Source organism: Phyllostomus hastatus, unplaced genomic scaffold (genome assembly GCF_019186645.2).
Source record: "Phyllostomus hastatus isolate PE091 unplaced genomic scaffold, TTU_PhHast_1.1 phas_contig_150, whole genome shotgun sequence".
Classification (NCBI taxonomy): Eukaryota; Metazoa; Chordata; class Mammalia; order Chiroptera; family Phyllostomidae; genus Phyllostomus; species Phyllostomus hastatus.
This window is the reverse complement of record NW_025333611.1, coordinates 12,012,868-12,130,101: the sequence shown is the minus strand read 5'-3', so window position 1 is coordinate 12,130,101 and position 117,234 is coordinate 12,012,868. Positions and strand designations below refer to the sequence as shown.

General features: G+C 40.0%; 1 protein-coding gene across 2 annotated transcripts; it reads left to right on the top strand.

Moving 5' to 3' along the window:
* Nucleotides 1-32,702: 32,702 nt before the first annotated feature.
* On the top strand, nt 32,703-84,856 carry GABRA1 (gamma-aminobutyric acid type A receptor subunit alpha1). 2 transcript variants are annotated; one of them, XM_045829258.1, is made up of 10 exons: nt 32,703-33,097; nt 35,378-35,469; nt 38,848-38,963; nt 50,897-50,964; nt 58,287-58,507; nt 60,723-60,805; nt 65,781-65,924; nt 73,366-73,518; nt 78,020-78,222; nt 81,977-84,856. In XM_045829258.1, the coding sequence occupies exons 2-10, from the start codon at nt 35,393-35,395 to the stop codon at nt 82,286-82,288; spliced, it is 1,377 nt and encodes a 458-aa protein (XP_045685214.1). In that variant the 5' UTR covers nt 32,703-33,097; nt 35,378-35,392; the 3' UTR covers nt 82,289-84,856. The 2 variants fall into 2 exon arrangements, with proteins under 2 accessions (XP_045685214.1, XP_045685206.1); XM_045829250.1 differs by lacking the exon at nt 32,703-33,097 and adding an exon at nt 33,107-33,213.
* The last annotated feature ends 32,378 nt before the right edge of the window (nt 84,857-117,234 follow it).

Below are 117,234 nucleotides of genomic sequence, written 5' to 3'. Positions count from 1 at the left end.
GTCTGTTTTCTGTATCAATGAATCTATTTCTATTTTGTTTGTTCATTTATTTTGTTCATTAGACCACAGGTCATCAAGACAACTACCCACATCTTTAATTCATTTACGTGTTCATCTATGCTTTTTCATCCTCATGAAATATTAGACGGCTATTGTAAGCCTAGGCTGTACTGGGCACTAAGGACAGAAACATGAGTGAAATAGGTTTCCACGCCCCCAAATCACAAGGTGGCAGACACACATGGACAAACCTATGATCATGCAGTGCTTCAGGTGACACGAAAGGAGAATGCACACAAAGCTACGGGCCCAAGGGCGAGAGAGGACCAGCTCTGCTGCAAGAGACAAGCAAGGAAGCCCTCATGGGGGAAATGGCTTCACTCTAATGTTAATGCTGGCATTCTCATTACAAAGCAAACACAAACTGGTTCAGCTTGTACCTGGGGGGTAGGGGGAAAAGACAAGTTTTGGCCAAATTGTCAAGTGTGTCTACTGTTTCAAATAGTTTGGGATTTATCTTGAAAGTGAAAACTAACCCTGAGGGCTAGGGCAACTGAGAGGTTGTTGGAATGATCTCGGAAGGGTGAAGAGACACTGATAATCCTGAGATCCTGAAGAGCAGTGAAGGGTCTTGGCGATATTTAAGGGATAAAATCAGCGATGTTTATCAGCAAATAGGATGTGGATTTTGGAGAAATGGGAGCTGCCCTTTTTAGTGGGTTTGTGAGTAGATGGTGGAACTGTGGATATAATGCAGAACCAGTTAGGGTGAGTTTGGGCTTAAGTAAGTTTAAAGTGAGTGAAGGGTGTGAATTTGTGTGCACCAATCTGGAACTCAGTAGAGCAGTGAAAACTGATGATAAACAGTTGAGAGTCAAAAAAGCATAAATAGATCATAAATTACATCTGAAAATATAGGATGGAGAGAGTATAAAGGGTCAGAAGAACATAGAGTATAAAATGGAAATCCTACGAATGATGGATATTTTAAGAATTGTGCAGGAGAGAGGAGCTACCACAGGATACTGAAAGTCAGTGTTTCCAAAGTCTCAGTGTCACTGAAGAAGAGAATGAAATGTTTTAGAAGCTCAAAGGAGAGGGTGTGCCCACATTTGTCAAGTACAGCAAAAAAAAAAAAAATCAGTCCAATAAGGGTTAATATTGCCCAGTATACTTGGTAATGGGGGTCACTGTTGGCCTGAGATGTGTTAGTGCTGCTGAAACGTGTAAACCACCTTGTGAAAGACAAACTGAAGAATGTCACTGAAGGGGAGAAGTAGTGGAAACACAAACCTGCCGTTTCAAGAACTGGGTGGTCCACGACAGGCTGTATTCTTTGTAATCAGTATTACATAGTTGTTGTTAAACTGTTCTTCCCCTGGTTTAATATGATGCTGCCTGCATAGAATATAAACTCCACAAGGTCAGGGATTTATCAGTTTGTTTATCTCTGTGTTCCCATTGTCTGATAGAGTGCCTGAATATAATAGGCACTCGATAAATAATTGTTGGAAAAGTAAATAAATGAAATGATAGATGTTGAGAAAAGTCATATAAAAACCATTTATAATTAATATAAGTTTAAGTGATTTTTGAAGGAAAGTATCTGGGGTTGTATTGCAGAGAAGAAAATCCAATTCTTTCTCAGTTTTCTCCTTTTCCCCCACATGTAAGTCTGATGTTCAATACTGTGGTATAAAAGTGCAATTTTGATGACCTGTATCCTAACTACCTTAAGTTCTCCATGTTTCCAAGTTAATGATCTTTCAGTGTTCAATGTTAATTAAAGAACTAATTTTAACGTTAAAAATATTGGCATCCACCTTTACTTAATGTAACACAATTGCAGATTTTGTTCATGTAGCATTATATAATCTAATCTAAGTTCCCCAAATTAAATGTTTTACTTTACCATTTTAATATTGGAGAATGGTTACTTTTTGTTTTATGACTAAAGTTTTAATCAGCCTCTGAAACTTCAATCTGGATTTCAGAAGTTACAAACCGTGTTATGCTAAATAAGACAGGAAAATCAATGAACTGAATGTCACTTTCAACAATGAGAGTAGGACCATCAAAACTATTTTTAGGAAATTTCAATAAGTCAGAAATTCGCTGTTTCTGAAGATCCCAGTCTCCTAATATTCTGTTGGTCTTGTTGTGTTAAAATATGCATTACATAAAATTTACCATTTTATCCCTAAATGTTAAGATTATGGCAGAGGCTACTTAGCCATTCTCCAGATCGGCTTCTTCTGTTTCCTGTACTTACAGCTGTACTTTATTTCCCAGCTGCTCCATTAGCTCTGCAGGGCCATATGGCTGGGTTGGAACTCCTCGAACGTGGAGTGTGAGCAGAAGCTCCCCTTCCACACTTGCTCCGAAAAATACTTCCACCAAGAGTTCCTCTGTGCTTTTTCCTCATCTAGTGGTTGAATGAGAGGACTTCAAGGCCAGAGAGGAGAACAGTTTCACAAAATGGAAGGATGCTAGTGTTCTCAATGGTGGCTTGGAAGGTGAATGAACATAGTGGAGGTCTTAAGATCACTTAATGTAGGGTGAAATTTGGAATTTTGGTGCTTCGCAATTATAGAACCTGCTATCACCCCAACATGTACAATGTGCTCTCGGTAGCAAGTAACAACATTGACTAATAGCTTTTTCCAAGTATTGAACTGGTGAAATGTGTTGTGGGTGCTTTTTCTTTTGTTTGGCTGCCTCTTAATTGACCAGCATTTGGAAGTTGATGGTAGCAGCTGAAGGGACATTAAATGGCCCTAAGTTACCAGGAGCAGAAAGACAGGCACACGGCACACCCTCTTGGAGATGGCACAAAACTCTATGGAATGCCTTAGGCAGACCCGAGTTCACATCAGAATGTCAAAACGGTTGCCATGACGATGAGGCAGTGGCATTTATTTCTGCAGAAAACATCTGAAGCACATGCTGCATCCTTTCCAAATTGAATGCTCTACTTAGAAGTAATTTGCACAGATTCCCCATCGTACACTGCTACCATCCCCTGCTGAGCTGCACTCCTCCCCACAAAGGGCAAGGGGCCTCGGAACGGCCTTGCCATGTGACTGACAGCTCCCTTTTTAGCTCATTGGAAAGATAAGATGGGAATGCAGAAGGATTCCTATCGCTGGGGAGAACTTGAACCGTGCAGGTGATAGAGAGAGAGAGGAAGTAACAAACTGTTTTCCATCCATCATCTGTAGATGGTCACTGAGGCTATTTTCATGTGTGTGGTGGTGTGGATAATGCCGCAGTGAACATGGTGGGGGGGGGGGCAGATAGCTCCTTAGGACACTGATGTCATTTCCTTTGGACGTATATCCAGAAGTGAGATGGCTAGATCATATAGACATTTTATTTTTAAGTTTTTGAAGAACCTCCATACTGTTTTCCATGGTGGCTGTCCCAATTTACATTCCTGGCAAAAGCGTGTGCCCTTTCTCCACACCCTTACCAACACTTGTTTCTTAACTTTTTGATAATTGTCATTCTGCTGGATGTAAGGTCACATCTCATTACGGTTTTGATTTCCATGCCTGGTTATTAGTGGTGTTGAGCACCTTTTAATACACCTATTGGCCACAGGCATGACTTCTTTGGAAAAATGTGTACTCAGGTCCTCTGCCCACTTTTAATTTATTTGTTATTTTGCTTTTGAGTTGTATGTGTTCCTTATATATTTTGGATATCGACCAATTGTCTGATAGACAGCTTGCAAGTGTTTTCTCCCATACTGTCGGTTGCTTTTTCATTATATTGAGTTGTTTCTTGTGTTGCACAGAAGCTTTTTAATTTGATGGAGGCTCACTCACTTCTTTTTGTTTTTGTTGCTTGTGCTTTTTGTGGTGCATTCAGAAATTCACGGCCGAGACTCATATCAAGGAGCTCTTTCCAGTCTCCTTCCAGGAGATGTCCAATTTCAGGTCTTACATTCAAGCCTTTAATCCATTTCAAGTTAATTTTTGCGAGTGGTGTAAGACAGGGGTCTAATTCCATTCTTGTACATGTACTCATCTAGTTTTCCCAATATTATTGATAAAGAGACTCTCCTTTCCACGTAACGTTTTTTGGCTTCCTTGTCAAATGTTAGTTGACTGTGTATAGGTTTGTTTCGGGCTTTCGATTCTGCTCTGTTGGTCTATGCCTGTATTTTTAGGTTGTTCTGATTACTATAACTTTGTAATAAAGTTTGAAATTAGAGAGTGTAATGCCTCCAGCTTTGTTGTTGTTTCTTAGGATTGCTTCGGCTCCTAGGGGACCTCTGAGTTCCATATGAATTTTTGAGTTGTTTTTCTGCTCTTTCTGTGAAAAAATGCTGTTGGAACTTTAAAAGGGTTGTATTGAGTCAATGGATGGTTTAGTGTATTAGGGCCATTTTTACAACATTAATTACTCTAATCTATGATCATGGGTTATCTTTCCACAAGTGTCTTCTTTAATTTCATCAGAGTCTAAAGAATTTTCAGTGGACAAATCTTTCATCTTGTTGGTTAAATTCATTCCTAAGTATTTTACTTTATGTTTTGATGTCCTTATAAGTGGGATTACGTTTTCCAGATATTTCATTGTTAGTCTTTGACTGTTTTTTAAAGTTAAATCATCCATATGACCCCATGGCTTTATTTCTAAGAGGCTCCCTTTGAAAACTGGGTCCCGGTGAAGATGTAAGCCCTTGAACTTGGGAAGCTTGGAAGAGTCCCAGCGGTGGTCCGACAAGACCATGTGCGAGTTCCACAGCGGCACACACCCCCAAATCCACCAGGTCACGTCTGTTGTCACTCCTGTGTCTGTCCTCTCCCTTTTGCCAATAGCTGCTTTCTGACTCTCCAGGGATGACAACTGGCAGTAACTACGAGGGACGAGAAATGGACTTTGATTTTCAACTGATGGCATTTTGGGGTAAGGCTTCTGTAGGTTATTCTTTCCCCGATTCAGCAAAAATGTTACACGGTGAGCACGTGAGGATGGGAAGAGGCAGTAAGGTAAAGAAGAACAGGGAGTGGAAAAATGCTAACAATTCTTCAACCAATCAGTAATGCACAACAGTCCACTGCACATCAGATGTGCATCTTTAGAGCTACCCAGATGTAGATACTAGTTTCTGTTCTAAAATGCTTATAATTTACATTCTGCAGTCAAGAATATCCAAGATAAGTTTACATAATTGATAAAAAGTTTATTCAAATTAATAAAGGTACGTTTATAAAATAATAGATGAGATTCACAGAAAGTGCATATGAGGCATTTTACTAAAACATCAGTGACACACACTGTTCCCGTGTAAGATATGGAGGTGGACACAGCTTGGGCAAAGAGCAGAAACAGTTCTCAAAATAAATAACAATACTGGATTTCAGCAAGGGAAGTTTGGAGGCGTGAGGAGCTTCGGAGTCTAAATTCATGCCCCAGTACCCCTGTTAATTCACATCTCACTCCTTAGAAAAACCAAGGTGACGTTTCCCACCAGGTATGTTCTGTGTCGTATTTTCATCTCCCCGAAGAAAGCTTTGATATCTCTGATACATTATGCAAGCCTCTGGCGCTCCTCTGTTTTCTGAGACGGCATCTCTCTGCGCTTGGGTTGTGTTAGTGCTCCGCTGACTATGGGCATACGAAATCTGGGCAGGAGACCAAAGGGACCAGAGCGCGTTCCGGAGCCTTCCACACAAAGCACCCCACTCGTGCAGCCCTGGCACTGGAGGATGAAATATCAATTATTATAAACATCTCTGGGCACTCAGAGGCATTACTCATTCTTCAGCGTGGAATGGGAATGTGTGTTTTCCGGGGAAGAGAAAGTTGGCAGGTGCAGCAAGAACTGTTGCAGTAAAAATGTCCCCTGCAAAGGGAGATGTTGTGTGTAGAGAGGGTGTGCAAAACCTCCCGCGTTGCTTAATCCATTTCACTTGGGGCGGAGAAGCCGGTGTACATTTTCCAGCGAACCTTGCCCGTTGACCACTGCTTTGATTTGATTGTACAGGATGCTTAACAAAGAGCCAACGGATTTATGCTTTAGTGCGAAGCGCGGCGTAACCTTCAGCAGAAAACCTCCTTCAGAAAGAAACTATGTGCTCAGACTGCCAAACAGCTACATGCGGCCACAGCCTAAGGAAACAGGCATGTGTGTGCCATGTCCACCAGGCTGAGTGGCCTCTGAATTACCCTTCGGGGGACAGGTCCGCACACAGTAGCACACACATGCTTCATGCCTGTAGCAACTCTGCGTCTGTCTCTCTAGGTGTTGCCATAGAAGCTGGAGAGAAACTGTTTGATGGTAAGGTTATTTTCCTTTTGAGGTGTTGATACTTTTAAGAAATGTTCCTATTCAGTGCACACATGTTGTTCTCTGTTGAGGACAAAAGCAAAACAATAACGTGGATAATACAACATGTTTAAACAAATCATGTTCCATAACTGTGCGTTTTAAATTGTAAATGATACAACTTTAACTTCACTGAGGTGTGACTCACACACACACAAAGCTGAAAATGTTTAATTTACACAAGCTGATGTATTTGAAGATCAGTGCACACCCATGAAACCATCGTCACTATCGGTGCCATAAACTTACGCATCACTTCCGAAAGTTTCCCCTCGCCACACCTCTGTTTTCCTGTGTGTTTCCTTCTGTGCTAAGATCCCTGAACAGAAGCCCTGCCCTCGCAGGAACGCCTCAGTGTCTTGTGAACGGCAGGCCCCACCTTGTGCGCTGGCCTCCGGCACTTACTTGTTTTGCATCACTAACACTGGACGCTGTGACCAGCACCTTTCTTTTTCTCTCTTCCTCCTGTTAGGGGCAAACGCCATCCTATTCTCTGCTTCCGTGTGTTTGACTCTTTTAGATTCCATACAGATAAAAGTGAGCTCACGCAGTATTGTCCTTTTTCCAGCTTACTTCATTTAGTATAATGTCATCCAGGTCCATCCATGTGGTGTCAGTTGGCAGGATTTCTTCCTTTTGTTAAAGGCTGAATAAGAGTTCATCATGTGTATGCGCCACGTTTTTATCCATTTCTCCACTGATGCACATGTAGGTTGTTTCCATATCTCGCTATGGTGAATAGCGCCACCATGAACATGGGGTTCCTGGTATGTCGTTAAGGTCCCGATTTGAATTTATTTGAATATATGCCAGAAGTGGAATTGCTGGATCAAAGAGTAACTCTATTTTTAATTTTTTGAGGAACCTCCATATTGTTTTCCATAAGGGTTGGACCAATTTACGTTTCTACCAGGAGTGTCTGAGGGTTAGCTTTTCTCCACATCCTCACCCACTCTTGTCCCTTTTTTTTTTTTGGATAGTCAACATCCTAACAGGTTTTGACTTGCATTTTCCTGATGGTTCACGATGTTGAGCGTCTTTTCATGTGTCTTTTGCCATCTGAATGTTTTTGAAGAAATGTCTTTTGAGGTCCTCTGCCTATTTTTTAATAAGATCATTCTTTGATGTTTACTTGTCTTGAATTCTTTATATATTTTGCATACTAACCCCTTATTGGATATATCACTTGCAAATATCTAATGTTGAATGTTTCCCCTCTATTGTATCACATGATAGATTCAAATACCTATTTATAGATAAATATCCTGCCTGCCTGTGTCTTCCCTAGGAGACGCGGACACACGGTTACAGGTGCCTGGTGTGAAGCATACGGAAGAGCATGGGAGTGAGTTAATAAGTTTTGTCCCTTTCATCCAAGGACCAGGCTTATTTTAGAGTATGCCCAGGTGACAGAAAATAACCGCCAGCTGGGGGAGGCAGCCTGCTTCACACCTGACGAAGGAATAGCTTCTACCCTGCCAACATCTTTCCAAGCTGTTCTTTAGTAACCCAAGAATGTTGGATCTTACTTACTACCTTGAGCTCTGGACCTCTTGTTAAAATGTAAGTCCTTAGGAGAGACACTGTTTGAAGGTCTTCTTCATCATTTCATCGTGAATGAATTTGCAGATAATCGGTTTAGACGCCTGCCTGAAATCCAAGCTGGAAGGGAACGAGAGAAGTTGGAGGGGTGGGCAGTCCAGAGTCAACGGAAAGGGGTTCCACTGAGGGGTGGCCAGGAGGCTTGAGCTTTGGTCTAAACGGAACAGGTGATCTGGTGATCTCTTCAGGAGTGTTTGGTAACTTGGATGATACCTGGTGGTTCATTGTTTACACGGTCGTTATAAGAAGACGCGGAGAGAAGACACGGAGATCTAGCTTTGTTCAGTTTCACGGTGAGCAAAGACAACCGCTGAGGCGACGGACTGGCTGTTATCTGGGCAACTCAGACGAAGGGGTTTTTGTTTGCTTGTATCATATGGATAGCATCTTAATGGTCTGCTTTATTTTTCAAGCAGGGATACTATCTTTGGAGCAGTGTCAAGAAGAAATATGGGATCAAATATGATTTCTGTGGCTGGTTTTTATGTAGTTTAATACAAAGACACATTATTTTTTGCCGTACAGATGGAGGGAGAGAAGAGTTGAAGCAAAGAAACTTGTTGGTCCTTGATCTCACCGATCAGTCTTTGTCTCGAACATAGGTTCTGTGGCTTAATGCCAGCGCTGCTTCTTAATTAGTGGTTATGATTAGAAAGTAACTGTTCTTTGTTCCTGTCGTATTCAGATTTAAAATTTGGTGATAAGCATATGCCTTATTGACTTTATATGTATGCACTGTGTGAGAATTTTAAGATAAAGGTTTTTTATTTGTATATACCTTTAAAGTTATGCTTCAAGTTACTTATTTCCCGCAAGCCAGCCTGGCATCGTTGAACACGCGAGGCATCATGCACTGGAACTCTGCCCCTGCTGTTTCCTCCAAGGACTTCCTCCAACGACTTTCAAATGCCGCTCAGATATTTGCTCAGTGAGGTCTTCTGTGGTCACTCTGTTTAAAATGTCACCTTTATATATGTGCTTCCTACCCCTCTTCCTTACTTGCGTTTTCTCTCTCTAGCACTTAACCCCTGAAAACAAAGTATATAATTTTATATTGTTAATTTGCCCCCACTCCCACTAGGATGAACGTTCTACATTGGCAGAGATTTTTGGCTGTTTTTTTTTACTCTTCATAACCAGCTCCTAGAACACCATCTTACACATTATAGGACTATGTACAAATATGTTGAGTGAATGCTATTAATACTAGAAAAAATTAACAATAGATGAATATAGCTATATACAACTTAAGACTTATTTTAGTAAACTATATATAATCAGGGATTTGAAGCAATAATGTAGAATATTTGTCTACATTCTTATACTACTATAATTCCATATTTAGACAATTGTTTAAACATTAAGTATGCTATATTAATTTTAAACTAAACATTTTATCATTAATTTAGGCATCAGTTCCTAAAATCTTTCAAAATTTCCATTTCTGAAGTATATTTTAGCTTAGAGAATATTGCTTTCAAAATATTTTCCCAGTAACAAAAGAGAAAATTTTTTCCTTACCTTTTAAAGGGTACAAAAGAAATAAAAATAGAGTTAATTTCAAAATTAACTGAAAGCTACCTAAAGCAGGAAATAGACCAAAAACTAGGAACTTCTTTCTATCCTTTAAGTCTGTGACATGAAGAATTGGAAAAAGGTTAGAAAAGCTTTTCTCAGGCGAGCATAAACTAGCAAGCGTATGTTCCTGATTCAGGTCCCATTTCTGGTTTTGCTCCTGCTCTCCTCCCCACGTGATAGCTCTCTTGGGGAAAAATAAATTATATAAATACTATTTACTTAAAATGAAAAATACTCATAAAATTAAATGCCATTGAAACTGTCCTTAAAATTAAACTTTAAAGAAGGCCCATGTTCTGAAGCCCCCGAATCTTGAATTTTCAGTTACTTCTGTCTGTAGGAGTGGAGAGTACTCATAGTCTGAAGGCACAGGAATTTACGGTAAAATTTCTCCAGCCCAGGACAAGCACTACCCATTGAGACTGCCAGTTTTCCTTTCTAGCCATCATGTAAATTATAACCCTGACTCACTGGCCCCTTGAACAAATATTTTTGAGCACCTGCATACAGAGTGTGCAATGAGGTATGTGCAGGGCGTTCTTCACCATATGCACCTTGCAACCTTCCTTCTCTTTCATCCACTTGTCTCTAAATCCACAATAGTTTCAGCTCACTCCTTAATAATAACCAGTGTCCATATTGCAAAGATGTTTTTGTTGCCTTTCTTTCTTTTTTTTTTTTTTTTTGCAGAGATATAGTATGGAGTACAGAGCCACAAGATTGGAGTGGTTCTTTTTTTTTTAAGATTTTATTTATTTTTAGAGAGGGAAGGGAGGGAGATAGAGAGAGAGAGAAACATCAATGTGCGGTTGCTGGGGTTCATGGCCTGCAACCCAGGCATGTACCCTGACTGGGAATCGAACCTGTGACACTTTGGTTCACAGCCCGCGCTCAGTCCACTGAGCTATGCCAGCCAGGGCTTGGAATGGTTCTTCTTCAGAGATTATCGCTGACTCCAGGCAAGAAAATACCCATTTCTGATCTCAGATCCACATGCACAGCTGCCCATGAAGGGAATAACCAGGTGTGCTTCCCAAGAACAGGAGTGGAGAACATACGCTCTGTTTATATTATGACAAAAAGACATAGTAGAGATAGTGGTTGAAGAATAAGAGAAGCAGTGAATAATGCCCTTCTTAAGGAAAGACATAATAGAGAGGAAGCCTACACAGATCATGGCCATCCTCCAGCGACTGCCATCTTGTCTGCTGTCCTTCTCTACTGAAGAAAGGCACATTTACACCTTCCATGAATTAGCCACAAGAGTTGCGTGAGGAATGAGTCCAAGATTTATGGAACATAGTATCAACTACACCAAAGACACCATAGCATTGTCTCAAGAGCACATGCTCAAGTCCCTTAGTTCAAAAGCCTGGTCTGTCACATAATATCTATGTAACCTCAGGCAAGTTCACAATCCTCTCTGCGCCTCAGTTCCCGTAGCTGTTGAGTGTAAACGCCACCTCATGGCACCACAATGCGTAAGCACCATACCACTGTGGTACTTAACGTTGGATGCAAAAATTAAATGAACAGTTATAAAGGTCTTCCAGTATTGCCTATACATAGCATTTGTTGCATTAAATATGTTAAATAAAATGCATTTCAGAAATGCTTATACAATAGCTCCCTCATTAGTGTCACAACACATGAGTATGTAACAGCTCCAACAACACAACTATTGTGTGTGGTAATGAACCACATAATCTCGAGAGCTTATAACAACAAGTTTTAATATTTCACTCATATGTAAACAAGTTTCAAATACTGTTTCCAACACTCACCAGTGATGTAACTCTGGGCAGGTAACTTGTCTGTACTTCAGATTCCCCATCTGTAAAATGGGAATAATGATAATGCAAATGTACTAGGCAGTGACTGTGAAGAATACATATTAGCATGTGTAACATGCTTAACACAGTGATTATGGCATTGTACACAGAGTAAACATTAATTTTATGATTAAAATTCTACTACCGTCTGATAGATGAGAAAACTACATCTCAAAAAGACAAGGTGGTTTAAACAAAGCTCACACAGCTAGCAAATAATGGATCACAGACTCACACTAACATTGGTTTCAATTCAATTCCCCTTTTTTCAAATTGCATGTACTGGGAAATTCAAACTGTAGGAATACCGACAAAGGTGCTATTAGACGGGGCCAAGAATTTGAAAAGAAATAACTTTTTTCCTTAGTGTATTGTATTTTAGTGAGACTTACAACTCGCCACATTTGGATGCACACAGAGTGTGAGAGAATATGAGTTGGCAAGAAATAACAGAGCTGGCCAACATCGATGCACTTTTATCTCTTCCCCAGTCCTCCTCAATCTCAGGGAGTACAATGGGAGATGGAAACAGTAGGAAAAGAAACGAGCATTTATTGAATACTGATTAGGTTCCATGCGCTATGCTGCATACTTTCGACTTCACTGAATTCCCAGAACAGCAGCCCAGTAAAATGGTTTTGGTATCTGTAAACTCTAATTCAGAAGAACTCCAGCATTGTTTCTGATTTGGTACGGACGTGCTGTCTGTCATTACTTCACCATGAAATAAATGCCATTTCCTAAGGAAGACTTTTCTTGATCAAACTGTGGAGAGGAGGCTCCACCCAAGTGAGCTCTCCTTGACGCTGTAACATACACCCATAGTCTCTGTGGCCCATAATCAGTGGAAGCCTCACAAATGGCAAAGGTTATTTCCTTGGTCACTGCTTAATCCTCAGGGTCTAGACCAGTGCCCGAGTGAAGGAATGAATCTGTAAATGCATAATAAAATGAATAAGGCTGGCAGATTTTTAAGGAACTTATCCAAACATTCACAGCTTGCAAGTGTTACAACTGGAATTTTAACTACCGTTTTCAGGCCAAAACCTGCGGGCATCCCATTGTGTCAACTGTTTCTATGTTGCTTCTAACAGTTAACATCACCACGGCTTGGGGAGTGGCATAATGTAACAGTCCTTTGAACCACATGGAATTACTTTTCTGGGCTTAGTAGCATTTAATCTTTAACCTGAAATACATAAAAGAGCCACTCTGCTAATAGAAAGGACATCTTATACAGAGGAATCAGTAAATTCAAAGGCCCATATTCAGAGAAGAGTGTGGAGTATTCTAGAAAGTGACCGAAGGCCAACGTGGTTGGAAACCGGTGAGTGACTGACCATGTGAGTGTTTGAAATGAGACTGGAGAAGTAGGAAGGCCCTAGATCTTACAAGGTCCTGTTTGTTGGGTGAAGGGACTCAGGTTTTCTTCTAAGCACAGCAGGAAGCCACTGAAGGTTTTAAGTCAGAAGAGTGGCATGACCTGACGTGAGCTTGTGAATGGTGCGGAGGATGAACGAGGAATGGGAAAGATGTACATGCACGCACACACAGCTTCACCGCCGACAGGCTGCCCCCTGCGGAGGGGTGTGCAGGATGAGGGGAGGCAGTATTCTGCAAGGCACTGGGCACACAGTGACAACAAATTTATGATGGCAACCCAAGTGTCCACACACCAGGCGATCGTCTCCCTCCCTCGCCAGCCGCCTGCCCTCCACAGTAGCATGAGTGATCATCATGCACCGGACGGGGTCCTGCTCTACAGACGGCGACTCGGTCTGACCGGTCCGCTAGATGAGATACAGTTTCGTAGGCAACATATTCAGCATGTAACGACCATTTATATATATTCTTTATTGTTAACGTGCATTTTATTCCTGTATTCAATTGCTAACCGTGGTTTGCTTTAATGTTTCTCCATGACCATGTGATTCTGCCATCTCATGTTCTTTGCCCTCTACCTTTTCCTTATTTTGTAGGATAAAATTCTCACTGCCTCATGATCTGGTCCCTATATCCCTCTCCACTCTAGCCTATACGAACAATCCCCAGTCATCCATAGAAGTGTGCGCACACATACACACACACATCGTGTGCTGAGGCAGTGATGAATATTTTCATCATGTTCTGTGGTTTCTCCATGCTTATATATCTTTTGAGACTTTTATTTTTCTGGCCCGACAAACTTCTAGTCCATCTTAAAACCTCAGGTTTTGCCATCTTCCCCTAAAGCCATCTCTTAATTGGAGGCAGTCAGATTTTTCTCTATCCCTTAATAATGAAGATAATAATTAATTTTTTTATTAAATTATTATTTTTTGTTACCAAAGTGAATTTCCCATTGAAGGTTTACTTCTCATTTTATGTTTCCTGTAATAGCATTGGCCTTGAGAGAGTTTAACCATTCAACAAATACGTTTTAGATTGAATCCTACTTTTCATTTTTGCAGATATTCTGAATAACAACTATACCTGTGGAAATAAAATAAATTCATATTATGTAGTAAGAGTGAAATCAGGATCATTTATTATTAGTCATTTGTCAAATCCCTACTGCAAAAAGTATTGCAACTTGACAAAACAAAAGGAAATGAACACAGATCCTTAATGAGATTGCAAATATTCTTAAGAATTTTAATATTTTTCTTTGTGGTTTTAACATTCTATATTTATGACAGATATACTACAAAATCAAGAATACATTAAAGCTAATGGAAAACTTTGTTGTTTAAAAAATTGAACTTGGAAGAAATGTATCAATATACTGTGTTTACCGCCTTCTTTACTATTTTGATTTAACCACTTCAAAAATAGCGTTCCCACCGAGAGCCTGTACTGCAATTTATAAGGGATTTTTGGCCTTTATTTTTTATTCAGAATGATGCTGGCCTTTGAAATCCAAGGCACCGGGAGCTGGAAGTGAGGGAACACAGCATTTATCATCTGAGGAGGCGGTGTACTCGCGGGCCATCTTGATCTCTGACCAGTGAGATCATACTTGTGAAGGTACTTGGAAAATTTTTCAAACAAACCGACTCTATTCATAAACTTGGTGATGATAATGTAATAGAAAATGCCTTCTAGACTAGAGATGCTAGAAATTAGGAAGTAGAGTACATTTGCCGTGAAGACGAGGCTTTAGTGGATGTATTTATTATTGGGTTGAATATCACCATTTCCTCCTCAGATTTCCTCCCCTGTTTTAACATGGCCACTGGGATGTCTAAAAAAGAACATACGTGAAAACAATGTTCAAATGAACTAATTCCTTCAGAACAAAGAATCACAGACCTCGCATGGTAATAGGACTCCTAGTGTCTAGGCAAGTCCGGGTGGGATCTTTGTTTCTGCTCCCCACCTGTAAATCCTGCCCCTAAAACACTGGGGTAAACATGGTAATCTCTCAATATTTTTTGGACTAATGAGTGATATATTGAATACTCAGCTTAAATTTAAGTGGCCAAAACGTCTGCAGCAGTTTTCTGGTACTATATTGCTAGTACCAGAAGAAGGATGTTTCTCCTCTTGCATCTGTTTTATTGGTGACTGACAGATCTACCTGCCGGTTCATTTGTTTGGTCACGATTAGGTCACATGTTCATGTCTAACCAATGGCTGCCCAGGGTATGGGACCTGTCCCAGTTCTCCCCTGGTTTTGCTTTTATGAGGCACATGACCGTGACCATCCAAACAAACAGCCATTCTGCAGCCAACATTTTAGAAAGATGGGGCAACCAACGGAGACTGCCAGGCTTATGGATTCTAAGGGCGTTTCTACTTCTCTGCTCTATAAATTTTTAAACACTTCTGTTGCAGCATGGAGGTGGAAAATGGTCTTTCTCTTCCACATGGATTAATGGAACACGATCAATTATAAAGTCTTTACACGTTGGTAAAACTGTAACTGTGGAGCTAAGTGGAATACACAGTTTCATCCTATTATCTGGGAGTTTGTGATTCTTACTCTCTTTACGAGGTTATAATTTGAAGGTCTCCCCCCATCTACCCTATGGATTAGAGATGATGAATATCAGCATTACTGTCCCTTTAAGGAACCCTTCTCACGCTTCCATTCTAAAGTGTTTCTTCTTGTTTACAACTTGGAAAAAAATAGGAATGAAACTGCTCTTAAAAACTGAATTTCCTTATAGATCCTTGAGAGCTTATCATTATCTTCATCAAGAAGTTAGCTCTTGAATTACCAGAGAACTAATTAGCCTGATTCGAAGAGCAATTTATATTTGAATGGTCTCTAAATATGTATTTTATGGAAGGAAAGTGAAAAATAGCTATTTGATTAATTTAATTACTAAAGGTGAAATTCCCAAAAAGAGAACACTTTGCCTCGGTACACAGACTTCTTCTTCCTGAAAGCTAAAATTTTGTATTCAAGAGCTTCCAAACAGGATCCCTGCTGTGATATAACAAGACCTTATGAAACTGGGTTACTAAGTATTTCTAGAAACCTAAGGAAGATTCTTTAATCTTTTAACTGGTGGAGTCTCAACCAAATATAAAGGCCTTTTTATTATTATTTGAAATGATTTGTTTTTGCATTTCTCTTCTTTGAGAGAAGTAATTACATAAAATGTTCTACCTAGTTATTTGATTTGATTATGTCACATTTAGACATTTAGTTTCTAAACAGAGGGAACTTTCAGGCTTTTTTTTTTAATCAGGCAGGAGTCTTGGAGAAGGAAATAAAGGTGGTGGGCAAAAGCAGCGTGGGACAGCCTGAGTTCTAATTCTCCACACACTGCCTGGTTTTTCCCAGAAACCTCCTTGGTGGGGTGGAGGTGAAGAGCGTTGTGGTTGAGATACAATTGATAGCAAAAATCACCATTACAATAAAGACTATAGTTTATCTCTTCAAGGGGAAGCCCTTGATAAAAAATGTTAACTCCTCAACTAGAAATCTCATTCAGAAATATTTCACAGCTCTTTCGAAAAGGCTGCAAAGTAAACACTCTACACTTCAGAGGTGGGACTGCTGAAAGGCTGAGGACCTCCTTAGAATTTGGTAGGAGCTCAGTACGAGAACTCTTGAGGCTGAACAGACACTTTTGTTTTAATGTTAGAGATGATAGGGGAGCCAACAAGTGCCATTGTTCCCCAAGGAAATGATGGCTTCTTCTGAAATAGAGGCTATGCAGTTTGTCATCGGTGCTGTAGCCATTGGTTCTTTGGTGTAAATGGTACTACGTTCAGTGAAAAGGATGCCAGCTCCGGTCACAATGCTCCACGTGGGCACAGTGCTGAAGGCCACAGCATCTTCTCGCTGCCAGGAATGGAACGGTGCACCCTGGGAGAACGGAAGCCTCCTTGAATACCAATATGAAGACAGGAGTGGGCTCTGTGCTCCGCCCCTGGCCGGGTGAGGGTCTGCACAGTGGCTGTCGAACCACAGCCATCTTCAGCAGGGTGCAATCTGAAGATGGCTGTAATTTTTGTGCTTTAAAAAAACAGGGAATGGGGATTATTTTATTTTTAATTTTAACTCATTGAATCAGTTTCCTCAAACGTGGGCTTTCTATTGGTAAAGGAGTCAGCTTTCCTTTATCCTGTACGAATGTTGATTAGGTTCACGGAATGGACGATGTTCCCTGAATAAGTATCAGTGGTTTTTTACTAGTCAGCCAAAGAAGTTAGTAGTAGAGTGGTTTGCACACTTTTATATCCGCTCTGGGACACTCCACAATCAGAAATTTGACCTACATGCCATTGTCTTCCTCAACGAAATGTAGGCTGGAAAATACACGTATTTATTTCCTGGTGATAATGTACATGTTAATGTGGTTATATTCCTTGCCCAAATAAAACTGAATATGGTTCTGTTACTAAGAAAAAATGGTATGGATAAATAAATTCTGCTAGAGGTTTTTCAAACTCTAAAATATTAATTTCATAAAACATTAGCATTTCTAGGAACATGCATATTCTTGGTAGCTCAGCTTGGAAAACACGGGTCTAGACCATCTCTTTTGGACACTGCCCCCTCCCCACCAGGATGACATGTCATTAGTTACCAATTACCCAAGGACCTAATTTCAGATTCTTTTGGGTTTGATATGCTATTTTTTCTAGCAGGTTAAAATGTGCCCCTTTTAATTCAGATAATTTTTTGTGTTCCTTTCCCTTTGACTTTGTGCATTTATGAAGCATTTCCTCCAGGATGATAATAATCTCTTCTCATTAGAGACATTTCCCAGAAACTCGTCTTTTCTTTCAAAAGACTACGCCCAGAAGCACGTGGAGTAAAACACGCGTCAGCCTTGCTGTCGCGACAGATGATCGACTTAGGCGCTGCTGCCCATCTTCTTGTATAGATGCTGTACATCTGTTGTTCGCTGTGGTGTCCATTGGAAGAACAAATGGCATGTGCTGTAGTTCAGCTGCTGGACAGACCCAGGCTTCGCAAACAATGCAGATGGCCACCAATCATTTGGTCCCATGACGAAACCTAACGATCTCTGTTAGGATGCTATAGTTCTCTATCGACTGATGACAGGGCTGCCTGCTTTATAAGGAGAAAAACATCTGCAATGTGAAGATACTGCACTGGAATACAGACTGCATATTCTACAGAAATCCTGGGGAGCCACGGTTCCACGGTTCGAATCCTGGCTCAGGCACAAAACTCTCCCTTTCTGGGCGTGAGTTTCCATCTCTGAAAGGAGCATCAAGACATTTTGCAGAATAATTTTGAAGTTTAGAAAAAGTATGTAAGGTATTGAACATAGTTCTTGAGACATGAACCTCTCCATAATTTGATTTCCTTCTTGTCTTCATTTCCTTCCTTCCATTCTCATCCTTTCATTGTTATTTTTAGTGTTAGTGTCTTAGTAGTAATAGCGGTAGTTAATTGCAAATATAATTACTTCTGTTCTCTCAAAGTTCCTAAGAAATTTTTTCTCATTTTGTTCTAGAAATCCAGACACCTGATTCCACAATGCATATGTATTTCTTATTTTCAGAGTACTCATAGCATCAATAAACTGTATGTTTTTTTTTAAATGAGATGAGTGAGCCTATTTATGTTCACAAAGAGAGACAGCATTTATCCCATCTACTGTGGTCTGTGCTTTCCAGTGTGATCTGGCTCCTGCCCAAACTGCTAAATGTATCCAGTACCACGTTCCCTCTCACTCGTCATATTCCAGCGACACTGCTTTCATTTCTCTTGCTCCAGCCTCAGTGTCTCCACTCATTCTCTCCCCCTTTCCCCTCCTCCCCCAACCTAAAATGTTCTTTCCCCAAACTCTATACGGCAGACCCCAAACCACGTGTTATCACTTTAGAAAGGCCCTTCCTGACAAGTCCAATTAAAGAAGCTGTCCCTCATAACGTCCTTTTCACTTCGTTTCACAACATGTATAACCATCTTAGATTCAGAAATGTAGTTATTCACCTATTTACATTCGTCCCTGCTCAGGAGTAGGCATGCAGCTCGGAGGGAAGGTGTCAGTCAGCCAGCACTGTGTTCCGGGTACCTAGAATAGTACCGGCCACACGGAAGGGGCTCAATATGTGAATAAAGAGATGAATGCTAAGTAAACCTTTATTAAACGTGAAGAAAGGGAATCACAGGCTATCATTTACTCTTTTGCCCCTCTAGAGTTCTTTTATATGCTGTATCTCTTTGTTTCTCAGTGTTCTGCCAAAATCTAGGAAGTACCTAATACTTTACCCTATGTGCAAGCTAACACTTTATTCTGTTGCAGTTTCATGGATGCTGGCAGGCACAAGACTCCCGGGTCAAAGACAAAGGACTCTGTTATTCAAGGCATAGTGAGCAGCATGAGTATCATTTGCATCAGTGCTGTGCGCTCCAATTTCCACGGGGCAATGTTTGGGAGGCCAGATGACACCTGCATATGCAGTGGGGTGCATCAGAGAGGAAGCCTGAACTTAGGGAGCCCACATCCCACGTTATGAGAAGCATGCCCCTACTTTGCTCCAGGGGAAAGCGCTATCTCGACCTTCCAAAGCTATAAGAAAACCTGCTCTTTGTCTGAAGAGAGATGCTATCTCCATCTTTGAAGGCTGTTCACTACAGAAATATCCTTGAAAAAAAATAACCTAGACTGAAGTACCCACTGTCTCTGCTCCTAAAATGGGCAGGGATGCTAGAAAACAGCGGTGAATCATCTCCCAATAAAAAGAACTCCCAAGTTCTTCTAACTCCTCCGCTTCACCCCGATGTCTGTTTTGTTCTAGATTCTACCCTCTGCAAGACTTGGTGAACCCCTGTGCTTGCTCTGCATGCTCCTGGATCTCAGGGAGCTTACAGTCTAACCTTAGTGAGGAAAGAAATACAGGTTTTCCAGCGCCAAAGCCAGTATTCGCTGCCTCGCCCACTCCTCGAGCACAGCCTCCTCTGTAGCTGCGGGGCCTGCCACTGTCCCTTGGGGCTAGCTCCCTCAGCCAGCAGAGAGGAAGTAGTTAAGCAGGCTTTCCGATGAGACTAGAGGCCTGGGTATCCTCTGAAGCGCTTAGAAATATTAAACTCAGCAGGAGAAGTTAAAGCATAATTGCACTGAGGAAATTCCCTCGTGTGAATCACTATTATTGGTATTGGTAATAATCAGAATATCCCTCATCAGCACGGCTCCAATACTCTGGAGGTGGAATGATGCCTGTCATAGTTTGAAATGCAGTATCTTTATTTGTAAGGTCATCAAGGTTAGGGGAGAAAAGTTTTTAATCGAGTAGATTGGCCTAGGTGCCAATACATGAACTGTCAAGTTTCTGAAAATGTTCAGGAAGATCTTTTGCCTTGTACAGCAGGGACATGGGGGCTGATACATAGAGAGATAATTTTCTTATTTAATTACTGCAATAAAGGACATAGCTTTGTGTGTTTAAAAAGAAACAGAGAAGGGGATAGGGACATATACATTTTGCAAAATGCAGCGTGAGCATTTTTACATATGTATGGAATCGTGAAGCCACAGAGATGTAGCCGCGCATCCTGACTGAGCAGACGTCAGTGTTCCCACAACCCAGGTCTCTCCAACCCTTTACGGCCATCCAGTGCGGTCACTGAGACGGGATTATCTCAAGTAATGACTTCTCCGGTAACTGGTATCACTTCTTCTAGGGAACCTGAATTCACCCGTGAAATCCTACATCATACACTGAATGTATGACATTTACATGGCTATTTTGTGAATTCTCAAGTGGTATTCCTTAAAGAAAAATGTTTTCATATCATTGTCTTAAGTAATGGTACCTATAGTAAAATGTCCCTTGTAGTGTGGATTTCAAAACTCAATGTAAGAAACACTAATTTCAATCTATAGTTAGAAACTGGGCCTCAGAATACTGATGATAATATTATTATGAACAGAAATAATATCAATAACATTTTTTACATGTTCAGTGAGCATTTATCATGTGCTAGGCACTGTGCTAAGCACTTTCTCTAATTTAGGTTTCATCAGAAAAAAATTTAAGTGGCTCTTATTCCTAATCTTCAGGTGAATAATCAGAGATACAAAAATGTCAAGTAACTTGTTTCAGCTGGATAATTAGCAGAGCTAGGACATGACCCATGCTTCCCCTGAAACAGCTCCGCTCCACCTCCACTGGGACATTTATCTCATCGAGGTTTTGAACAAGACCTCAGCTCCGCCATCTTCAGAGCCATCCTAAACTGGACATGCAGCCCCTACCTTGAACCTCTCCTCTCACTTGATCTCAAGAGCAGAAGGGAAATCCTCCTCTTTAGAACCAGTCCAGAGACCGATGCACGCCCTACTTCCCGTGACTATCAAGCTAATCTTCACTGACCTGCCCTCCTGAAATGCAAACTATTTAAGGTAGGTGAGAAATATAAATGCTAACCTCGCCTACCACAACTCAGTAGGAAAATGCATGATTCGAGTTTTTCAACTCAGAAAGTGTTTCAATAAAATCCTGCAGATAGTTTTATCAAAGATGGAGCCTACCTTTTCATCCTTTAGACAGAAAGCTGTGCTCTCAGCACGGAGAACGGACACCCAGGTTGCAATGTTTGTTCATCTCTGGAAGAACTGTTGTCTTTCTTTGTAAAAAGAAGCAAATTATACTTTTCTCTTGACTAAAAAATACTATATTTTTTAATGCCTCCATGAACAGTGAATATATGATGGTAATTTTTTTACAGATGAAAACAGCGAAACTTGAGACATTTAAATTTACTCCTTGTTTTAAAAATCTTCTAACTGAAACTATGTCGGGGGTGGCAGGGAAACACGCACACAGACAAACACCAGGTTCCAAACGAGAGTAAAGACTATGCGTGACGGGGGCCTGGAGCTGTTCACTTACGTAACTGCTGTGCAAAACCACAAAGCAAAACTTAAACATCCTTCAACAGAAGGGATAAGAGAGATTCACTTAACAAAAGGCTATGAGAACCACATGAGAGGTGAAGAGTTCCAAAGTCTATAGTCGGGCAACCAGGCAAAGTACTCTGGCTCCCATCAGTGTGATGCTAACACACTTAAACATATGCTCCTTAGGGTTTTTAGCAGGCACAAAATGAATTCTGCTTAAAACAAAAAAAAAAAGAAAGAAAGAAAAAAAAAGAAAGTCTGCAAGTCTCCACACTGAATAATACTGTAAAAAAAAATCTGCTATTTATAGCACAATGCACCAGGGAGTCTTTCATACTCAACCTCGTCTGTTCAGTTGATTGACAGCCTCTATTTTTCAATCATTTGTTATTGAGTGTACAGTAAACCTGTAGACCCACTATTTGGAGCAGTGCCTGAGATTCTGAAGAGAGTGTCTTGTTTCTGAAGGGAAGTGTTACTCCTGGAGGACTATGTAATTAGGAAGATGGGAAAGTGAGTATCAGCACTATGCTCCACTTCCTCCTCAAGTTCTGAGAGAAGTGAGTGAAATCTCAGCGATTTTGAGAATCCAGCTCTTCCCGGGTGATAATTATAATAACAAACCTGTCTCTGCAAATGTAGAGTCAGACCTGTGGGATTTTAAGCGAACTCCAGTGTCACCGATTCATTTCTTCTGTATCCAGGAACCTAAATCAAATTTTTCTTTTCTTTTTGTTACTGTTCTATAAAATTTTTTTACAGAAGAGGTACATACTCACTACAAAAATCATACTATATGAAAAGGATAAAATTAAAAGGTGTGAACTCTGTTGACAGTTGGATCTAAAATGCGTACCATTTCAGATCTATATTCTATCCTACACGTATTTGCAAAACAGGGATCATCCTAATTATCTTACTTTATTTTTAAGTTAAATTTATTGGGGTGACATTGGTTAATAAAATTATGTAGGGTTCAAGTGTACCTTTCTATGACGCAGCATCTGTATCTTGCACTGCGGGCCCACCGCCCAAGGTCAAGTCTTTATCCATCACCATATATTTGACCCCTTTTACCCTTTACTGCCTCCCCCACCCCCCAACGAACAAACAAGAAAAACAAACAAAAACTCACAGACATTCGGTGGTTACCAGAGGGATCATACTATTTAGATGTTTGCTTTTTGATTCAGCAATGCATTGCAAGTACCTTTTTGTGTCAATGGCTAACAAGGTTTACTTCATTTTTAAAAAACACCGCATATAATTACATGGCATGAGTATACCAAAATTTGTTCAGTTATTCCTCGATTTTTGAATATTTAAGGTGCCTCTAGTTTTATGGACATTTTACAGATAGACGATCCTACATTAAAACCCCACCTACATACATCTTTTCCTACTTGCATTAAAGCATCTATAGAATGGGTTCCTGGAAATAGAATTATGAATTGAACTTTTGTATATATTCATCATTTGACATATACTAACAGATCGCTATCCATTTCATTACCAGCAACTCAGATGAGTATTAAATAAGAACATTAAATTCTTGAAAAAAAATTCAAGCTGATACCATGACATTACATTGTTTCAGTCAGTATTCACTTGCTCACAATTACAGGCGGATATCTGCTCTTCTGCTTCTGCTAGCAGAATCTCCTTATAAACACATCGTTTTCCTGTGCGTTGTCTTTTAGTATTAATGCAGTTGATATACAGGATTTTTTAAAAGATTTCTTTCTTTACCAGTAATCCATCTTTATTTACAGTTGGAGGTTCAAATCTAATTTTAAGGTTTTTTGTTTGTTTTGTTCTCTTTTAATGCATGATTCATAATCCAGTTCCATGTATTAAATAATAAATGGCTTCACAATGATTTAGAATACTACCTTTTCACATAAAATTTCTCACATACGCATGGATCTGTTTCTGGGTTCTTCGATGTTTTTGTATCCGTACAGGTGTTCCTGGGCCAGAACTACTGAGTTTCTTTATCGTAGTTTCTTCATGTATATTTTTACATCTGGTGGAACGAATCCTATGCCTAGATTCGCCCCCCAACTTTTTTAATGTTTCTGATCAGATTTACTCCTTCAGAGGGACTTTTGAATGGACTCATCCAGTTCCAAAAACAATCCTAGCAGGTTACTCACCACATTTGTGAAGCTTTTGTATGGAATGAATTCTGGAAGCAGGAGGGCAGCGCCAGAGGCAGAAGTGAGTCCGGCAGGTGGGCGGAGGAGCCCAGGGGCATGAACACAATGCGCCCCCCTGCAGGAGGACACCACGAATTTGGGTTTCGATTTGGAGACTAGGCAGAAATAATGATCTGACCCAAGGCTGGTTACTGAGGCTTCTTCAAACAAACTACTTAACATTGCCTGAGTCATTTTTTTAGATTTCATGTTTTTTTTTCATTTTTCCATGATATTTGATGTGTTGAGCTCTGAAGCCTATACTTCTCTATATGTCTTAGCCAGTGTGCTTCAAAACATAAGGGCTTAGCACGTTAGCCTAAGAATGATATTTCAAAGTGAAGAATGGTTAAAAAAAACTGAGGACTACAATTTCAAATCTTATAATTTCTCCTAGCTCTCCCATGCATTGTAGTTCAGAAGCTACAGTAAAGTTGAAACAAAATTAGTACTAAAATGTTTTTTTTTTTCTTCTAGTATTTTCTTGGTGCCTCATAAGCTCTTACCAAGAAAGGTGCTAGCCCATCTTCTATTTTTATTTTTATTTACTTTTGTTTTTCAATGTTACTCAGAGCCAAATTACACATTGATTTTAGGAAATGTGAGGAGGTCACATTCTGTAATGGATTTTTTTCCATAATTTATGGGGCCGTCCATAAGCACATATATAACTGGAAGACAGATGCTGCTCTGTCTGGGAACAGGGCTTGTTTCCGTGCACTCCCCGAGCCTTTGACACAGGCTTTCTGAACCTTGACTGACCTTCCCCAAACACATTCCTCCAGAGCCACAGGGCAGTGCTGAATCCGCTGACTTGCTTGGGAGCCTGACAAAAATTTCTCGAGGCACTGAAATCATGATTTAAACATATGGCTGTCAGACTAACTTAGGACAGTTCAGTTCCTGAAATAGCTAGTTTTCCTAGAGGTATGAAGTCTCTCAAGGTCACCCAGAGAGGAACTATAGTATTTTAACATGGGTCACAGAGCTAAAAATGAAGGCTAAGAACAGAACATTAGCCTGGGTAGGCTGCTTTCTGACACTGTTTCCAAATTCTGGCTTTATTCCACTTCGACCGTTTAGAAGAAATAGAAGCACACTCAGATTGGGCCACTAAAGAATCACAAAACAAAACAAAATGTTTTGTGTGACTTTCAGTGAAATGTAAGTTGACATCTGTGTTTAATTTGAATCTCAGAACATGGATGATTCATTTAGTTCGCTGTGGAGTGAACTTCCCTGCTAAAATACCCCCACGCCGGCAAATAAGAGAAAAGTGGGTCCCAGAGTGGATCTCCAGGAGTCTCCCCTGATCCTTTCTCTGTCCAGTAGAAGTTGCTTTTCAACTTCAGAGTTTTCTGAAACCATAATAAATGGCTTGCCTTTCAATGTTTAAGAATAGGTAATGCTCCTTTATTCATTAATTTTATCCCAGTTATTTTATATGCCATTTTATCTAATTTCAAAATTAAGCTGCCCTATATTTTCACTAAACATACTTCATCTTATTGGCAGAACAGTCGAGCAGATGTTGGACGGAGACAGAGTTTTTTGCCTCCTGTTATGGGGTTACGGTTGAGCCGTGCAATAGCTTCAGCCTTAAGAATGTTATGTCTAATGTCCTACCACCTGCTGAGTCAAATTTCTCTGAAATAATGAATTCACTTTCTGTACAAAGGCCAAAGCTTTCTTGCTTCAAGCTATAGCTATATGATATAAAAAAAAACCAAATGGTCAATCTTGTACGTGATAAATTTTGGCTAAGCTGGTTCAACTGCAAACCCTCAACTTCACTGGTGGTCATATACAAAAAAACTTTATTTCAAAATTTGAAAAGCTAAGAAATGTCCTAGAAAAAGTTATATGTGTTCACAGGCTGTTACATTGTAAAGACTGTATTATTACCAGTTATCAATTGATGAATATACTTTAATGCATTATCTACTTTGCAAGTATTATCTCCTTAATATTTTATGTAAAATTAAATGCTTAATCCTCTATTACAAATAATGAAACTGAAGTTCAGGAAAGTTCAGTGCCCAAACGGTAAATAATTGCCAGAAAAAGAAAACCACTGACTTCCAATCCTACTTTCTTAAATATGTGACTCTAATTCCATGCACTAATCATTTCAATTTTTTAATTCATAAGAGCTACATTTCATTTGGGATTGGAAATATTTTTATCAGTCCCTTATGACAGCTCCTTTCCCAGGCTTCGTGGGAAGGACCTACAGTCACTGCCTTATGACCACAAGCTTTTTGAAGCCACAAAATCTATGAACGGGTTCAAATCAAGACTGATTTAAAAGTCCCGTGTCTCTGAGAAAAGCTCTTATCACTTTGAACCTAGGTTCTCTCTCTGAAAGAGCACTGTCATGAGACTGCAACTGTAATGATTATCTGGAAAATACTACTACGGTGTCTGGGATATTACGGGTGCTAAATAAGAGGTAATCTCTTCCGTAGGGGGAAGAAGTGGTTTTCTGGAGTTCATTCTCTCATCCCCTAAAATAGAATTTCATAATGCTCTACTTGATGTTTAAATTCTAACACTGAGTGTGAGTAGTGACAAAAAGCAAGCCCACTCAAATGCTTTCAGAATCACACTTTACATCTTTCAAAGGCAATGATGCACCATCATCTCTCTGCGCAGTTGAAGTGCAGGACAAGTAAATGTATCTTTGTTTGTCATCTCGATTCTTTAGGTTCAATTGGTTTTGGACCATATCGTTTCTGATGTTGTATCTTTTTACTATATCTAGAGCAATGCTTTCTGGGCCGAACCTTGAGTTCTCATGGGAGAAAGTCTACACTTCAAAGATTTGTATGGGCTTAGAGTTTCATAAATAAAATTCTTCAAAAGTGATCACTATTCATCTTTAAGATTCCCTCCCTCTGCCCAAGCTTATAGATATAATTAAAATGGAGGCTGTAAAATTTTCTCTAATGAAAATCTTGGTGAATGTTATTATAATCAAAATTGGAAATGGGTTAGGTCAAAAGATGTTTCAGTTGTAAATTTTAGTAAAACAGTTGAACTAGTTCTAGTTAACACGAGGACATTAGCTATGTTTGAATACACTTAAGAACGATCATAATAAAAATGCATTCACACCCACAAACCCACTTCTATTTCACTCCACAAAGCCCAGTTAGTGCACACATCGGAACTGGGAGCCACTGAACAGATGGGGCACTGATGTCTTAATTTTTTATCCTTGTTCCAGTAAATCCTTCCTGTTCGCCTCCTTCCCACAAACACGACAGCCATGACTTTGAATGACTTTTTAAATGCTCCTCTGGTGTTTGTGTTACTTTTTGTGTTCTACAATCTCAAACAAACATGGAAACACAGCTGCCCGACAGGATGATGAGGCCACGTTGAAATCCTCAAATATTCCAAACGGGGAATATCCCCATCATGCCGGAAGACTCCGCAGGAACTAAATGCCATTTCTTGGTACCAACATGCCTATTATTGTTTAATTATTTCCAATAAGTAATCTCTCTAAATTGGTTCCCCAACTCACATCTTTATTTTTCATTCTTTATGCTAAACACTTAATAAAGGATACTGATTAAATATCTATTATGTTCACCTTAACGAAGAAAAACAGTGGCAAATAAAGATTTTAATAGTTTAAAGGAGTTTACACAGAGACTATGAGTACACACAGAAAGACCATGTGCACACGCACGCACACTTAGTTTGCCAAAGGAAACACGTATCTATCCTGAATGTCTTCATTTCCCCACAGAAATGGAGAATACATGCTTCCTCAGTCAACTCATATAGGATACAACATTTCAAAGTATCTAACAAAGAACTGTGACTTTTTGATAAACAGTGTTATTTTTTTTTATCTCCCTCCTAACTTACATTATAGTCTTCAAGTTACCACTGGTAGCTAGGCTACAAAACTGTTGATCCAAGTTTCGGAAATTATTGATATTTTATATGATATTCTAAAACTAACAATTTCTTTCGATTCTCAGCATACTATCATTCCCTTTGACTCAGTACAAATCTGCATTTTCCCATCTGGGTCGACGGGTTTGACAAATCTGAAAAGACTTGGAAGGAAATGGGCGAGTCTGGGCGACACACAAATTGCTGACACATGAAAAGTGCTACAGAAGAACATCGGATAGCGTCCTACTTACCTGAATATTATACAGAGTCTGCCTCTCACCAATACATTTTATTCCTGCGGGGTGTTGGTTGGGTCCTTCTTAGATCTTATGAGGAAATGATGCAAAATGCAGGTCTGGGAGCGCCTATGGCTGGCTGCAGTAGCTGTGGTTTGAACACATGCTGTGGTTGGATCTACGTTGAGGAATACTCTTTTCATATCGCCCTGGTTTGGGATATATGTAAAATATTCTATGGCTAAGGCAGGTGTGAGGGAAGGTGTTCTTTTTCTCTGAATACCTTCTAAACAAAAATATAGGCCTAGGATTTAAGGTAGTGTGGGAGCTGGCCTGTCGAAGTGTCCAGTCTCACTGAAAACCTGGTGTTTCAGATAAATCTTAGGCAAAGTGTCCATAATGTAATCAGTATTATGAGTTACATGAATATGCTATAAAAGCACTAAAATGCTCAGAAATAATGAAACTGTGTTCAGATAAAAGAGACAGTAGGAAATGACATTCCCTGGATACCTCACAGGTGTTATGCAAGAGGTCTATGTTTTCCCTATTATGCCACAACCAGCTAACGAGGTACCATTACCTCTTTTTATTGTGTTGTGTTGTGTTTTACTTTCATTAAATCATTTTAAAACGTGAGTAAGTGAACTTAAGAAAAGTTCAGTAACGTGCCAATGGTCACACAGTCTGTTAGGCGTCAGGGACTTCAGGTATGTACCCGTGTATGAATGCTCACCGCGCCATGCTAACCTGGGTTCGACTTCTGGTTCTACTTCTGCAAAGAGCACAGGAAAGATTACATAACACATGTGATCTGTCAAAGTGGTTGGAGCAAACAACCTCTAAGTCCCTTTAGAGTGCCAAACGTTTATGACTAGAATATTCTGGGAGAAATTTGATTTTGCTTTACTGGACTTGCCACGCCTCTCACTACACTGAGACGTTAAACGAGCCTTTCAGCCTGAGTAGAGGAATTGTTCTCAGGCATCCAGATGAAAAATGTGTCTAGGCTGAGGCACAACAATTACTCTACTACTTACATCACAGTTCTTTCCTTTCTCCAAACTAAGCTATTACTTCAATGCCAAATATCAAAGAAGGGCTAGCTCTCTGGATGTGCTAGCATAGTTCATGAACAAGACGGTTTACATTTTACACAGGAAAGTGAGAAATAAAGGACTAGTTTAGTGAGTGTAAATCTTCTATATACATACACAAATGCATGCAACATGTTTAATTAGAACCTGCACGTTTATCGTTACACACTGACAATGATGTTTCACAATATGTTAACTGTAAAATGTACTTGCAGTGTGTATACCTGAGCCATGCAAACACACTGGAAAAGACTGCTTTATTCTAGATTTCAGCTGAAGCGTGTTTGATATTTTACAATTTTTACTCACCCCAATTTTTTTTGGTAAATGATAAAAACCACCCTGAATTAATGAGAACACTCTTACTATATTTTTCTCATTTGGTTCACATTTAGGTGGGGAAAGTAAAAACATCTCTGTTGAAAAGAATCAGTACACTTTTTCAATTAGGTCAGGGCTTCCTGCCATTTAAAATTGACAGAAAAAGCAAAATGTACCAGCCTGCAACACTAGAAATAGAGCTATTAGGGCTCCCCAGGATCCCTGGTCCTAGGTTTGACCTCGAATCCCTTCTGCCCAGAACTAGTGACCGGAAGGCCTTTGCGACTGGCCTCATAAGGCAGAAGGAAAATAACAGAACCCTCTGCACTCCTAACGGGAGCCTGACACTGCACCACAGTTGGATGTACTGGATCATTGTAATAAAGAATCTCAGTGTGGATGTGTTTGAAAATGTTCAGAAGAAGGTTTCACGTGACTGACACGAAGATGGTCAAGCATAGACACAAGATGAACAAACCAGATTTTAACCTGAACTCGCTACCACGCAGTAAGGAAATAAAGTTACGCGGAAGTGCAGCCGAGGGAACAAGCCTTGAAGTCAGGAGATCTGGGTTTGCGTTCCAACGTCCACACTCATGAGCCGTGCAAACCTGGGAACGCCTCTCACGCTCTCTGATTCATAATTTGTTGGCTGATTTGTAAAATGGGGATATTGAGACTCTCTCTCGCATTCATGTTGTGAGAATTAAATTGCATGTTTTATGCAAATTGACCAGCACATTACTTGGCGCCAAGTAAACACTTTAAGAATATTAAACATGATGGTTATTATTATTATTTCAAAAATTCAATCAGATTCACACACACTTTGAAAACATGTATTTCCCTGGGGGTGGGGGAGAGAATGACAGCAATTATCTAAAAGATTTAGTTAACAAGACAATATAGAGTAAATTATTTCCTTGCCGTTAATTTTTTGTATATTATTCTTTGGTGTTATGTGCATATGTTAATACCTTAGATAATACCATACAATTTATAGTTGCAATTTCTGTGTTTAGAGTGATCAATTTATCAATATTTTAAATGCCCATGAGTTGTTAAATTTATTTACTAAAAACATACGTATCCCAAAACAAATTATACATACATCATCCAGTAAAAACTAGCTTGTGAGAACATCTGAAATAGAAAATCTAAGTATGGTTATTTTCATTTGCATTTGTGTGCTATAATTTTAAGATATACCCAATAGTTATCTATAAATATTTGTTTGATAATGTATGGGCGTACTTTGCAATTGGTTACTGCTGGACAATTACATGACTTCTTAAGTCCGAAGCAAGATATGATTGGATTTGTTCTCAGAGATCACTGTTCAGATGATAAAGTTGCAGTGTCTGTGCTCAGAAAATAATCAATAGGGTGACTTGGTTGTATTCATTAGGTACAGCAAACAGTGTTACCCTCAGTTTGTAGAGGAGAGTAAGAGAAGCTGTGATAATTCAACCAAAAGGAAAACATAGACTAAAAGGTCACATTTTTAGGACTATCAGTCTTTGTTGAATCGAAACCAAATGATGGAATTGCATTATGCATATTTTCATGTAAGAAAATAATGTTTTCTAATCGCTAACTTAGGGTTTTTAAACTTTACTAAAATGAGTTGTATTCTGAGAACTACTCAATAAATAACTGAATTAATGGGTAAGCATATAAATAAATAAAAATTGGGTCATGTCACAAAGGGAAGCTTGGATGTTTCTTCCATGGACAGCTTTACGAATACATTCACATTTGTTGAGTCTGAACAGAGTAGGCAACTCCTGCCCAGAAACAGGGAGGGGTATCATAAGTTGGTCTTCAAACTTCCCTTCCTTGAAGATGTATTTCTGAAATAATTTCCCCATAACACTTCCCTTTCAAAACTCAGAAGATCACCAAACCCAACTGTGAATGCGGTCTTCAGTGTTGTACTCCTTATCATTTCTATCACTTGTCCTGTGAGATGATTGCATTTCAGCACAAGGTCAAGGAACACTTGTAGGATTAAAGCCCATAAGTGGTATGGGCTGGCCATTGAGGTTTTTCCTTTGCTTAGCCAAGCTCCACCCTGTCAGAAATATCTCCTCTGCTCTAAGTCCCCTTGTGAAAAAATGGCCAGGGAGCTCTCACCAAAGTTAGAAGTTCGGACCTTATTTACCAGAAGCGTTACTTGAAGACATCCCATCTGTTCAGCATCTCCAACCCAGTCCCAGCGAAAGTGCTGAAGGAACAGCTCCCAGTACTTGAGGTCATTTCAGTCAGCGATCCCAGGAACACCACAGCACCCATCCCCTCGCTGCTACAAACACCCATTCACAAAACCCAAGGAGACAACTACAGCTGACCCTGATTCTTTGGAAATTTAGTTAGAGTGATACTGAAACACACCCTCTTTCCCTAAATGTGTAATGGTCCGCGGGTGGGTCACAGAAGAGGGCAGAGGTAAAAAAGCAGAAGAGGGTTTGGTCCTACTTCTGAAAATCTTTTTGTTCATCTCTCCTCCCCGTCTCCCATTTTCCTAATTCGGAGAATGATGGAGTGCGAGGCAAAGGGATGGTTCCGGAAATGGAGATACGACTCTCAAACCTAGAAATGATCTGGGCGACTTATTTAAAGTTAAAAAATGAACTGTGCCCTAGCAACCCAGCACGGTTCATATTTAAAGAGCCCGTGGTTTCTCCATCAGAACGTAAACAGAGAAGCACTCGCCTCCAAAGGTTAAAAACCGGGTCTGGAGCGCGTTTTCCCTGGTCCCTAAGCCTCAGATGAAGGTGGGATGGAAGCGTTCACAACCTGTGCAAGTGCGAAAGACTCTCTAAACCCGGTAGCCAATTGCCCTGCCGGCCAGAACTCTGCCCTGCCATTCCTCATCATCCGTGACTGTGCAAGGCGCGGGGACTCAGACATGCGTGTGGGAGTGCAAGCGAGGGAGATGGACGGGAGGCGAGCGCGCTCGCCACATGTGCCACCTCCCTGTTCCGGAGCCTGCGTTCATTCATATGCATGCAGCGGTTAAATATTTGATAAAAGGCGGCATAGCTACACTCGTCGGCCTTATTTTTAATGGGCACACCTTAAAATAGCGTGCTCCTAAATTGAAAGTGTGAAAAAATCATGAGTGTTGGTCCTGGGTCTCGTCCCCTTTCCTCCCCCATTTGTACTCTCCCCTCCAAAAGGGAACGCTTGCAGCAGATTGTGGAAGGATTTGGGTCTGCGGCCAGAGAGAAGGGGATTAGGGCCAGAGCGGTGCAAGTTAAATTGTGCTGCATATAAAAAATGGGCGGATTGGTCTCCAGATCCAGAGGCTGGTACCACCTTCCTTTCTAAAATAAAATCTCTCTGGCATGAAGTCACCGCCTATTTCACATCCGGTTTGCCCTGGGACGTATTACTACTGTCTTGGTAAAGAGAAATCTTTTGTTGTATAGCTGCAGATTGGATATTGGGAAGCAAATTGGGGTGTGAAATCCTCGGCAAAGGAGCACGCAGAGTCCATGATGGCTCAGACCGAGTGAGTGAGAGGCAGGGCGAGGACGCCCCTCGCTCGGTGCGCCCGGACTCGCGGACTCGCGCTGGCTCCAGGCTCGCTACGATTTCCTCTCGCAGACTTTTCCCGGGTCTGGAGCGATCCTGTGCCCGGAGGGGGCCCCGAGGTAAGTGCGGCTTCGGACCGCGACACACTGATCTTGGAGGGTGGCTTTTCCTCGCCAGAGGGACTGGAATGCTACGGAGAGAGAGGGAACAGGACCAGAGCCCGATCCCACAGCAGGTAGAAACAACGAATGTTTTTCTTTCAGGCTGGCAACCGCAGCGACAGAGGAGCATTATTTTTCTACTCTGTCTCTCTTCTCTTCTTTCCCCCTTTCTTAAGCAGCTTTGAATTTATTCCACAGGGTGGGTGGTGACCTGTTGTTTTGGTCTATCTTTTATTTTCTTTTTTCCAAGAGGGAGCTGGGATGCGGTGGGGAGGGGCGTTGGTGGGCATAGTCTAAAGTTAAGAACACTGGGACGGAAAACCTGTCTCCGTGTTTCCTCCCAGGCAAGGCATGCTCTCATTCTGGCTGCAAAAATGCCTCTCTCCTCCTTTTCAGTGGACGCTGTTGAAATGCCCTCTGGTGAAGGGGGCTTTCCTATTCTGAACAGCAAAAACTCAACTTATCATTTGATATGGGTGGCACAGGATGGGGGCTTTCGGAGTGTGTGTTTGGTGGGGGGAGGCTGAAGGTGCAAAGGGGAGAGGAGGAAGCTTAGCGATTCTTTTAAACTATTATGTTTGTATTTGCAAGAAACTTTCTCACTCAACAACTCAAGTGCCATGATGGGCTTGTTTTTCTCTTTTTAAAATGTCAGAGGAGGACAAAAAGCTATGGTACCTTGCCTTGGGGTGGTGTTTTATTTTGTTTCATGTACCCTTTCAGGAGTTATCTTTTTCAAACAAAAACCAACAAACATTAATAGGGTAAGATAAGTTGTTTTTCCTTCACAGCAGATGTCGAGGATTAATAAAAGGGTGAATTATAATCATGCAGTTTAAATGCAATATTTTAACATAACATTATTTATCCAATACTTCCTGTCATATGCAACTCATCTGTGTCAGAGGCAGACACTAAATTAAGTAAAAACTAAGAAGCTCACGGTTCTTATCTCTAGATCATTTCACTCTAAACACATTATGTCTCATTGCTTACAAGCCTGTTTGTGATGGTTTTCACTGATATAAATGACCCTAGAGAGTGTGGAAAGCATTTGGGTAGATGTCTTTAAAGGCATACCGCATTGAACTATAGAGTGTTTAATAAAAAATATGCTTTAAAAGACTTGCTATAGATTTTGGAAAGTGCTAACAAATGCCTTGCACATTTCTCTTGCTATGAACAGAATGAATTACAGCACCTTAAATAAAGTGCTACCATATCTGCTCTTCAAGCAGGTAGCGCACAGGTTTTTAAAAACTGACTCTACAAATAGATTCTAATTTTAAAAAATTCTCTAAGCTTCCCATACTCCATTTCTCAAGCATCCCACTACCGAGTATAAATTCAACAATCAGATGGTGATTGATTACACTTTACCTAAGGGGGGGAAAAAAAAGAGTCCCTTATTTATGCAAAGCAAAGCACTCAGCTTCCATCTGTTTGAGATGAAACATTTTCTAGCAGCAACCTCTCGAAATTTGAGAGGGCTTGAAAGATATGTGTGGGCATGTTTGTGTGCACTGATGTGAGTGCGGCATGTGTGTGCGAGAGAGATCAGCACATGGCTGGACTATAAAGGGTGTCCTTTAGCCTCACAGAAGCATTAGTGAACATGTTTAGCAAGGCAATCACAGGCAGAAAATGTAAGCACGACTTTGACATTCAACAGTGTGTTTCCTATGTTTTTTTTTAAAGATAAGTACAGTTGCTTCTGAAATCAAGACACATTCAGAATGTTGAGATGAATTCAGCCACCAGAGCATGTTAACCTACCCAATCCAGCCCCGAAACATGCCGTCTTAGTGACAGACACCAGCTTAAAAATTTCAGTGCACAGTTTAGTTGTGGGAACTCGAATCAGAAAGGTCAAATTTTTCAGACGATAAAAAAAAATACAAGAAGAGAGTAGTGCAAACTATATTGGAAATAGAAAACCTAGAGAGAAAAAAAAAACTCATGGTTTTTATGTTGAGCAATATTGTCACCTGAAAGCATTTCAACTTGTATTCTTTTACAGGAGAAATTAAGATACTGATCTATTTCTGAATGGAGATGTGGAGGGGAAAGTGGAGAGTGGATGGTCCAGGTTTCCATTGCTTCCAATGAGGTGTCATATCCCAGTGAGGTCATTTCCTGACTTCAAAGCATTCATCTGAACTGCCTCAGTCAGCCCTAGTGGTTCTAACCTGATGTTTCCTATAAGAGACATTGATCTCGACTTGTTCTACTTTGCAGCTGCACAAGCCCGCGATGAGGAAGAAAAGCCTGGGTCTCTCTGACTGTCTTTGGGCCTGGACCCTCCTTCTGAGCACACTGCCTGGAAGAAGGTGGGGAAACTTTCCTTTCGATCTGCATGAGAATTTCTGTAACTTTTCATTTATTCTTTCAGGGGGAAGAAAATTGCCCTTGGATGAATTCATGACTAAGGGAATTTAAAAAACTTAACTGCTATAAAATCCCAGCTAAGAACAAAGAAGAGCAGTGTGAAAAAAATAGTCATCTTATTTGTATGTTAGTTTGAGTACATTGAATGTGTTTTATTCAGGAATGTCTTAATTCAACATTTAAGTCTTAAACTGAACTTTTTTTTCACTGTTCAGTTGTAACTGAACAGAACCTGCAGTTTCCCGATTCGTAGAAAAGTTTCCCCAATTAATGTCTGCATACTATGTGAGATGATTTTTCAACCAGAAATTTTTTAGCCAATTACAAAATCATAGAGAAACTTGTGACTATATAGAAGTGAAGTTTAAAATAGTATTTGTAATCTGAAAAGTCGTAAGTCTCTATTAAAAGCAGGTACATATTATGTTTGAAAACATTATTTATATAACCAGTAGAGGTAAGATATAACAAAATATATTTAAGAATATTAGATGAAATTGAACATCTAAAATTAAGCATAACTACTATGGAGACAAGTGATCAGAAAAATTTAATAATATGCTTACCTATATTCAAAATATTTGCTAATGACCCCAATCAAGCATATATTATAGTAGCAATGATAGAAATGACTGAATATTTCAGATTGTTCTTTATTTGCTTTTATATTTCTTGTGTACTCTACTCCTGTGGCCCATAAGAGAGTCTTGGACATACTACAAAAACCTAAGATTCTTCAAAATATAATGGAAAGTGAGCCCTTGTGAGTGAGGCAGAGAGACAGAACAGTCTGGGGAGATATGAACTTCAGAGAATGCTTTAAATGGAGAAGCTGTTTTTATTTTTTGCTCCTGTGTGTGGTAAATAATGACTGCCGGATGAACAAGAAATGTTTTATTGCCTTATACTCTTAATCTGGGGAGGTAAATGCTCTTCACTGCTTTGGAAAAATTATATGAAGTGTTACTACCGTAATGACCTGTAGATGGAGTCAGTGCACAGTGTTTTATTATACAGTGGCTCACTTGGAATAAAAATCAGGTACTGTAACTGACGTTTTCCTTCAAATTATACACTGAGTTTAAGAAACATTACATTGGCATGCGTGTTTAATAGCAAATAAATAATCTTTATCCTAAGGCTATTCTCTGACAATTACAATTGGGCATAATAAGTTAGAAGTAAAGATACAGAATACCTGATTATAAAATCACATTTTTAAAAAGAATTACCATTCCAACCAGGACAGCAGAACTGGTTTTCTGGGAGTGGGGGGATATATATCTTTTGGCATTTATATTCCAATGCAAAAAAAATGATGAAAACAACCTAGGATAAAACTGCAAGGGGGGGGCGTGGGGAGAGGGAAGCAGTTCCTGAATTTGAATAAGCTGTAAAAACAAAGAGAGTAGAGGTAAAAGTAGTCGAGAATTCCACAGTCTAAGAGTCATATTAACAATCTGGCTGTGCTCTGTCGTGTCACCCCTCTCACGTTCCCCCTTCTCATTTTATTGCTTTCTTCAGTAACTACATGATTGGGCCCTGCTCGCAACTTAAGGTGTACACGCTAACATTTCTTGTCTATCTTTATCAAGATGACCTTCCAACATCCTTGAAGGATGCGTGCATGGCAGTTGGTGCTCTGACAGAGCTTTTGTAAATAATTGCACTCAGAAAACTATTTTTTTTTTTGCTTTACTGCTGCCATCTACTAATGAGACATTCTGGAAGACACAGAGCTCACTGGAAATTTGATTTCAAAAACTAGTGAGATGCTTAATGTTGCCAAAGCAGAGTAAACCCTCAATCTGCATGATATTGATGTTGAGGAGAACAATACATTGTTTGATAGAAGTACTTTTCATGTATTTAATATCATTAATAATTTTTGGTTATAATAACTTTATCAAATTAAATTTACCAGTAAAAAGGGTCATTACATTTTGCTACTATAAAATTAATTACCTAAATAATAGTGTTTGGCTTTAAAATGATATTTCGGTTATATATCTTGCCCCTATAAAATAAGCGAATCCCGGTTTCCTATGCTACTGGTTTTTCTTAGACTGATCAGTAATATAAACACACGAGACTGGCGTTGAAGCCTATTAAATATAAAGTATGAAAGTGATATTTTCATGGCAGTTTCTTAGTTTATACTCTATTTCACATCCTTTCACTCAAGGTCAGAGCTATCACTGAAATATAACAGCGAGTGTGATCCATCCTAAAATAGAAGTCTCTTTCCTCACAGGATTTGGAGGTGTCACCCTAATCATTACATAAAACAGGATTCCAGGAGCACAGATAACACTGTGATCAATGCAAGAAATACCCAATATTTGAATTGCAGTCACTGTATCGTTGAAACTCAAAGATTAGTAATGGGCAAGGATAATAACTACACCTCCAACTATAAATATTTAAGTAGAAATAATTACTCCAATATAGAGGAATGGAAATAAAGTTTTAGACTAAAATTTGAAGAAAACTGGGTTCTAGACCAAGCTCTGCTCACAAATGGCTGTGTTTCCTCAAACACTCATCCGGCATTACAGCTCAGTAAACCATAAATGAAGAACATTGGACCATATCTCTTTTCAAGGGATTTTTTTTTTACTTCTAAGATAAGAAATGACAAAAATTCAATTAACTAGAGGTCTGAATAAACCAATTATACAATTTTCAAAATAGGTTTATAAATCTGAAGGTGAACAGAAATGTCACACTCATGTAAAATATAATTATACTAAGAAACAAGTTTTATCTGTTTTTCTCACCTTAATATCTTTACAGAACATCAAAAACGTGAAATGTACATGCATACGACTATGAAGCAGATAAAGAATGGGATGCTAGGGGTGAAATCTTCAGCTTATGTTATACGTTAAATCAAATGAAAATAAAACAATTATTTTGGTAGCTCATCAATATACACATTTTTTTTTAATTTGGAAAGAAGTCTCCCCGGTTTTTATTCCAGCACACATACACCTTCTAGCTTGCCCAGAAAAACTGCATTAGAGCACTGTGTACATGCTGAGAATTATGAATGTAAAGAGACAGAACTCATTTCCTGGTAATTTTCCTTCCATAGCTGGAAATACTATAATAAAGAACTTATCACCCGAGAGAACAAGTGTGAGAAAATAGTAGGAATTAAGATATGACATATTTTTTTTTACTTTACCAGAAGGAATTTTCCAATTAAGATGCAATAGAAGGAAGGTAGAAGAATCTGGGGAAGGTTTTTTTTAGGGGGGAAAGGCATTAGTAGAAAGGTATAATTTAGATATCACCTCCCCTTATGCTTTTTTCAGCTGTAACGGACAACCCTCGTTACAAGATGAACTTAAAGACAACACCACCGTCTTCACCAGGATTTTGGACCGACTCCTAGACGGTTATGACAACCGCCTGAGACCAGGACTGGGAGGTGGGTCACCGTTGGTAGTTTAGAGAGTGATATCGAACCCTCCCTCTGAGAGCCTGGCTTTCCATCTAAGTGGTAAAGTAATGAAAATGGCAGCATGTAGTTAAATGACTAATCCTATTTTTAATAGAGAGTGATCAATAGTCACTGAATTTGCATGGTAGTTCCATGTGCATACCCTTATGCCGTAAAAGGCAGATACAAAACTATAATAACCTGAAAGATACGTTACTTTTACCTGACAGGGAGAAATGGGGATAATAATCTTTCTTCCAGCCTAAGGAGTCCACCTACTTCATTCGGCATACTGAATTCAAGCAGCACACCTCCCAATCTGTCGCTTTAAACATTCATTTTGGAATATTACTTATTGATCCACTATTTTGCATTAGATTACCACCACCTCTGAGATAAAAGGTGAATAAGATAGATGATAGTGTTTTTTATAAAGCATGCATTCAAACTTAAACTCATTTTCTGAAGTAGCAATGTATTTTTCTTTGTATTGGAATGGTTAATTGGCTATACTAATACATTTTAATTTTGGTCAATTATAATTAATTGCTTATACTAATAAAAAAGAAAATAGCACTTAATACAATATTTATAACAATTAAAGTAAATAGTGTTAGACATTACACTTGAATAACTCTTGAATAAGATGAGCAACCTATCTTATTTAGTTAAACAAAGACTAATGAAGCCAAAACAAAATATTGATCTCAGAGTAAAACAAACGAAGCAAGGAAATAAATCAACGTTCAAAGTCACATAGGAAACCAAAGTTAGAATCCAGGATTCCCAATTATAACTGATGCTGCATATTCTCCAAAGAATTTATAGAACTATTTCATAACAATATTTAAATTACAATTAAATGGCAGTATTAAGAAATTCATCTCTTCTCCACTTAGATAGCAAAGATATGCAAATAATAAGAATTCACAGTTTGATTTTAAAGCATTCAGTGGTCGCATAGATTTAAAATTAACTTTTTCAATACTCTGGGTAGTGTGATCACCTGGGTGTGGATCACAGGTCAGTGCTGAGGCGGTCAAATGCCATCAGTGTCTCAAGGTTGAAGGGAAACTGCTTCGTCACAGACACAAGTCAAATATGTGTGTAAGGTCTCACCTGGTGTCTCTTCTTACCCCTTTCCAGCGTTCATTCTAAGACATTCTATACGAATCCCTTGGGGTTTTACAGTCCACCTAGTGTTTCTTTACTACATTCTTAGAAAAAAAATCTTAAGGAGCAAAAATGTATGGATGACAAAACGGTGTGCATAATGGTGTACGCAATGCATTAGTATGACATCTGTGTGTGTCTCAGCACCTGAACTGGTTCCAGGAAGACGGTTCCTGTTTCACAAAATCTGAAATAAATGAGAAAGACTGCAGATAGGGGAGGAATGTACCAAAAAAAAAGAGGGGTAATCAGGACAGTGACATAACTTTTGGAACGCCAGGCTTGCTAACGTGACGATGGGCAAGCACCTGATTTCTTACTCTCCTTCCTGCTCTGTGATACAGCCTTACAAAATCAGCCGAATTTTATAACCCATCTAAAAAAACTTTATCTTTATTCTAGTTTACAAAATCCCATTTAATACTTTTACATGTGAATATGAGTATTCTTTCTAAGCTCTGTGCAACTTATTTAGTTTTTTAAAGACTTTTACACACACTCACACCCTTTCTATTAGTACAGATAACTATATTTCATAATGCAACATTACTATTTTGGTAGAATTTACTTTTATTATCTATTAAATTTCCCAATATAACAAAAAATAAACATGTATTAAAGAAGAGTAATAGGTAGTTGACCACATATAGCCACAAGGTACATTGTTTTTAATTGAAATGGATAAAATATGCTATAGTAATAGTGAATTCAAAGACCTGGGAATATTGGAAAGAATGAATTTATTATCATCTTTACTAAAGATGTTTTTTCTGATGTTTATGATTCATATAAACAGTGATTTTAAGGATATAATAAACATTAAAAATTTAAAAAGTAGGTCAAATATTTCCTCTTCATTTTATGTATCATCCTGTACTGTACTGGAATTCAATCTGATGGATATGAGATTTAGGAAAAACTTCAATAATGACTAACTTAAACTCTAATTTTTTGGAGTACATTTTTCAGCCTTAAGGACTGTAATGGTATATGCTTATTATATGTACCTCCAGAGTCATTAAAAATTTTAAGTACATTTTGAGGATGTCTGTCCTTTGTAAGGTTCCTTTAAAATATTAAACATAGGTTGTAGATTTTGAGAAAAACACAGTCAGTTAAAGGATCAGAGAAAAATGTTAACACCATTATTTCTGGATGCTATAAACTGAAATGATCTACTATGTACTTCTCTGTAGAATTATTCATTTCTTTACCATAGATTTCTAGTTGGTTAAATATGACAAGCATTCCAGTAGATCTCCATTTCAAAAATGGACCTTTAAAAAAAATCATCCATTTGCTTTCGGATGAAAAGACTCCATAGAAGAAATACTTGAAAGACTGTCATTAACTTGTAAGGGAGTGAAAGTTTCCTCAGTGGATTTATAATCACAGCTGGGGTAATCTACCCTTGAAAGACCAAGGGGGCCCACTATATTTATTATGGCAAAAGTTTGATTTTATAGAAATAACAACGCTGTGCAGAAGGCAGGGATATTTTGTTCAGAATGCCCTCAGAAAATACAAAAATGTGATACGCTTAGATTTGAGACTAGTGTAAGCAACTGTTGTGTGTGCAAATTTGTCACGACCTGTTTTTCAGACACACACTGCACCAGAGGGTTCAGCATTCCTCTTCGGAGATATACAGCCCGAGTCCAATAACAAAATACATAACTTGGTGTATCCAGATGATAGGACTCAATGTGCAGACATTATAACACTATTTAAAAAGGCTACATTTACAGGGCCAACAACCATGCTGAGAAAATGGAAATCAAGGTATAGCATATAAAAGAGATATCCTGGAAGGGACATTTTGTTTGAGATAGAAGAGATAAAAAGGAATAGAATGTTTGGAATTCCAATCACTTAATATACTCTAGTCAGAAACATAAAGAGAAAAATAAGTTGACTTTGTTCATATTTTAAGTACAAAGTAAATAAACATTTACATGAACTGAACTGACATAATTAGTAGCCAGAGAACACAAATAAAAATTGTCAGTGATTGTGGATTTTGTTCTCATTTAAAATCTCTTCCTTCAAGGGGAAGCTTTGGAGGTCGACTCCTTTCTTGCCACAAGGGGCTGAAGAAACGGTTTTGAAAGGCACTGGGGCATAGTCACTACACAAGAATACAATGGCTGGGGAAAGGGTGAAGGCAGAAGCCAGGAAGCAGGGAAAAAGAACGGAAAGGTTAGAGACGAAAGGAGAGCAAAGGAGGCACCGAGGGAAGGAGAGAGCAGAGAGGGAAGCGAGAGGGCGGAGAAGGTGAAGGAGAGGAACGCGTGGCCACGGTAACGCGGACTGATCTGTGTCACGAGGGACGCCTGTGCGAATCATAATTCCTCTTTTCGTTGTAAATCAGGGCCACAGGACACACGTATCTGAGATGCATTTTCCCAACTTTCTCCCTCCTGACTGTGATTATAGTAAACGAAAGGAACCGGAATTCTCTCCAACTATCTGGAACATTCAATGATGCCCCCCACCCTGAGCTGCACCCCCCGGGTTGCAGTTCAGCCACCACCACAGTGGCCTCCCCGCACTCTGGGAGGGGGGCAAACCCCACCCATAAACCTGGATCCAAAATTTAATTCTGAAGGGAGATTTTGGGTTTTTAATGAAAGTAATGCTCTCCCATTGACATATTTACCACCCCCCTTTCCTCTCTATAGACCAGGCTACACTTGATTGATGATACGACGCAATTCCAGAGTGAGGCGCGTTAACCACATACAGTTTCAGCCTCTGGGAGAAGCCCCCAGGCTGAGGGGTCACCTTCCTCCTCTTCACAGGCTCCTGCTCACATTTAGTCCCCAAAGCACCTTTTCTTGTACAAACAATTTTATTTCACTCCCTGGAAAACAGATTAGGGCAAAAACCATTTTAAAATGGAACTCAACCAGCGCAGTGCCAAGAAAGTGAGATCTTGGTTGAGTCGCATTTTAAAGGAATTACAGAATTTTCACCCTCTCCCTCCTTGCTGGTGGTTTTCCTAAAAATAATGTTAAAATTTCTAAATTCTGCCCTTACGTTGAATTTCAATACATAGCGTACAGGATGATGGATACCTCGCAAAGTTTTTCTAAGACCAGACAGATAAAGAAGGCAAAGAAAACAGGTGGATGCGCACCGTCATGTGACGAGCCCGGATGGACGAGAGAGGTAGATACAAGTAAACACGTAGGTAGGAGGAATACAGGCGTTATTCAAAATTAAGCAGCACGACATCGAAGAGTGGACTGTATTTACCCTTACTTCACCGATATTTAGTGAAATATGTCTTTCTTTTTCCTGCGAGTGTTAGAGATTTTGGGTTTTGTTTCTTGTGTTAGATTTTACTTAATTGGAGGTATCAGTTCAATTAAGTATTTGAAACCAGAGTGTAACTGGAGTTTTCTCTCAAGGTATTTTAGTACTAGCATGTTATGTAACAAACAAAATCTGCCTCCAAGCAGACTTTCTCCTTATTTTCATAATTTTCCTAATTTTGGATTTTTTTTGTGCCTGTCTAAGACCTTTGAGACTTCCTTTAGCCCAATTATTACAAGAGAACTCGGCTTTTAAGATTTAAATGCCTCCAACTAAGGGATCTGGCTGGTAGAAGGTGCGTGCAGCCAGTCAGGTGGTGGTGGCTCCCTGGGGAATTGGCTTGGGATCTTGCCTTATGTGTCTCTGTGTCAAAATATGCGAAGGTAGAACACTGAGCACTCTGGGGGAAAAACTGGATTAATCCTTGTGCAATTGTGTGCAACTCTATAAAGTTTAGATTACTAAGGGATAGAGAAAAGGGTATACTTTAATACTTTTTAAAAATTCTGTTTTGTTCTATCTCAGAATATAAGAGATCTGAAATTCATGTGATTTTTTTGTTATTTTTTTTTAACTTGTGTGATGTTGAGATGGACCTTTTATTCATGCCCAAGTAAAGTTAAAACATCTATTTTGTATGTATATTAAAAAGCTAGAATTTCACAACTTTAGAGGACAAGACACTTCTATCATAGTGCAATAGTTTTTGATAAAATAAAAAGATTCTAAAATCCTGACAATGTAAAAATCAAATTTTAAAAAGTTAGGTTTATCCACACTTGCTGTTGTTGTTATATTTACCTTCCCAGATGAAGGCTTTTAGTGCTATCTTTTGAAATTCTACTCTGGAACCCTTCTTTTTGAATTTGCTGTAGTTTCACCTGGAGCTTTTAATGCAAGGGTGTGTAGCAGATGCTCAGACTTTGGCATAATGCAATCTATTTCCACAGAAATAGTGTATCTAGGCATTCTATAACTCAGTTGAATTTCCGTGGAGAAGCAGTTACCAAAAGCCCAGGAGGAACTGTGAAAATGAACAGAGAGCACCTCTGAACCTTTGCCGGCTGACAGCGCCAGTCGGCGCGTGAAGTCGGCGTGTCTAATGAATCCAGCCGAATACCCAAAGGAATGTTCTAGCATGTGTAGAAACCTCCTGCTCTCATCCCTTGCTGGTGTATATAAATCACCTACCAGTCCATTGCCAAGAATTTCCTGAGATAAAATGTAGCCACCGAGACTAGACTCCCCTTAGAATGGCCCAATGATTGATTCATAAATGGCTACAGTTGATTTTGTTTCTGTGCAGTTACTTTGGACCTTTCATACAGTTTCCATTTCCCCGTCTTCTTTCTAGAAACAATGTTGAGTATTTTTTAAAAAATCGTTTCTGTAGATGATTCCTTTTTCAGGTACAATCAGAACTCTTGATTTGAAAAATAATGTTCGAGTGTTTTTGAGGTGAGAATCTCATTACTAATTGTCATGGCTGCTGCCACTTTGGACAACTTAAGAGAGGACAAAGTCCTAAGTGGATGGCATCTGCCTCCAAGACTGTTACATTACATTATCATCCTCATATAACTAAAACGGGAACAGGAAGTTTCTTACTTCAAAGCGACTGCAGGTTACACATACTGATCAAGACTTACACAGAGGGAAGAAACTCATTCCTCCAACACAGCAGTCATATCTTCTCCAAAGGTTAGCCCTCTCTCAGGAGGAACTTACCGTAATATAAGGAGGGAAGGAGGAAATTTCTCCTTGAAATTGAGATGAATGTCTGGCCACAATAAAATGCACTTTTTCCCCTGGCCGTTACATATATCATCTAAGTTCTTGAAATGCAAAACCAACCAAAGATCGGGAACTATTTAGACACTTTGAAGTGTGAGTCTCTACTCTCTCTGCATCATTAGTAGCTAAACATGAACAAAATCACGTAGCACTACATACCAACTCGGAAAAGTTGCCAACGGTTCTAAAGAATGAAGGGAGGGAAACAAAGGATGGAGCCAACATGTTCTTACAGAAACATCGGCAGGGAGCTGAAACACTGTCCCAGTCCAGGAGTATACATTGGTATTTATGCAGGAAGCCCAGGATATTTTCAATTTCCAAATAGAAGCATTTCAAAATGAAATCTGAAGATATACTTTATTAGGACGACTAATGTTAGTCCACTTAGTCTCCAACGAGTGAACATCTCAGTGAAGTCATAGACTGAATAGCTTAAAGGAGGCAGTAAACCCCCTTCCTGACTTACAAGTCCACGGAACCAGGCACGGTGACTATTACTCTGAGCTCCTCAGTAGACGGCACTTCCAGTGAAAATATGGCCAATGACATAGGAAATAAGCTGTTGTGATAGGCATTTCTCATAAAACACCACCTATAACTCTTGACTGTTTATTCTCTCTCCACCCTCCTCCCTTCATTTTTAAACACTCTTACAATCCATTATTTACACAGCATTAGCTACTTTCTTAAACTCCAAGTGACACAATTTCAATTCATTACCCAAAGCCTTTTTTTTGCATTAGAAGAAAGGTCAGTGGCTTCACGAAACGCACAAAGGTTTTCAGCCGCAGCCCTATTTGCTGTGAGAGCGTCATCTTGTACCATGATCGTCGGCGACACCGGGCTCCAGACATGTTAAACTTTCTGTTTCTTAAGCACAACACACTTACCATGAGTCTTGTTCCTTGTTCGTCTTAAAACATTCTTCCATGGATCTGCTGGTCCCTAAAGTTTCCCATCTTTGAGGTATCAGTACGAAAGTCATCTCTTCAAAAGATAGTCTTCCAGAGAATTCCCGACAATCTGAAATTTATTAGTGTAATTTGCATGTGTTTGTACATAACAATATATCTCATATCTATCTATTTACCTGATCTATGTCTTTAATCTAAAATATATTTCCCCCAAAACCATAATGTGCTACAGATGAATGAGAGTGTTTGCACTTTTATTCACCAATGTATTCCCATTAACCTAGAACAGCCATCTGGACCCAACGAACGCATCTCAAAGTGAGTGTTTCTGGCCTCACAATCTTATTTGACTTTCACTCCAATGCAGTATAGTCAACTGTGTGAGGACTACTTCTTCTTTCAACAGGCTCAGAGAGATTAAAGGATTCGACCCAACACCATGCAACTTGTCCTCCAGGAAAATCACAAATTCTGAGCTTTTGGCTCTTAATCCAATGTGCTTACTGCTTACTATACTCCACTGCTCTTCTCATTTCTGCCTCGAGCACTAATCATCTTTTTGAATTATCACTGCAAAGCATCTGTTATTTCAGTGCTTATCAGCAGGTTATCAGCACTGTAGGAAGTCCCCAGGAAGGAGAGACCTCCAGCCATCTAGCAGTTGTAGAGTGCAGAGATGGTGTTTATATGTGTGTGTGTACATGTGTGTGCCTGTATGTTACGTACGGACAGATAAAACATGTCTTTGAAGGCTGTGTTTGTTCAGAGACTGATTTTAATTCTTCTCTTCATCATTGAACAACACTCCATGTGCACTCATAACCTACTGGAAGGCATCACCCAAGTCACTGTACGAACATCCGTCATCATCACGATCCCATTCTACATGACTCTGCCCCTGTTTGTCCCTGGGACGCTTGAGCATGTTTATATATTTAAACAATCTGTTAATTTTTTTATGTTGGACAGGGAAAGATTATCGTGACGATACTATTTGATGGAAAAACACTTGCTGATTGATCTGTTCTTTCAACATATCTTCCAACCACATTATTTCAAGTGATTTTCATCTTCACACTATTTCCTAGTTACCCAAGGGGTTCATTCGAGTGTGACTTCGGCTAGGTGTATAATCATTCCAGCTGAACTTCATTAGAAGCTCCTGACTCACGTTGTATGCTCTGAAATAGAGTATTCTGAAGCGTAAAAATATCTTGTCTTTTCCTCATGTGATCCATAGAAAGCATCTGAGTACTTTCTAGGTATTTCTAATAACACTTTAGAGTCTAGTGCTGTCAGTAAAGCCTAGCATTAGAGCAAATGATTCAGATTCTAATGTTCTAGTGTTCCTTAGATAATAATTTACATAAATGCATTCCCTCCTCCCACCCCATGGGGGTTTCCATCTGAAGGGGAGAGGAGGAGATGACTAAATTTTCCTAGAATTGGGAGCAAGGATGCTCTTCCACCATTCCCCTACATCTCAGTCAGAGAAGCTGCATGTTAGCACACCTTCCATTTAAGCCTGCCCTTGAATTTGAGGAGGTCGTGATTTCAGACCACCATTCCTTTGCCAAAAAGCAAGTTACCCACTGATTATAATTTGGCTGAAGTTCATTTACAACAATCCTCTGGCTGCCTTAAAACTCCAATTCACATGCCACTCAGGGGATTCCTGGTGAGCTGCAGTGAACGGCGTAGTTCTGGTCACTGACATGGGACTCAACTGAGAATATGGTTTGAGGATAATCATTAAGGATATATCTGAACAGAAAAAGATGGAATACATCAAGACATCAACAGTGGATTTATGTGGATAGTGGTATTCCATGGAATGTTATTTTTTCGTATATTTCTGAAATTTCCAAATTTACACTATCAAGGTATATTTTATTTTATTTTTTTAATAAAAAAACATCATGTATTATACTGACCTCATGCTTACCCTAAAGCTCTTGCAACTTTTTAGAGTAGCATTACCAAAGCACTTTGGAAAAACACTTGGGTAAAAAAGTTGACTGCATTTATTTAAAATACGATTTCTTAGGGATGCATGCATGCTACCATGTACGGCTAACCTTCCAGGGGCTTACATAATAAGCAGAGTTTTCCGGCACTGGAAAGCTTCGGTTCCCCTGGACACCCAGTAACAGCCGATGACAACCCAGAGAACCCTGGGTGTGTGGCCAGGGAGACACCGTCGAGAGGGGAGTGCAGACAGCCGCTGTTCTCCTCTCTCATTCTCACACCCCTGGCTCTAGACGGTGTCCCAGGCCTCACTGTGCTGTGCGGGCTTCTTCACTTCTGATGCCATCACTCGCCTCCTTCATTCTGTCGCTGCACAGTCACTACGATCCCCACAGGCAGCCTTCAGTTTGGGAACCTGGCAATGTCGCTGCCTTAAGCTTTTGGGTTTGTGAGTATGTTGGGAGGTGGAGGAAGAGAAACAGCAAAAATCACCGTCTCTTTAAGGATATGTAATCCTTAAAGTGATCGCCCTGTAATCACTAACAGTGCATGGTGAGAAGGTTATTTGAGAGACTCCTGAGGGGAGGGGTCTTGGGCAGGTATATGCCTTGGTATATTACAATGGTGAGTTTTGGGAAATCTCAGAGGGAGGTGGCTAGTAGAAAATAAGACGAATCACTGGAAGATGATGAACTGGCATGGTAAATGCACTCAGGGGCCAGGATAGACCAAAGAATGAAGAAACAGACTTTGAAAATGTGGTTATAGTCATTGATGTGATGTTTCCCATTTACACTTAACCCCTGCATGGCACGGTAACAATATGTGTGTAAAAAAGTGTATGTAAATTTAACTATGTTTTATGTTCTGTTGGAATAGCATGGTAATCTTTACAAATAGGCTTTTTGGCCTTTATCAGTTATTGCTTATGCAGCATAGTAATCTACTAGAAATCTAAAAACAACAGAGGGAAACAGCACCCGTATTTGGCAAGTGGATATCTCTCTTCTTCAGAGCACTTTATCATGCTAGCTAAAACAGATTGCTTGCTCCTAAAACATCTGGTAAGCCAATTTTTGTAAAGTCAGCTCCCTTGGGGAAATACCTTAAAGTGCAGAAATGTTGCCCTCCCTGTACTCAGGAAGTAGGTAACAGTGAGGAAGGGGCCCGGGAGAGCTGGCCCACACTGCCACACACTTCCAGTGCGGACAGGGATGCATAAACTTCCCAGAGGAGCATGCATTTAATGGTCGGCCCCTGCTACAAACACAAAAATGAAGAGTGGGTATAATTTAATTCCATAGATGTCGCTCAGATTTTCAAGATGTTCACCCTAAGTTGAATAGTTCATAACCTGCGAGGACTGAAAATCAGCCTGGGGAACAAATGACTGCTGGGAGGGGTGCGTGTGGAACCCCTCGCACAGGAGGCAACGGTTAATATGGCAGAGACCTCCTGCTGGCAGCCGTGTGTGCCTCTAAAGCTGCTCAGCTGCTGCGGCACGTCAAAACTGAGGCTGGAAGGGCGTTCTAAACACACAACTTTATTACCTGTCTCCAACTCTGTTCTCCATTTTGAAGTTTTTAAAGGGTAAACCCTAGATAATTCTTATGTCGAAGGGCTCTTTAAGCATTTTAGACCGACAAAATTGTTTGCAAAAAACAAACCCAAGAAACATTGCATTGGATATTGAAGGGCCTAGCTTCATCCAAATTATTGTCTACTTTGAGGTACACATGGTATGTACTGTGTAACCTGACCTCCTCGGGAGAAATTCATTCTGAGAGTAATGAACTGTTTACAAGGGGATGGTTGAGGGATAAAACTGACATCCAAATGACTTCATTATTGCATATACTGGATCACCCGTCCACTGCCCTGTGACAGAGACCCCGTGTTCTGATGAATGAAACATACGGGGCTGCTATTTCTCAGAGCTAACGCTGAAAATTACAAAGTCATCTTTTTCATTCTTACCGCTCAACAAATTGTTTCCTTTTATGAAAGAAACATTTTTTCTCTATTTTTTTTGGTGAGTGAATGTCATTCCTTGAAAATGTCTGCATTGAGTTGTCAGCAAACGATAATAAATATGTTTTATTGGTTGATATATATGCCTCAGAGACCAATAAAATAAAATCACATTGAACTTGAAATGGAATCGATTAAATGAACTTTTCTCTGCCATAATAGGTTCCTTTTATCCTCAAAACTGAAGATACTTATATGGGTTGTCAGAGTTTTCCAGGGAGTAATTTGGGTAATTCAGTTATGATTTAGTGACAGAAAGCAATATTTATAAAACATACCCTTCCATGCAGAAACAGTTAATAAAGCTTGCTACCATACGGTATATACTCCCCGAGAGCAGTCTAAACACCTGGAAGATACGGCGAGCTGTGTGAGACCATGCCCGTATGCTAACACGTTTTTATTACAATGTGAAATGGCTGGCTCTGGTATAAGTCAGGAAAGTGTGTCCACTCTTGAAGAATTCATTAAGCGGTAGCTGACTTCTTCGTCAAGTTTCTGCTTCCCAAAGTAGCATATTTAGGCTCTGTTCTCCACTAAAAAATATTAACTGTGAAATTTCATGCGTAAGCAGTAAATTATCAGGACCGCACAGAGGGCCAATTTTAGAAATAGCTAATCAAAGCCAATAAAGTCCCCATTTGGGTGTGAGTATGTGGCGGTGCGACCTAGTAAGGGCTGCTGACAGACAGTCACTGTCCCAATTTCCTGCTTCACCAGAGCGTGTAACTGAAGTGAAGACCGACATCTTCGTCACCAGTTTCGGGCCCGTTTCAGACCACGACATGGTAAGTGACACTGCATTTTTGGCTTTCTCAGAGTGTTTTCTCAATTTATTTTTGAAAGAAAAATATAACCTAAATGTCGAGGGAACAGCGTGTGTGTCCCTCTGTGTGCATGACATGCAATACATGATAGTTCCATAACATTTATGTAAGAGAAAACACCTGGCTACTTCCCAGGCCAAGACCGTTCATGGTCATCGATCAGTGCGGTCTTCTCTCTTCCATCCCTGACATGACTGCTTTGCCTTGGCTTATGTTCTGTAAACCAAATTGTGTGAGTTAGCTACCATTTGACATGTTGATTCAAGGATGCTAGGTTTCTGGGTAGCCAGAGCTATTATAGAATAGCCATAAATATTGTAATTTCTTAATTGTTTTTGGCTAAAAGGTAGAAAAGGGTATAAAATCTGAAGGAATACTTGGCCAGAATCAGACAGAGAAATAGTTAAAATATACTGGTGGGAAACATTCATCTCCATTGCGAAAGGCACTCAGTAAATTATGACCAACAGTGTGAGTAAAATGAATCCATACCTGTTCTTTCTGTTCCCGACCGGAATGATTAACACGAACTTCTCTTCCAGCTGATGGGGCTGGGGCTCAGCAGGGCCCTGCAGGTTCCATACGCTTCCGCAGTGCCAACAGCCAAGCTCCTGCGTAAGCAAAAAATCACAAGGGAGACATGTCATTATTAACATTTCAAGGATATATTAATTGAATATTACTTTTGAAATGCCATTTTGTTGACACCATCTTAACATAAGAGTCCTCTGATTTCCTAGTAGCTCAGATGATTCAGAATAAAAGCTATAGAAAATATCAACTTAGACCAGCATTTCCCAAAGTGTGAAATTTACGGTGCGTGGTAAAAGCTCTGACAAGTCCTGAGGTAAGGGTGATATGTTTTCCATATCATCCAGTGTTTTCCAGTTGTATTTGTTCAAAATCCTTTTTCTTCATGAAACATTCGCTGACATTCTATAGGACTGATACTCTAGGAGCCAAACGTTGGGAATACCGGCTCAGGGTAATTAGATACTTTAGATCTTAAAACAGGTTATTGAATGTGTCACTGTGCAGCTATGTCTCCTCCTCTTGAACTTCCTCTCAATCCCTCAGGAAGAACTGAAGGCAAATACAACCCAGATTTTATTACAGTATGTGTGGTATTGTTTTTGAAGAATAGGACATGCTCATAATATATTTCAAATATGCAGAACCAAATGAAGAAGCAACTTAGAATCACTCATAAATCCACTATTTAGATACAAACACTGTTTATGGTTTTAATATTTTTGAGTAGTTTCTTTCATTACTTTTGGGTGCATTTGCATTTGAGTGCATTTGTCCAAAATCCTTTTTCTTCATGCAATATTTGTTGACATTCTGTAGAACTCATACTCAGTGAATCAAATGTTGGGAAATGCTGGTTCATGATAATTGGATACTCTAAATCTTAAACAGGTTATTAAATGTACTGATTATGCAAATTAGGGTCATCAGAGCACCTGAGAGACAGCAAAGTGGTGGGTAACAAAACGGATTTCTGAACTAGAATGTCTGGGTTTATGATCCCAGCTCCTCCATTTACCAGGGTGTTTTCTTGGGTAGGATGCTTAATATCTTTCTACCTCAGTTTCTTCATATGTAAGATGAAAGTAATGATAACACCCCATGGGATGATCGCAAGTATGAAGTGAATTAATACACGAAAAACACTTAAAAATTCCTGGTACGTAAGTACTCAACAGATGACAGCCACTATTTCTCTAGAAGAAATAGAAATGCACTAAAAGCTAGCCACAACTGTGGATTTACTCCCCTGGCAGCACATTTGGTCACTGTGGTCAGCCGGGCAGCCACTTCACCGAACACGTGTGACACAGCGTTTGTGGCTGCACCGAGTGCTCTCCAAGGACTCACCGTCACCCTCCCACGTGGGGGCTTCTCTTCCCACAACACTATTCCCTCACGCCCCTTTTCCAGTTAAGGACACTTCATAGACCCCAGTGAGGTTTCAAGTCACATTTCATCTCCTCTGCCTGCATGCCCTGCAAGTCCTGAGTGATCTCACCACTCGTCCCCACTTGCTCCCAATACTGACTCTTCACTTCGACCACCTGTGTGGGCCAGCGACCCCTCGGGGGTCCGCGGGGCCGGCTCCAGGCTTCAGGCCGGCCGAGCACAGTTCTTCCCCCGTCAGCAGCAAGGCTTGGGCAGATCACTTAAGCCTGTGCTGGGTGTATTATTCTGATTACCTGCCCTTACAGGGCTATTAAGAATTTTAAATGAGATATGTAACTAAAGCGTCTACTGGCAGCACTCAATAAATCATAGTTATTATCGCTGCCTCTGAACTGCTTACGTGCCCTTCACGGCAGCTGCCTCTGTTCTCTGCCCACCTAAGTCCTGTATTTCCACAAAGGCCCAAATCAAGACCCAAACGCCTAATGAAAATGTTTTTTTTTCTTTAATTAATCCAATATCAAATTAACTTTCCCCTTTCGGCATTGTAGTCACATTTATTGACTGTAAAATACAATTTAACTTTTGGCCTCACAAAAAGCACTGTTTTATAATGTTATTTTTCTCATATAAATGTCTTCTTTTCCTAAAGTGATGCCAGAAAGCATTAAAGACACACTTGTTTCCCCTCCCTCACAGTATCAGTGCGTGCTGGCTAATAGTAAGTGCTGAATTACTACTGAGTGGGCGATAGGGTTAAGAGTCTATGTCATCTTAAAACTTAAAGTCATAGGGACTTGATAAATGACCGCCTTTCTCCAACCTGAGTTCTGAACCTTTTGGGAAACATGACAATACAGTAAGGGATACGGAATACAACAGTATCACCTTTATTGCTGATAATGACGATACTGTTGTATTGTCACCTTCCGTGCAGCAGGTGGCCTGTAACTGCAGACAAGTGGGTTTCAGAGAGTGAACGTCAGGCTCAGCCAGATCAACCCACCCAGTCAACGGACAGCGCTGGCCTCCCTCTGCTGGGGTGCAGGCGGCCAGCAAAGCTTCCGGCAGGGAGGAACAGAAAAATTTGTGAGTGTTACAAACAGCCAGCATCCGGGATGGAAAAGACAAGTGGAAGAGGCTGAGGGAGGCGAGGCTGATTTCTCCTTCCAAATTCACCCGTCAGATGAAGTCACTCCCCCCTTCTCCTCTCCCCAAGTAGAAGAGTATCAGGGAATAGGGAGCTTTTGGATGTTTTATCCTGGTGAAGCTCGCTTCCAATCAGTGAAGCATTATAGACATCACACACTGGCAACTGCATTAATGATCATCATCATAATAATGATAATAATAATAATAAAATGGCTACTCTGTCCAGTACCAAGCATGATGACTCGCAAAGGAGAGGAACCTGACAGGACTTGTAAAGGAACAGTGGTCAAATAAAGCCCTCAGCAATCAAAAACTTTTGTTTTGAAAAATATCCAGCCTGCCTTTGAGCTATTGCTCCAGATTAATTGTGATTTAAGGAAACAATATCTTTATTTTTGTCTTAGACTAGAGATACACACTAGGATTTTTGATACATTACTAACTCTATGATTGTCATGAATTATTCTTCATACACGGTCTTTCTTTGGTCAAATATCAGACGGGAAGGAGGGGCAGGGAGTCTATGCCACTGATACTCCCTATTGCTTAGAACTCCTGAACCAGACAACATTTGAATTGCTCTATAATCAAACCTGCCATCAGTCTGCAACTGATTTGCTAAGTGGCTAGTGGACACGCGCCTGATCACTATGAGAAGATTAATCATGTAAACCACATTATAGTAGAATTATGCATAAGATAGAGCAGTGTGATTTAGAAGCTATCGAAATTAGAAGGCAGAATGACAAAGCTGTTTTTTAAGACAGGAAAAGCTTTGTAGTTTTTAAAGTGGTACAACATTCGTTCAACATCATTGAATGTTTACAATATGGTATGCACCATGCTAAGGGTTTTAAAGACCATATTTCATCTAACCCTCATGCCAACTATTTCAGCTAGGTATTCTTATCATCCGCATTTTCTAGAAGAGGAACGTGACCCAGCTAGGCAGCAACTTGAACTCAGGTCGTCTGTCCCTGGAGACTCCACAGCTCCCTAATCATCTGACTTCAACTGGAATAGGAAACAAAATTAGGACAACTCCTTAACTTTGTTTTAAAAACCATTAATTAGCCATCGAACAGCACATTCCCAGGACACGAGGCTCTGACAGAAATATCCTGGCAGCACGCTGCTAGAGGCCTGGTTCCCCCAGAACTCAGAGTGCAGTCGGTGAGAGCACACGCGGATGGTAATGCACGGTGCCAGGGCGGACACTCCAGCACAATATTTACTCAGGGACAAAACACCTTTCATCCCAGTCTTCAAAATTAGCCTCAGTTTCTCAAGGGACACCGTCTGCGGAACAGGGTAACTTGGAGAGACTTGTCCCTTGAGAGGCAGGGCCTAGAACTCGGAACCTCGAACAGGTCCCTCAGCACAGCCTCCTATTTGTTCGGACGGTCTCCTCTGGAGTCGTGTCTTTTGCCTTCTGTCTTTACTTTGCCTGGCTGTGACAATCTTTTCCCTTTTCTCAGGTTTTCTGTCCTACCACCATTCTGAAGAAATAGTGCTTTCTCATTCCCAGCTACATAAAAATCCATTATGAATGTGTGTTCATTAAAATAAAATAAAATAGGAGACATATAATAACTTCTTACACTTACTGAGAGCTTCCTGTGTTCCAGACAGTCTAGCAAGCTACTTACTTATATGAACTCACTTCCCCAAACAGGCAAATGAAGTTAAGTACTGCCACCATCCCCCCTTTACGGATTGGGGAACCCAGGTTTAGAGAAGGTGAAAAACGTCCTAGGGCTGTGCAGCCGGCACAGCCAGCTCAGCTCTAGTTAGCAGGTGTGGAATTTACATCCATAACCATTATGTTACAGCTCTGCCCTCTCCTCCCCCTTGTCCCGGTTCCCTGAACAAGGGGCTCTGGCCGACCGTGGTCCGATCACTGTTGCCATGGGGGCAGTGTCACGCTCTACAAGGAGCTGCTGGGAGCCAACTGCTGCCACCATGGCAGTGTCGCAGGGGCAGTGGCCAGAACATGGGAGACCGAATATTTACATTCTTGAGCAGGCAGGAGCCGATCATCATCAACTCTATTTCAGTTTCCATTTCCGCCTCTGAGAGAGGGGAAAATGGAAATGAAAACTTCCCCAGTTGGTGTCGCTCCCCGTGCGTACGTGCCCCCAAGTATTTGGACGACTAGTCTGGTATTTGAAAAGAGAGTATCTTGAATGAACTCGGGGATGCCATTGTCTGCTATTAGCACAGATAAGTAAAACTGGCAGTAAATATGATTGTTCTTGTAAATGTCAGCATTTTTTTTCATGTTTGGACACATTTTTGAAATCAATGACTTTGGTATATGTCTCGTCAAAGATCTGATAATAACTGTATTTGAAATTTATTCTACATTCACATTTATTTTCAGAAATCCCCGTGGAACAAGCAAGCAATGGGACACAATTTTTAGATTCATGGGAACTTGGTCAGTTTAGACACCCCGGGAACTTTGATTCACAAATACCTGTTCCCTCCGCTGCTGACCAGGCTAAAGTAATTCGGTTGCAGAGGATAGAGCTCATGCGGCTGTTCCTAAGCAATGGGAATATCATTATTATGTCCTCCTCTCATAGCTTGCCTGCTGTCCAGAGACGAGGACGTGCCCAGGCAGCTCAGAGTAAACCCATCCACTCAGGGCCCCTGGCAGACACTGCTGCTCTGCGCCGCTTCCTGGCGGAGCCCATGGCTCCCTCCCCCATTGCTCTCCTCATGGAAAATACCGCGCTATGCCCATCCCACTCCTCCGTGAGTTTTTCTTACAGCGTCCAAATTAAACAATTTCTCCTGTGCTAAATTTAACAGATGCTTAGACAAATGTTCCTTGGTGAGTAAATTCCTGTCTCATCTATCCCAGTGTCTTTCATCTGACACTTCCAGACACAGAAAAAGCTAACCAACAAAGAAGGTAACTTCTCTTGACTGCAAAGGTAGATTGGCGTCATGTTACACTTTTTTGTTCCAAGCAGAATTTCACACTATGCTTGGTACATTGTAAACTATCTAATGATAATTGTTAGTTACTTGATCAGTAAGGGCCCAGCAATACCAAAAGGGAGCCAGAGGATGAACCTTCATTCAGTCTTTACCCAATCTTGTAGAAGTCTGAGAGATAGTTAATTCATGCACGAAATGTGTAAACACAGACATTTTTTTTGCATGTCCAAAAGTTGGTATGTATACTACTTTTTTTAAATGGCTTTCTGATGCATCAGGGTTTAGGGGATTAAGAAAATGTAGCATGCTGTTTTCGAGTTAGTCTTCCTTCTAGTTTAAAGCGTGCTAAGATTAATGGAGAATACAGTAATCTTACTTCAAACCATTGAGCTCCAAATTTAGTGTCAGTGTAGCAAATCCTGCAAGGAAGATGGATATTAGCCTTTCAATTTTAGGAGCTGGTAAGTCACATTGCTTGTTTTCAGATTAGCAGATGTTTGTCTCTGGGTATTGCCGTAAAGAATGCTGTGTTTATTCAAATAAAGAGTCCCTGGCTGTGAATAATGATGAGCTTCACACATTTCTCGTGTGTCCTATACACACACACACACACACACTCACTCATGTTCTACATTCTTTGTGGTTTTTGTGGAAAAGATCTAAACTACCAGTGAAACAGATCCCTTATTTTCATATTCATCTTCGTCGTGTAGAGTTGAAAGTCTACATACATTATCTGTGATTTAAAAAGAAATGTTTAATTGAGCTAAAAAGGAGATGGGACTGTCCTACCTACATTGGAACCATGGATGATTTGGGATTGGATGTAGGGTTTTCAGAGACCATGAGGGGCCTCCAAAACTCTATGCTTTATCTTTACAATTGGAATTGTCTCACTAAAAATTTTCCCACGTGTCATAACCTCTGGAAATATTCTATCTCTTCAAGTGCTGGTGTAGTGAAGGTGGGGTAGGAGTACAGCATTATTTTTCTTTCACTTATAGTATCTAAAAAGCTAATCAACAGAATTTTTCAGACCAAGAAATATTTCGGGCGGGCATCTGTGATATTTCAAAAAATGATGATGCCAACCAGTGATTCACCTGACATCAACATGTACAGGCTACAAGTTTACGTCTGGAAATATCATGTAGCTCATATTTTGCTTCTAAAGTTGCAAAGACTGTGCACTGCTGTGTAAGCTATTTGCATTGCAAAATATATCACAGTGAACTCTGCCATTTTCTAAAATTACCTAGGAATATACAATAGATGTGTTTTTCCGTCAAAGCTGGAAGGATGAAAGGTTAAAATTTAAAGGACCCATGACAGTTCTCCGACTGAACAATCTAATGGCGAGTAAGATCTGGACCCCGGATACCTTTTTCCACAACGGGAAGAAGTCCGTGGCGCACAACATGACCATGCCCAACAAGCTGCTGCGGATCACGGAGGACGGCACCTTGCTGTACACCATGAGGTAGGACGGCCGCTTCCATGCGCGAGTCTCCCCGCCCCCTTTCTCTTCCGTGGGCCGGTGACCATCAGGCTGATGGGACACGGGAGGGCGTCTGGGTTTCTTTTTTCCCCCGATTACTCAAGTAACAATTACTCTGCTGTGAAAAATGAGCTAGCTAAATATTACACGGGTGTTCAGTGTTCAATAAAGTGATTAGATAAACTGTAAGAAGTGTTTACAACATATATCCAGAAACTCAATGTATTTCTCCCACCTGTTCTAATGCAGTATGAGGAACTCCCTTTCCCTACAATGAACCTGGTATATTCCTGCCTTCCAGTGAGGTCTAGATTAAATTTCTAACAGCTACCCCACTGTGTATATCTGAAACTGTTTCTAATTAAAAGGAAGGGGGAAAACACAAGGGAAATTTCAAAATTCTTAAATACGATAGCTTCATGTGGAAGTATACACTGTGAAGAGGTACATGAATTCACAATGACAGCATTAGGTTGAGAACATAGATATTTTAAAATGTTGCTTAAATTGGAGATTATATATTTCTGACTTATAAACATTTCCCACAATTAGAGATTATCAGAAAGCCTAGCACCTACCATTCGTGTATGGCTGAATGAAGGAAACACTCAAAAATTTTTTTGAATATTTTTATATACAATAGGTAGTTAAACTATTTATAATTTATGAGCAATTAAGAATTGTTCAGGATTCATTTTTAAGGGAAGCAGTTATTTCATACCCACTTGACTTGTTAAAATGTTGTTTTTTTATAGATCTGGCCAGCACTTGGTAATTCAGACCACCCAGTTATTCCTTTGGCATGAAAAGTAATGAAGGCAAAATCCTAGACTTGGTGGATTCTGTTTAGCATGGGAATAAAGTGATATTTTGTTTCTGGAGAAAGCTGCCAGAATTCCTAGTTTTATACATAAATATTTAAATGAAAAAGACAGAAAAACATCCTTCAAGAACCACATTTGATGTTGGATTCAACCAGTAAAAGCATAATAGGACTTAAAAGATGAAAAATCCAAAAAAGAGAATGAAAATACAGGATCAGGAGACAGGTGTGTTGAGACCTTTCCAGCGCATCCGAGCTGTATCTATTGATATTTGAAATCCGAAATATTCTGCCTTGTGAAACACCCTAAACCCAGTCTGCATCCCTCACAGCTGCCAGTGTTCTGGATGGGGGTTTGCATTTACTGAAAAGTTTACCAAGTAATGGTTTCTAATGTACGCAATATCCCTCACCAAAAACTAGCCTATATCGCCCATCTCCTAAATGTCGCACCACTTTTGCTGATGCGTTAACACTTTCCTTCACGGTTTGACTTAAGAACGCAAGTTTAATCATTAATTTACACACTTCAGATTTGCTTTCATCCGTGTTGTAACCATTTCCTGACTTTACTGGCTACAAATCTATCTCACCACATTTCTTGAGCTACCTAGTAATATTGGTGAATATTTATTCCCCAATTATCACGTGAGGAACTGGGGCATAAATTCCCTCTTAATTCTACCTAAGGCAATAGAATATATTTCAGCAAATTCCTTTCTTAAATACCCTTTTTAGAACATGAATAGAATTCACATTCCCAGAAGATGAGAACTGAAGGGAAGCACAGAAACATCCTGGCCTCAACTGGGCAGTGCACCTGCAAATAAAACCAAGTGGCTGGGCTGGGACACAGTGAGATCACACCCTCTCTCTCAAGCACACTTCCATCAACCTCAGTCACACAGAGCCTGAGGACATAGGTCCCGCTTCACCTGTTTCAGGGCAAGAGGTAGGGAGGGCTGCACTTAGGAAAGGGGAATTCTCTTCTTTCCCTTGCTCTCCATGTCTTCCACTCAACCAAGGGTGAATTAGTATGTTTACAAGTATATATTTGCTTATATCCAGTTTCCCCCTCAAAGGACCTGCTGTAGCTAGGTGGATTAGTTGATGATGCTTATTTTGAAAAACATTAGCAATGTTTGCCATCAAGCGTCACTTACTTTCTCAAAATAAACAAAAATGGGTGGAATCCAGGCATCATTGTAAATAATGCTTTTAAGATAATTGATTACTAACAGCTCAATGTAGTGCTATAGTTTATGCCAGTCTCGCCTGCTTTGTTCATACATTTGCTATAGTGAACAACATCCCGGTCGTGTGTATCAGGAAGTGTCTAATCTATAGGCTCTTCTTTGTGTCCTAAACGACAAGGCTGACAGTGAGAGCTGAGTGCCCAATGCACTTGGAGGACTTCCCCATGGACGCCCACGCCTGCCCACTAAAATTTGGAAGCTGTGAGTAAACTTACATAACTTTTTAAAATTGTATGAGTCCTTAAGCAAGAGACCTCCAATTAGTTATGTCTGTTAGAGAGAGAAAGATTGTCAAGAAAGTTTAGCTAGCGATTTGCTGCATGTGTTTCCTGTAAGTAACCATCTTTGACTTCACGTTTTAATGCTATTTGAGGAAGGGGTTATTCCCCATCTCCTGTATTTAACTATTTAGAGGGAAAATTATATTTTTGCCCAAGGTAAATTCAGAGAAAAAGAACTAGAGTATGGATGCTTACACCTCATAGACAACATTTTCTTTCCAGTAAATGGAGACGATTGTGTTTATTTTCTATCACCACTGACATTTATTTAACTTAAGAATGATTCAACTTGTTTGTCAGATGGAAATATTGGTAGCTGGCAAAGGACAATAATTAGCTGTTTCATAATAATGAAGCTTATACCTAATAGATGTAGCCAGGAAAGAATTTACCCTAATCGGTATCTTAGGGATGTTATAGGCCTGTTTTCGTATTGCATGAAATTCATGTATACATGAATGCCCTTCAAGGTATTTTAGATAAACCCCTTCCACAATAACTTCCTGTTCTGCTGGCTACTGAACGTGTGGGCACACAGTAGCAGAGCCGAGAGAACAGTGCCCGGCGGAGTCAGGGTCTCTGCCTTCCCTCACCCCTCTGCTTCCAACTGGTGTGCAGACACAGAGTGCACAGGAGTGATGCATTTCTGGTTTTCTGCAGGGGAGTTCCGTGCCAGGACTGAGTCAACCCCTGGACTACCTAACCAGCTTTCTGTTCCCTCTAGACAGGCAGTTTAATCAACTATTTTGGTGAAGGTGTATGATTCACAGAAAAAAAAATAGTGGTAGTGTAGGAAGACAGCAAGCAAAGGAAATAGCAGAGGGCCTCTGGGCTTCCAGCAGCACTAGTCATGGAGAGACACATTTCTTTACAAATCTGATTCTATACTGAAACCCAACCATATACCACTTCAACAGCTGTCAGCTAAATAGGTCTTTGGTGATAAACCCCTCCTCCCCATTCTTTGCCCATTTTGATGAATGTTCTGTGCCATGAGTTATTAACTTTTCTCCTGATTGCCAGTCTCATTTTTAACAATGATTTGGTGCATTACATGTGCAGTAAGCACTTGTATGTGCATCAGCCCTTCCAATTCAAGAATTAACCTTACAGGTAGGGAAATCATGCATCATAGTTTGCCTGGAACAGTACAGATTTATGCCTAATATCCTGGTATGACTATGAATAGTGCCCCTATTTTCAAAAATGTATTGTTTGAGATAATTAATTACATGTTCAGTACATTACTGGGGAATGCTTTCAAGCAGTGGTTGGAAAAGCAGGGTTTTATTTTCATGTAAGATACATGAAGGTAAGTGATTATTGGTTGATTGCTGATTAATTCAGCATCTTAACAAGGATGATATATTAAGATGTCCTTGGATGTTCTTTTTGGTCACAAAACGGCTGCTACGACTCCAGCTATTGCACTTGCTTTCAAGATAAAGAGGAACAGTGAACACGGAAGAAAGTAGTAGTGCCTGTGTCGACAAGATAAAAGCTTTCCCTAGAATCCTAACAGACATCTCACATCTCATTAATCAGAGCTGTGTCTCACTGCCAATGATAACTGCAAAGGAGGCTGGGAAGAAATATTTTTAGCCAGGCACACTGACATCATGAAGAAAACTGAATGTATTTTAGGAAGAAGGAAATGAATAGTGAGTAGAAAATAAACAGTCTCTCATATAAGAAAATTCAAATTAAAGAACCCTAAGTAATCTGTTTTCCACCTCAGAGCCTTTCTTTGAGGTGCTCTTTTCTCTCTGCTTGGGTCCCTCCCTCTTCCCTTGGTTCTCAGCATGACTGACTTATTTTTTTTAATCTCTCCACATCTCAGCATAAATATCACCTCCTAGCGCCTTCCCTGATAACCTTACCAAAATTTGCGTCAGTCTTCTTGATCACAACACATAGTTACTGTATCCTGCTTATCTGTGAAATAATGATTAGTCTTAGTTATTGGTTAACACTTTGTTTTTGTCTGGAGACTTGTAAATGCCACAGGAGTAGGATCTATTTTGTTCAGTATTTCCTAACACAGAGCCTAATAAAACGCGGGCACTCCATAAATGTTCGTTCAGGGGATAAAGATCACGGTAATCAGGTTTTAAATACACCTTCCCTGTTTGAGTGTCAGGGAGGTTGGCCTCAGAAAAGAGGGCGTAAGGCCTGTGGTGAGGCGAGGTAGGCGAGGATGGCATGGAAAGGCGGGCTCAGGCGGCGCACTCTCGGAGGCACAGAGCAGCAGGACTCAGCGGCACTGCCCGCTGCTGGCGCGCGAGGCCACCTCGGTGTGCGCTTCCTGTGCGGTCCTTCCTCTGACCTGGTCGGACCAGCCCGTCTCGGAGATGAAGACACTGAGGCAGCAGTGGGCTAACTGTGCTCTGACCTCGGGTTCGAAACAAACATCTTGCCAACCAATCAGAGAAGAGAACGAGAGGACTTTGCAGTAATTTAGTAGAACACCGTATAATAAATGTTTATGAAGCATCCAAAGTAATTTCATCCATATGTTGATAAGAACGATACTTGGAAAAGCAAATTTTTCCTTCCCACTCTCTATTAGATCCGGGCTGCCACGCTGAATTGCCCTTTCTGCTCGGTGACAAAGCCCTCTTCATGAGGCCAGAAACCCAAGTCAATATGCACGATGCTGCTGACACCGTTTAACTGGATTTTGAGGAAAATGCAAAATAAGGCTTGGATTCTAAAAGGAAAAGTTCAGATTATATTCTGACAAAAAGATCCAGGCAAGTGCTAGACCTAGGAAGGACTGACTAAATGATTGGATCCTGGCTGATCACCGAGCACAGGGCCTTGCAAACAGGGAAAAAGAAATGGCAGACATTTAAATAAGTGCTGAATAAAATCTTTAGAAATTATTCAGTGCACCTGCTTTATACAAAAAGCTGCCTCATACATAGTGCATTACAAATAAAGTCAGTGAAGACAACCACAATTTTAAAAGGAAAGGCAATGAAAACAAATTCCAAAATTATCCGTCTGTCCCTCTTACACGTTCACAAAAGAAGCAATAACTACTAAACTAATACCAGGACATCCTCTCAAACTTCCGGAATGATTTGTTGAAAAAGGTTGGCCCGGAAATGATGCCGGAGCAGACATGATTCCCACAGACCATCTCGGGCGCACGGACTACGTTCTTCTGCACCGCTCGCTGCAAACCCAAGCGGTCACTTTAAGGAGCTTTGGTTCACAGAATGAGGGGCATGACTCACATCTTTCTTTAGGCAGCTGTGTACGTGTGTAAAGATGCAACTGTTATTTTACATCTCTTAATATTTTACTTTGGGCAAATGCAAACGGACAAAACACCCGAGCCTGGTGACCTTGGGGTGGGGGGCGGGGCAAGCCAGGATACCTTACAACTTCCATGGGAACGTCTCTGCAAATATATACATTAAAGTTTTATTTTAAATTGTATTTATACTTTACACATTTGTATTTATATGCATTTTCTTCTGATTTTAAAAGAAAGGAAAGCATTCTTGAGGCCACCCCCAAGCATGGTGCACCCAGGCACGGTGCCTCGTCGGCCCGATGCGGAAGAGGGCCGGTAACTGTCTCAGCGCAAGGCCGGCTGTTGCTACCATGTCCTTCTCTTAAAAACCCTGGGAACAGTTTGCTTTTCCAATGTGATAATCTTTTTTTTTAAGATTTTATTTATTTATTTTTAGAGAGGAAAGGGAGGGAGATAGAGAGAGAGAAAAACATCAATGTGTGGTTGCTGGGGGTTATGGCCTGCAACCCAGGCATGTACCCTGCCTGGGAATCGAACCTGCGACACTTTGGTTCGCAGCCTGCGCTCAATCCACTGAGCTACGCCAGCCAGGGCCCAATGCGATAATCTTTAAATTTTAGTGTCACTCTACACCTAAACAGAGTAGAATGTGTGCCATCACTACAACCTCCGTGAAGAGGGTGTCCTGTGACAAGAAGTGAGAAAAGCTATGGAATTCGTTCTCCTTCTCACTGTGCACACCGCCTGCCCCAGCCTGCCCGGGTTATAGGTCAGGATGGCAACCTAACCTTTCTGGTAGGGGGATGCCTAGGTTATCAAGTGGCAAACATGAAAATGACTGAGAAGTATAAAGAGCTACATACATGGCATAAATCATCATCATCGTAAATTCTATAAAAAGGAGAATTAAAGTGAAATCAGATTCATTTAAAAATAGGCGCTCAATAAAATTTCCAGTGTTACTTTTCACATGTGTCATGACCTGCACGTTGCCCGACACAGCCAGGACCCAGGCTACTGCCTCTAACCTCGCTTCCTCTCTCCCGCACTTCACCCCAGCCACACTGGTCTTCCCGTCTATCCTCGAGCAGGCCAAGCTTTCTCCTCCCCTGGAGGGGCAAACCGGTTAGTCTGCCTATCCCGAGAACCCTTCCCCAAGACTTGGGTGGCTCACTGTCACATTTCTTTCGAGCATTTACATCAATGTCACTTCTTCAGTGACCCTCTCTCAGTCCCATACCTAAGACAGGCCCCACATCCTTTGTTTTCTAACTCCTGACCTGCTGTATACAGCTGTACTGCATTTAGCACTACTGGAAATTATACATTGATTAGCTTATCTGGTATCGTCCCCACCAGTGCAATGCACATTCTCTAAGATCAGGGGACCTTGTTAATGTTCACCACTGTATCCTCAGAAAAGTACTTTGTCGTTTGCAGATGCCAGTAACTGTTTGTAATAAGAGGGAACAGATAATGAATGAGTCGGGAAAAAGTAAGGAGCACGGGCTCTCTCTTCCTAGCCTGCCCCTGGAACCGTGAGCTTGAAAACATGAAGCTGATAGAACACACCAACTAATTAGGGGAAGGAAAGTGGCATGACACATGGACCATTTGCCGTTTCTTTCAGATGCTTATACGAGAGCAGAGGTTGTTTATGAGTGGACCAGGGAGCCAGCACGCTCGGTGGTGGTAGCAGAAGATGGGTCCCGTCTGAACCAGTATGATCTTCTTGGACAAACAGTAGACTCAGGCATTGTTCAGTCTAGCACAGGTGAGTGTCGTCTGGTCACTCCAGGTATGGAGGGGGGAGCATAAGGAATTTTTGTGAGAATGTGACAATTCAGTAAGCCCTTCAAAAGCATAAGAAGAGAGGAAAAAACTGCACTAAACTGGGGAACGGTTGAGCTGAAAACTAGTGTAAGCTGTATAAACCTGTGACCTCGGACTCGTCATTTAATGTCCTTTGTCCTGTGCTTCTTTCTCTGTGAAATGCATCAGTGGCCCTGTGCGGTCAGTGTGGCACCGTGGTTAGGTGTGTGGACTCTCGAGGAAGAATGTCTGGGTGGAGTCCCCACTCCTCTACCTTGCCCATCGTTGGTGGTCTCCTCACAGGTTGTTGGGAGAAAAAAATGGCATCCATAAAAAAACAGTTATTACAGTTCCTGGCACACAAGAAGCTCTTAATAAATGTTCGCTATTCATATCACCTACACCCCATTTAACTGCATGATTCAATGAATCTTGGTGAATTTTTAGCAGTGATCATTACCCACAGGTCACCAAAAAGCCAATTCCTTCCACAAACCATTTGCATCTCTAGCCGAGGAGCCTCCTCGGCTAAATCTGCAGAAACATAATCACATTACTGATCACTTCATTCTGGAATTAAAAGTGGATGCAGTGCCATCCTTCCTAGAGTGATCATTACCTCACCGGTGAAATACTCAGAACCAAGTAAAATAATATTAAGCAGCTGGATCCAAAATTTTACACTTTTGAAGTTGTTTCAAGAAATAAGGGCTTAATTATGAAAATATTGTTTGTGACTAACTTAAATATGATCATTGGGCCAGATAACTACAAATAAAATCTGGGTTCTAACAATTAGAAAAACTTACCCTGCTCTGATCCAAATATTCTTAACTGTGTCAGCAAGATTTGACGATTACTTTTCCAGCTGTTTTTTAAATTTTTAAGTTAGTTCATTTTGATTTATAATTTCTAAAGAGAGGCAATTTAATAATACATAAGGACAGAAGTGCTTTTTTCCTCCGAAAGCTTTCTTTCCTAGGTTTCAGACTCTTTAATGGGACCCTGATCCTTCTAACCTGTTTAAGCAACAGGTCAATATCTCTTAGTGTGATTATTGGACAATCCCTGCTTCATAGGACCTGTCTTTTGCTTACTTTAATGCATCTTATGTTTCTTGTTTTGAAACATGGAGAAGATTGTTTCTCAGTTTTGCAAACATTAGAAATCCACATAGAAGTAATTGAATTTGTCTTTCTGAGGCTTCCCCCTTTCAACAAAACAAACAAACAAGCAAAATATAGCCAGAGACACTGAAACAGAGGACAGGCTGACCGTGACCAGAGGGAGAGGGGAGGGAATTTCAGGGGAAAGGGGAAGGGTTTGCAGGAACAAGTATAAAGGACACATGGACAAAAACAAGGGGGCGGGGTGGGCTGGGTTGGGAGTAAAAAGCAGAAAACTGTACTTGAACAATTAAAATTTTTTTAAAAAGTTGAAAAACTGATTAAAAATGAATGTAAAGAAAATGCAGACAGCAGAGGGAAAGGTCTTGGGCTTTGCGGTGAGGAGGGTGTGGACCTGACCCCCGGCCCTGTCCCTCCGAAGAAGCCTTGTGGCTTCGTGAAGGCCACTTGTCCGATTAGAAACCCTGACCTCTGCTAAGAACGAGGATTCTGTAATTTTGCATCACAGACGAGATAACTGAAAACACTGATCACAGTGTTATATAATAAATGCTCAAACTGTATGTAGTACTTGTAGTCATAGTCCTGAAAATATCACAGAGAACAGAAAATACTGAAAAACCTTCTCCTCACAAGTTAGTTGGAAGAGATATCAAAATGAGCAGTGTCGACTTTTTAAAAATGGACTGCTACTAAGAGCTGGATGTTGCGGCAGGCACCACAGAGTCACTGATAGACAAGGCAGAGATCTTGCTCTCGTGAAGTCTAAGGGAAGACAAACACGTACACTGTAATTATCAAAATGGGTGGTAAGTGCTGTGGTTGACATTTCTGTGAGGGCAGGAACCATATCTGTTTTTTGTAACCCTATCATTGACTGTGGTAGCTGAAACAGAGGAGGCACTCAATGAATGATAAGCAAATGAATCCAGCCTAGGATAATCAAGGAAGGACTGCTGCAGGATTTGACTTTCACTTGTTAATCTGTATTTGTTGGGAGCCAAATAATCACTGTTTTAGATCCAGGACATTCAGAAAAACAGACACAGAACTTTTCACCAAGAAATTCCCCATCTATTATCAGAGAATGGAGTTTGGACCTCTCAGGGAAATAGTAATTCAAGTGCAGTAGTACGCATGCAACAGAAGCATTTACAACCCACAAATGTTGCTCAGAGGAGAGAGTAAGGTGCCTTCATTCTAGTTCTAGCACTAGTGACCTTGACGTGTCATTGTATCCCTTCTTTATGTCCCAGTTCTCATGTCTGCAAATAAGCAGCTTAGTCCGATGAACTTGGAGACCTCTTTCACCCTGGCTTCCAAAGGATGCAGCCTACCTGCATTCTGGTTTCTCAGGAAAGATGCACAGTTACAAATAGGGGCAATGGGTGAGAGACAGACCCAACTCGCCAGCCCCAAACTGGCTGGACCTCATAGATTTGGTCCATTAAAAGTTGTTATGTTGTGCTAGAGCTAGCAAGGTGATCTGTACAAAATCAAAGCTTTTTCTTCTCATTTCCATAGTAAGTATTGAGGTCGGGGGAGAAGAATCATTATTCTCAAATTCTCAAATGCCAGAGCTTAGTTTGGTGCACAGATTCAACCTCACAATACAACACTGAACTTTACTTCCTCTGGATCTAATTTCGCTCATCACAGGTCCACCTAGATGGATTTTGTGGGAAGAAACAGATTTTTTTGTAAGGTCTTCACTCCCACATTTTACATTTCCTTGTGGAGCCTTGAAAACATCGAGATAAATGACATTCAGTGCCACTGCCCCCCTGTTTCCGCCAGAAGACTGGGATGATGGCAGGAAAGGGCACGCACATGGAGAATGATTAAATAAAGGACATCCTCTTCCACTCCAAAATCTCTGTGGGGAGAGGACCAGTTCAGACCAGCTCTCAGAAGGTCAGAAGGTGTGGCTCCACCTGTCTGCCATCATCACACATGTGAGCACGCGCACACACCGCCAGTGACCCCTGGGTAGGTCAAAGCGCCCACTTCTGTGACATAGGAGTGAACTATATGAAGCTCAGTTCAATACTTGGACTTTTAATTCAGCAAAAACACACTAGAGGCCCAATCTCTTCCTTGGAGCCTGCCATCAGGTTCCGACAAAGACAGTGAATTAAAGCCAGGTCTACATGAATGCTCGATTCTGCTTTACAAAATTAAATCCCCGCTTCTTTTCTTCTACTCCCCTTAATTTTGTATTGTATTGTATCAGAAACATTGTCACATCTAACTTAGAAGCTTCCCTCGGGGTTACATGATTTGCAAGGGTATTTGAATTACAATTCTTCTGGACTGTTGGATTAGAGGAAAAGAATTTGACATGCTTATTGCATAAGCACTGGATGTCTGGGCATATTCTTTCATTTCAATGTAAGAGACTAATTTTTCTGTTGTGCTTTCCTTTCATTTTTAAGTTATTACAACAGGATTTTGATTTTGCTGCCTTTTTCTTTCCTTCTCCAAACATTTTTCTTTGCCAAAAGTAAGATTTTGTTTAATTTAGGAAAATGATTTTAAAAAGATTTGAAATTCTCCTATTCTTTCTGTAACTATTTTTAGTGAGGATTGGTTTATAAAACAAATATAACGTCAAATAATTGCTCGTCAAACCACCAAAATCATATTCTTTGAAGAATCTTCCCAAAAGTCACACGGTGAACAAAGCTGATGATGGAACACGAGTGCACACTCATCAGACACTCATCCTGCTGAGCTTACATGAGAGACGGAAGTTTTCTCTGAGCTGATGGCACGTCACAGGCCCCATGTGAAGGGACGACGAGGAGCGACAGCCCGCACCCCTGGGAGGGTGAGATGGAATACGGCTGTGCCCACACAAGGCTGCATTTTAGCAGCATTCCGACAAAATTAATTTTCTGCATTTTTCTCAAATTTAAATCACTTACTTTTTTTCCGATGACCTTGGAGACATCACCCAAGGTATCTTCCGTAAATGAAACGAAGTTACAATTGACCACTGAGCAACCCAGGGGTTAGGGGAATCGACACTGTGCTCAGTGGAAAATCCACACATAACTTTTGACTCCCCCGAAACTTAACTACTAATTACTGTCGGCCAGAAGCCTTACTGGTAACATAAGCAGCCAATAAACACATATTTTGTATGTTTTATAGGTTAGATACTGTATTCTTACAATAAAGTAAGCTGGAGGAGAGAAAATATTATGAAAAGAATCATAAGGAGGAGAAAATACATTTACAGTATTTACTGAAAAGCATCCACATATAAGTGGACCTGCTCAGTTCAAACCCACTTTGTTCAAGGGTCAACTGTAGTTAACATCTGACTGACCCTTCAAAAGAGAGAAGCTCAGGGACGTCCGTTTCAGTGAGTGCCTGTAAGCCTCGGGGAGTCCCTCTGCACCACCGGCAGGAGTTAAATACTCAGAGCATGTGAGGCCATACGGCAGCCAAAGAACAGTCCCTCTGTGCAGTTCGCTTTCTGTCCACTGAGGCCATAAGCACATGAATGGGAAAATTAAAAGTGTGAAATAGTACTCTAAATATAAAGAGGAGCTATAAATAAATTTGCAGTTACTTATCATTAAATACTGGTCATTAAATGGCAGGTGTACCATTAATAACAATAATGAAAGTATACATGGATATATGGATGATTTCCTACTATAAAGAGTAAACGCATTTCTTCTACCAATACTTCTAATTCTAATTGGCGAGAAAAGAGAAAAAATGGACAAAGGAACTAAAATTTATTTTGAAACTATTTTCCCCTTCTTTATGTAAAACTCTTATGCAGCATGATCTTAAGTAGAGCCCTTATTCTTTATTCTTCCCCAGATATGCTACTCACTGTTTTATAGATGACGAAACTGAGGATCAGAGAGCAAAGGGAGTTGCCCAAGGCCACACAGTAAGAAAATAGCACATCTGGGCTTTAAAATCAATTTCATTTGCCTCTAAAGCTAATAAATCCTCTTCTACAGCACATTCCTTCCTATTCCAGCATAAACTAGGAACCCATCAATGAACAAGATATCTACCAACAGAAGGTGTCAAGTAGACAGTTCTGTAGGTGAGGATACTGAGAGGTACGTGTGCCGAGACACGAGACGTGGTCCTGAAATATGCAGAGTCCTGAGGTGTGGAGTCTTGAACACAGGTTAGGGGGTGTTTGCTGGTTAGTGTTCAACACTGCAGACATTGCTGAGGGTCACACTGGGGGGAGTGTTTGCTGGTGAGGCCAACCAGGTATGTGGCAAAATATCCTACAATATACAGGACAGCCCCACAAAAAAAGTAAACAATTAACTGGTTTGAAATATCAATAGAGCTGAGGTTGGGAAACCCTATTTTAAGATATTTACGTATGCTCTGAAAAGATCACTCTGACAACAAAATTTAGAAACACAATGTAGTTAGGATGGGACAGTTACTAGGTTGTCAGAAGAACCCACAGAGGAGATAAGAGCAGGGACCACAAGATAAGAGATAGATTAAGAGATACTGCCAGGTGAAATTAAAACTGTGATGATCAACTGATTTCTTGCTCTCTTTCCAAAGTCCTAATTCACATTCGAGGATTCATTCCAGGTTTTTAGCCTGAGTGAACAGACAGATGACAGTGCCATTAATTAAGAGAGAGACACAAATTGGAGAAGCAGCACTACTGTTAACTGGGCACTTATTTATTATGAGAAAGGTTAACTAACATCAGTTAACATGTTTAGTGAGTGGCATTAGTGAAAAATCAATATCTATGAGATGTCTTATAAGTACTTGGAAATATAGGTTGTGATTTTGAGAGCAATGTCACTTAATGTAGACATGGCACCCATCTGGATAAAAATAACACTAGGAGAAGAAGTAAAAGGGAAAATTTCTTATTAGATTCCAAAAAAAAATGAGAAAGAAAGCTGAAGCTAGAACTACATAAGGAATATCGACATTCAGTTTGCAGAAAGGTAGATTACTACCTGGTAGGGAAAAAAAGCCCAAAAGCACTACTTTAGTAACTACTCTCAGATTGAGAAAATCAATGAGTTATCAAAATAAACTAAAAATGAGAGATAAAAAGAGAACATGAATCAAGAGGGGGCTATCAAAAGGGTAGGGACAGTCAGCATGGCTTGACTCTTAGTGCTGCAAAGCAGGGGAGCAGCCAACTTAGCGGACTGAGATCTTCTTTAGGACTGATGCCTTCAGCTACAGATGGTAAGACGTCATGAGCGGTTCTGGCCACATTACAGGGTCTAATCGGGATGGCCACGATCAGAGACAGAAATCTCAGGCTGAGCAGGAAAAAGTTTGAAGTTGAAGGTAAGGGGGAAGGTAGAGACATGTGAATACCAAAGCGAGGGACATTTTCTTAGCAAGAAAATACCCATTTCTCTCTTACCCACTTACAATGAGCTAAGCACATATTTAGAGTGAATAAAGCTGAAAACTGCTAAGACTTGTAATTGAAAGAAAATGTAATATCAGTTTCTAAAAATCCTTCCTGCAACTTGGGCTGTGTGTCTGTGGCTTTGGACCTCCACGTAAAATCCGACTTCGGCCTATGTGGAGGCCGTAGAGAGCCTAGCTGGTCCACTGCTTCCCAGGCCAGGCCAGGAACTGGGACAACTACAAAAGCTGGCCCCATCTCAAAGAACAGTTAGTGCATCTAGGTGGGATCTGAAGAACTCTATGTCTCAAAACCTTCCCAGGTAAATTCAAAATGTACTTTGAGAAACACTGGACTCTATCCCACTCTTTTCATTTGGAAGATGAGGTGAAGCAGAGTGACTTACTCAAAGCCGGAGAGCTCCCAGAAGGAGGTGCCGGAGCTACAGTTCTGCTCTCCCGACCTGGCCTCCAAGGCTCCTCCATCAGGCAGCCTGACCTTCTCTCAGTGTCGACGCGGAGGATCTGGTCTGCTCTAGTCCACTGGTGTGTGTCGTCAGGATCTAGTACACTGCCTTTGTGGTCATTTAAGACAACCTGTAAATATTTGCTCAGAATTGTCTTAAATGTGCGACGGACCAGGATTAGGATGTAAAACTAACCATGACATACTTGGCACCTCCAGCTCATCCTGAGGGCCATTTTGGTGTGGTTTTTAAAGGTGGTGGTTGTTTCTTTTTTTTTCTTTCCTGAATAAAAGCTTTTCAGGAACCAGATATCACATGGAGGAAGGATGTGTCTAATCTTCAGGTCTTTGGTTTTGATAAAAATAAACCTCAGAGATATTTTTTTCAAGGTCAAATTGCTCAACCTTGCTGTTTCTGCCTCTAGGAGAATATGTTGTTATGACCACTCATTTCCACCTGAAAAGAAAGATCGGCTATTTTGTTATTCAAACATACCTGCCATGCATAATGACCGTCATTCTCTCCCAAGTCTCCTTCTGGCTCAACAGAGAGTCTGTGCCAGCCAGGACTGTCTTCGGTAAGTGCCAGTCAAGACATGCATGCGAGGGTTTGGAGGGCAAGTCTCCGGGGTGACACTGCAAATAGGATGAAAAAATAATCATGAATTAAAATATGAAGTTAATACAATAGAGAGGCTCAAGGACTTACCATTCTCATCAGGGTATAATTTTTAAAAATTATTTCCCTAAATAGCAAGCTGCTTCAGTGCATGCAAATGGATGGGATTAATGAACATTTGATTTGATATTTGGAGAGATAAATGGAATGAAGCAGGCATAAAATATATCATACTAAATTTAAGCACACACACGGAAACATTAATATTTAAATCATACTTTCAGAATATATCATCGTATATCTGTGTATTTTTTGAGAATCTAAGAAAATATCAGCACAACTACTTCCTTACATATATGAAAGCAGGGTTTTGTTAGGTGTGGAGAGATCATTAATGACTATGTCGTATGACAGACAGTACAGGGCTACTTCACTTATGGAATAATGCATGTGCTTCTGGAGAGTTACAAATATGTATTTTTTCTATTAAAATGGTTTAAATACCTTAGATGCTTCAAGTTAAAGCAATCTAATGGAAAATTGCTTAAAGGGTAATAACCTTTTACTAATAGGAAAAGTCACCCCTAATTTATTATTTTAGAAATTTGTACTCATATAAAGGGTGTTTCTTGCCTGTATTGTAGTATACTATCTTAACTGTACTTTTCATACTGATGTAAACAAAAGGTTCCATTACCATAAACTTATTCACACATTCCTTCACTCACTGCATTTCTATTTGAAACCTACACTCATCTACACTGAGAATGCAGCAGTGACGTTAAACCACTCCCCCTCATGAAGGTTATAATCTGGAGCTTAAACTTTGAATAACAATAAAGTCATACATACTATTTATTGAGTGCTTTCATATCAGGCTCCATTCTGTAAAGTAAACCTACACTATATTTTTTAACACTAAAAGAGCATCTGTGCTATTATTACCTTTGTGTCAGAGACAAGAAAGCTAAGGAACAAGAGATACACTAAGATGCTCGAGGTCGGAAGCTACTAGGCAAAGGACCCACACACGCTGTACCACTGCCCGTTCCGTCCAGCTGCACTGACGAGGCATGGACTGGGGCTGCTGTGGGCAACATCATTCATTTGTAAATAACTGCCATATAGTCATCAGTGAAAGGTGCAATTACCAAGGTTCATTCCAAAAGTATCAGCTAGGTAAAATGACCGTTTACTACAGAATAAAAGCCTTAAGAAGCTTAAAATTCAAATTATTACTCACATGCAAAGACACCTATGGTATCATTCTTCAATATTATGCAAGGTATGAAAAATTAGTTATCTCAGAAGAAAGCAAGACCAAGTACCCAGAAAAGGTTATTTCCTTCTGCATGTAGCAAGGTGCTTCCATCCAGGCTGGAAGCCACCAAATCCTTGCTCTGGCAATAACCTAAGAACACAGCTAAATCAAGGTCCAGAGCAGGTCCGGCTGCAGAGCGAAAGAGTAGGTCACTTCGAATTACTGTTCTCCTGATCCCCATTTGTCAATACTAACTAGAGTTGACACCACGTTTTAGAACCGAGGATTGCATTCTTGTCAAGATGCTTCCTTCTGTGTGTATATGTACTTTGAGCTGTTTTTCACCAGAAATTCTTTTCAAGTTATACAGAATCCAGACCTCTGTCTTTTATGTGGAATGAATTCAGCACTAGAGTGAAAAAGGTTTTCCTAAATGCACTCTTTCCCCATTCTCACCCTAACACATCTATCTGATCCTTCCACTTTGGAAACTTTCTAAAGCATTTTGAACTATTTTATAAATCAAAAATCTTGTTTTTTTTAAACATTTTCAACAATCAGGCAGCTCGTGCCCTTTAGGTAAACACGGCTATTTATCTGTAAACTCAGCTGTGGCAAGTAGTTCTGTCGGTCACGTTACATAGTTCTAATGTTTTGAGCTCAATAAAATAAAAAGTACAACTTTTTAAGACCTTTAGCCTCTTAACATTTATTTAGTACACATGTTTCCATTCTTCTGCGTCTGAACTCAGCATATTCCTTTCAGCTGTGTGAGATGCCTGAGAGGGTCAAGGGTATTTAAAGAAATATAAAAATAAAAAAACAGTTGTTCTTTTATGACCGTTTACTAAAAGGCATCCAGGCTGCAACACAGCTGAAGCCCGTTTTACGTCTTAAAATGTCACGTTCTTGACCTTCTAGGCTCGAGTTTGGAGGCAATGCGGTCACGGTATGTTGCTGCCAGACACATCCAAGTTTTAGGTTCAATCTTCATTTTTCTAAGCTTCGCTTGCCTATAAAATGTGAGTGTGATTAAAATAAAGTCACGCTGTTTAAAGGATTAAAATAAAATATGTAAATTGTCAGGCTCAATACTTGGAACTTAAATAGATGCTCAATACAATTTTCCTTTCCCTTTCCCTATAGCAGGGATTAGGAGACCACATCGCACATACATGTACACACAACGCCCCTCTCTTTATGCTATTCTCAACTGCTTTAGTTCATGCATACATTTGATTTAACAGCATATATTCCCCAATTATTTTTGACAGCTGCTTACATAAACCAAAATTTGGGGGGAAAAACCTGGAATTTACTGTAGCAGGAATTTATGCAAAAGGACTAAAGTTGTCATTAGTAATACTCATTATTTTGCCCTTAGTAAATGTCAGGATAAGTGCTAAACACTTAACTATTGCATTGTATTTAATACAGCACCCCACTGAATTACTTATTGAAATTAATTTATAAGGAAATAATTATTTAAAAAATGAAACAGAGGCTCAAAATTGTGAGCCAATTTTTCCAAAGGTCACTAAGCAAGTATAGAACTGTGATTTGTAACTGGGTTGCTGTTTCCCAAATACTGCCATTTAATTGTCTTGCACTTTGCTCAGGTTAATATTTTTAGGTACATTTGGGGGCTATTTTCCAGGCAATATTCTTTAAACTATTTGTTGGTTATGCAATATTAGATAATGCCCTGGAACTTCTGTAACACTCTGAAGCTCAAAGTAAATCTGTTCTCGACATATTTTGACCATATATCAAAATTATGATTTAATAAAAGTCTCAGTGTTCCTTCTTAATCCTATCACTTTCTAATATAGTCACAAAGATCATCTACCTCGAAATTCATTAAGATCTTTGGAATATTGGATGGTTTAAAGCAGTTTGTAAAAATTAGCCACCTATTAGCTGTGTAATCCTACTCATTCTCTAAAAATTAATCAAATCATTGACATTAATTGTAGGCCCAATGGATGACTATGGCTATAATTAATTTACATCCTTAAAATGCTATTACATACTATTATTTTATCCTCAAATAATCTTGTGACTGCAGAAATTTTACTCTCTGAGAACTGCTGGTCAAGAGAATGAAGTCTAAATCATGCTTTTCCAGATACAGAGGCTGAGGTCCCCGGAAGGTCATTCACTTACTCAGGGCATAAATGTGGTAGTAAGTGGTGAGGTTCAGAGCAGTCATCGCAAGAGGTCAAGACTTTTTCTACATCATGCAGCCTGAGCCATCCACACCGGATTACTGTGAATTTTTAAATACATTTTGAATGGTTTAAAAGGAACCTTACAATAGTCAAACTATACACTGCATTACATTCAGTAGGCGGATACTATTAATTTGTTAAGTGAATACTAATGAATATCATCATTTACATACCAACTCATATTATATAAATAAACTAAAAATAACTGACCCAAAAACTGCTTTGAATATAGGCAATTTTAATCACTAGGGATGGGTTCACAGAATGGGAAGATGAGGAAGCATTAAGAGAAAAAGAAAGATTGTGGACATTTCAATTACAAATGTGTTCAAATTTTTTGTCACTTCTGAGATGTGTAAACTCTCAAGCAAGTTACATGCAAAATATTTCAGAAATTTCTTCAAAAGAGTAGCTACCTCAGAATCAGGAAAAAAATCATATAAAGGCAGAAGAGTTAATAATGTAACAAAGTGGCATGCTAAGATAATCCAGTCATGTACTGATTATCAACCATCAGGGAACTACTTCTTGGCTTACGCATACACATTTGGGGGACACAGGAAGAACACCAGACAGAAGTGAGGACCTAGAGACTTCTTGTGGACCAGAGACAGTGAAGATCTATGCTTTCCATTTCAAAGAGCTGCAGACAGTGAGGGAATATTATTTCCTTTTCTAACCAGGACACAATGTTCAAGATCCTCTTTTAAAGAAGTTCACTATTTTATTAACAGCCGCAAAGTAGTTTGTCCCTATAAGAGATCCCCTGCAACGGTGCCATCCCATCAACTGCAAACTGCCCTGGGATTAAATGAACACTCGTCCAATCCGCACCGAACTGGGATGAACGAGAAAACATGGGCTCCCTCCAGGGCACTGCAGGCTTCCCTTTGTGCAAGTGGGCTGACCTCCGGTGATGAAGTTTTGTAGTAAGAATCTACAAATCCACTTAATTTCTTTCTTCACAGGAGTAACAACTGTGCTCACCATGACAACGTTGAGTATCAGTGCCAGAAATTCCCTCCCTAAGGTGGCGTATGCGACTGCTATGGATTGGTTTATCGCGGTGTGCTATGCCTTCGTGTTCTCGGCTCTGATTGAGTTTGCCACGGTCAACTACTTCACCAAGAGGGGTTACGCCTGGGATGGCAAAAGTGTGGTTCCGGAAAAGGTAAGTGCTTTAATATCCCCTGTGATATAATATAGCACTAATGTCTTTTTTAATGTATTAGATGAGATGTTTGAACTAGAGGAAGTGGGTGAAGGATGCAGAGAGAGGGTAATGAGGATTCTTTTTTGTTATGTTATAATGATTAAGTGCTGCGATACTTTTGTTATTGTTAACGAGAGGCTGGTGAGTGGAGAGATGTGCAGAGTAGGTGAAGAATAGAAAGGAGACACACAAAAGTTAGTATTTGTACTCAAATACGCTTTTCTATGATCTCTATTGATCTGAGAAGACTTTTAATAAGCCTGACATTAGGAGCAAATAAACTTACAGACACCATTATAATTTTTATAACTTGAAAATCATAGGCTTTGGGTTAGTTTTCAAACCTAATCTCTTCAGTCATAAATACCATTACTATAATGCCTCAGTTGAATTGTGCTTGCAAAATGCATGGCCTCCAAGTGTCAGTGAAGCAAAGGGCAGGAAATATTGCCCCTTTCCAAAACAGAGGTTTGCTTCGAGGAGCATAACACAGAGAAATCATAGAAAAGGTCTTCGGTGTAGAAAATTATCGCGTCAAAGATATCACTGTTCTCCTCAATCAGAACCTATTTTAGAGTGGATTTTAAAGCATGGTTGGAGAGGATACTCTGAGGATTGATGGAAAAGTATGTATGTCAAAATGCAAGTGAGCCTCAGGGTGGAAGGGAGAAGGGCAAAGTCGGAGACACGGGGACTGTGAGATGTCCAGAAGTAACCCAGAAAGAAGGAAGGACCACTCCGCGGCAGCTTTCCCAGCGCTCCGCTCCACAGAAGGCTCATCTCTTGTGCGGGTCCCTGAAAATGAATGAGGTCAGGGCTCAAATGCACTTGAAGAGAAAATATGTGGCGAAGGTGAAGCTCTCCGGGATTCACCCCTCAGACACAGATGGATCAGAGAGTGTAATGCAGGTCTCATTTTCACGTTCCGAGAAGAAGAATAGTACATTTTTTCTGACACCAGGTTAGTGTTTTCAGGACAGTTACATTTTCAATCTCTAACAAGGCACCACTTGAAAACAAAAAGAAATTTCCCATGGGGTCAGTCATCACAACACCAAGTGGGCATATAGTAGTCTGTTTACAGTCCACCCTTACTTAGTTAATTACTGAAAGAAGTACCAACTTCTTAAAGAACCTGGGGGAGCTCAACATTTTCAAAAGTGAAAAAAAGAACAATCATTTCCTGATAAGCCAAACAGGTATTTCCAAATGTTGTATACCACATGATACTGCAAAAAGCACTTAACTCAAGAATTTTTAGTATTGGAGTATTGTGAAAAACTGGCACAGGGAGAGATGACATCTCCATGAACTTTCTCTTTTGAAGATGATTCATTTCGGTTTATCTAATGGAGTGTCTGTTCCTCTCCAGTTTCGGTTAGGCTGGAACCCTTTGCCTCTCTTCAGCACCAGAACACATTGTCCATTTTATCAAAAGATGTAACACACATTTTAATGTATTCTTTAATATTAAACTGTCACTTTTTAAGAAATGAACTCAATATAAGGTAAGTTTGGCTGTTTAACTGTGTTGAAATAAATCATATCAGTTTTGTTCATTTGGACTACAGAGAGAATCACTTTCACTTAATTATGGAAATTTCTGTCACTCCTCATAAAACTTGGCCAATTCTGCTTTCACTGCAAAATGCATGCATACTTGGTGTAAGTAGCCTTATTTTAATCAAGTAATACTAGAAAAAAGAAGGATTTTTTTTAAAGATTTTATTTTTTAGAGAGGGAAAGGAGGGAGAGAGAGAGAGAGACAGAGAAACTTAAATGTGTGGTTGCTGGGGGTTATGGCCTGCAACCCAGGCATGTACCCTGGCTGGGAATCGAACCTGGGACACTTTGGTTCCCAGCCCGAGCTCAATCCACTGAGCTACTCCAGCCAGGAGAAGGATATTTTTTTTAAGTCCCCAAGTATGTGTAAGGGTGTGGAGAGGAGAAAAAGCTGCAGACAGAGTGCAGAGCTGGATAATAAATAAGTTAACCAGTTATAATTCATGGCTATTCTGCCTTGTGAAAAGAACCAGGTCTTCTGGAAGTAATAATTTATTCTGATCTGATAATTTAAAAATACAAATTATCCAGAGAGCATTGCATCTGGTGATTCATGTTTAGCTGCTCATCAATATTATCTGGGTAAGATTTTTGCAATGTCAATAACCAGGTTCAAATCCTATGGAATCCTAATCAAAATGTGACACTGTGTCCAAGACACTGTCCTTGAAAATTTTTTAACTGATAACATACTGTACACAAAAGAATGAGACCATTCTTATAGACTATCGCTTTTCAGCAGAAATATAAATGAACTGCAAATATCAGCCAGATATGCAATTTGAAATTCTCTACTAGCTTCATTTTTAAAGTATACAGCAGTGAAATTGTTTCATAATGTACTTTAGCCACTATATCAAAAATGTTATCTTTACAACATGCCAACCATACAAAATATTAAGGAGATATATTGCATGCTTTTTTTCACCCACACTAAGTCTTCAAAGCCCTCTGTGTCTTTTACACGTACAGCGCATCACTAGCCAGCCTGGCAATATTCCACTGCTCGGTGGCCCCAGGCAGCTGTCAGCCACAGTGTCGGGCCCCACAACTACAAACAAAGATCTACTCATTCTTAAAAAATATATCTATGACAGAAACCCTCAGAAATACTGCAGTTGTCAATCAATGCACAGATGACACTGATGCACAGCTAACACTGACTGAGAATGGAATTCGAGATACTTTTGCATAATTCTGCTTCATTGTTTGCCCACCTGAAATGTAGGGAGAAGGAGCAAATAGTAATTGGCTCAGCAATTCATCCCTGAAATGCAAACCACGCCCCAACTTAGTGACCTGGAATACCAGCCGAACGGCTGGGGACAGCCTGGTGGTACTTCCATTAGTCCAACCTGGGCTTGCTCCTGTGGCTGCCGTTACCTGTGGACCCCATCAGTCAGGGCGAGCAGACCCCCGGTGGCCCCTCTCTCGTGCCTGGGGCCCGGTGCTGGCTGGGCATCTCCCATGGTCTCTGCCACTCGGCAGCCCAGTCCAGGCATCTTCACACGGCAGTGGCGTGTTTCCAGATGGTAAAGGCCGAGTCTGCAAAGCCTCTGCAGGAAGGCTCCTCCACTGGGACAGCATCGCTCTGTTCAAAGTCACAAGTACTTGCTAGATTCAGCGTGTGGGGAAATAGACCCCACCTCTTGTTAGGAAAAAACTGGGATAACATTGTGCCTGCATTTTTTCCAGCTTTATCAAGATATAATCGTCACATATCACTGCGTGAGTGTAAGTGTACTTCAGTGTACAATGCGGTTGATTTGATACATTTATATATTGTGAATTGATTACCACCATAGCATTAGCTACTATCTCCTTCCAGTCACATAGTTATTTACCACTTCTTTTTGTGGTGAAAATGTTTCACTTCTGTTCTCTAGCAACATTCAAGTATATGATACAGTATTGTTAGCTATAATCTCCATGCTGCACATGGATCTCCCAAACTGTTAATCTTGTAACTGGATATTGTTGTCTGTGTTTTTACTTTACCCCAATAATACAGTCCTAAACTACATTTCTTAAATTTTAAATAAAGCACAGACTTAGTTTCCAAAGTAAAGGCCACTTTTACTCAGCAAATCATAGACTTGCTTCTCTCCCAGTTTACTAAACAAAATGCTTTTACTCTTTCTTTCCACAGCCAAAGAAAGTGAAAGACCCTCTCATTAAGAAAAACAACACGTATGCTCCGACAGCAACCAGCTACACCCCTAATTTGGCCAGGGGTGACCCTGGCTTAGCCACCATTGCGAAGAGTGCAACCATAGAACCGAAAGAAGTGAAGCCAGAAACGAAGCCACCAGAACCCAAGAAAACCTTTAACAGTGTCAGCAAAATTGACCGGCTGTCAAGAATAGCCTTCCCGCTGCTATTTGGAATCTTTAACTTGGTCTACTGGGCTACATATCTAAACCGAGAGCCTCAGCTAAAAGCCCCCACCCCGCATCAATAGGTCCTTTTATTCACATTCTTGTTGTTCAGTCCTCTGCACTGGAAATTGCTTTCTGTCCTCAACGCGGTAATTCCCATCTGCTTTATTGCCTCTGTCTTAAGAATCTGAAGGTTTTCTTATTTCCACAATTCACACAAGAACAACAAGGCCTCTGTCAGGCAGTCCAGAGCAGAGTGGAGCGGAGCGGAGCGTGCAGTGGAGAGACAGGATTCTGAGAGCGAGGAGAGTGAGGGAGCCCGAGTGACCACAGAGGAGACAGAATGAGAGAGAGGGAGGGGGAACAAGGGGGCGCAGTTCCAAAGACAGGAAGAAAGGGAGAAGCAAAGTCAAACTTAACTATAACTCTAGATTACGTGTAGATATATATTTCCAAATATTCTAAAAAGAAAAGAAGATACTGTATATGTCAAAAATATTTTTATGTGAAGTGTTTAAAAGAGTAAATTATAAATGTTTAATGAAGAAAATTTTCAAAGAATCTATGTCTTTATTGCACAAACTATGGTGTGCTTACAGTTTTGTTTTGTTTTTTTTTAAACTGATGTATAACGTGAACATTTTTTGTTTCCAAAGCTAAAGACCCCATCATTTCTCCTGTTACAAATGCCCAAAATGTTATTTTGTTGCTAAATGCTGTTTTAAAACTCGTGGAAACTGCATAAGCAAAGGAGCATTTCCTCGCTGTAGAGCACATTTAATTCAACGGAGAGAAATGCTCTAAATACGCTGCTTCATTATCACCTCAGCTTTTGCCACTAGACTTGATGAGGAATCATTTTAACAAAGATATACACACAATAAAAACCAAAAAAATCAATAAATAAAATACTTTTAAAAGATTCTCTTCCTTATCATGCCTATTTCCAGGTAGCACATGGGCCCATTAATCACTTCATTCCCATTATAAAGATGTTTTAGAGGGGCAAAAATATTTTGCAAGCTCTAGAGTTGTTGAATGTATTCTTTTATATAACAGTACATTAAAAGCTTTAGATTGAAATTTATGACTAGTGAACAAAAATAGAATATTTAAATTATATATGTAAATACACAGCATGAGATTGTACATTTTTTACTTTTTTTAAAGTTGTGTTCTTAAAATACTGTATAAGACTCACCGCTGTTAGCTGTTAGAATGTTAAGTGCTACGGAAATACTTTTAGAGCCTGCATTTAAGATTAGAACAGCTTGTAGGAATCAGATGGGACTTCAGATACATGGGAATAAAGCTCGCATATGCAGAGAAAGCTTGTAACTTCCCACTGCTGTCTGGTGCATAGCAGGAAATCAGTTGCTATCTGCTCACGTCCCGCCACACTTCCCTAAATTCGGCTCCTGTCAAATGGAAAGAAAACGGGAAAGCTTTAATGAGAGCTAGAAAATCAACTGTATATTACTGCTATCTTTGCTGATATCAACTATTCCAATAAGTGTTGTACCATTATGTAGCACCAAATATAAAAAAAATACATGAAAGAATGTATAGAAAATAGCTTTTATGGAGTAATATTATTACATTTCATTTATACTGTAGCAATATATTTGTAGGTATACTATGTAAGGGCTTTGACTACAAGAGGTCCATTAATACTCCCCATGGAAATTCTAGTCTGTCTCATTCCTTCCCAGACATTTTAGAGATAAATATTTATGCAGAAGGTATTTTTGAAGTCTCCTTTTGTCTGATAGAGTTTCAGAGATATTTAAGGTTAGCATCCAGAACCCACAGGTCATGGTCTAGAACACACATTTAGAATACCAAATCACAAACCTGTCAGCACGATCGCCACGCGAGGAAGTTGGGATTCATGCACAAGTTTTGGGGCAATGTTTATTTCCAAAAGCTGCTATCCAATGATGCAGGAAAATACACTGTGTTTTCCTCAACAAACTCTGGTTTTCTTTCTAAATGTGCTTTATTGTTTGATTTGGTCCTGCCTAAATTTCACGAGCTAGGCCGAGAAAGGCTGAACGGAGGATGTTCGTCCTCTGGTATTTTATGTAGATATCATGTATAGAAAATAAAGTAAACTATGGCTTTACCTTCTGTGTTGCTGTTTATCTTGTTATTTTTCAACGTTAATCTAATGTATTTATTAAGAGCATTTTATCTTCCAGACTCATCAGAGCTCACATTCGGTCTGTATTTTGCTCATTAGATGTGAATATTTCTTATTAGTCTGCTTTCTGCTACGCAGTGACTGCATTTCTCTCATTTCTGAGTATGTTGGTACATGTGGATAGTATTCTATTGTATTAATTGATTGCATAATTTATCAAAGACAAGTTATTCTATGTAGCTTTTCTACAGTGCTTTGCTAAACCATGTAATACTAGTTAAGTCTTCCTTGAAAATAAAGTTACACTCTTATAGAGGACAGTTCCTGTTTATGCCCAGGAATATTTTTTAAAAGATGACACTGAATGTTTATTGCACACTAGTGCAGTGAAGTGGCAATAAAACCTAATATGAATCGGGGTTGTTTATGGCAGATGCATGTATTGCTTTACAGAGTTTAGCAAAAGCTCTTAATTTTATGTCACACTGTATTCTATTATAATAATAAAGCTAACATTATTCAATAACAAGACAGAATGTTTGACTCTTTTTTCATATTATCAATAGGATCTGACCTCTCCCTGTTCTAAAACATTTTCAGGTAAGAGCACCTAGAAGTGTCAGGCGCTGGCAGGAACTTCAGCTACACAGATTTCTGAAGATGTATCAGTATCAGCAAAATGATCCTAGACGATCATTTTAAATAAATCACTTTAAAAGAGAAGGAGCATTAAACACCTGGTATCTAATGTTACTGGTAGCACTTCAACTCAAAATTTATCAAATGTAAAGCGAACAGAATCAAAATGTTTAAATGAAAGTACAGTGTGTGCCTATCTATTGTGAATGCAGCAAACCTGTTTTCTGATCTCCCCTGGGGAGACTGGGTTGGTTGTTTTGGAGGAGGAATCTGAGCGTTATCGTTTCATTTGAAAGCTCCCCCAGAGCTGTTACATTCCTTAATGTTTCTAAAATCACAACGTCAGATTAAAGTACAGAATACTTACAATTACTTGAAAGACAAGCGAAAAATCGTTTCAATGACAGGTATAAACCCATACCTGGTTCCCACACACAAGGCCAAATCTGTGTGTGGCACTGGGGGTCAGGCAAAAGCAAAGCAAATTGCACTTGTACAGAGAAAACGTGTGTTTCCCTAAAAAGCTATTCAGGACTTAGCAAAATTAATAATTTAAAAATCTTCCAACTCGCCTGACTGATTCAACCCGAATAAAACTGCCATTTATAAACTAGCTAAACCACCACATTCATTGTTTTCTTGGCTCTCCTAAAATGTAGTGAATGTTGATCACTTAGGCTATCAAAGGACAGCCATGCCAAGGCTCACCATAATAATTATCTAAGGAATCAAAACAAGGACGAACTTGGCATTGCTGCTGGCCATCTGTTTGAATTTCATTATACCTGTTCGTTAAGACCTTCTGTTGGAGTTTTCCAAAATCTCTCCAGCTTTTGTAAACAAGAACAATTACCTGACTTGATTACATTATAGCCATAATTTAGTCGAATAAATTAACTCCAAATGTTATTTTACTTTAAACTAAACTAAATTTTGCTTAACATTGCCGGATCTCTACCCTGTGTTAAGTATTGTGCCAACTGACAGAAATGTAGATGAACATTTCATGGCCTTTTTCATTAAGAAAATCACAGTTCTGATGAGAAAGGAAGACAATATAAACATTGTGAGAAAAGTAGAAGATAAGATACACATAACAGGGGCACCTTGCCACTCTTCAGAAAGTTATATGACTGAAGCTGTAGGAATAACAATGTCTAAGGTCAAACAAAACACAAGTGAAGTGGCCCTGGACCACAAGTCAGTGGATTGGGATATAGCCTCAGCCCAGTGAGATTTTAGCCATTTAATCGCTCACATTTGAGACCTGCAGACCCTTTAGGTAATGTGGTAGGTATAGAGATTACAGAGATAAAGACAACAGTATGCTCTGGGAAAATTCATGATTTCATAGAGAATCCAAGGGAACCTAAAATTACAACACATTGCACAGGATGTACAACTACCAATCAATAGGGATTTATTATACTCGCCAAGTGGTTTGATGGGAGTCTTCAAATGAATGTGTCAGCTGAGCTATGTTTTTTAAAGAATTTATTTATTTATTTTAGAGAGGGAAGGGAGGGAGAAAGGGAGACAGAGGGAGGGGGAGAGGGGGGGAGAGAGAGAGAGAGAGAGGGAGAAAGAGAGAGAGAGAGAAACATCAATGTGCAGTTGCTGGGGGCCGTGGCCTGCAACCCAGGCATGTGCCCTAAATGGGAATCGAACCTGCGATGCTTTGGTTCGCAGCCCCCACTCAATCCACTGAGGTACGCCAGCCAGGGCTGAGCTATGTTTTTAAGGATGATTCAACATTGATCAGGCACGTTAGTGTTGGGGATGGCAGCTGGTGACAAGGGACAGACCTCTCAATCAAAGACAATAATACATGAAAACTTAACTCAGGGTGTCACAAAGGCTCCTGCCAGGAAACTAGCATGTATGTGTGAACCAGGCCCAGTATGACACCAAAGGAAGCACTGGGGACTGTGGGAAACAGGACATGCCTGGTGTCTCTGGTCTCAGCCCCGGCCAGGGGTGCCGGGTGGAGACGGGAGTTAAGCTGTGTATTGTTATGTATTCTAATGTCGCAGAAAAACACCTGATACTGAAATTCACCATTTCCATTTTGAAATTATGCTGTTTGTCAAGCATAACACACAAACCAGCTGAATTTAGCTAATTCAACTAATTAGTGATCTCTGTTTTCAGAATGTCTGTACAGATCCATACATTTATTTGATCATCGTTAATAGAGCAGCCATATTACGTTTGATGTTAGGGTTATTTCACAAAGGGAAGGTGGTCATCCTCATCAGCAAACTTTAAAACTGTATTTAAACCAACGCTAATTATCTACATTTGCGGAAGTTACATTGTTTAGCAACAAGACACCTATAGTCCAAAGGGAGGTCAAATTTCCATGGTGTTGTAAAATATTAAGGTTCTCTTTGGTTTGGGTTGATAATTTACCTGTCTTGCTCAAACTATAACATGTAGCGCACATCAATATGGAAAGGATTTCTTCATTAGTTGTCCATCAAAGTATAATTATGCATATTACGTTTCTGATTCTTACTATAAGCACTGTGGTTACAAGAGAAGAAATTCATAAAAGTATGTTGATTTTTCTCAAAACACTGAAAGTGATGTTGCTAGATTTTTTAAAAAATGTACTTCCGTAGAAAGCTGATATTTTCAAAACTCACCTTTAAAAAAAATTACACTAAATGTCCTTAATAGTGTAAGTTTTATTTGAAAAATTAATAATCTTATGTCACATACACTATGAAAAGAATGGACATTTCATGGCAATAAGAGGAGTCACCCTGATAAGGGAAACTCAGCCTGAGTAAGGGCAACGAGGGCAGCCCGTCATGAGTAAGGGCAACGAGGGCAGCCCGTCACGGACAGGTGGGCTCTCTCCTATACTCCGCTATTGCAGCAGAGAGAGCGTGGCCACTGGGATTAGAGATCTCACTTTGCATATTGACTTGGGCCTCTGGGCAGTTTCTTTTGAACCTCGTGTTTACAGGGAAGAGGAATAATAGTAATGCAGACGGACCAGAATGGCAGAATAAGGGCCTGAGCGAATCTACTCCCCAGATGCAATGATAGAACTTGAAAGGTCTAAAGAAGTAATTTCATGTTCATAGAAATCAGCCACAGCCATTCAACAAAGTAGGAGGGGCTTATTCATAAAGCAGTACTGAAACTTCTGTAAGAATGTTTGTATGTCGTGTTTTAACCTGGAATGGGGCTCACGACCTCTTCCGCTCCATCTGCACAATAATGCTGCCAGTGAAGGGTGAGCTGTGTAAGCAAAAACCTTCATCACCGAGGACTTCTTACTCCATTTGGGGCAAAATTAGGAAAAAGTTCCATACCCACAGAAACGGATGGAAACAGCAGCACACTTACAGGCAAATGAACAGAAAGGCCAATACCCAAGGTAACCAGAAGTCACCATCCTGAAGAGAGAAAAAACAAAACAAAAAACCAAAAACAAACACCAAAAGATCCAGAAATGGAAATTTAACAGGAAGATGGGGAAAATAAGGCATTGATAGTGGGCTAACTTGAAAAAATTACACTAGCTTCCTTTCATCCATGGTTTTACTTTTTCTGCTGTCAGTAACCCGCAGTCAAGTGCAGGATGAACACAGTGACGAAAAACTCCAGAAATAAACAGTTCCTGAGGTTTAACTTGTGCATCCTTCTGAGCAGCATGATGAAATCGCATGCTGTCCTGCTCCAACCCACCCAGGATGTGAGTCATCCCTGGATGCGGAGTCGCTCCACTGCGTGCGCTCCCACCCATCCGTCCCTTCGTCCCTTCGGAGCCGTCTGAGTTAGACTGAGCGTCGCTGCGCGGCGCTGCCGGTGCCGGTGCCGGTGCCGACGACGTTCACGCAGCCCTGGCTTTACTTCATGACGGCCCCAAAGCATAGGGACGGGGATGCTGGCAGTTCAGAGATGCCAGAGAAGAGCCATGACGTGTTACCTTTAAGTGAAAAAAGTAGCAGTTTTCAACTTAACAAGGAAAGAAAAAAGAACATAGGCTGAGGATGCTAAGATCTATCGTAAGAACCAAATCTTGGATGCATAAAATTGTGAACAAAGACATTTCTGCTGGTTTGCCGTGAGAAACCACATTCATATAACTTATGTTCTATTTTATTACTAATTATTGTGACTCTCTCACTGTGCCTAACTTATAAACTGAGCTTTGTCCCAGACCTGTGTGCGCAGGGAGAAACATAGCACGGAGGGCTGGATGCTATCTTCAGTCTCGGACACCACTGGAGGGTCTCAGGATGAAGGCCCCCGAGGACGAAGAGGAGCTACTGTAACATTAGTTCGTACCAATGATGAAATAAGTGATGCTCAAATAAGGAAGGAAAATATTATGACAAGGATACACTAAACAGGGAGTCTTAATAAGGAGATAAAAATCATTTAAAAAGTAAATCTAAAGGGAATATCAGGACTTGGAAATAATCAAAATGATTAAATTACTAGAGCTCAAAAACATATTTGAGAAGTTATTTTATTTTTTTGCATGTGCTATCAACATTGCCCACAATTTACACTTACTGATTTATTGGTTTTATTTCAGAAACCAAAATAACAGTATCTGGGTGCGAGGAAGGTGGGAGGAGACTAAAGATTTAAACAATAAAGTATGATTTTACTAGGGAAAGTATATACATTTTACTGGCAATGTCAAGGAATTAAAAACTTTATTGAAATAAATCCGGAGATTTTATCTTATTTAATATAAGGCCAGTAACTATAATAAATGTCCTCCACAAAGGAAAGAGTAAACATAAAATGAAGAAATAAACCCATTAAATCAGAGGCTTTTCTTACATAATAAAACTCAAGTATTTTTGAAAATTGAATTGCTTTGTCCTTGAAGAGGAAAACCAATCTCAGATGTCATACATAAGACTGTTGCTTCCCCTCTGCACCAGCTGTTTGCAGGTCAGGCAGTAACACTGGCTCCTATTTGTAGCGATCTCTGCGTTGCCCATTCGCTCTAGTTTTCAACTGATGAAGAGCAGGGAAATGACTCTGGATATTATAAGTATCAATGTTTTACAATCCTGAAAGATGAAGCTTAATTTCTGCTCAGAAGGATCTCATCTCAGAGCGTGGCCCATGTGCACGTCGTAAGGAAGCACTGCCCAGATCCACACACCGATGAAGGCTGTGACGCCTCATGGTTGACTACGAGCTGGATTTCTGGACTCAAGATTATCTCGGACAGAGGGGTGCAATGGGCTCTATTCAAATGACTACAGAGCATTTCTCCTTTAACAAAATCATTCAAGTACTAAAAGGTAAACATTTCAAATTGTTTTTTTATTAATATTGGTGACCCTCCACAGTCCTATTTCTGCAGGGACCACCGCCGGGAGCTGGGCAACTGACGTGTGGGGACTGAATTGGAAGTTAGTCATCCACATGAGTTCAGCTCTTTCCCATCATGGACATGCAAAAATGGAAAGAAATAGTATACAAAAACTCTTTTTAAATTCAAGCCTTTGGTGCTACTGGTTAAAGAAATATTCTCCAGGACATTTTTGATTCAACAGATACATTTTCTTGAGTTAGAAATTATTCAAAGGTAAGACGAACATGACGTGTGCCCCACAGAAAATGGCCCTTGCCTTCTCAACAAATTCTGGCTGATGCCCCAGGAAAAAGACCCATCCTGATGCTCAATCACATCTGAGTCTTCCTTGGATCTTAAATAAACCTCTCCACAGGAAAATGAACCATTGTACAATATAACAGTGATAATAATCACTAATTAATAACTTGATGATGTATTGTTTTCTTAGTGTCAGAAGTTGCACTAGGTGATTTTCACATGCTATCTAATTCTTACTCTCACACGAGACTTCACGATCTGCAAGGCCTGTTTCAAACGCTTACCAAAACCATCCCTTTCTCTAAATGAAAAGAATTCCTTTTTTTCTGACTATCCTGCACTCTGTTGTTATAAATTGATCTTTATGAGAAAAATGGGTCAGTAGTTTATACTAATCCATGTAGTCTTTATATTCTAATGTGTAATTTAGTAACTTTTATATATTAAGTGAAAAGTTAGCATTGGAACTCTTACTTTTGACAGAATGCATAAGAGGCTCATAACCCAGCTCTGAGTTGATAAAGATATACAAGTTCTAATAAATAATCCCAGAAGAGCGTGGCAGACGTGAGGAGATGAGACCCGGGTTTTGGCTGGAAGCCTTTCTATGTGCTTTCAATGAATAGAAGTGGGGAGTGAGAATACCCTAATGCCATCTATTAGAAAATATTTCTTATTGAGACATACTATTATTTTGAAGCCAACAAAATAAATCCCAAATGTCCACAATTGGTAAATGTAATTTGGGCTCCTACATGCAAATGTGGGACGTGTAATTATATGTATTTGTTGATACAATCAAAGGATCTTCTCTAGCTTCCTCCCCCTAAGCTAATATCTACAATAAAATTCAGTGGTTTTAGTAACATCGATATCGATGCATTGTTTAGAAAGAAAGGTGAACAAGGCATCTTGGAAAGCGCACTGGCTGGGGAGTTGAGATCACACGTGAGACACCACCTCTGCCATGAACTGCAAATTGGCAATTCATGTCTCTGTGCTCTAGTGACTTCATCTATGAAATGAGGCGATTGCCCAGGGTGTAACCTACATATGTACAGAAAGACCGGCAACAGTAAATGAAAAAGGAACAACAGGATAATGGGTAATAAATGAAGCTGTGTTTGGAATGGGAAAATTACTGTATTTTTGGGACCATAAGACGCACCTAGAGTTTAGAGGAGGAAAATAGGAAAAATTTTGGAGCAAAAATGTGGTAAAATATTTAATAACATAAAATAATATTTTGCCAATGTAAACAGAACTCAACAGTAGCATTAACAACCATTATTCCTCCCAAATTGGGGGGGAGGTGTACAGCTTATAGTCCAAAAATACAGTAGATGTCCACAGTTTTATTTTTTATTTAAAATTGCTTGTTTACGTATACTTTCCAGTTTTATCGAGACAGGGAAGTCTGGCAACACTGACTGGACTTGCGCCCTGCAAGGCAACGGTGAAAATAAGGTAAGTGGCTGCTGCCCCTTTCAGACCGGGCGTGGGCCTTCCAGGTCTTCATAACCTCGTCGCCCTCTGTGGTGCTGTCCCCGCCACCCAGCCACAGGCCTGCTTCTGTAGTCGGTATTATCTTTCTCAGCTCTGTGGGCATTCGGACGCCCCCAGCCTCTCAATGGAAACTGGGCTGTTGGACTTTTGGTGCAGTGGGCACTTAACTCTTTCTCTCTCTTACATTTGGGGAAATAAGTGTGTGTGTGTGTGTGTGTGTGTGTGAGAGAGAGAGAGATGTAGTGTGAGGGTCTGTTTGCATCCCTCTCCCTCTCTTTCTTTTGATACATAAATAAATAGAGTAAAAGAGAGATACAGACACACACATACATACTCATACATAGGTAGTTATTATCTCTCCAAATAGTTCCTCCTATTCACAGAACTTGGTGAAAAAAAAAGGGTAAAAAGCATAACAAAGATGGTGCCGTATTTTTTAGTCTAAAATTGTAACATGCCCATAGGTGATCTTGATTCTAAATGAATGTTCTCAAGACCTAATGACTTCTTGTGGTGCCAATGACACCTGTATTTTTTAAAATAAAGAAAGGGCAAATTCTCTATCTTGGCATCCCTGGCTCTCAGATACCTCTTTGCTTTTGTTGTTGCCAAAGGTTATTGGGACAAAGCAGAAATGACAGATTGTCTAGAGACCAGAGCGCAGCTAGCAGCCCCAGCAGTCCAGGCAGCCCCAGGGAGCAGCCTGAGCACACTGCCAGGCCCTGCGCTCTGTCATCAGGACCGCTAAATGATGCAGGTGGCACGGGGACCGGGCATCCCTGTGTGACACGGGAGAAGTAAGTGAATATTCCCTTTCCACCTGTTCCTTTTGGCTCTGCACCACTCAATGCAAATGTCTTCAAGAGCAAAGGGGGCCTGCTGTTGAGAGGCCAGATAGCTTCTTTCTAGCCATAAAGATAGTAAATACAAACCTAAGAAAAAATAAAACAATAGCCCAAAAAAAGCCTGTTTGTCAGAAGCAGAAAGAATAGAGACAACCACAAAGCCAAATTTTTCTACAGATCTCACAGACTGGGTACTTTTCAACGACCCCCATTCCCTGCTGCCTTGGAGAGGACCGTCTCCTGCATGCAACTGGGCAAGTGCCTGGGCCAGAACTTACCATCCCTGTTGAGTATTTGCCTTATGGGGCACACCTCAACCTCCGCACACTTCTCCAACCTCTAAGGCAGAACTTTGGCTTTCAATCAATTTCTCATTCTTATTTCCTCTCATCTAATTGCAAGTTTATCTAATTCTTCTTATTCTTCACCAGCAATCCAGCCTTTATTTGCTTTGCCCAGCACCCACCGTCTCAGGCTCTAACCTGTTCACTACCACACCCGTCTGTGTATCCTGAGATCCTTACTGGCCAAGTAACTCACCATGGACGAATCCGTCATGTACAATCAGTATTAACCTTAAGGCAAAGCTAGTATACTGTTGAGTCAGCTACAAGCTCAGCTCTGATCGACTCCAAAAACTGCACTCTTAACTTCAACATAATTTCACCAAAAACATAAGAAAAAGTGCAAATTGAAGGGACAAAATACAGTGTGAGTTTGAGCTCAGGAAATCAGGGAAGAACGCTACTTCAGCTATTCCCAATGGACAAGTAAGGCCTAAATAGACAGGCAGGAGGTAATGCTCACCAGGGGAGGGTGACCCAAGGACAGAGGTTCCAATTCAGAAACAACTGGGGCAGTGTGAGAACAAGGGGGAAATCGGCCATGTAAGCCATTCTTTTTCTTTTTTAAAGGGAGAGCAACAGATGACGCTTACGTGGTAAGGTGATGGTTCCACAATCACGTGTCTTGAAGTCTGCATCATTTCCATCACGGAGGGAGGGCAGTGCTTATGAGTACGGAGTCTACTTTAGAGAGACCAAACTTCAAATTTCCTCTGGCACTAACTCTCCGTGTAAACAAGGGTAAATGCCATATCCTTTCTAGGTCTTATTTTCCCGATATAAAGCGGAAATATTATTACTTGGATTCCAGATTGATTGGAAAAACTGAATGAGATAACACATGAACAAACTAAGTATAATGCCTAGCACATAGAATTGTTCAGAAATTATATTACTATTAACATTCATGATTCATTCATACAATGTTTTTAGGAGTATCCTTTAGGTTGTATTTACTGTGCTAGGCACTAGGGACAGAAGTAGAATAAAATCGATTTCCTATTCTCATGCCATTATCTACTGAAGAGAATGGAAAGTTAGTCAACAGTTTCAATACCACGTCATACACAATGTGACTAAGGCAAGTACAGAAGTCCTGGATCTCCCACAGCGGAGTGAACCATCCCAGAGGCTGAAGGGATGAGGAGTTTACCTGATTTATACCTTGGAGGTCAGGCAACGTTTCTGAGATACAGAACTAATGAGCTGACAAGACTGCGGAAGGACCTTCTAAGCAGAAGGAACAGCAGGTGCAAAGACGTCCCAGACAGTTGAGAGGAGCCCAGCCAGACGGCGCACCTGGAGGACACTCCTGTCCAGCCAGGACAGAAGAGGGGGCTGGAGGGCTTCCTGAGGTTCTGGCTTTTGCTCAGCACTGATTTGAATAGGGATGGTGGAGGGTGCTACCCTACGTGTAAAAATCACAAGGAGAGAGAGGAGGGAAGTGAGTGCTTCTTACAGTCTACTGTAGTGGCTAAAGGCATGGACTTTGTTGACAATGAGGTTTTGTACTTTTATGCCCGGTTGTTACCTATGTGACTGTGGACAAGTCAACTGCCACTAGCCTCATTTGCCTTTCGACGAAATGGGAACAACTTTCTTTCAGGTTGCGACAGTGATTAAGAGAATGTGCATGAGCAATCGGCTCAGCGCCTGGTCTACAGCACGACTCTATTTGCCGCCTCTGCTCATCACTCATTGTTTCCTTAATGCTAGTAACTTTGGCTCCAGAGTGCTGGGCAGAGTACCGAAGCCACACCTGCTGCTGTCACCACTTCTCCTGCATAAATAAAATGTGATAATCCATAAAATTTATACTGAAAAAAGAAAAATTTAACCTTGAAAACTGTAACATGATTACAAAAGAGATGGAATTAGAGAAAGCCTTGTTTAAAATATCACGCACGATCACTTGCCTCTCTTCCCTGTTTCCTCCTCCTTCTGACCTCCTGCTGTCTCCCAGCGCTCTTCCCCACATGCCTCCAGGACCCGAGCCCTACCCACAGTTTTCTAGACCATCTTCATCCCCGTGCTGTTTGAGAAGTGCCCAACCTTTGGGCGTCTCTGGGCCACATCAGAAGAAGAAGAGTTGTCTTGGGCCACACATTACATACACAAACACTAATGAAAACTGATGAACAAAGAAACAAGGTTTGAAGTAAATTTATGATTTTGTGTTGGGCCACATTCATTGCCATCTTGGGTCATATGGGGCCTGTGGGCTGTGGGCTGGACACCCCTGTTAGGGGAAAAGGTTTTGTAAAGAAGTCATAATGGAATAAGTAACCCTTTATAATGTGTGGTCCTGTTCCCTTAAACACAAATGGTTTTATCAAGGCTTAAAAACTGACATAAAGTTCTTCCAAAAAATTTGGAAGTTGAGTCACTTAAATATTTTACTTAAACTAAAATATCACAATGGAAATATCAGCTAGCACTTATTAATTTATTACTATGTGCCACGTATTCGCTAGTAATTGTACATATAGTATAGCATGTTCTAATTATTAACTATTTTTACTTATTTGAAAATGGAAGGGCTAAAGTAAATTAGATAGTCTGGTACAACTAACACATGACTGATTAATTCAGAGTCTTTGATTACAAAGAAAACTTAAACTTGATTATGTAACCCAAAACTCCAGACAAGGAAATAGAAAAAGTACTGATTGACTGGTGGGCATTCTTGGACAGGCTGTCTTCTCTTCCCTGGCCCTTGACGTACACATCTGTAAAGTAAATGAGTATGTCTGAGACATATTAACAATCGTAGGGTTCTATAATTTTATATGAGCCCTCAATAGATTTCTTAGTGCAACTGGCATTTTCTCCATCTCCCTGGGAAATTCTTGGAATCATTTACTTCAAAAAGGCAACTAGGGGGTTATAGATTATATCAGTCTACGAGTGGAAAGTACCTATCATTCCCTCAATCCTCTTCCAAGGCAGATATTGCTAATTAATTATCAAAACATTTATGTCAGTACTGGCTGAGGCTTCATTGTCCCACCACTAACCAGAACTGACATGTGAGATAAAACTTATTCATCAACACATCTACATAGTGATGAAATGCCACCATAGAAAAAACCTACAGATTTCACAAACACCATATTGAAATACAAAATTTACAATGCTGGGGCGAAAATCTCTATTTTTTTCTTTTCTTTTCTTTTCTTTTCTTTTTGCATCTCCTTGGATCCTATCTGTCTTCACGGACCAAATCAAATTCCATGTTCTTCCTGCCTCCTTCCCTACTTTTTGCTTTTTTTAAGTAGCCAGAAGACTCACTGCCTGAATCATGGTTATGCTCCATTTGGAGCATGATTATACAATGTCTCATAGAATTAGATAAGTGTCTCTTCCGTTAATTCATTTACTTCTTATTCAACAAATATTTGCTATATCGTGTTTATGAACTAGCCACTATGAATACAATATGAATAAGGTAGACGCAGACTCTTAAACTTATGGAACTTCCTCTTTCACAGCAAGTAAGCAACCACTGAAAGGCATGATAAAAGAGTTATAGAAACATGTAGCAGAAGCATCTGGAATATAAAGGAAGTCCTCCCAGAGAAAATGTAGGTTGAATCGCAGAGAATAGTGGGGGATTAGAGATGCACAGACAAGTGGGACGAGATTTTCATGAGGTGCAAATGTCTAGCTCCAGGTGAGAAACAATGGGGACACAGGGTGAGAACAATGAAGAGAAACGGCTGTTGACATAAGGACAAACAGAGAATTACGTCTCAGCTGCAAAATGGGGAATAGTGAGGGATGAGTCTGAAGCTCTGGGAGGAGTCCATAAATAAAGTCCTTAAAAATAATAAACACTAACTTATAGGTAACATTTTAGAAAATGAAAGAACTTATCGAATGGACTAAACCATGTAATTGATGGAGAAGCTACGCTAGATGACAAGAAATACGGGAACTAAAAGGTTCCTAGGGGATCTTTTTCCGTGGCAGGAATTCATGGAATTTTCTTTAAAACACAGTCATTGCAAAGACTCCACTCCACCCACTTCAGGTCTTGTTTGTCATTCTACTCTGGAGTCAATTCTTGGAAAAGTTTCATTGGTCTAGCTTGTATCACGTGCTCACTCCTCGGAGAGACCATGATTGATGACTCTAACAGAACACCATGAAATGGGAGGGGTAATTCCCCACCCCCCCCCAAAAAAAATATGCATGGCGGGGGTGCTGTGTTGGTGAAAGGAGCTGTAAGAGATAAAGAGGAAATTCAAAAGATGCCTACAGTATCATGATTAGAAATTTGAATGTTAAACTGAGAGCAGTGGAATAATAACTGAACAGGTAGCGCAGGAGAACGAAGTGGTGGGAGGGACAGACAGAAGAATATTAATTCAAGACATATCAATCCTACAGAATGAAAAAGGCAAGGGGATACTATACACACACATGCACATAAAATCATGGCAGCCAAAATATTCCCAAGAACTAAGTAAGAACTCACTAAATATCTATTCATATGACTTAGATGCAGAACTGTCTTAGAAAGTTCTTATTACATTTTAGCATTTGTATACATTCCACACTTTATATCTCAAAGTATTCAACTTGTTCTTGTTTTGTACATAAATAATAGTTTTTACCTTTAATTCCACAATTTCATAGTTTTGTTGCCTAATTATAAAAAAGTACACATTTGCTCATAGGGAGAATGAAATTACTTCATTTGAACGAGTAACTTGATACATTGGTACACTGCACTGTCTGTCTGCCACCCCAAGCCAAATCTTTTGTCACTGTATTTTGAACCCCTTTATTGTTGGGAACCACCCCGCCTGGTTTCAGAAGCTATAACCCCCACATGGCTAAGGCTGAGTGAGTGACCTTCAAACCATAAGCTACTAAAAAGACAAAGTTTATCTCCCTGGCAGGTGTGCCACCCCTGCCTCTTTTACTTCACCCTGCCTGACCCCCAATGCATGATTGGGTAGCCAATGATGGGTAAGATTCCTCAAGGGAGGGATGATCTAAGACAGGCACGATCAAAGGGGACCCTCAGGGAAGGACTTGGGGGGCTATAACAAAAGGGGATGATGGACCCTTGCCCCACAACTTTGACATAGCCTGAGTCCTCATTCTGTCTGTGAGAAATCTCCTAATCTCTTGGCTGCCTTACTTCCCCCGCCTGACTTAAGTCTGAAACAATGGCAGAGGGCGGTGCAGCCCTGTGCTGGAAAGGGCGGGTTCCCCAGGTGATCAGGCCTGAGAAAGAATACATAAAATCCTGTGAAACGTGCTTTGCTAAGAATGATAAGGATCCAAGCAGGAAATCAGTTTGTTTCCCAAAGTTTTCTAGCCCTTTCGCTCATAGACTCTGACTCAGAATAAGCCCTAGTAATTCTTTGTATGTTATCTATTGTTTGATCCTTACTGCCTGACAATGATTAATGAGCTTTACTTGTATTCCTGTGCAAACGAACCCAATAAAAGCCCATTGAGGAAAAGGCTCTTGGCCCTTCTCCTTTGAGAGATCGGCCACCTTTCCTCCCCAAGCAGATCATGTCTTGGTAGACTTGTTCTCATCTGTGGTGGCTGGAGGGGGGCCCTGTGGGTGGAGCCCCCCCACATTGTATCATAGGATTGTACATATGAAACCTATATCACTTTATTAACCAATGTCACCTCAGTAAATTTAATTTAAAAAATGAAATGTCAGTAAGATCACACACAATGTAGAGGCATAATGCACACTTATAAACCATTTAGTGCACTCTACGTAAATTTTATGATATAGAAGAAAAGAGAATCTTTGTCTGAGAAGAAAAAAGGTCATAGAGAAAAACAATAGTGTCCCAAACTTGCAGGCATTGGTTAACATGCAAGAAGGTAGAAAACCTTAGTAAGTGGACATGTAAGAGAATTATGATAAATAACCTGAAATTTCGCTTTGTTAATGATGGAGGCTTTTGCAAAGCTCAGACTTCAGCTTCTGTCTCTTCCACAGCTATAGGAAATATAATAATGTTCTTTACCCATTTCTGAGAAAATAAAAATAATTTTTTCTGGAATTTGACAGCAAATAATTAGAAGATACGGATGTTAATAAGTTTTAATATAGTCTGAGTTAAATCAATTAAATAATTTTACTTCTTAAGTTGCTATAACGGCAGCCCAGATTTCAGATAATTTCATATTTCTGGAACAGAGAGAGATGGGCAAGGGACAAAGAAAATCATGAAATTTCTAAAGCAAAACAAAAGGGAAATATTCTAGAAAGAAGGTTGCTTTCATACAGAGGCAAGCAGGTATTTGGGAATTAGGGATGAAAATCTGTAGTCCTCACCCTACACACCAAAGTCACAAAAAAAGGAAAATGAGAAAGCAGAGCCAGGGCTCAGGAGATTTAGAAATGAAATATAAATTAAATGTAATCATGCCGTGTATTACCACCTCTGCTCCTGCACAGCTCAAAACCCATTTCAGTATAAACAGTGTCGTGCTGTTCCATCTGTAACAAGTTGACCTCAAAGGGGGAAAAAAAGATCTATTTTCACAACTGAAGCTGACTCTTGATTAAGAAAATATGATTCTAAGAGCAGTTGTGGCACAGTGTTATGATTCAAATAAACTCTTCAAATTTGAAAGAATATAATCAATCAATCTTCCAGGAAACCTGACCTTCCTCTCTTTGCCTCTCCTCTCTGGCTCTATTTTTCTCATTCTTAAGACATCATTGACATAATATTGTGTAAGTTTAAGATGTACCATAGCTGATTTGATACATTTATATATTGTAATATGATTACCACCATAGTTAACACCTCTATGATGGCACATAACTATCCTTTATTTTATTTTGGGGGTGAGACATTTAAGATCTACTCTCTTAGAGAGTTTGGAGAATATAACCCAGTGTTGCTGTCTGTGCTTACGGTGCTACCACTTCGTCTCCAGAACACACTCATCTTCTTGTTGCAAGTTTTCTCCCTCGGATCAGCACCTCCACCCTTTCCCCACCTGTCAGCCCTGCTAACCATCATTCTCCTCTCTGCTCTCAGCCTACAGAACAATGAGGTCAGCAAAATCATCTTAACACCTAAGAAAAAGATATGAGCGATAAGAAGATACCAGCAGAAATAAATACAAGGAGACATGAAACTATTACCTTCAAAACACTGGAAAAGAAATCCCGATACCACGCGGAAAGATGTCCAACATCACTAATTACCAGGGAAATGCAAATCAAAACCACAATGAGATGTCACCTCACACCTGTGAGAATGGCTATTGTCAAAAAGACAAAAAAAACAGCAAGTGTTGGCAAGGATCTGAAGAAATGGGGATCCTCAACTCATAGTAGTGCCTTTTGGGGGGAATATAAAATGGTACATCTATTGTGGAAAAGAGTATGGAGATTCCTCACAAAAGTAAAAGGAGAACCAACATACAACCCGTAAATTCCACTTACAGGTATTTACTAGGATTTAGGGAAATATAATAATACACTATGGTCAAATTTTCAGACGTTAAAATGTCTGAGGACTCCAGCTGTGAGGAAGAATGTGGGGAATCGCGAACTCGTACTCGCCCTGTGGGTTGTTGACTGGTACGTCAGCTGTGGGCGACATCTAACAGGTTTGGGACGTGCTCACTTCCATGAGCCATGCGCACAACGCCACATGCAGGGTTCAAGGCACAGGTCCATGGGCCGAATCCAGCCCTCCACCGTGTTTTATCCGGCCCGGCACCTTGTTTCTACCCGGCGGCAGCACCAAGCCCTCGCTTAACTGTGGAGGAGAAGTTACACTGATGCAGCCCTAACATTACACTCGGCCCTTTGAAGGCAACGGTGAGGCTGATGTGGCCCCCCGTGAAAATGACTTTGACTCCCCTGGTTTAAATCCTTCTTGTCCAACTATCATCAACTTTACATTTGGTTTTCTTATTTATAACATGAAGATATGATTGTGGCCACTTCAGCATTAGGTCAGCTCATATGTGTAATATGTGTGAAGACACAGAACCAGGCCCCACTGACCTGGGAAGGTGGCACAGGGAATTTCAATTCTCTTAATAATGATTTTTACATTGATTTTATTGGAAAAACATTTGAAGTAAATTGAATAATGTTAAGTTTCATAAAGCATATGTTGAGTTATGTTGAGTCACAGGCATTTATTTAAATTACCCATTTGAATGGTTTAATACATTAAAATTTTACCTTAACAATTATAATTATTTATACCATACCTCTATAAGAAGAAAGAAAAGTAATTTATTTACTCATCTGCTGGCCCCAGCAGCACTTATGTATATAATCCTACTACCTCTAAAACAATGAGATTTATTTTCAGTACAGGTTTCAAGTATATTTCACAATTACAGAGTCACCTTACAACACATATAGACATACGCGTGTAGTTTTATCGGCTATAAATACTAAAATTGAACTTACATTACTAAATACTAATATAAAATGTTTAGTTCTTTAATCACATTTAACATCAATGAATTTTACTAGAATTTTGTCTTTATTGTGTTTTTTACACTTTCTTGTTTTGCTTAGTTCCTCTATACTTTAGCCAGCTTTTAAAATGGAGAGCCAGAACTCAAGCATCTGGAGATAAACTGCTTCTTTTATACAACTTTAAATGTTGATTTTGAAATTACTCATTGCATTATCAAGTTACCATAAATTTCCATTCTTACTCTAGTGCTCCAGATTCCATTACTGGCCGTAATGTTTTGAAAAAAAATGTTTTATCATTATATCATAAATCATTTCTGAAGCATTTTCCAGAAATCAATGAACAAAATCATGTAATTTCAACATTTTCCTTAAAGGTAAATTGAGTTGTCAGACTGAATGATCTGGGAATTAATAGAACAAAATTGAAAATTGTTCTTTGAGCAAAAGCTAGAGATCAAGTGAGGGAGATGAAGAAAAGAATACCACTAATAAAATGCTAGTTCAGAAGAGGTTTTCCTCGTGATGCCGCCTCTAGTGTGGGCTCTCTCGTGAGGCTGAGCTGTACAACACTTACTCCACAACTGAAAAATGAGCAAAGCAGGCAGCAAGAAATAAGAGCCAATATTTGCTGAATAGTTTTAAAGCAAAATGTTTGCTGACATTTCCTAAAACATAAATTCAGATTAAATGGTTTTCAGCTATTAGGAAAGTCTTTAGGGCATTTTTTTCCCACACACGATTACAGTGATTTTTTTTTCTGGTTAGGTATTAGAGGAGAGATTTATCATTTTTGAGCTTTTTGCTAAATATAATTACTTCTGACAATTTTTATTGTTAAAAGTTTACCTGAACATCTCGGAAAAGCACAAAGTTTAAAATAAGCATCAGATTGTGTTGCTATGGCAAACTCAACATCCAGGACCATTCCTGTCCCTGAAACTCCCAGCCAGTTGTTGAAGCAAATAAAACAGTATATTACAAACAATCCTAACAGGAAAGATACAGATTTGACTTATTTTCCTGAGCAGCTATAAGATATAGTGAGCCACAGCTGTACAACACAATGGTTATGAATGCAGGTTTTTGTAGATTGCATTTCTGAGTACACACTTTCCTAGCTGTGTGATCTAGGATGAATTACTGCTCTTCACTGTTTCAATTTCCTCATATTCTAAAGGGAAATATTACACATTCTTAGCCCCACAGGTTTCCTATGGGAATTAGTTAATGCATGTAAAGTAAAGCACACAGTATGATGGGTCGTATGTTTGTGCCTTCCCCAAATTTACATACTGAAACCCTAACCCCCACTGTGATGGCACTTAGAGGTAGGGCCTTTGGGAGGTAATAAGGTTTAGATGGTGCCCCTGAATGAGATGAGTGTTCTCATAAAGGAGAGGAAGGGGCCAGAGCTCTCTCTCCGCCACGTGAAGACACCACGAGAATGCTGGCATTGGACGCCAGGACCGGGGTCTGCAGCAGACAGACCCCTGCCGTATTGACACCCTAACCTCAGCCCTGCCGGCCTCCCAAACTTTGAAAACTAAATGTCTGTTGTTTAAACCATCCCGCCTGTGGTATTTTGTTACAGCAGCCCAAGAAGACAAGATACACGGAAAGCAATAAGTAGTTACTAAATAAGTAAGTAGTTACTAAATGCTATTTGTATTATTTAGGTTTTTGTGATTGATGAGTATGTCACTTGCACTCAAATTTTTTATTTATGCACATTTACTGAGATGTTAAAAGAGAAGGAAATGCAGAAATTTAAAACTAAAAGTCTGCCTTTGTTTCATAATTCACAGCGCAATTATGGTTCAACCTTTCACAGCTACCCAAGTCGTCAGAAATGAGGACCAGGATGGCACCTACTCCAGGGTCAGCACTCTTTCCACAAAACTGCTCTTATTTCTCTGTAGGTCTTTCTGAGCGGATTGTAAGTGACTTCTAAGAATGTGGGTGAGAGTGATAAATAAGAAACGATAATTCAGCTGAGCACCATTTTGAATAATTGCTAAGATTTATTATTGACAACTGATCATTTGTAGAAGAATGTTGGTTTCTTCGATTTTAGCTAGCTAACCCCTTGGCGATGACACTTTGGACTGCAGGGAAAGTACGGCAGAGTCCGCATGGATTACCAATACTCCGCACACCCCCACTAAAGTGTCAGTGAACACAAAAGGTAGGCACATATCTCCAATGACAAAAATGAATGGGGAAGAAACAACTACAGAATACAGGTGTCAACAGAACACTGGCAGATAGAAAACAGATGATCAGGTAGTAACTGCCATAACCAAGCAGAGAAAGCTGGGTGTGTGTGCCCACAATTTTTCTCAGCAAGAAGCAATCCGGTCAGCATGCACAAGGCCATACAAGTTTCATGAATGAAGATATCAGACATGTATGACTGTGGGGATTGATGAATGGGTCTGAAAATACAAACTGCTTAGAAATCTACTTACATAACTTAAGGCCTCCACAGATCTCACCACTCACATCCTTCCTCTCTCTCATTCACATACATACTCGTACGTATGCAGCTACAAGCCACCTGTCCAACGAGAGGGCAGGCAGCAGTTTCATTCTCTGGCTAAAGTAAACCTAGAAAGCTCTGTCTTAAAGTACCAAGAAACAGGAGTGGCAACATCTTAACAACAGCGGCTTTGGGATTTGAGAAGTCCTAATGAATAACAACCCTCTTTCCTTACCTGAGTTTGGAACCGGCTGAGATACAGGCATACTTCAGAGAGGTGAAATGCAAACTCCACACTTTACGACGGGCCTGGACTAACTCGGTAACACTGCCTTTAGATCTTAAACGGCGACAGCAAAGGCCTGATCATTCTTCTCCCAAGGATTACACTGACTTACCTACTCTGTCTAAATCAGAACTGTGAAATTCCAGGCTCCCCTGAAGACTCCTCCACTGGAAAATGTACACAAGAAACCCGAGGTGCCGAGCCTACCAAGTTACCTCTGACACACTCACCAATCAGGTTAACGGAATTGGTGAGAGGTGAAGACGGAAGCCAGGAAATTCACCCTCTGTCTAGAGAAATGCACCTAACAACAATGTAGTACATAACACAATTATGTAGTACACAACACAGAAGTGAAAACATTGACCTTTACCCCCAGCCTCCTCCTTCTAAGTTCTCAAAAAGCTGACATGCAGGCATAGAGGGACACCCTCAACCCCACGTCCAGCCCACCCCATGGAGCAGATTGGAAAACTTTTCTCTAGAGAATTCAAGTGCTTCAGGGAAAATACCTAAAGACACTAAAAACGTTTTTTTTTTTCTGTAGGATTATTACCACTTCACCATTTTTTTAATTTTGTGTTTTGTTTTCCATGTTTTTCATTTGCTTATTTTTGACTTAGAGAGCCTTAGGCTGGAACTCATTGCATTTGAACTGTTGCTGTTTTTGTCTCCACTGGGTGAAGTCTTTTTCCTGCCGTCGCTGTTTGTGGGTCTGCTAACTCTCCACCATCCCAGTGCCCTCCCTCTTCAGTCCAGAGAGTCATCATTCCTCACCCACAGTAGTAGGACAGCCCCCTGCACTGACACCCATGGTCCCGAACGGTCCATTTCTGGGGACAGCACACACACTGGCTACCGATTCTTTCAGAGCCTGACTCACCTCGGCAATTACAACGTATTGACTACCATTCACAGAACACACAGAAGGCTTTTCTGAGGCCGTACATCGTCTGTCTCTGCTTGTTGGCTCGCTTTCTTACTTCATTTCCTCCTCTTATTTTAAAAGTAATACATGTTTATTACAGAAAATATAGAAAGATTATAAAAAAAGATGTAAGTAGAATCACCCATAGTAGCACCACTCAGGTAAAGATGAATCACTTTGAACACTTCAGTATGCGTTTTCCCTGTAAAGTCAAGTTTTGACTTTGCTTTTCTACCTACACTAATTTGGTCACAAAAACATGTTTACTTTGAAGGAATTTTGATCACATCACTCATTTGCTTTTGGTTTTGAAAACAACCTAGATGTTTCAAGTACAGAATTCAAAGTGGTTGGAAATATACAGAAAAACTATTACTGTGATAATATCTACCCATCTTGAATCATAGTTCAATACTGAAGTGCATGAGATGATTTGCTTGAAATTTTTATAAATTTGCTAGGATATAAAATAAAATCATAAATCTTTTATTCAGTTCTTAGGCCACAAAATGACATAAGAATATCAATGTAAATTAGAAAGTAGCTAGCACTGCAGGCAGTAGAATTTGATATAAATGAAAAAATGTCAATACCATTTTCAAGTTAGATTAACTGATACAGTAAAAACTTAACTTTGCAGAAATAATCAATGGGGACCAAACCTTACAGTGTCTAAAACAACTTGGTGAAATTCCTATTGCCTAAAATTTGCATAAGAATTCATTTTTTTAAAAAATCTTTTTAAAAAGATTTTATTTATTTATTTTTAGAGACAGGGGAAAGGAAAGAGAAAGAGAGGGAGAGAAATACCAATGTGTGGTTGCCTCTTGTGCACCCTCATCAGGGACCTGGCCCACAACCCAGGCATATGCCCTGGCTGGGAATCAAACCAGCGACCCCTTGGTTTGTAGGTTCATGCTCGATGCACTGACTCACACCAGCCAGGGTGTAATTCTTACTGACAAAACTTACATATTTGAAAAAATTACTTTTCTGTGCACTGGAAACAGTGCACAGAAAATGAGACTATTTTCCTATCAGTTTCATTTTGGATTATATAATACAATATAAAATAGAGACCATTTCCCTATCAGTTTCATTTTGGAATACATAATATAAAGGACTTCTGTCTCTACCAAAATCACAGAAGCTACAGTCAGCAATACTTAAACAAAAATTTGGTAAATTAAGCAATCTTCATTGTAACATATTTGTTCCTGGTGTCAAGCCTGCTTAAACTGACCCATTGAAAATATTGATCAAAGAATTACATTTGCTTAATAGGACTATCATAAAACACTTTTTTAAAAAGATTTTATTTATTTATTTTTAGAGAGGGAAGGGAGGGAGAAAGAGAGAGAGAGAGAAACATCGATGTGCGGTTGCTGGGGGCCATGGCCTGCAACCCAGGCATGTGCCCTGACTGGGAATCGAACCTGCGATGCTTTGGTTCGCAGCCCGCGCTCAATCCACTGAGCTATGCCAGCCAGGGCATAAAACACTTTTTGATAAAAATTCATCTCACACACAAAGTGAATATGTGCTGTGATGGACTGATGGACATGTTAATTAACCCAATAGGAGGAATTCCATCACTGTATACAGTAAATCATCATGTATACTTTCAATATCTTAGAATTTTATTTGTCAGTTATACCTCAATAAAGAAAAATAAAATTAAATATAAAGACGTAAAATGGATAAAAAGAAATGCATTCCTAGAATCTTGGTAAAGAAACCAGCTATTAAGATGAAGTTGGGAAATCAGCAATGCCAGTTATAAAAGGGTAAAATATTGTTACTGTCTTATGGATAAATCCGATTATTCATTTCGAAACACTACCATATGCGGTACATTCATTATATACAAGGCAGGCAAGGATTCAGCCAAAAAGCTCCAATGTGCTGACACGACCCAATTTATTCAAGGTCACTCAACCAATCTGTGTTAAAATCAGAAATGAACTGTAGCTCGTAATGGAGCCCTCATTTCACGAGAGCGCATTGTCTGATAGAAGTGGATGGCATTCATCATGGTGACACATTACCTGTAGGCTAGACCAATAAGGTGTGGCATTCATAATGAGAGAAAAGAGTCCATTCATTCCACATAAAGAGTACTCCTTCACTACAGTAACATCAAATTTACCAGTCTATCTATTTCATCCCGTGGACCTATTACATGGGATGGGAACGAGATGGAAGAGCAATATTTGGGGTAAAGGGAGCATCTGGAGTGACATACGGATTTTTCGGCTCCTTCCCTTCCCCTTCTGTCTCCAGACTGAATTTGCAGTCGACACTAACCAAATGCAAGCATATTTTGTAGAGCCATTCTTTCAGCTCCCTGTTATTTGCTCCCTTCAGATACCATAAATAAAGTTCCTTTTTCAGAGGTAGAAATGTTTAAAGGGTATCCAAATCTGACTTACTAATCTCAGTATGGCTGATGCCTTCACTTATGACATTTATTATTTCCAAATATCAAATGCAAGTTTATTGCAGTAGATATAAATTTTATTGCTCAAAATATTTACATAAGTTTGAACAGTAATTCCACTTCTGAACAGTCTCATGGGAGGAAATAAAGTATGTTTTTTTCTGACCTTCTTCAATTGCAGAAAAATTACTTCATTATTATTTTCCTCTGTTTTTAATAGACTCTCTCTACAATGTTTTACTTTGATGTTACATAATCTGAAATATTTTTTTTAGATTTTATTTATTTATTTTTAGAGAGGGAAGGGAGGGAGATAGAGAGAGAGAGAGAGAGATAAACATCAATGTGCGGTTGCTGGGGGTCATGGCCTGCAACCCAGGCATGTACCCTGGCTGGGAATCGAACCTGGGACACTTTGGTTCCCAGCCCATGCTCAATCCACTGAGCTACGCCAGACAGGGCTTGAAATATTTTTTTAAATAAATGAAAAACATTTTCTTTCATGGATACCTTTCCCTAATCTCTATATTTGGACAAAACACACGGGCACACACATGCCCCAGAATGCAAAGTTAAATAAAATAGAAATTTGAGGATATAGGCCAAGTTTTCCCTAAATCTTCCTCCAGGTTAATCCCCGTCAACTGTGGTTAGCTCGTCTACAGACACGCTGCCTTTGTCACACCGTCCTGGAATGTGGCATCCACCCACTCACTACTCAAAAGCAAAGAATTGTTTTCTCTCCTGTGCTGACCCTGTCTTTCATTCCCTACTACAAAAAAAGATCACAACTATCATTTAGGTGCTTTCTAATATTAGCCTGTTTTGAAGGAAAATTCCTGCATCCGTTCTACCTTTATTTTTATGAGTAACTAAATTTTTGTTCTCGTGAATTTCCTTTTGGCAAGTACACATACATCTGTAGTGTCACTTAACTTTTTTCTTCTTAAACGAACGATTATTTCAAATTCTTGAGGACATTTTTGCCTCTGATACTGTAATTATCTCTTCAGCTTCTGTGTAATACCTGTCACCTCAAAACCTGGCACACGGTCGGTGTCCTGATCCCACTCATTCGTACAACTTCGAATGTGCCAGAGCCAAAGAAAGTGCCGTGATGTCCCAAGCTGATGCTGACATACCCCCCACTGCGGGCTGCGATTTTAACCCTCCTCATCGTCAGTGAGGAAACGTTTCCACGCCGGGTCCAGTAACAGTTCCTGGAGCTCTGTCAAATGCCTTCCTAAAATAAATGCAAAAGCACTACGATTTCAAGTCTTTAAACCTAGGCTTCGGGGACAGGACAACAAATAGAATGTTCACTTCAATAAATGGCTTAGCAATAACAGTTTCACTAATTCCAAGCAATATTATGAAAAGTAAATGATAAAAGATAATGATGATACTACACATCATTCTCGTTTAGAGCCTCCTCACCATCTTTCTTTTCTACATCATTCACTTAGGTCCCTATTTCTACGCTTCATTTTCTTTACACCAGAATTTTGGATCTCATGAATTAAATTTTTAAAAATAGAAATCTCAGTATTAACAAATTGCTGGATTTTTAATTTTCCAAGTAAAGAGGATACAAATAAACAAATTCATTTACTAGTGCTTTCATTTAAAGAAAAAAATTATCATTAAAAATAGGAATTATGCCTGGCTGACGTAGCTCAGTGGATTGAGCGCAGGCTGCGAACCAAAGTGTCGCAGGTTCGAGTCCCAGTCAGGGCACATGCCTGGGTTGCAGGCCATGACCCCCAGCAACGGCACATTGATGTTTCTCTCGCTCTTTCTCCCTCCTTTCCCTCTTTAAAAATAAATAAATAAAATCTTTTAAAAAATAGGAATTATGTAATCTCGGCACTTTAAAAATTATTTAAGTTCACTTGTATGATAAATGACCACATTGTCTTCTTTTTTCCCCACTGGCTAAGAAAATATTCCCACACGTTTGGGAATCACTGATCTAAACCTAGTTAGCAGTCAACTGAAAAAGAAAGATTCCATTTACTCGATACACATACAGGAAAAAATGCTCTGTGCCAGAAACTATGATAGATGCTAGAGGGCTGGGGCGTTTCATAAGACATGCTTCACTGGGGACAGACAGCGCACAGCCAACCAGGACATCAACTGCAGTACGGACTGGTGGTAAGTGTTATAACAAGGTCGGCATAGATGTTACAAAAATACGGCATGAGGGCTACAGACTGATGGTGAACAAGCCAGAGGCGGCCTCACAGATAAGGGAAGGCTAAGTTAAAATCTAAGTAACAATGATAATAATGACTATGATGATGATGATAATACAGAGCTGTAAGGAAGAAGGGAAAAGATACAGAGAGGAAATGTCGTCCAGATATTGGGAACAAGTAAAGAGAACAAAAAAAGAAAGGAATTTTACAGAAATGAAAGGTAGTTTAGTATAAAGCGCAGAACCCAAGGATATACTTGATGAGACATAAGAAGGGAGATATTAAATTATTGGAAGTAACAGTGTCTACTTCTTACTTAGTTTCTACTTGGCACTTTACAGCCATTAGTTGGTTAAATTAATTCCATCCTTATATTTAACAAGCACTTGTAAAGCACTGACATTTCCCAGGCTCTGTTCTAAGTAAGAGAGAGAGGGATATATTAATCTAATCCACAAACTATCTATGAGGTATGTGTATTGTTATCCACACAGTACAGTGGGGAAACTGAGGCATACAGATGTTACATAACTTGCTCAAGTGGCAGAGCTGCCAAGTAGCAGAACTTGTCTTCAAGCCCAGTCTAGCCCCACAATCCCTGCTCTCAGGCACAGGAACTATACGGCATCTCCATTTCGAAAATGAAGAACTCAATCCAAAGGCTGCTCCCAGATTACTGGGGCAGAACGTGCTTCCACTGTACCCCTACTTCTGCGTCCTGTCACTGCAGGAGAGTAGCTCTGAAAACTCTGACGTCAGGCTGTCAATATTATATTAGATTACAATTCTAGTACTTAAATTTACTGCTTTTTAACTGCGTCACTCTGGAGAACTTTCTTAGCTTTCTAATGCATTATTTTCTTCAGCTATAAAAAAAGTCAATTGTAAAATACCTTCCATATAAAGTTGTTGTTGTTAGAAATAAAGGAGTTACTACTTCAAAAATATTTCAGAAGAGAGCACAACTGATAATGCCTAGTAAGAATCATCTGTTACTATATTATCTTATACTGCTTTCTCGTAAGAACAGACCCTGAAATCATTCATTATGAGTAAACAGAAGTTCACAGATGTGTGTTCAAAAGAAAATACTTTGTTTTATAAAACCACAACTAGCCAAATAAAATGAGAAAATTGATCATGTGACTTTCTAGAGCACAACTGGAATATTAGTAGTGTTAATATTAAATATATCCTTAATTTTAAATTTGTTTTGTTTTGTCTGTTATTGGTATTTATGTAACAGGGTGCAGCCAAGAGGGGAGCCCCAAATAGGGATTTGTAATAGGGTCCAGAGGAGCTTGGAGATAATTGGCTCCACACCACAGGGCCACACCTGCCCAGGATGCGGGCAGCTGTGGCCAATTGTGAGGGGAGCTGGAAATGGGGCTGCAGAGGAAGATTAGCGCTGGGATTTAAACAGAGGTACAGCAGCCATTGGGTGTCTCTCTTTTTGGGACCACATGTCTGTTTAGGACCATGAGGCTTGGGTGAGAGTCAGGACCATGAGGCTTTGGAAGCGCTCCCTTTTGCCATGTGGAGGGTGCTGGGAGGACTGTGTGCATTTGTGGGGAACTTTAGTTTGTGTTATTTGAAATGAATAATAAATTCCTTTCCTTTTCACAGATCTCGGGCATTGAGAGACGTCTTTCCTTTGGCGGTGGACATAACAAACCTGGGGGGTTCCTTTCGGGTAATAGTATATTGCCTCGGGTGCCCTTGCCCCCCCCCCTTTTGTACTGTAACATTTAGACTGAGGATGTTCAGACACTGGTTTTAGCTACTGGGAAAACTAAAGAAATTTCTTGTCTCTGTTGCTGATCCTTTTAAAAAATTGACTTTCCTTTCAGAAAGCAGCCAGTATGCCCAATTAGACCAGTATCATCTGTAAGGTGAACAAACCATTTGCTGATTTTAACAATATAATGTGTATGACTGATTTTTTTCTTTATTTTAAGGCTCCTTAAAAATTAAATACAACAGGAAAGTTGGCTGAAATTTAATGAGAAAAAGTGAATTACTTACAATGAAAATGAAATATTAAACTTGGCTGAATTTTATACCACCTTTAGAGCACTATAATGTAACATTATAATATAGCATTATAATAGTGTAATTTATTCTCTAAGCTAATCTGTAACCTCATAAACGTCTATTTTACATATTTTTAATTTACTATAAAATTATTGCTTGATCGTCTACTGTTTGTGAGGCATGTTTAAAAATCTCCCACACGAAGTGAGTGCACCACATCAGGTCACAGTGTATCAGGTGCATGGTGGACACTAACCATATATAGAATGAGAAGAAGTGGTCCCTGCCCCGAAGGAACAGCTATATTTCTGTTAACTTTATAATTCTAAAATTCAAGTCATCACTTCACCTAATACTTGGCCTTGATATCTATCTATCCAATCAATAATAGTCAAGATATTTACTGGCTCCTATCAGTCAGTTTTTAACTAATATTTGTCTTCCCCTGAAAGGAAAGAGGAGCGTATTAAGATACTCTACTGACATTTGGTTCATGAAGATTACCTCTCCTTCAAGTTAATAAGCAGCCATTGACAAACTTGGTGTCAGTAGTTTGGCCTTTCTTAGACCCAGAATCAAGAATGATTACCCATTATTGATATAACTCTCAGTTAAAAAGGGGATGGATTGAGTGTCTCCACTTTTGTATGGGTAGGTGTTTCATCCCTAAGACGAAAATCTTACTCTTAGTTAGCCCAAGTCAGATAAGTCCTTTCCAAGGCGAAGTGCAGCTAATGCATACACAGCACTGCACACTGCTCAACAGAATTCCCCGGATAAAGTCCCTGCTCCTAAACTATAGTGTTCCTGAGACCAACGTTTTTTCCTTGTACACAAAAAAAGAAAAAAGCAATTAGTATGGTATTTTGTGTAAAATGTTTGTTTTCTTTCACATATAATGTAAATGATAGTCACTTTGGAGGGGTATTTCCTTTTGCAATAATCTAACAGAAACAGCCATTTAATAGTACTTCATAGGGCTGTGATTAACCCCTTTTCACTCCTCTAAGCAATTTCTTAGAAAGTATTTCAAGATGACTCTCTTGTCTTTTCTAAAGGAGAAACACAACAGCATCTGAATGAATTGGGGGGATAAATAATCATCTACAAAGATGGAAGTCTAGACATACCATTTCACTAACTGTAAATAATACTCCCAGTGTTTGTCTGGAAAAGAAACAGTTGATCAACTTAAGACACTTTGTGGAGGCAACATAAATGCTGTATTGACCTGAGGTATTGCAGGAAATCTTGAAATTTTATTATGAGCCTTACATCAAATTTAACAGGACAATCTTTTATAGTTGAAACTGAATGTGTTTGCTTTCTGAATACAGATTTTTTTCTTACTTTGCAAAGGAATATTTTATGCATGACTTGCTTGCTAGAAGATGACTTAGTTGAGAAAAATATTTGTGATTACCCTAAGATGGCATACAACTATGTTAGCTCTCTTTCTATTAAAAGTACCTGTTTCTATATACAGAGGGATAACCAGACAGTTTTCCTCATCTTGAGAATTGGAACTGTTATCTCAAACAAAAGAAACGTCTGTCTTAGTCTGAACCATTCCACTAACTTCGAGAAGAGTGGTGAGTTCTTCTAGTTACTCAGACGTAGGAGAATATACGATCAAAAGGGTACTGCCTCCATTAGGAGGAGCTCTAGCAATATTTGGCCTAATTGGGTATCACTTGGCAGGCTAGCTCGTCATTTTCACAGTGCTACAAAACATACTGAACTTTAAAATCCAGAATACACGCATTTTCTGTTCTTTTCCTTTCTGTGTCACAGCCAAGTGAATTTTTGTACATGCATCTCAGCATTACACGACTTTGGTTCTGCCGATACATGCAAAGAGGGCTTCTTCCAGTATACCGGCTCAACACAGAACTAAGTTTACCTAGAGAACTTAGAGAAGGTGCTGAACCACAGTAAGACAAAAGAAATGAAAAAAACCTGCAACACCAATTAAGCAAGGAACAACTTACTCAATATACTTTCATAATCTACATCTGATTTTCATATTATGCAAGAGTAACTACTATCGCTTGGACTCTTACCACGTACTGAGACTGATCCAAGAATCTGCTATACTTACCTCTTTCATTTCTAAGTAACTTGTCATGTGACTAAAACTTACAAAGTGAAGTAACTTGCCCAAGTCACAGTTAGTAGTAAAAGGGAAAATCTGGTTTCCATCAAAGGGTGATATTTATTACTCAAACGTGTTCACAAAGATTTTTCCCAGACCTCTCCTGCCATGTCCCTTTTCCCTCCCATAATCAAATGAGGAAACATAACGATAAACTGGAACAATCAGCTTGTTACTACCACCTTCATTTCTGATATAAGGAGGCATCTGATCTATTTTTCCCAGTGAAATTGTTTCATTCTTTGATATCTCAAGTTGGCCAGGAGCGGACTTTTAGGTTCCTTAAACTCAGCTTCAAATCCTAAAAGTGGGCTTTAGAGTTTATGGGATAATAGCAGCTAATGAATTAAAATCTGTTTTTCAATAACCATACAGATGGACCCATAGGAAGAGACTCCGCACGAGAGGGAAAACACAAACCCGTGAGTACAATTCGAAGCACACAGGGCCCTGCTTCAGTGTCCTCGACTGTCTTGTCAGCAGGGAGGTAACGCCCAGGCTTTGCACAGCCCACTCCTGAAGAAGAGGCAGACACATCTTAGACACTTAGAAGTAAAGGGGACAAAACAATGGGGGAAACCAAAGTTCCTACAGAACAAAGCTGAATCACAAAATTAAACAACATACTAAATATTCTCTACCAAAAGAAATACCAACTATTAAAGACACTGCTCTTCACTACAGAGTATTGACAGGTCAGGGCATTCTGAAATAAGAAACCTGGTGACTGACCCTAGCCTCTCCTTCCAAGCTACATTACTTGATTTTGTTTTCTAATCCAAGAAAAATCTGTTGTTTTAAAATTAACAGAAAATAGCAGACAACAAACATATATATAAAGTTAAAGAGGAAACAGAATGCAAGGATTTAGTTGCAAGCAATTTATTTGAGATAGGATTCAAGGACAGAGGACAAGAAGGGGGGGAAATGAGGCAAAGCTGGGATGATATACAGAACGACATAAAAGGTTCAATATTAATGAGTCGGTCACTATCGTGAGCAATGGGGCTCAGCTCCACTGGGCGCCCTTGGGAAGACCGCGCACACAGCTTAATTTAGAACTGCCACTCTGAGGCGTGTGGGCAGCTGCTTTATTTTTCCTCCAACTCTGTCCCTCGTTGCTGGAGGGTCCTTCCTGGCGATTCCAGCCTGCTCTGTGTCCAGACTCTGCACATTCATATCCATAGTGAACATCCTCAGAAAGGAAACTCTGTCTTAATGCTATGTTTGATGGAGGAAACAGGTGCATGCAGAAAGAGTATAGCAATAAGGACAAACTGCTCTTCTATCGGCCTCTCCACAACCCTCATTAGCACTTCATACATTCCACCTATTTGCTATTGTAACAGGGTGCAGCCAAGAGGGGAGCCCCAAATAGGGATTTGTAATAGGGCCCAGAAGAGCTTGGAGATAATTGGCCCCACACCACAGGGCCACACCTGCCCAGAATGCGGGCAGCTGTGGCCAATTGTGAGAGGAGCCGGAAATGGGGCTGCAGAGGAAGATTGGTGCTGGGATTTAAACGGAGGCACAGCAGCCGTTGGGCATCTCTCTTTTTGGGACCACGCATCTGTTTAGGACCATGCGGCTTTGGTGTCTTGGTTGGGACCACGAGGCTTTGGAAGTGCTCCCTTTTGCCACGTGGAGGGTGCTGGGAAGACTGTGCATTTGTGGGGAACTTTAGTTTGTGTTATTTCAAATGAATAATAATTCCTTTCCTTTTCATGAATCTCGGGCATTGAGAAATGTCTTTCCTTTGGTGGCGGACATAACAAACCTGAGGGGTTCCTTTTGGTAATAGTATATCATCCCAGGCCCCCCCCCCTTGTTGTTCTGTAACACTATCAGGTTACTAACAAAATGTATTCATTCTCATTCCCTCCCTCTCTCTGTCTCTGTCTCCCCTCCCCCACTGCCCCCTCTGTCCATTTTTATGCATAATTAAAATTCACACAATTGCTAACTCATTTGTTTCCAACTATGGTTAATATTACTTTTTTCATGAATTATCTTATTTTGACCCTTGAACCAGTGGGCACAACAGGTGCCATAACACAACCTGGACATCACCGTGAAACTTGTTAAGTCTCTTTGATCGTTTCTACACAGGTACAATCTGTTGAGTCTTTCCTAACAATCTCACAAAACCATGTCTTCCCATTCCCATTGCTACCATTTCTAGCTTGGGTTACAAGAGCCTTCTAACTCCACTCCATAATGCTGACCTTGGTTTCTCCAGGCAAAACTCCACAGATGCTGTTCTTCTTAAACTCAAAGTCAAACAGACCTCACCCTTTTCTTTAGAATACTCCAGAAAGTCCCCACTGATGGTCAGGCTTTTGGCTCTGGAACATCATGGATGTTTGAAACATTTTCTCCAAATGTCTCCATATGGGAAACTCGACTCATCTTTCCATACGACGCCAGTTATCGCTTTCTCCCCTCCCCTACTGCCCACCTTGGTTAAGTGGCCTTCCGTGGGCTCCGGCAGTACCCGTATGTCCTCCTCACACTTCTTAACTGCACTGCATCGCGACTGCCTTTCGAGCTCTCTTCTCCCCCAGTAGACTGTAAGCCCCTTGAGGACAGGGGCCAAGGTTTTCTTATTTGCTACTGTGTTCCTAATGCTGAGCAGGAGCATTAATTAAATCTCATTTCAGGTAACTAATATTGTCCTACACGAGTGAATGAATATAAGTTTGAAGATTGAATGATTGTTGAGTATCAAGCACTGGGAAACCCAAATTTCAGTGTCCAGAGAATGCTTGTTAAAATATAATAAATTTGAATGCTGATGGGAAAGTTAGTGAAATAGTAAAACAGTGTATTCAAAGATTTGTTCCATATCATGGGAAATTTACTAGGAGATAAAAAACATAGTTGATAAGTTAGTATTATTTAAGCGATTTTTCTGGTATGCCATATTTTAATTAGATTTTTTTCTTGTCTGGTAATAACTTAATTTGTCCTATTATCTTTTTTTC

Bases quoted from the DNA above. Each gene is read 5' to 3' on its own strand.
- GABRA1 (XM_045829250.1), top strand. From the start codon at position 33,166: ATGCTACGGAGAGAGAGGGAACAGGACCAGAGCCCGATCCCACAGCAG. The intron at 33,214-35,377 runs GTAGAAACAACG...TCTACTTTGCAG, and splicing joins AGAGCCCGATCCCACAGCAG to CTGCACAAGCCCGCGATGAG. The intron at 58,508-60,722 runs GTAGGACGGCCG...CTAAACGACAAG, and splicing joins ACCTTGCTGTACACCATGAG to GCTGACAGTGAGAGCTGAGT.